This window comes from Hyla sarda, chromosome 7 (genome assembly GCF_029499605.1).
Source record: "Hyla sarda isolate aHylSar1 chromosome 7, aHylSar1.hap1, whole genome shotgun sequence".
Lineage (NCBI taxonomy): Eukaryota > Metazoa > Chordata > Amphibia > Anura > Hylidae > Hyla > Hyla sarda.
In genome coordinates, this window is record NC_079195.1 from 50014895 (window position 1) to 50158537 (window position 143643).

Sequence of the window (143643 nt, forward strand, 5' to 3'; positions counted from 1 at the left end):
TCAATTGTAAAATAGCTGGTTTTTCACACACATTCTTATTTTGCAACTGTAATTTTTATGCCCGTAAAATGAAGCGTGCAGTCCTTTTTTCTAGCTATTAATGGTTTAAAAATGGTGATTTTTATTCTATACTTTGGGAAGTATTTTGCGCCATAAACTGGCCAAAATATGGACAAAATGTAATCAGCCAATTTTTGGGGCATTATTTTTTAACCTCTTAAGGATGCAGGGCATACCTGTACGCCCTGCGTCCGGTCCCGGTATATAACGCGGGGTTATGTGTGGTCACCGGCAGCTAATGACAGCCGGGACCCTGGGCTAATAGAATGTGGCATCTATTGTTGTGCCGCGCACTATTAACCCTTTAGACGCGGCGTTCAAAGTTGATCGCCACATCTAAAATGAAAGTAAAAGCTTCTCGGCAGCTAGAACGCGAGCGGAGGTCCTCTTACCTGTCTCCGTCGCGTCCAATCGGAGATTGATTGCTCCAAGCCTTAAAGGGTCACTCTCATTAAAACGAATTTTGCTATTGCACTCCTTATGGTAAATGAAAAATATTTCTAATATACATTGTTTAAAAAAAAATTAAGTTTTCTATGTTTTATTTGTGCTTTAAAAAGCTCAAGAGCACATTTTCCCCCAACTCATACACAGACTTTGGACCAAAGTCCAAACACAGGAACTACCGCCTGGAGTGCTGGGGTGGGGGGGGGTGTCCAGCCTCATCCAATCATAGCTCCTCTCACACATAACTGCCCTATGCTGTTGGTTGGACAGCCCCCCCCCCCCTCAGCACTCCAGGCGGCACTTCCTGTGTTTGGACTTTGGTCCAAAGTCTGTGTATGAGCTGGGGAAAAATGTGCTCTTGAGCTTTTTTAAGCACAAATAAAACATAGAAAACTTCATTTTTTTAAAACAAAGTATATTAGAAATATTTTTAATTTACCATAAGGAGTGCAATAGGAAAAATTCGTTTTAATGAGAGTGCCCATTTAAATCCAGGTTTGAGCAATCGACTGCCGTTAACACTGATCTTTGCCTTGTCAGTGATCTGTGTATGAGATCGGTATGTTCAGTGTAATAGCCACTAGGGGGCTATAACACTGCAAAAGAAAGTGTGAATTTTTTTTAAATAAAGATCATTTAACCCCTTCCCTAATAAAAGTTTGAATCACCCCCCCCTTTTCCCATAAAAAAAACCTGTAAATAAAAATAAGTATAAACATATGTGGTATTGCCACGTGCGGAAAGGTCCGAACAGTAAAAATATACTATTAATTAAACCACACGGTCAATGGCGTATGTGCAAAAGAAATTCCAATGTCCAAAATAGCACATTTTGGTCCCTTTTTATATCATGAAAAAATGAATAAAAAGCGATCAAAAAGTCCGATCAATATAAAAAGGGTACCGATAAAAACTTCAGATCACGTCGAAAAAAATTAGCCCTCACACTGGCCTGTAGTTGGAAAAATAAAAAAGTTATAGGGGTCAGGAAATGACAATTTTAAACATATACTGTTACGCCGAGCGCTCCGGGTCCCTGCTCCTCCCCGGAGCGCTCGCGGCGTTCTCCTCTCTGCAGCACCCCGGTCAGACCCGCTGACCGGGAGCGCTGCACTGACACTGCCGACGGGGATGTGATTCGCATAGCGGGACGCGCCTGCTCGCGGATCGCATCCCAATCCACTTACCTGTCCCGGTCCCCAGCTCTCTAAGATTTAAAGGGCCAGTGCACCACTAATTGGTGCCTGGCCCAATCTGTGTAATTAGCTCCCACCTGCTCCACGCCTTTATAACCTCACTTTCCCTTCCCAGCATTGCCGGATCTTGTTGCCCTTGTGTCTAGTGAAAGCGTTTCCTGTGATTGCCTTACCAGTGTTTCCAGACCTTCTTCCGTTTCCATTGACTACGAACCTTGCTGCCTGCCCTGACCTTCTGCTACGTCTGACCTCGCCTCTGTTTTGTCCTTCTGTCCCACGCCTTCTCAGCAGTCAGCGAGGTTGAGCCGTTACCGGTGGATACGACCTGGTTGCTACCGCCGCAGCAAGACCATCCCGCTTTGCGGCGGGCTCTGGTGAATACCAGTAGCAACTTAGAACCGGTCCACCGACACGGTCCAAGCCAATCCCTCTCTGACACAGAGGATCCACCTCCAGCCGGCCGAATCCTAACATATACATTTTCCTGCATGTAGTTATGATTTTTTTTTTAAGTAATACAAAATCAAACCTATATAAGTAGGGTATCATTTTAACCGTATGGACCTACAGAATAAAGATAAGATAACATTTTTACCTAAAAATGCACTGCGTAGAAACAGAAGCCCCATTTTTGCATTTTTCTTCAATTTTGTCGCAAAATGATTTTTTTTTCTGCTTCACCATGGATATTTTGATAAAATGACTAATGTCACTGCAAAGTAGATTTGGTGGTGCAAAAAATAAGCCATAATATGGAATTTAAGGTGCAAAATTGAAAGCGTTATCATTTTTAGAAGGTGATGAGGAAAAAATGAAAATGCAAAAAACGGAAAAACCCTGCGTCCTTAAGGGGTTAATCAAGTGCAAAAAATGGCTACAAATATGGCCAAAAAACTATAAATAAAACTGTCAAAAATGTCTTTTTTTTACTTGTTGGTACACTTTTGTGGGTACGTATAAAGTAGCAAACAGCCTTTTCTGAGCCACTTTCAGTTTTCCCTTTGCAGTGGTTGCGTATTTAAGAGCAAATTTATGTCGTACGGGGGCATAAAAAAAAGTTGCAACCCCTGCCCCCCATCCAAATGTGGCAAGTAGGCCAGACCTGGCTAACAAAAATTTCTTTGAAGGGTACTTTTAAAAGGGTCTCACAAAAAGTGGCAACTGCAACTTTTTGGGGGTGATTTATCAAAACCTGTCCAGAGGAACAGTTGCTGAGTATTTCATAGCAACCAATCAGCTTGCTTCTTTCATTTTTAACAAGGCCTCTGCAAAATGAAAGAAGCAATCTGATTGGTTGCTATGGGCAACTTTTCTTCTGCACAGGTTTTAATAAATCTCCCCTGAAAATGCTCAAAATAAGGCTTAAAGGAGTACTCCGGTGGAAAACAATTTTTTTTTTAAATCAACTGGTGCCAGAAAGTTAAACAGATTTGTAAATTACTTCTATAAAAAAAATCTTAATCCTTCCAGTAGTTATTAGCTGCTGCTGGAAATTATTTTCTTTTTGGAACACAGAGCTCTCTGCTGACATTTCTGTCCATTTTAGGAACTGTCCAGAGTAGGAGAAAATCCCCATAGCAAACATATGCTGCTCTGGACAGTTCCTAAAATGGACAGAAATGTCAGCAGAGAGCACTGTGCTCGTGATTCAGCAGAGAGCACGGTGTTCCATAAAAAACAGAATTTCCTCTGCAGTATTCAGCAGCTAATAAGTACTGGAAGGATTAAGATTTTTTAATAGAAGTAATTTACAAATCTGTTTAACTTTCTAGCACCAGTTGATAAAAAAAAAAAAAAAAAAAAATGTTTTCATGTGAAGTACCCCTGGGGTTAAGGTCAAAATGGGCTTGGTCCTTAAGGGGTTAGACCCGTGTTCATATTATATTCTGTTATCTGTCCTGTTTAGTTCTTGTTTTCAGTCCTGTTTTGTTCTTGTTAGTTTTTGCTGTTTAGTTCTTGGAGTGTTTAGTATTACTGTTTAGAATCTCGACCCGTATTTCTCCATGTTATGGAGTTTGGCTTTTTGAGTTTTTCTTGTATCTGTCTGGTGTGAATTGTGTTTTAGTAACCTTGACCGGTATGTTGACTGACCATCAGTTAACTCATTTCCACCGGAGTACCCCTTTAAAATGTTGTTTTTGGGCCTTAAAATTGGCCATTATTTGAGCCTCTAACAATGGTGTGTAGCGATAGCTTCATGCTGGAATAAGTATGGTCACCTTGGCCTTCCTGTTCCTAAAAATATATGCATGAAAAGTTATAGAACCATAAATTCTCGTCTCTCTGAATAATCACTAAGTAGCTAAATCAGACGTGAATTAATTGGATTGACATATGGGATTATTGATTTTTATTAAATCAAGTTATATACTACTGACCCCGGCATCCAGCTGCTTCAGATTCTTCCATAATGATGAACGCGGCATGAGACCAGAGAGCGGTTTATTTTATTGTTCAGCTATTCCAGGTTCTCTGTTGTGCGGTGGTGTCAATGGGAGCCGCCATTTAACAGCATGGGTCTAAATGCTGCCACTTCATTATTTGTGAACCTGTGAAATGAAATATTGTACGCTTCACATAAGTATTGGATTTATGGCGCAGAACAAACAACAGGTATACTATTTTACATTGAAATCACATTCATTGACACAGAACATTTTCTGAACGCTCTTACAAATAAAGAGCATTGACTAACCCCAGTGGGAGCCTATGAAATCAAATGGTTGTCATAATGATGATGTATGGACTTAATAAGTTCACCGTACTCCGGGCTGCTATTACTCTACACAGTCATTATAGAACTTTGTTTCTGGGAAGGCCTACAAGAATGTGTTAAAGGGGTACTCAGGTGCTCAAGCGTTCTGAACATTTTGTTCCGAACGCTCGGAGCAGGAGGCCGTGATTGTGACGTCATGGCCACGCCCCGTCGTGACGTCACACCACGCCCCCTCCGTTCATGTCTATGTCTCCCATAGACATGAACGGAGTGGGTGTGATGTGACGTCACGAGGGGCGTGGCCATGACATCACAACCACGCCACAGGAACCTGGCGACTGTTTAGAATGCCGGGTGCTGCGGGAGATCCCGGGGGTCCCCAGTGGCGGGACCCCCCCTGATTAGACATCGTATCCCCTATCCTTTGTATAGGAGATAAGATGTCTAGTAGCGGAGTACCCCTTTGTGCTGCTATTACTCTACACAAAGTCATGATAGAATTTTGTTTCTGGTAAGGCCTACAAGAACGTGATGAATAGTGTTGCTCGCGAATATTCGCAATTCGAATTTTATTCACGAATATCGCATATTCGCGAATTCGCGAATATTCGCGAATATAGCGCTATATATTCGTAATTACGAATATTTATTTATTTTTTTATTTATTTTTCACAGTAGACATCACAGTGATCATCCCTCTCTGCTTTCAGCTTATGTGGTGTAAGAAGGCTCTAATACTACTGTGTGAGACTGGTGTGCGAATTTTCGCATATGCGAAAATGTGCATATGCGAATTTTCGCATATGTTAATTTTTGTATATACAAATTTTCTTATATGTTAATTTTCGCATGCGCGAATATTCGCATATGCGAAAATAAAACAAGACTATTACGAATATGCGAATATTCGCGAATATGACGAATATTCGTCCATATATTCGCGAATATTCGCGAATTCGAATATGGCCTATGCCGCTCAACACTAGTGATGAAGGGGAACATTTTGTTCAGAACGCTCGAAGCCAGAGACCGTGATCGTAACGTCACGAACATGCCCCCTCGTGATGTCACACCACGCCCCCTCCGTTAATGTCTATGGGAGGGGGCGTGTTGGCGTGGCCATGACGTCACGACCACAGCCACAGTAACCTGGCGTTTGTTTAGAAAGCCGGGTGCTGAGGGAGATCACGGGGGTCACCAGCGGCGGGACCCCCATGATCAGACATCATATCCCCTATCCTTTGGATAGGGGGTAAGATGTCTAGCAGTGGAGTACCCCTTTAAAGGATTTTTTGGCATTGGACCATGCTGTCTTGTTGGAAGGATCTCCTGAAAATGAGTTGATCACACCAGATTTCACTGACAATATCTCATCTGATCTGCTGTAATCTATGGAAGGACCTTGCAGCAAGTTTTTAAAGGGTTATTCCAGGAATTTTTTTTATTTGACTATGCTACAGGGGCTGAAAAGTTAGTGTAGTTCATAACATAGTGACTGTACCTGTGTGTGATGGTTTTCTCACAATTCTTCTGTGATTTTCACCCCAATATTTATTTTTAACAGCATACAAAATGACTGTTGTCTCAGATTTTTCCCAGCTTGCAATGTGGCCGAGACTTGACTCACTAGTCAGCTGAAGACAGGGAGCCTGTCTGCTTCAATGGGTGGAGGGATCAATCTGCAACTAATGCAACAGCTGGAGGCACCCTGATTGAAAACCACAGGTTTTGAATGGATGCAGCTCATTTATGTTTCAATGGGTAGAGTGGCTGATGTGTGGGAGGGAGGAAGATGGAATTGTGGGATTTGTAGTCAGGAAATACCAACTCACAAAAAACTAGCCACAGTATTATGGTAATCTCACAACATAGCCATTTAGCCCCAAGACAAGTGCATATCCTTCCTAAGCATGTCCATTACTGTCTGCCAGGTACGTACTAAAATCACCTGATGGTGGAGAACCCCTTTAATTCCTCTGCAGCGCTAACACAGGGGAAAATGGGTATTACATGGTACCCAAGGGAATCACTGGCTGTCCAAGTAATGCACAAGCATGTTGCTGCTGCAGCAGCTCTTAGAGCTTGAATAAGAGACTGTCCTATGTTATATTAACAGACCATTTTGGCCTTGAGGATATAGCCAATTTAAATTTTAGTTTTTTTCCTCCTCGTCTTTATTTTTCCATCCACATGTTGTTTTCTGCAGGACCAATTGTACTTTGTAATAACAACTTACAGTTAAAGGGGTACTCCGGTGGAAAACGTTTTTTTTTTTTTTTTATCAACTGGTGCCAGAAAGTTCAACAGATTTGTAAATTACTTCTATTAAAAAATCTTAATCCTTCCAGTACTTATTAGCTGCTGAATACTGCAGAGGAAATTCAGTTTTTTATGGAACACCATGCTCTCTGCTGAATCATGAGCACAGTGCTCTCTGCTGACATCTCTGTCCATTTTAGGAACTGTCCAGAACAGCATATGTTTGCCATGGGGATTTTCTCCTACTCTGGACAGTTCCTAAAATGGACAGAAATGTCAGCAGAGAGCACTGTGCTTGTGATGTCAGCAGAGAGCTCTGTGTTCCAAAAGGAAAAGAATTTCCACTGTAGTATTCAGCAGCTAATAACTACTGGAAGGATTAAGATTTTTTTTTATAGAAGTAATTTACAAATCTGTTCAACTTTCTGGCACCAGTTGATTAAAAAAAAAAAGTTTTCCACCAGAGTACCCCTTTAAGCCTTATTTTGAGCGTTTTTAGGGGAGATTTATTAAAACCTGCGCACGTCTTGATAAAGAGCTCGGTCCGAGCTAGAAACGCGTTGAAAGTGCTTTTTGATCTTTTATATCTACCTTGATGGAATAAAGAAAACCTTTTATTGGGAGAAGCACCTGTTTTTGGAGAAATTCTTTCCTTTTTTGCTAGCAAACAGATATGTAAATCACTTTTATTAATAAATTTTAATCCTTCCAGTACGTATTAGCTGCTGAATACTACAGAGGAAATTCTTTTCTTTTTGGATTTATTTTCTGTCTGTCCACAGTGCTCTCTGCTGACACCTCTGTCCGTGTCAGGAACTGTCTAGACCAAGAGAAAATCCCCATAGCAAACATATGCTGCTCTGGACAGTTCCTAAAATGGACAGAGGTGTCAGCAGAGGGTCCTGTGGACAGACAGAAAAGAAATCCAAAAAGAAAATAATTTCCTCTGTAGTATTTAGCAGCTAGTAAATACTGGAAGGATTAAGATTTTTTAATAGAAATAATTTACAAATCTGTTTAACTTTTTGGCACCAATTGATTTAAAAAAAATGTTTTCCACCGGAGTACCCCTTTAACCATAAAATGTACAGCACAGCACAACAATAAAAATATATTTGTGGAGGGAAATAGAAAAAAAAATAAAGACAATTAAAAAAATTGTTTACACAGTTCACTTAACCCCTTAAAGGGTAGCTCCCACCATCCAATTTTTTTTCTGTCCCTGCCTATTGCCAATCTATCCCTAACCCCCTTCCTGCTTTTAATTTTTCTTTTTACTATATTAAAAATAACTTTTTGTCTGCCTGATAGTATGCTCACTACCTGGCAGACTTCCCCAGCAGGCACCACGTCACTGATGCCTGCTAGGGGGGGGACTTCCGCCCTTAGTTCATCTACACAGGGTGCCTCCAGCTGTTTCACCACCACAACTCCCAGCTTGCCCTGACATCTATTGGCTGTCAGGGCATGCTGGGAGTTGTAGTAGTGAAACAGCTGGAGGCACCCTGTGTAGATAAACTATAAGTTAGTGCCATGCGGTGCTACAGCGCTACCCCGTTCCCTTCGTCACCCCCCCCAAGCATACCCTGTTCCCTCCGTCACAAACCCCCCTGCCCCGCATACCCCGTTCCCATCGTCACAACCCCCCCTCTGCCCCACAAACCCTGTTCCCTCCGTTCTGATACTTACTGATACTGCAGAGTCCGGCAGCGGGCGTGCAGGGGCAGCAGCGGCGATGACATGTGTGGGAGGAGTGGCCTCTCAGCCAGTGGCCGGGGAGCCAATGCGCTCTCTCCCGCTTGTCTGATTGACAGGCAGGGAGCTAGCGCAGTGTAAGGGTGCGTTCCCACAGGGCGTATATGCAGCGTATTTGACCCTGCGCAAAATTTACGGCAGCAGCGGGAAATATTCTGCATATTCCTTTCTCACTATACACACAGGGCTTTCCGGCGGCAGCCCTATGTGTGTAGTGAGTTTTGGAGACGGGCCGTGTGCCGGCGTGTCTGTGACGCGCGGCTCCGCCTCCAAAACTCACTGCACACATAGGGCTGCCGCCAGAAAGCCCTGTGTGTATAGTGAGCAAGGAATACGCAGCGTATTTCCCGCTGCTGCCGTAAATTTGGCGCAGTGTCAAATACGCTGCATATACGCCCTGTGGGAACGCATCCTAAATGAATTTGGACCAATTGCTCGGCCGGAATCAGTCCGAATTCAGGTGTGACGTCACGCTGTGCTGCAGGCGGCCACTAGGAGGGAGACCCCTAGTGGCCGGTTTTCAAACGTAAAATTCACCCATAAAATGAAAAAATAAATAATGAGAATATAATACAGATATTTTGTAGTACATAAGTACTACAACATATCAAAAAATAAAGTTGGTGACAGTGCCCATTTCAGGACGCAGGGTTTTTCTGTTTTTGCATTTTCATTTTTCCTCTTCACCTTCTAAAAATCATAACGCTTTCAATTTTTAACCTAAAATTCCATAATATGGCTTATTTTTTGCACCACCAATTCTAATTTGCAGTGACATTAGTCATTTTACCAAAAAATCCACGGCGAAACGGAGAAAAAAATTAACCCCTTAAGGACTCAGGGTTTTTCCGTTTTTGCACTTTCGTTTTTTCCTCCTTACCTTTTAAAAATCATAACCCTTTCAATTTTCCACCTAAAAATCCATATTATGGCTTATTTTTTGCGTCACCAATTCTACTTTGCAGTGACATTAGTCATTTTACCCAAAAATGCACGGCGAAACGGAAAAAAAAATCATTGTGCGACAAAATCGAAAAAAAAACGCCATTTTGTAACTTTTGGGGGCTTTCGTTTCTACGCAGTGCATATTTCGGTAAAAATTACACCTTATCATTATTCTGTAGGTCCATACGGTTAAAATGATACCCTACTTATATAGGTTTGATTTTGTCGCACTTCTGGAAAAAATCATAACTACATGCAGGAAAATTTATACGTTTAAAAATGTCATCTTCTGACCCCTATAACTTTTTTATTTTTCCACGTACAGGGCGGTATGAGGACTCATTTTTTGCGCCGTGATCTGAAGTTTTTATCGGTATGATTTTTGTTTTGATTGGACTTTTTGATCACTTTTTATTCATTTTTTAATGATATAAAAAGTGACCAAAATACGCTTTTTTGGACTTTGGAATTTTTTTGCGCGTACGCCATTGACCGTACGGCTTAATTAATGATATATTTTTATAGTTCGGACATTTACGCACGCGGCGATACCACATATGTTTATTTTTTATTTTTTTTACACTGTTTTATTTTTTTTATGGGAAAAGGGGGGTGATTCAAACTTTTATTAGGGAAGGGGTTAAATGACCTTTATTAACACTTTTTTTTTACTTTTTTTTTGCAGTGTTATAGGTCCCATAGGGACCTATAACACTGCACACACTGATCTCTAATGCTGATCACTGGCGTGTATTAACACGCCTGTGATCAGCATTATCGGCGCTTGACTGCTCCTGCCTGGATCTCAGGAACGGAGCAGTCATTCGTCGATCGGACACCGGGGAGGCAGGTAAGAGCCCTCCCGGTGTCCGATCAGCTGTTCGGGACGCCGCGATTTCACCGCGGCGGTCCCGAACAGCCCGACTGAGCAGCCGGGTCACTTTCACTTTCACTTTAGAAGCGGCGGTCAGCTTTGACCGCCGCTTCTAAAGGGTTAATACCGCACATCGCCGCGATCGGCGATGTGTGGTATTAGCCGCGGGTCCCGGCCGTTGATTAGCGCCGGGACCCACGCGATATGATGCGGGATCGCGGCGCGATCCCGCTTCATATCGCGGGAGCCGGCGCAGGACGTAAATATACGTCCTGCGTCGTTAAGGGGTTAATTGTGCGACAAAATTTTAGAAAAAATGCCATTTTGTTAATTTTGGGGCTTCCGTTTCTACGCAGTGCATTTTTCGTAAAAATAACACCTTTTTATTCTGTAGATCCATACGGTTAAAATGATACCCTACTTATATAGGTTGGATTTTGTATTACTTCTAAATAAAAAATCATAACTACATGCAGGAAAATTTATACGTTTAAAATTGACATCTTCTGACCCCTATAACTTTTTTTCTGCGTACGGGCCGGTATGAGGGCTAATTTTTTGCGTCGTGATCTGAAGTTTTTATCAGTACCATTTTTGTATTCATTGGACTTTTTGATCGCTTTTTATTCATTTTGTCATGATATAAAAATGGCGTATGCCATTGACCATGTGGTTTAATTAACTATATATTTTTATAGTTCAGACATTTTCATACGCGGCGATACCACATATGTTTATTTTATTTTTATTTACACTGCCTTTTTTTTTAAATGGGAAAAGGGGGTGATTCTTACTTTTATTAGGGAAGGGGTTAAATGATCTTTATAATCCCCTATATTATTCCCTATTTCCCTATACCCCTTTAAAGGGGTACTCTGGTGCTTAAACATCTTATCCCCTATCCAAAGGAGCTGGGGATGCCCGGGATCATGCACGCGGCACCCCGTTTGTAATCAGTGCCCGGAGCGTGTTCGCTCTGGGTCTGATTACGGTCGACCGCAGGGCCGGCGGCGTGTGACGTCACGCCTCCGCCCCCATGTGACGTCACGCTCCACCCCTCAATGCAAGCCTACGGGAGGGGGCATGATAGCTGTCATGCCCCCTCCCGTAGGCTTGCATTGAGGGGCGGAGCGTGGCGTCACACGGGGGCGGAGGCGTGACGTCACACGCCGCCGGTGTGAGGTGGTTTTTTAGGCCCCGTGAATCCTTGCGTCGGCTCCTCCCCCAGCTCTCCGAAGATTTCCGAAGCTAGAGCTGGGGGAGGGCAGAGCAAGGGGAGAGAGAAGTACACGCCCCCTCCTTCCTCTCCCCTCCCTGAGCTCAGGACGGACGTAGATCTCCACGGGGAGAAGTACATGCCCCCTCCCTCATCTCCCCTGCTTGAGCTCTGTCTGTTTTTACTGTACACGGACTGGGAATAAATCTCTGACTGGGGATGATTTCTAGCAATGACGCATGGGACGCACACCGGAGGCCTGAAGAAGCGCGGACCCGACCCCGGCCACAGGTAATTATGCAACCGGGGATGGGTGAGGCAACGGGGCAGCGGCGCCGGCAATGGGTGCCGCTGCCCCTTCTCTCCCCCTGGCTGTCAACGCCGCTGCTCCATTGCCGGCGAGAGAGAACGTGCAGCGGCGCCGATAGCCAGCAGGAGAGAAGCGGCGGCAGCAGGGCTCTAGACCCCAGGAAAGGCAGGGGGAGAGAAGCGGGCAGCGACGGCCTCTCTCCCCCTGCCTTTCCTGGGGGTGTATCGGGGTATACGCATGCACACACACGCACCCTCATTTTACCAAGGATATTTGGGTAAATAGGCCGGTGCGTGGTATACCACGATAAATACGGTAATTTACATAATATATTCATATAAACAAAGAAAAAAAAGTGACATTCGTGTCATTAGTTTTCAGCGATCATACACGCCCCTCTCTTCTCTTCAGCACGTTGCCTCCGTATGTAAACAAATGGAGAGCGCAGAACCGGAAATCGTAATCTCTCCATCTGCGCTCTCGCGATATTAAACTCATGTTGATTGGTCCTCTTCCTCCTGAGTTTAACATTGCGAGAGCGCAACGTGCTGAAGAGAAGGGCGTGTATGATCACTAACAATTAATGGGTGAGTCACAACCCAGTTTTCCGATTAATTATGAATATCTTGGATGAAATAACGAAGGTATTGAAGATCGGGTCATGATGATACCTTCTGTTATGTATTGTTGCACATTGGATGTTATTACACTAAATGCAATATGACACATTGTACACGAATGTCACTTTTTTTTTCTTTGTTTATATGAATATATTATGTAAATTATGTACACTAATGTCACTAGTGGACTGCATATAAAAGGAAGTGAGGTATGCTGTTTAATTGGCTTGAGAAAGGTCTCATTGTGGAGACCGAAAAGTAGCACCAATCACATGATGGGTGAATAAACCACAGCTTTTGAAGCTAATTTGGAGTGCCGCTTCTTCTTTCATTTGGATTTAATCCGCTATGTGTGATACTGTCTGTTGAGCCTGTGTACCTAATCCGTTATGTGTGATACTGTCTGTTGAGCCTGTGTACCTAATCCGTTATGTGTGATACTGTCTGTTGAGCCTGTGTACCTAATCCGTTATGTGTGATACTGTCTGCTGAGCCTGTGTATCTAAATCCGTTATGTGTGATTCTGTCTGCTGAGCCTGTGTACCTAATCCGTTATGTGTGATACTGTCTGCTGAGCCTGTGTATCTAATCCTATCATGTGTCATACTACTGCTGAGCCTGTGTATCTAATCTTATCATGTGTCATACTACTGCTGAGCTTGGGGCTGGACTGGCCATTAAGAAATAGAGGCCATGTCAGAGGCCACAATAAGGGGCCATGAGCGGAGGAAGAGGGAGCAGAGGAGTCAGGACAGAAGGATCTGGAGGAGGACACAGTGGTCTGGGGACAGAGGGGTCTGGAGGAGGACACAGTGGTCTCGGGACAGAGGGGTCTGGAGGAGGACACAGTGGTCTCGTGACAGAGGGGTCTGGAGGAGGACACAGTGGTCTCGGGACAGAGGGGTCTGGAGGAGGACACAGTGGTCTCGGGAAAGAGGGGTCTGGAGGAGGACACAGTGGTCTCGGGACAGAGGGGTCTGGAGGAGGACACAGTGGTCTCGGGACAGAGGTGTCTGGAGGAGGACACAGTGGTCTGGGGGGACAGAGGGGTCTGGAGGAGGACACAGTGGTCTCAGGACAGAGGGGTCTGGAGGAGGACACAGTGGTCTCGGGACAGAGGGGTCTGGAGGAGGACACAGTGGTCTCGGGACAGAGGGGTCTGGAGGAGAACATAGTGGTCTGGGGGGATAGAGAGGTCTGAAGGAGGATTTAGGGGTGCAGGGGACAGATGGGTCTGTAAGGGATATATTTAGGGGGCACGGTATCTGGCAGGGTTATGATGATTATTATCTTCTTATGGAGGATGAGGATCTGTGGACAAAGTGACTAACGTATGATGTGCTTGTGTCAGACTCTGCAGAGAAGATGGAGCTGGAAGAAGTCCTGGCATCTGGACCAGATAAAGAAGAAAAGAAAAGACAACAGAGAAGACGTCACTCAGGTCACTGATATCATTGTGTGTTCTGTCTGACTGTCCCATCAGCTGGAGTCTATTGTAAGTTCTGCAGGGATGATGGGCGATAATGTACTCCAACCTGTGGCTCTGCAGATATTACAAAACTACAACTCCCATCATGCCTAGGGCTCTCCAGCATAGTCCAAAATGATGGGAGTTGAGAGGTCAGGCAGGCACACTGGGTGGGCACAATCCTTTGTAGTAGACACTATTATGTTTTAAGGGTCTCTTATATGGTACAGCTATGTACTGAGCACACAGTCTATGTACTACTATACTATGTCATGGCACACAGTGGGTGGCACTAGTATACCCTAGCGGCACAGTGTGTGACATTATTATATCCTGGCAGCACAGTGTGTGACATTATTATATCCACATTAAGTGGAGGTTGGCACTTCCCTAATTTGGTGGTGCACGTGGATGGATCAGGCCCAGAACATAGTAGAGAAGTAATCCCAGCACTCACCATATGTTCAATGATATGCAATAAACTACATTGAATATATGGTAAGTGCTGGATTTACTTTTCTTCTATGATTATATCCATGCAGCACAGTGTGGGGCACTGTTATATCTAGGAGGCACAATGTGCGGCACTGTTAAGTCCTGGTGGCATATAGTATGTAGCATTTTATAATTACCCCCCCTTCCCCTTCTTTTGTGCTAGGGATGTTAGGGACCCGCTACGTACAGATGGCCATGACGTGGCTAGCGGGCTTGTACTTCATGATCATCAAGTACAGTAACAACCCATTAGTGTAATGTAAGTATAATATTTTGTGTGTAGGGGTGAGACATGAGGAGGGATTTGGGTGGAATGGGGGCGTGGTCAGGGCGGAGCCTTGCCGGGGGGGGGGGGGGGGGCCCTTGCTTTATTTGGTCCGGGGGCCCTGAGTGTTGTCAGTCCGCCCCTGCGTGTGGTCGAGTTTTATCAAAATTTGTGCAGAGGATAAGTTGACCAGTTGTGCAAATCAACCAATCAGATGGCTTGTTTCATTTTTTAAAGGCCTTTTCAATAATTAAGGAGGGATCTTATTGGTTGCTATGGGCTACAGGTTAACTTTGTCTCAACTCACGTTTTGATAAATATCCCCCTCAGATATTATTTTGTTTCCTGAAAAATTTTGATTAATCTAAATCCAAGCATCAGGCACCTGTTCCTGTTCCCATCAGGCACCTTAGAATCCAACAACTAATTCCAGCATATTGACCCATAAAAAATTTCATAACATTTGCCCCTGTTAATCCCCAACATATACCCCTTATTGTAAAACCATATAGTGGTATAGTTCGGCCATTTTTTATTTTTGAAGTGACCCTCTGTATAGGAAAGCTCGTACCTACGAACTCTAAATAGACAAAACCCGGACATTTAGGGTGCGTTCACGTTAGAGTATTTTCTTTCAAACTTGAATGTTTGAAATAGATGGGCTCTCCACGGAAGATCCACCACAGACCCCATTACATTCACTAGGGTCTGCGGTGGATTTTTAACAGCGGAGATTCTGCTGTCAAAAATCTGCTGGGTGCGTTCATGCGAGCGTATTTCCTTTCAAACTCGCAGCATGTTTTCAATGGGGTCTGCGGCGGATTTTCTGCAGCGGAAATTCAACTGCCAAAAATTTGCCACTGACAGCTGGTGGAGAGCCCGCCCCCTATCAAACGTTCAAGTTTGAAAGAAAGTACGCTGGTGTGAACACACCCTTAAAGAGGATGTCCAGAAATAAAGGCAGCGCCACCTCTGTTCTCAGGTTGTTCATCTTATTACAACTTGTCTCCATTCACTTCAATGGAACTGAGCTGCAATACCACACACAAGCCGAGGACAGGTGTGGTGCTATTTTTTGGAAGAAATCAGCTTAGTTTTTCTAACCTTGAAAAGAAAAGAACTTCCTCTGGAGCATACAGCAGCTAATAAGTACTATAAGAAGGACTAAGATTTTTAATATGAAGTAATTTACATACCTGCTTAACGTTCTGGCACCAGTTGACTTTAAAAGTTTTTCACTGGAGTACCCCTTTAAAATGCATATGACTGACTGAAGGAGCGAGGGGGGGGGGCTTGTAGGGGAAAATCTATTAAAATGCATATGGCAGGGGGATCGGGGGGGTTCATTAAAATGGCACAGGGGGATCAGTTGAAATGACACAGGGGGATCAACTAAAATAGCATTGGAGGATTGGGGGGACTGAATTGGCACAACGGCCCTATGTCATTTCAATCCCCCCTTTGATCCTCGCTGTGCCATTTCAATACCCCTCCTCTTATTCCCCCCCCCCGATTTTCCCATGTCATTTCAATCGTCCCCTTTAACCCCCTTTGCGATTTTAATCCCCTTCTGATCCCCCTGTACCATTTCAATTCCCCCATCTGATCCCCCTGTACCATTTCTATCCCCCCTACTCTGACCCCCCAAAGTATTCAAAATGACATTCAGTAAGTGTTTTAACCCTTTAGATGTTTCACAGAAATAGCAGCAAAGTGAAGGAGATCTTCATTTTTTACACTCGAATGTTCTTGTAGACCCAATTTTTGAATTTTTGCAAGGGGTAAAAAGGAGAAAATTTTTACTTATATTTGAAACCCAATTTCTCTCGAGTAAGGACATACCTCATATGTTTATGTTAATTGTTCGGCGGGCGCAGTAGAGGGCTCAGAAGGGAAGGAGCGACAAATGGTTTTTGGGGGGCATGTCACCTTTAGGAAGCCCCTATGGTGCCAGGACAGCAAAAAAAAAAACACATGGCATACCATTTTGGAAACTAGACCCCTCGGGAAACATAACAAGGGGTAAAGTGAACCTTAATACCCCACAGGTGATTCACGACTTTTGCATATGTAAAAAAAAAAAAAAAAATTTTACCTAAAATGCTTGGTTTCCCAAAAAATTTTACATTTTTAAAAAGGGTAATAGCAGAAAATACCCCCCAAAATTTGAAGCCCAATTTCTCCCGATTCAGAAAACACCCCATATGGAGGTGAAAAGTGCTCTGCTGGCGCACTACAGGTCTCAGAAGAGAAGGAGTCACATTTGGCTTTTTGAAAGCAAATTTTGCTCTGGGGCATGCCGCATTTAGGAGCCCCTATGGTGCCAGGACAGCATAAAAAAAAAACACATGGCATACCATTTTGGAAACTAGACCCCTCGGGGAACATAACAAGCGGTAATGTGAACCTTTTATACCCCACAGGTGTTTCACAACTTTTGCATATGTAAAAAAAACATTTTTTTTTTTTTACCTAAAATGCTTGGTTTTCCAAAAATTTTACATTTAAAAAAAGGGTAATAGCAGAAAATACCCCCCAAAATTTGTAACACAATTTCTCCAGAGTACGGCGATACCCCATATGTGTCCCAAAACTGTTGCCCTGAAATACGACAGGGCTCCAAAGTGAGAGAGCGCCATGCGCATTTGAGGCCTAAATTAGGGATTTGCAAAGGGGTGGACATATGGTTATTCTACGCCAGTGATTCCCAAACAGGGTGTCTCCAGCTGTTGTAAAACTCCCAGCATGCCTGGACAGTCAGTGGCTATCTGGCAACACTGGGAGTAGTTGTTTTGCAACAGCTGGAGGCTTCGTTTTGGAAACAGTGGCGAACCAGACGTTTTTCATTTTTATTGGGGAAGGGAGCTGTGTAGGGGTATGTGTATATGTAGGGTTTTTTACTTTTTATTTTATTTTGTGTTAGTGTAATGTAGTGTTTTTAGGGTACAGTCACACGGGCTGGGGTTCACAGTAGTTTCTCGCTGGCAGTTTGAGCTGCGGCAGAAAATTTGCCACAGCTCAAACTTGCAGCCGGATACTTACTGTAAACCTCCGCCCATGTGAGTGTACCCTGTACATTCACATTGGGGAGGGGGGGAACATCCAGCTGTTGCAAAACTACAACTCCCAGCATGTATGGTCTATCAGTACATGCTGGGAGTTGTAGTTTTGCAACAGCTGGAGGCATACTACTTTGGCTGGGGATTGTAGTTATGCAACAGCTGGAGACACACTGGTTTGCTACTTAACTCAGTGTTTCACAACCAGTATGCCTTCAGCTGTTGCAAAACTACAACTCTCAGCAGTCACCGACAGCCAACGGGCATGCCGGGAGTTGTAGTTATGCAACCAGCAGATGCACCACTACAACTCCCAGCATGCACTTTAGCTGATTGTGCAAGTTGGGAGTTGCAGTTATACAACAGCTGAAGGTACACTTTTCCATAGAAAAAATGTGCCTCCAGCTGTTGCAAAAATATAAGTCCCAGCATAAGGGAATGCTGGGAGTTGTGGTGGTCTGCCTCCTGCTGTTGCAGAACTACAGCTCTCAGCATGCCCTTTTTGCATGCTGGGATCTGTTGCTAAGCAACAGCAGGAGGCTGTCACTCACCCAACTGCTGCTCCGCTGCAGGTCAGTCCCTCGCCGCCGCCGCTCCTGGGGCCCCAACATTGACGTCGGGGATGGGGATCCCCAGCTCCCGGGGTCTTCTTCCCGCACCCGCTCATGTCCTCCGGAAGAGGGGCGGAGCGGGTTGCGGGAGTGACACCCGTAGCAGGTGCCCTGATTGGTCGGCCGGTAAACCGGCCGACGAATCAGGGCGATCGTGAGGTGGCACCAGTGCCACCTCACCCCTGCTGGCTATGGCTGTTCTGGGCCGTCAGAGACGGCCCCGATCAGCCAGTAATTCCGGGTCACTGGAGACCCGATTGACCCGGAATCCGCCGCAGATCATTGGGCTGAATTGTCCAGCAATCTGCCATCGCTGACATGGGTGGTCATCACGACCCCCCCGGGCAATATGCCGCGATGCCTGCTGAACGATTTCAGCAGGCATTGGGCACCGGCTCCCCTCCGGCTAGCGGTGGGGGGCCGGGAATGGACAGGACGTACTCCTACGTCCTCGGTCCTTAAGGACTCGGATACGGGGGCGTAGCAGTAAGTCCATTGTCCTTAAGGGGTTAAAGGACAACTGTAGTGCTAGACTTTTATATATCCCTGTGCCCGGGCCTCAAAAATAAACAAAATAAACTTTAACTCACCTTCTTACGAGCCCCCGTTGGTCCGGCAGAGGCCTCACGGTCCAGCGGTGCGAACCTCGTTCAACTTTCTGGGGACGGGGACGCCGCAGAGTCGTCGGCGTATCACCAGCCGCAGTGATGTCCCACCCCGGCCGGTGATAGGCTGGGACTCATGTAAGGAGCTCTGGCCGGCTTCTTAAATGACAGTGGTCTCAGGATATCACCGGCCGGGGTGGGACATCGCTGCGGCTGGTGATACGCCAACGACTCTGCGGCGTCCCCGTCCCCAGGAAGTTTAACGAGGTTCGCACCGCTGGACCGTGAGGCCTGTGCCGGACCAACGGGGGCTCGTAGGAAGGTGAGTTAAAGTTTATTTTGGAGGCCCGGGCACAGGAATATAGAAAAGTCTAACACTGCAGTTGTCCTTTAAACCCTGTCCTCATGTCCCGACTTCATACATTGTCCTCATATCTCGTCCTCATATCCCGACCTCATATCTCGTCCTCATATCCCAATATCATATCCTGTCCTCATGTGGGGGTGGTTTGTGATAAAGAGATTGTAGGCTGAAAAAATAAATTGGGCCTTGCTTTGTGATGGGATGGCTTGTGGAAGGGGTTGTGGCTCTATAATAGGATCTGCACATTCACCCGGAGATGTGGAGCTTGTGGAGTAAGATGGGGATGGGCTGTGATATAGACATTGGGGGAGATTTATCAAAATCTGTGCAGAGGAAGTGCGGTGCAGTTGCCAATGGCAACCAATCAGATCGCTTCTTTCATTTCTAAAGAGACCTGTGAAAAATGAAAGAAGCAATCTAATTGGTTGCCATGGGCAACTGCACAACTCTTCCTTTACACAGGTTTTGATAAATCTCCCCCAATGTGTTGAAGAGCCTGTGATGTGGTTGTGTGGGGCGAAGATGGTGTTTTGGGGCTTTGAGCTGTTAAAAAAGGGCTGAAAATAGAAGAATTGTAGATTGCTGGAGGAGCGGGATTTACAGGAGGGGTGTGGTTTGCAAGCTGGACTGACACACTCACCCGGGGATGCAGAGTGGAGCTGTAGGAGTCCCATAGACTTGCAAGGGACTTTAGTCAAAAACCCAGACCCTCGCAAATGGGTGTAAGTTAGGGTAAATTTAAGTCTACTATATTTTTAGTTGACATAAGTAACATGTGACCAAGTTTCATAGAAATATTTTCAGGCATTTGAAGTTATGCTGGAATATAGACACATAGGGGGAGATTTATCAAAACCTGTGCAGAGGAAAAGTTGCCCAGCTGCCCATAGCAACCAACCAGATTGCTTCTTTCATTTGTAAAGAGGCTTGTGAAAAATGAAAGAAGTGATCTGATTGGTTACTAGGGGCAACTCAGCAACTCTTCCTCTGAACAGGTTTTGATAACTCTTCCCCATAAATACATATGTACACACTCATGCATTAGGGGAGATTTATTAAAACCTGTGAAGAGGAAGAGTGGTGCAGTTGCCCATAGCAACCAATCAGATTGCTTCTTTATTTTGAAAAAGGAAAGAAGCGATCTGATTGGTTGCTATAGGCAACTGCATCACTCTTCCTCTACATGTGAAGTGATGAATTTCCCCCATTGAGATATATATATATATATATATATATATATATATATATACATATATATATATATATATATAAATATATATATAATTGTGCAGCTCACAGCCACACGTACATGGTTGTCGGCCTGTTTGTCTCAGATACTGTATAAGTAACCGGTCTGCAGTGACATTGATTAAAGTCATATACATTGTACCATCATTTCACCAGGATTGGCCACAATCGGTAATGTTTACGAAAGAAGCTTCCAAAGAAATGTATTTGCAGAGTTATTGAGTAACGCTTGGTATTTTTCAGATTTTATTCTTGATCTGAATATATTGGAAAATGTATAAAAAATAAAATAAAAAAGAAATGTATGTTTCTACACAACATGAAATCTTCTGTAGTTCTGTATTAATATAGCAATTGGAGGTCACATGTATAATCTGTATAATGTAGATACTAAGCCCAGTGCAGATACACATGATACTAAGGATGATATTATCTGTGTGTGGTGTGGCCACTGATGTCACACATGTGATGTCATAAATCTATAGAATCTTGGGGCTAACAAAAACGGCTGCAGCCCTGACTTTGTTGAGGGAGTTGTATCACAGCAGTGATGGCGAGCAGTGGAAAGCGAACGGGAAAACGCAAGTTTGACCAGGTGACCAGGGACACCACCAAACCGGCTACAACATTCCAGCCAACACCGGCCAAAAGATCTCCGCCCGCTTTGGCTCCCAGATCAATCCCGGCTTTAACATCTCAGCCGGAGGACATGGAGGTGGAGGGGAGACAATTCCCTGAGGATATCGACATGTATGATCTGGAGCCAAAGACGAGTAATTTCACCTATGATGCGGATGGATCTTGTGTCATGGCCGATATGAGCTGGATTTGGAAGAGAAGGCGTTAGATCTACTTCTCCAGGAACATCATATATAACATCTATTGGGGAACTCTCTTGAGGTAAGAACTTTACTGCAATGATCTCCTCTTCTCGTACTCTTCTACTATTGCTCAAATACTAAATATTTCTTTATTTCTTTGCTTTCTATGTAGTTTCCCAATAACATCTATAACATTTGAGACTCTCCTGAAGACTCATCCAGTGAGGAGACCTCAGTGTAGTAGATTAGCAGCAGCCGGCACATCTGATACAGCGCCTTCCAGCCTCGCCATAGAGAAGACATCACTGTGCTACGATCTTAGAACATTTGGAGATACAGCGCCCTCCAGCCTCTACGCAGAGATTACATCACTGTGCTCAAATCTCACAACATATTACATTTTGAGATTTAATAGTAAAAATATTTTTTTTTAATCATATGTTATTGTGTTTTATTGCATTATTACCAAGTCTAATACTCAGGGGACAATGTATCATGGCATAGAAAAGTGAAATATATTTGCACAAGGCTTGTTTTAAGTGAAAATGTGCAACCTTACGACTTTTTGTGCAGCTAGAATTGCCACCTGGCTGGTATTTTAGACTCCCTGCTGGTATGTTTTCTATATAAAGACAGGCTATGCAATGGCCGGTATTTTTCTATGCCCTCTGCGCTGTAAAGGAAGAGGAGAGATCTAACCCCGCCCCCTCCCTTTGCCAGCTGAGCTCTTATTGGTGGAGACTTTTGCCAGCTGAGCTGTGATTGGTGGAGATTTCTCCCCCTCACACAGGCCTGTCATCTGCCTGCACAGAGCTCAGGACACTCAGTAAAGGAGAAGATTAACCCCCTCCTGGCCGCCCTGATCCTACAATAATTGACTGCAGCCCCTGTAAGTACTCACACAGTGTCTGATAAGGGGAGGGGGTGGCAGAGCAGCAGACTGATGAGAACATTAAAGGGGTACTCCGCTGCGCAGCATTTGGAACAAACTTCCGAATGCTGGAGCCAGCGCCGGGAGTTTGTGATGTCATAGCCCTGCCCCCTCAATTCAAGTCTGTGGGAGAGAGCGTAACGGCAGTTTGCTCCAAATGCTGAGCAGTGGAGTACCCCTTTTAGGGAGGAGAATTGTTTTGTTTTTTTCTTCAGGATCTTCTTCAACTTTAGAACTACAACTCCCATTGTGATCTGTCTGTTCAGATTGTGCTTCCTCCAACCTTGTGCCTTAGGGGGGCACAAACAGAGCACATTGGGAGTTGTAGTACTTTTATAATTTTTACAGTCCCCTATGACTCTGCAGTAGAGATGAGCGAACTTACAGTAAATTCGATTTGTCACGAACTTCTCGGCTCGACAGTTGATGACTTTTCCTGCATAAATTAGTTCAGCTTTCAGTTGCTCCGGTGGGCTGTAAAAGGTGGATACAGTCCTAGGAGACTCTTTCCTAGGAATGTATCCACCTTTTCCAGCCCACCGGAGCACCTGAAGGCTGAACTAATTTACGCAGGATAAGTCATCAACTGCCGAGCCGAAAAGTTCGTGACGAATTGAATTTACTGTAAGTTCGCTCATCTCTACTCTGCAGCTTCTGTAGACTTATGAGGCTCAGCCTTGGGATCAATTCACGCATACAATTATGCTGCAGATTTTGGGGCCTATTGAATTCAATGGGCAACAAAATCTGCCGCAGAAAATACTCACCTGTGAACTGTCCCTTAGGCTGCGTTCACACGAGCAGATTTGTTTTCAAACTTGTACCGTGTTTCCCGCTGTGAGTGTGAATGGGGATGAGCTCTCCACAGCAGATTTTCTGTAGCAGAATTTCCTCTGTGGAAAATCCACAACAGACCCTACTGACCCCATTCAAACTCACAGCGGGAAACATGTTATGAGTTTGAAAACAAATACGCCCATGTGAACATATATTTTTCTGCCGTTTGCTGATTTTCTGCAGCTGATTTAGCTGCTGTTTAATTTCAATGGGTATGAAAATCCGCAGCAAAACACACAGTAAAATATGCACGTGTCAATGTACCCATATGTAAAATGATGGCTTGTATGGAGGTGTTATCCAGTCTTAATATGGTAGTATTGCTCCGTTCTGGTATGGCAGTGTTATCCAGTCTTGGTATGGTGGTATTTTTCTCTTCTGGTATGGCAGTGTTATCTAGTCTTGGTATGGTGGTATCGCTCCGTTCTGGTATGGCAGTGTTGTGTTATCCATTCTTGGTATGGTGGTATTGTTCAGCTGTTATGGCGGTGTTATCCAGTCATGGTGTGGTGATATTCAGTTACAGTATTATTTAAGGTAGGGTAAATCTTTGTATACAGATTGGGGAACTGGAACACAGTTCACATTAATGACCACCAGGAGTAGGTTGTGCACTAATATGTGGTATATATATTTATCAATCATGCCGATGAAAATGATATTGAGTAAACTTATATATGGGGTCAGTAAATATTATAACTTCATGTATGGGGTCAGTATACAGTGACCCCCCGACCTACGATGGCCCCGACATACGATAATTTCAACATGCGATGGCCTCTCAGAGGCCATCGCATGTTTAATGCAGCATCAACATACGATGCTTTTGTATGTCGGGGCCATCGCATAAACGGCTATCCGGCAGCGCAGACTGCTTCAGCTGCCGCCGGACAGCCATTTACGGTGCCCCATGTGCTCCGGTGATGGTCTCCTACCTGTCCTCGGGGCACCGGAGCATCCTCTTCGTGATTACCTGCATCGCCGGCGCTCTCCATCGTCGTCATCACATCGCCGCGCACACTGTCCCGTCATCCAATAGGAGTGGCATGCGTAGTGACGTGATGGCAGTGACGTCAGAGCGCCGATCCCGGAGAAGCAGACGTCCAGAGCCTCGGGGACACCACGGGGATGCGGCGACAGCGATGGAGGGCGACATCCAGGGCAGCGGTGACTGTCTGGAGCAGCGGGGACAGGTGAGTACAACTTCCTATACTTTACATTGCATGGATCCCTCAACATATGATGGTTTCAACAAACGATGGTTCATTTGGAACGGATTACCATCGTATGTTGAGGGACCACTGTATAGTATTAATTCATATATGGGGTCAGTATATAGTATTAATACATATATTGGGGTCAGTTTATAGTATTAATTCATATATGGGGGTCAGTATATAGTATAAATTCAGTTGTGGGGACCAGTATTTAGTAAATTGAAACATAGAATGTGTGGGCGGATAAGAACCATTTGGCCCATCTAGTCTGACCAATAATCTGAATCCTATCAAGAGTCCCTGGCCCTATGTTATATGAAGGATAGCCTTAGGCTAGATTCAGACTATGGAATCTCTGGGCAGAAAATTTCCACCCGGAGATTCCGAGTATGGCCTGCGCCGACTGAATCAGTCGGCACTAGGACTGCGCGGACACTGCAGTCTCCAATAGACTACAATGTGTTCCACGAGTATTTCTGCCTGAAGAATGGAAAAAACCTAAGAGAAGAGTTGTCCTTCCCAGAGAGTTCAAAAATCGTTTTCTCTTTGATGAAAAAGACACAGAATTGTGGAATGAGATTCCAAAAGATGGATGTTCAAGTTACTAAGTTTGTGAAAAAGTTATCATTACCATTCGAGGATTCTTCTCAATTAAGAGATTCTATGGATTGTACAGTAGATGTTCTCTTGCGGAAATCCTGGGAGGCATCGTCGGCTACGCTTAATCCATATATTGCCGCTGCAAGTGTAGCTGGGGGCTTGTATGTATGGTTCTCAAGGGAAGACCCCTAGGGAAGACCTTCTCTAATCTATTCCCTTGCTGAAACTGCAGCGTTTTTTTTTGGCTGATGCATCTCTGGAATCATTTAGAATGGCGGCAAAGTCTGTGGGACTTTCTAACTTATCTAGGATAGCCCTGTGGTTAAAAAATTGGAAGGGAGATAATACTTCTAAATCTAAACTTTGGGCTATTCCCTGCGTAGGAAAAGTGGTGTTTGGTCCTTTTCTAAATGACATTTTGGAAAAGGCGGCAGACAGGAAAAAGGTTTTCCAGAAGAAAAAACAAAGAAACATCAGAAAACTTTTCGTCCCCAAGGGAACAGGGTCACAAGTTTCAGAGGTAAAGGGAAATCCTGGAGATGGAGTTACCCTAAAGGGGGTAAAGGAAAGGAGTTTATCCTTAACCCCAATCAGACCCCTAAAAAACAATGACGGAAGACCGGTGGGAAGGAGTCTGAAGTTCTTTCTCTCCCAGTGGAGAGAAATTACTTCAAATGCCTGTATCTTGAATCTGATAAATTTCGCATACAAGATAGAATTTTCTTCTCTCCCTCCTCCAAAATTTCTAATTACAAGACAGGCATCGCCCATGCTTCAACACAGAATGTTGGAAGGCATTCAGAGTCTCCTGCAATTGGAAGCAATTTCTTGGGTTCCACAGCTGGAGCAAGGTTAGTGTCATTATTCTTCCCTGTTCATGGTACCAAAGCCAAACGGCTCATTCTGCACGACAATAAACTTGAAGATTCTAAACAAGTTTATTGTATACAAGAAATTCAAAATGGAATCCTTGAAATCAACAATTCCAATGATTGCAGCGGGGGCTCATTTCCACATCCTCATTCATGTGGATTTTCAGAAATATCTCAGATTTGCCATTTGTCACAATGGGGAGATCCTGCATTTTAAAATTTGTAGCTCTTCCATTCAGGTTTGCATCTGCCCCCAGACTCTTCACGAAGTTGATGGTCGAAGTAATGGCATTTCTGAGGTTACAGAACATTGTAATAATTCTATCTCAGCAGAATCAAGGGATCTTCTCAGAGTTCATCAAAATCAGGTGATTTCTTGCTTACAGAATCTAGGTTGGATAATCAATCTAGAGAAATTGGATTTGATTTCCAGCCACAGGAAGATATTTCTGGGCCTAATCCTGGATTCAAGGAAGATGCCCATTTTCCTTCCAAAAGAAAAGATAATATCAATTCGAGAGAAATTTTCAAAGGAAAAGGTTGGTGTCCGTGAGGGAAGCAATGTCAGTGTTAGGGTCTATGACATCCACCATCCCATCTGTACAATGGGCGCAATTTCACTCAAGGCTACTACAAGCTCAGACCCTAGTGGTCTGGGACAAAACACAGTTTTCTGTAGAGAAGAAATTTCACCTATCCCCCCAAGGTAGGAAGATCCCTAAATTGGTGGCTGAAGTAATCAAATCTGAAGAAAGGAGTTGTTTGGTATCCAAATCCGTTGATCAGTACAACAAATTGCAAGTGCCTGGGGTTGGGGAGCCCTCATAAATCTGAATTTTTTTTCAAGGTCAATGGCCTCCATACCTGGTAAAAGAGTTGAGGGCAATCTGGGAAGCCCTACAGGCAGCCAAACATCTTCTGTCCAACCAAGATGTAAGAGTGTATTCAGACAATTCTACTGCAGTGGCGTTCATAAGACATCAAGGAGGCACAAAAACCTAGCTCTGCAAGCGATTTCCTCAAGAATATTTGACTGGGCAGAAAAAAACCTAACCTCTATCACTGCAGTTCATCTGAAAGGCTCTTGCAATCCAGTAGCAGATTTTCTGAGTCGGAGAGTTCTGGACCCAGGGGAATGGTCTCTCAATCCTCTTGTCTTCTAGTTACTAATAAACAGATGGGGGATGATTTGTACAGATCTTATTGCGTCCCGAAAAAATGCAAAGGTAGAGAGATTCTTCTCCCTGGACCCGAGAGATCGCCCGGAAGCAGTGGATGCATTAGCTCAACCTTGGAACTTTCCTCTAGCATATGCCTTCCCTCCAATCCCTCTTATTGCAAGAACTCCAGCAAAGATCAGGGACAGCAATCAGTAATATTTGTAGCCCCCTTTTGGCCAACGAGGAGTTGGTTTTGTCTCCTGAAGAGCCTTGCAAGAGATGACCCATTTCATCTTCCATTGAGGGACGATCCTCTTCTCCAGGGCCCAGTATGTCATCAAGGCATCCAAAATTTACAGCTCACGGCATGGATCCTGAGGAGCTTCTCTTAGAATAAAGGCGACTATCTAAGAAAGTAAAAGTCTACATCCAAAATCTATTTAAAAATCTGGAGGAAGTTTATGGACTGGATTGCTCCAAAATAAATTGATATTTCTAAACCTGATCTACCCTGTATTCTTGATTTTCTACAGGAAGGATTTGAGAAGGGCCTTTAGGTAAGTACCCTTAAGGTCCAGGGGACAGCCTTGGGTGCAGTGTTTGATCAACAAATTGTGGATCACCGTTGGATAAAGCGGTTTTTCAGGGTGCTATCTAGAATCAAACCTAAAATTCCAGTTCTCACTTCATCATGGAATCTAAATTGGATACTGTCAGCATTAACTAGCTCTCTATTTCAACCTCTGGATGAAGTTTCTCTAAAATATCTGACTTTCAAAACTACCTTCTTAATTGCAATTACTACAGCTCGTAGAGTGGGAGAAATTCAGGCTCTGTCCATAAAGGAACCTTATATGACTATCTGATGACAGAATGACTCTGAGGTTAGACCCTGCTTTTTTGCCAAAGGTAGTTTCCACAGGACCAAGGAAATGGTACTTCCATCTTTTTGTCACTACCCTAAAAATGAGCAAGAAAAGACATACTAATACCTTGGATGTCAGGAGATGTCTTCTTAAATATCTGGAAGTATCCAACCCTTGGAGGAAGGATGACAATTTGCTTCTACAATTTCAGGGTCTAAACAAGGGCAAAAAAAGCCTCCAAGAGCTCCATTGCTAGATGGCTGAAATTAGTTATCTTGGAAGCCTATTCTTCAAGAGTGAAACAAGTCCCAAAAGGATAAAAGGCCCATTCTACTAGGGCCATGTCTGCTTCTTGGGCAGAAAGATCTGCTGCCTCCATTGACTAGATTTGCAAGGCTGCCACCTGGTGCAGCTCTCATACATTTTTCAGACATTATAGAGTTGACTTATCAGATTCTCAAGCCCTTTCCTTTGGTAGAAAGGTGTTACTATTGTCCCTCCCTATTTATTTATTTGGTATTTATCCGGTGGACTGTCATGGTAAACGATTAATAAAGAGAATTATGACTTGCCAATAATTCAGTTTTTTTTTGAGTCCACCATGACAGCCCCTTAATTCCCTCCCTTATATTTTATTATATTATGTTGTGTATTCTTTTGCATATCCTGTCCCTATGGGTAATTTGAAATACACTAAGGAGGAGTGGGAGGAAAGGGGCTTTTAACCTCTCTGTTTCCTGTTCCTATTAGGTCCTAGGGGACCATCTCTCCAATGGCTGTCATGGTGTACTCGAAAAAAAACAAATTATCAGTAAGTCATAATTCTGACTTTTTGGCCAGTATTGGCTTCTGGGCCCGAAGCCAAATATAAGTCAGAAATGGCGGCTGAAAATATCATAAATGGTGGTAAATGCGCAACATCAGGTAGGTGATGCATTCCACTTCTTTTATATTTGTTTCATGGGGGTCAAGGCCAAGTCCTGCAGCGTGTCCTGAGCCGTATTCAGCTGGGCAGGCTTCTTTAGAATTTTCTCTGGGATTATATCCTCTGTGCTGGATCTGGGACCCCGGAACAGTGAGTGGATTTATGGGATGGACACGAGTCGCACAACAGGTTTATAGAGCCGGAGGAACCTCGCTGTGATGGTGAGAGGCCGTACAGAGCGCCACAGCGACAGAGACATTACTGATAAAAAGTGATGATCCTCTGTCATATTAAGAGAGGGGTCCACAGCCTTGGAAGGGTCTTCAGCAGGATCATTCTTAACCCCTTAAGGACCTAGGCTTTTTTCATTTTTGCATTTTCATTTTTTCCTCCTTATCTTTTAAAAAATCATATCTTTTTGCACCTAAAAATCCGTAAGATGGCTTATTTTTTGCGCCACCAATGCTACTTTGTAATGACGTCAGTCATTTTACGCAAAAATCTACGGCGAAACAGAAAAAATCAGCAGGATCATTCTTAAACTGTCCCTAATCCCCCCTCCCCATCTGTCCCTGACTCTATCCCTGTCTTCATTTGTACCCAAAACCGCCTATAAATACAATTTTTTCATCCCCTGTGGCTGCTCAAATTGCTGCCGTGAGCTATGGAGGGAGGGGGCATGACCAGCCAGGTGCGACGCCATCTGATGCTTGCCGGGGCGCACTTCTGCCCTTCTTCAGGATTATTATAAAATATATAATCTGAATGATGTGATGCTGACCACTATTCTCAGTTAGGTCTCGCAATGTTAAAATTTAGAAAAAAAAAAATAAGGGAACCTTTAAAAATCCACTTTTATTTCATCTTCATAAAAACTTTTGGTTCAGTACATATACAAAAATAGAAAAATATTAAACTATTGACCACCACCAGTGTAATGAATCCTCTTATCTTCAATGGTGCTGCGATCACCGTCTTCTGTTCACTTTCACAAAGTCTCTGTTAGATGATGATGTTCAAACCCTTGTTGTTTCAGTTCTGATAACTAGTCCTTCTTCCAGATTTATGGACCAATTCACATTGATAGTTGTTGTAAATGCGTTTTTCCAGATTTGTAGTAGTTGTCCGTCTTTTATAATCACATAAATACATGTATACACGGGGCTTTTATCTTTCTTTGTCCATGAATATTTTTCCAGATTTATATTGATAATGCTTCTTTCTTTTATAGTCACATAGATGCATGTATACACGGTGCTTTTATTTTCCTTTATCCATAATTAAATACCTCAATGATGCTATTCGATAGTTCTTAATATATGTCCCGATATTGGTGGAGGGATTTTATTTGTTTTACTCACACTGATTCACTTGTATACATACGTTAATTAAATAGTGTGCATTTTTTTTGTTTTTCCGCTGGGCTGGAGGAATATCCTCAACCCCTTCCCGCTATAGGACGTATTGATACGTCCAATCATCCGACACGTTCGCGCAATTGGACGTATGCATACGTCATAGCGTTCTCTGGCACTGCTGTGGGCAGTGCAGGAGAACAGCAATGGTACCTGGCTGTCAATCACAGCTGGAGTCCCGCCACAGCTGCCGAAGCCACGATCGCGCCAGTCCCGGCAGCATTAACCCCATAGATGCCGTGATCAATCCTGATCACGGCATCTATGGTGTTGACAGGGGGAGCGCTCTCCCCCTGTTCTCCAACGGCGGCGCCGCGATACAGTCTCGGGTCGCTGTTGGTTGCTATGGCAGCAGGAGGTCAGATCATGACCACCTGTATGCCTGCTACAGAAGCCTGTGAGATCCATCCAGAGGCTGGATCGCACAGGCTTTAGTGTCTGCAGCTCATCAGGTTATACTGTGCTGCAGTACAAATTTATTGCAGCATAGTATAACCTGTAAAAAGTGTAAAAAATAAAATATAAAGTTCAATAAAAGTATGCAGTGTAAAAATAAATCCCCCTTTCCCAATAAAAGCCCTGTATTATCACCAAAAAAGATCAAAAACACAAATCTTATACATTATAGGTATTGCCACGTCCGTAATGATGTGTACTATAAAACTCTAATGTAAATTATCCCGCACGGTGAACGCCGTAAAAAAACATTAAAAAAAGCTCAAAATTCGCCAATTTTGGTTCAAATAGCGGAATAAAAAAAGATCAAAAGTACAGCTCATCCCGCAAAAAAATAAGCCCTTACTCAATGACGTCGGACGAAAAAAAAAAAAAGTTATGGCAGGAAAAGAATTTTGCTCAGAAAAGGAAAAATAACATAGAAAGCGATATAAAATGGGTATCGCCATAATCGTACTGACCCACAGAATAAATAGAACATCACTTTTACCGCACAGTATACACCATAAAAATTTTTTACAGTACAATATGTCAAGAAAAAAAAAAACTATCTCAGAATCGTTCTACTCAGAAAAAGCATTCTATTTATTACCATTTAAGGGTACGTTCCCACACGGCGTATTTTGCTGCGTATTTGCTGCGTATTTGGTGCTGCGTATTTTCCTACCCATTGACTTCAACAGAGAAAATAAAATACGCAGCAGCAAATACGCAGCAAATACGCCATGTGGGAATGTACACTTAAGAGATACATGTAAAATAAAAAAATTAAAAAAGAGCCCGGTCATAGAGGTAAAAAATGGGTTGGACCTTAAGGGGTTAATGTACGATAGGGCATTCACCTTGTTTCACCGTCTGGTATTGTTCACACTATGGCTGGCCGTAAAAACGCCAATTTTCCCCCACAGCGTTTTTTCAACTTCCAGATGTTAGCTGCAAGTCAATGCCAGATTCGCTTGGCATTTTTCAGTTTGGCGTTTTTTTAATCCTTTTGGCGTTTTTTTAACAATTTCGGGCTCAGAGGCTGGATTTTCAAAACGCCCGACAAAACCTAGTTTGGCGTTTTTTGCCCTTAAATCGTGGCGTTTTCCTCCAATAGAAGTCTATGTGAGAGCAAAATCGTCATGTTGCTTTTAAATTTTGCATTTTTGCAAGTGATTTTTATTCTTTCTTGGACTTTAGCGATCCACAAAAGTGATGGAGATACCTATTTTATTAAAATTTCATAGGGTACCATTAAAACAAAAAAGATACAGTAGTGATGGAAAAAATTGTATCTAACGAAATGTTATCTTTTATATTACGAAATGTTTATTAATTTTTAAACAGGGATCAATTTATGTGGGCGGGTAAAGCACTAAAAATGTATCAGACTATAATAAAAATGTCGTGTGTGTGTTTTTCACTTTTTTTTTAAAACATTTTTTAGGTAGTACTACTACTCCCAGCATGGAACACACTGTAACATGATGGGAGTAGTAGTACCTGTACTAACAGACAGATCGCCTGTTGCGATCCCCTGCACTTACGTATATATAGACATATTCATATTTCCTGCAGAGAGCTGTGATTGGCCAGATGGTTCCAGCCGCATCTCTACATTATACAGGAGGATCCAAGTGGATGTCAGTAGTGAAATCCGCTGTCTTTACTTAACTACAAGTACTACTACTCCCAACATGGAGCACACTCTGCTCAATGCTAGGAGCTGTAGTACCGGCATTAATAGACAGATCGCATCATGTGTCAAAAATTACACTCGCTGGGATCTGTCTATTAATGCAGGTACTACAGCTCCCAGCATGGAGCAGAGTGTGCTCCATATTGGGAGTAGTAGTACCTGCAGTTAAGAACAGATCACAGCGGGTATCACTACTGACACCCGCTGCGGTACTCCTATCTATAGTAGAGATGCAGAGCGGCTGTATACAGCGCTCGCATCTCTGTACTGTACGCCGGCCACTCACTCATTGATATTTTCCTCAGAGCTGTGATTGGCTGCAACCATCCGGCCAATCACAGCTCTAGGCGCAAAATATGAATAATGTTCTATTCACATCACTGGCCGGAGTACAGTGCAGAGATACGAGCGCTGTATAGAGCCGCATCTCTGCTATTTTATGGACGATCGCAATGGGTGTCAGACTGACACCTGGGGCGATATGTCTATAGTACAGGTACTACTACTACCATCATGGAACAGTGTGTTCCATGCTGGGAGTAGTAGTACTACATAAAAAATTTAGAAAAAAAGGAGAAAAAAAAGTTAAACACACATTTTATAAATAAATTTATTAATTTTTTTTTATAAAAAAATAAACATTAAGCTAAATAAATTTTTTACATTTACTGCATCCTTTTTTGTAAAAAAAAATGCCAAAGAGGCCAAAAAAGGCAAATTCCACACAAAGGTAAATATAAAAATATAAAAAACGCAGGGAAAAACTGTGGCAGTTTTTCTGGCGTTTTTAAGCCAAAAAAAATCGCAGGGTAAAAATCTCTGGAATTCTAGCCTAAGTCAGAAAACCCACGTGCAGACTTTTATATCGTTTTTAAATGTTTCAGATACCATACGTATATTAGTCCATTTTACACACTTAGTTGTACTATGCTCTCAATGTCATTTATATAAATTGTAAATGTTCATGTGATAGCATTCAATTATAGATATTTGTTAGTATAAAGCAAGACCTGATATTGATCATAGGTGCAGTTCATATTGTCCGGTTCGACACGTTTCTTTTGCCAGTTCTTCAGGAACCTTTTTCAGGCTGTTTTCCCAGGTTGTAAGTCCACAATGAGTTTTTGATGTCCGACACTGATGGCGGTGAGCATCAAATGCCGCTATTGCAACTTCCTTATATAAGACGTTATGTCCACTCTCCACCTTAACCTACCAGGTTCTACCTATCCCTTCTTCTAACGTCAGTTCCCTGGCGTGTCTATGTACAAGGATGGTCTATATTAAGCCCGGGTATGGATAGGATATAGGATTCAGATATAGGTTAGGGTAAAATTAATAACGTGTTCTAACCATTCTATCAGTATTTTTTGTATGGATTTTTTTGATTGGACTGCATAAGAAATACACTAAAGCTAACGATGTTTCATTATAAAACGCTACATATTATTATAAGTATGACAGTATTAGGTATTATTTTTTATATTTGTTTTGCATTTATTTCTGTTGTTGTTTTTCATCATACCTGTTTGTTTTTATATTATGTATATATGGAAATGTATTTCTACATGTTATTTATTACCTTTATCTAGAAAAAGACTAGATATATTTATGTCAAATTTAAAGAGAACTTTTACATTTTAATGCACCATATGACTTTTGGGGGGACACTAGAACATATTTTGGAGATTGAACATTTATATAAAACTTGAATATGCTATAAATTCATTTAATCCCTTGGGCTTGACTGAATCCATCCAATATGTCCATTTGGCTTCCACTTGTAGGAGAATCTTATCCCAGTTACCTCCCCTTCACCCAATTACATTTAAAAAAGCACGAGACTGGCCCCTATTGGAGAGTATCGTAATATAGATGTCTTTACAGATGTAGTGACAAAAGCCCTTAGATCTTTGGACACTCGGCTGAGTAGACCCCAAAATCTTACTAGAGCTGAAAGACAGGCATTGACAACTCTTGAAAAAGATTCCACCCTGGTCATCAAACCCTCGGACAAAGGGGGAAACATTGTAGTGATGACCAGGGAGGAATATAAAAAGATGTGTATTAGTCTACTTAATGACAGACAATGTTACACACGGATGACAGAAAATCCAACCCAAAAATTTAGTGCTGAGTTACTACAGATTCTAAATGAGGCTAAAAGTGCAAAGATGATCAGTTAAGGTGGAATATGAATATTTGAAACCCGATATGCCAAAAACAGCATGTTTTTATGCGATCTCAAAGATACACAAGGGGTATCCCCCATAAAGGGGTTGACCCATTGTGTCGGGGGTAGACAATTTGATGGAAGCCCCAAGTCAATATGTGGACCAGGTATTAAGGCCCTTTGTGTACTCACTGCCGTCATTTGTGTGAGACACAATGGATGTGCTGAGGAGAATGGAAGGTCTAGAACTTGAAGAAGGGTCTTACTTGGCATCTTTGGATGTGGAGGCGTTGTACTCCAGTATTCCACATGACCTGGGGCTTAAAGCAACAGAGTCCTTCTTATAAACAAGGGGACTACAATACACCTTGCATAATTAATTTGTTATCCGTTTATTATCATTGGTTCTCACAAGAAATTATTTCGTCTTCGAGGGGAGGTCCTTCCACCAGCAGCGTGGAACAGCCATGGTGAGCCCTTGTGCCCCCAGTTACGCTAATTTATACTTAGGCTGGTGGGAGGACCAAACCGTTTTCGGAGATGAAATGAATGAATGGACGCAGCACATCAGTTTATGGGTACGATTCATAGATGATGTCCTATTGATTTGGACATCATCAAAAAACTAATTTGAACAATTTGTACAAATTCTGAACAACAATGCACTTAACCTAAAATTTACGCATACAATCAGCCAGCACGGAATTGAATTTTTGGACATCAAAGTAAGACCATACGATTGAGACTACACTCCATAGAAAAGACACAGCTACTAATATCCTTCTTCAGTGGGATAGTTACAACCCCCTCCCCATTAAGAAAGGTATACCGACAGGACAGTATTTAAGGGTGAGGCGAAATTGTTCGAGCCTCACAGAATTTGAAATGAAAGCCAAAGAATTGAGGTAACGACTGAGAGAAAGGGGGTATCCCAATAAGGTACTGAAGAAAGCCTATCATAGGGCCCTACAAAGTCCGAGGGCCCAACTGCTAAGCCCAAAACTGAGACAGGAGGAAGATGAAGTTATCTGAATAATAGGTAACTTTGATGATAAATCCCAGGAAGTGAAAGTAATCTTCTGAAGATATTGGGAAATACTGAGAACAGACAAAATGTTGTCAACAGTTCTATCGCAAAGTCCCTCCATAACAAATCGAAGGAGGAAAAATCTGAAAGATAGGCTCACAAGAAGTAACTTTGAACTGGAAAAAAAATCAGGAGACATGGTTAAGAACGGGGGCTAAAGGCACCTACCCTTGTAGTGGGTGCATTGTGTGCTCACACATCAAAAAGGGTAACCGATGTGAAAGTGCTAGTACACATAAGATATTCCCTTTGAAACACTGGGCGAACTGTAACACTAAAGGGGTGGTGTATGCACTGAGCTGCCCCTGCCCCTGAATTATGTGGGAAAAACATTCAGGATACTTAAAAGTAGGATACAAGAGCATTTAGCCAATATAAGGCATCAGAAAGATACTCCTGTGGGAAAGCACTTTTCCCAAAACCATGATGCAAACCCTAGGGAATTAATTTGTTAGAAGTGGTCAGTCCCCCAGTCAGAGGAGGTAACTTGGATAAGATTTTCTTACAAGTGGAAGGCAAATGGATATTTTGGATGGACTCAGTCAAGCCCAAGAGATTAAATGCATTTAAAGCGTATTCAAGTTTTATATAAATGTTCAATCTCCAAAATATGGTACGTTCTAGTGTCCCCCCAAAAGTCATATAGTGCATTAAAATGTAAAAGTTCTCTTTAAATTTGACATAAATATTTCTAGATTTTTTCTAGATAAAAGGTAATAAATAACATGTAGAAATAAATTTCCATATATACATAATATAAAAAAACAAACAAGTATGATTAAAAACAACAACGCAAAAAATAAATGCAAAACAAATATGAAAAATAATACCTCCTAATCCTCATGATAATCTTAGGTAATGCCCCCCAATAAAATAAATTTAGCACATCATACTGTCATAATTATAATAATATGTAGCGTTTTATAATGAAACATCGTTCGCTTTAGTGTATTCCTTATGAAGTCCAATCAAAAAAATCCATACAAAAAATACTGATAGAATGGTTAGAACACGTTATTAATTTTACCCTAACCTATATCTGAATCCTATATCCTATCCATACCCGAGCTTAATATAGACCATCCTTGTACATAGACACGCCAGAGAACTGACGTTAGAAGAAGGGATAGGTAGAACCTGGTAGGTTAAGGTGGAGAGTGGAAATGACGTCTTATATAAGGAAGTTGCAATAGCGGCATTTGATGCTCACCGCCATCAGTGTCGGACATCAATAACTCATTGTGGACTTACAACCTGGGAAAACAGACTGAAAAAGGTTCCTGAAGAACTGGCAAAAGAAACGCGTCGAACCGGACAATATGAACGGCACCTATGATCAATATCAGGTTTTGCTTTATACTAACAAATATCTATAATTGAATGCTATCACATGAACATTTACAATTTATATAAATGACATTGAGAGCATAGCACAACTAAGTGTGTAAAATGGATTAATATACGTATGGTATCTGAAACATTTAAAATCTACATAAAAGTCTGCACGTGGGTAAATAAAAAGAGAGTGCACTTGAACATGTGGACATAAATAATGAAATATACCAAAGGAATTTTACACAGTAATATTATTAGTATGTGAAGTAACAATAAGATATATCAACATACTAATTAATAGTAGTCTACACAATTGCAAGCTATGCACGTATTTAAATAACTACAATAGTGAATTAATGGTCACTCAAATTCTATAACTCACTGCACAACTTTTTATGTCCCACCGGACAACCTGCATGAATAGTGTGTGTATTGGGCCATGTCTACAAATAACAAAATATCGTGGTGTAAACAATATGTGTAACATACATGTACATAACAACATATCAGCAATGAAGATGTGGAATGTGTATATATATATATATATATATATATATATATATATATAACGCAGTTGCAATGAATATAAGTGTATAACAATAACGCACTTGTGAACCGTAAATAATCGGAACAAGGCTCAAGAAACTAACATACTCAGTGGGATATCCAAAATCAATCCCACCTAATCTGTGCTGAAATTGACCAAAAAACTAAACCACCTGTGCATTGTAACAGACAAACTGTGTGAGTGTAAGTGCGTATGATTGGTAGTGAGGATCTGGTATCAACACTATCTAATATATGTACGTAACTAACAGTAAATGCCCACACATAACGGCAGTAAATGACTGGGGCAAGAAAACAAGTAGCAAGGACCCCTTACTACATGCAAGGTGCCGGCAAATTATAAGCTAGTGTATATATAACACAACTTGTATGAACAAACAGTTACATGGTATAAATGTTGTGGAAGAATTGGTTAAAAGCACCATACTTGTCTGCATGTAGTACATAAATGTACAGTAACCCCCCGACATGCGATGGCCCCGACATATGATAAAATCGACATACGATGCTTTTAAATGTCGGGGCCATCACATTAAAGGGGTAGTCCAGTGGTGAAAAACTTATCCCCTATCCTAAGGATAGGGGATAAGTTTGAGATCGCGGGGGTCCGACCGCTGGGGCCCCCTGCGATCTCTCTGTACGGGGCCCCGGCTCTCCGCCGAGATAGCGGGTGTCGACCCCCGCACGAGGCGGCGGCCGACACGCCCCCTCAATACATCTCTATGGCAGAGCCGGAGATTGCCGAAGGCAGCGCTTCGGCTCTGCCATAGAGTTGTATTGAGGGGGCGTGTCGGCCGCCGCCTCGTGTGGAGGTCGACACGCCCCCTTCCCGCGGGCTGTCGGGGCTCCGTACAGGAGATCGCAGGGGGCCCCAGCGGTCGGACTCCCGCGATCTGCAACTTATCCCCTATCCTTAGGATAGGAGATAAGTTGCTCACCACTGAATCACCACTGGACTACTCCTTTAACTGCTATCCGACAGCGCAAAATGCTTAAGCTGCTGTCGGATAGCAGTTTAAGCATCCCGGACAGGTTCACTTACATATCCCATTCCGCGATCCTCCGGCGTCTTCTGTATCTTCTCCAGGGTCCGGGCTTTGCTTTCCGGCGTCGTTATTATGTCAGTGCGCACGCCGTGCCGGCATAGTAGCGTAATAACGTCACCAGAAAGCGAGGCCCGGACCCTGCAGAAGATGCGGAAGAAGCCGGAGGATCCCGAAGAAGACACCGGAGCAGCGGAACAGCAGCGGGAACCCCTGGGACAGCATCGGGAGCAGTGAGGACGCGGTCCGGAGCGGCGGGGACAGGTGAGTGTAACTTCCTATACTTTACATTGCACGGATCCCTCAACATACGATGGATTTGACAAACGATGGGTCGTTTGTAACAAATTACCATCGTATATTGAGGGACCACTGTACTAGATAAGATGGTTTATTGAAACAACATCCTTGTAATACGGACTGTAGTAGTACTATCTATATAGAGCTTAAGTGTATACTAGTATACACTGGTAGACATTGAGCAAGTATATCACCAGTGAGGTGCAAAACAATCTATCAAATGGTTAATTTAAATATGATGCAGTCTACATGAACAATGCAGAACAGGAATAGGAACACAAAGTGCAAGGAGACACAGTCAGAGACGAACAAGGAATGGTTTATATAAACATATTGGTTTTCTGACCTAGTGTGAACAATACCAGTCGGTGAAACAAGGTGAATTCCCCCTTTGTACATTAAGGATATTCATCCAGCCCAGCGAAAAAACGAAAAAAATGGCCATTATTTAATTAACGTATGTATACAAGTGAATCAGTGTGAATACTACGACTAAAATCCTTCCACCAATATCGGGACATAGTTTTTAATATATTGGATAGCATCATCGAGGTATTTAATTATGGATAAAGGAAAATAAAAGCACCGTGTATACATGCAACTATGTGACTTTAAAAGAAAGAAGCATTATCAATATAAATCTGGAAAAGTATTAATGGACAAAGTAAGATGAAAGCACCGTGTATACATGTATTTATGTGATTATAAAAGACGCACAACTACTACAAATCTGTAAAAACGCATTTACAACAACTATCAATGTGAATTGGTCCATATATCTGGAAGAAGGACTAGTTATCAGAACTGAAACAACAAGGGTTTGAACATCATCATCTAAGGGTGCATTAACACCACGTTTTGTACATATGGGTGCCAGATTGCCAGATCTGGCGGGGGGGGGGGGGGGGGGGAGGAGCTAACTGGGCGCTCCCGTACCCTGGCCGCCAGCCCGTAACTCCATTTACTTTAATGATCCGACCGGAGTCAAATGGTGACTCCGGTCGGCTCAGTTTTGACCCGTATGCGGTTTCCTGACCGGACCTAAAACCGTAGTATACTACGGTTGTAGGTCCGGTACAAAACCGCATACGGGTCAAAACTGAGCCGACCGGAGTCACCGTTTGACTCCGGTCGGATCATTAAAGTAAATGGAGTCACGGGCTGATCCGGCCGGGATACGGGAGCGCGTGGTTAGCCCCTCCCCCCGTCGGATCCAGCACCCGTATGTACAAAACGTGGTGTGAATGCACCCTAACAGAGACTTTGTGAAAGTGAACAGAAGACGGTGATCACAGCACTATTGAAGATAAGAGGATTCATTACACTGGTGGTGGTCAATAGTTTCATATTTTTCTATTTTTGTATATGTACTGAACCTAAAGTTTTTATGAAGACAAAATAAAAGTGAATTTTTAAAGGTTCCCTCATTTTTCCTTTTTTCTAAATTTTAATATTGGGAGACCTAACCGAGAATAGTGGTCAGCACCACATCATTCATATATCCTAAAGAAGGAGCGGAAGTGTGCCCCGGCAAGCATCAGATGGCGTCGCACCTGGCTGGTCATGCCCCCTCCCTCCATAGCTCACGGCAGGAATTTGAGCAGCTACAGGGGATGAAAAAAAAAAGGTATTTAAAGGCCGTTTACGGTACAAATGAAGACAGGGATAGAGTCAGGGATAGATGGGGAGGGGGGGATTAGGGACAGTTTAGTTGATAGGTACTCTTTAAGAATGATCCTGCTGATTGTTTCCCTATTGGAGGGAAGACCCTTCCAAGGCTGTGGACCCCTCTCTTAATGTGACGGAGGATCATCACTTTTTATCAGTAATGTCTCTAAACGCTGTGGCGCTCTATATGGCCTCTCGCCATCACAGCGGGGTTCCTCCTGCTCTATAAACCTGTCAAGTGACTCGTGTCCATCCCATAAATCCGCTCACTGTTCCGGGGGCACAGATCCAGCACAGAGGAAATAATCCCAGAGAAAATTCTAGTAAAGGAGGGAATGAAACTATAAAGAAGCCTGCCCTGCTGAATACGGCTCAGGACATGCTGCAGGACTTGGCCTTGGCCCCGATGAAACAAATAAAAAGAAGTGGAATGCATTCGCCTACCTGATGTTGCACATTTACCACCATTTATGATATTTTCAGCCGCCATTTCTGACTTATATTTGGCTTTGGGCCTAGAAGCCAATACTGGCCAAAAAGTCAAAAAATTATGACTTACTGATAATTTGTTTTTTTTGAGTACACCATGACAGCCACCGGAGAGATGGTCCCCTAGGACCTAATAGGAACAGGAAACAGAGAGGTTAAAAGCCCCTTCCCTCCCTCTCCTCCTCAGTGTATCTCAAATTACCCATAGGGACAGGAGATCCAAAAGAATACACAACATAATAAAATATAAGGGAGGGAATTAAGGGGCTGTCAAGGTGGACTAAAAAAAAAATAAAAAAAATAAATGAATTATCGGTAAGTCATAATTCTGTCTTTATTAATCATTTACCATGACAGCCACCAGAGAAATACCAAGTAAATAATTTAGGGAGGGACAATAGCATGTAGCACCTTTCTAACAAAGGAAAGGGCTTGAGAATCTGATAAGTCAACTCTATAATATCTGAAAAATGTATGAGAGCTGGACCAGGTGGCGGCCTTGCAAATCTAGTCAATGGACGCAGCAGATCTTTCTGCCCAAGAAGCAGACATGGCCCTAGTAGAATGGGCCTTTAATCCTTTTGGGACTTGTTCCCCTCTTGAAGAATATGGCGATCCATAATTGGTTTATCAAACAAACACTGCACCCAAGGCTGTCCCCTGTACCTTAAGGGTACTTACTGAATACAGGGTATATCAGGTTTAGAAATATCAATTTATTTTGGAGCAATCCAGTCCATAAACTTCTTCCAGATTTTTAAATAGATTTTGGATGTAGACTTTTACTTTCTTAGATAGTCGCCTTTGATGTAAGAGAAGCTCCTCAGGATCCATGCCGTGAGCTGTAAATTTTAGATGCCTTGATGAAATACTGAGCCCTGGAGAAGATAATCGTGCCTCAATTGAAGATGAAATGGGTCATCTATTACAAGGCTCTTCAGGAGACAAAACTAACCCCTCGTTGGCCAAAAGGGGGGTACAAATATTACTGATTGCAGTCCCTGATCTTTGCTAGATTTCTTGCATCCACTGCAACCTCGCTCCCCCGCCTGTAACACCGCTATGCTGGCTGGATAGAATAAAAAGACCTGACTGGTGAGTGCGGCCCTTGTCTTTCTTTGCTCTTGCGTTGTTCTTTCTGCTTTGGCCACGCACCTCCACTGCAGGCTTTGATTGGATCCCGTCCTGTGTGCAATGCCTGCTTACAGTGTCGCTTAGTTACGTATGTGCCGGCTCCTGTCTCTTGTTGCTCATGACCCTAACACCAACATTGCTTCCCTCACGGACACCAACCTTTTCCTTTGGAAGCTTGAACATTTCTCTTGAATTGATATTATCTTTTCTTTTGGAAGGAACATGGACATCTTCCTTGAATCCAGGATTAAGCTCAGAAATATCTTCCTGTGGCTGGAAATCAAATCTGATTTCTCAAGATTGATTATCCAACCTAGATTCTGTAAGCAAGAAATCACCTGATTTTGATGAACTCTGAGAGATCCCTTGATTCTGCTGAGATAAGATTGTCTAGATATGGAATTATTACAATGTTCTGTAACCTCAGAAATGCCACTACTTCGACCATCAACTTCGTAAAGAGTCTGGGGGCAGATGCAAACCTGAATGGAAGAGCTATAAATTTTAAATGCAGGATCTCCCCATTGTGACATATGGCAAATCTGAGATATTTCTGAAAATCCAAATGAATGGGGATGTGGAAATAAGCCTCCGCTGCAATCATTGGAATTGTTGATTTCAAGGATTCCATTTTGAATTTCTTGTATACAATAAACTTGTTTGGAGGCTTCAAGTTTATTGTCTTGCGGAATGAGCTGTTTGGCTTCGGTACCATGAACAGGGAAGAATAATGACACTAACCTTGCTCCATCTCTGGAACCCACGAAATTGCTTCCAATTGCAGGAGACTCTGAATACCTTCCAACATTTTGTGTTGAAGCATGGGCGATGCCTGTCTTGTAATTAGATATTTTGGAGGGGGGAGAGAAGAAAATTCTATCTTGTATCCGAAATTTATCAGGTCAAGATCCAGGCATTTGAAGTAATTTCTCTCCACTGGGAGAGAAAGAACTTCAGTCTCCTTCCTACCGGTCTCCAATCATTGTTTTATTCGGGTCTGATTGGGGTTAAGGATAAACTCCTTTCCTTTACCCCCTTTAGGGTAACTCCATCTCCAGGATTTCCCTTTACCTCTGAAACTTGTGACCCTGTTCCCTTGGGGACGAAAATTTTTCTGATGTTTCTTTGTTTTTTCTTCCTGAAAACCTTTTTCCTGTCTGCCGCCTTTTCCAGAATGTCATTTATAAAAGGACCAAACACCACTTTTCCAATGCAGGGAATAGCCCAAAGTTTAGATTTAGAAGTATTAACTCCCTTCCAATTTTTTAACCACAGGGCTCTCCTAGATAAGTTAGAAAGTCCCGCAGACTTTGCTGCCATTCTAAAAGATTCCACAGATGGGTCAGCCAAAAAAACCTGCTGCAGTTTCAGCAAGGGAATAGATTAGAGAAGGTCTTCCCTAGGGGTCTTATTCTCAATATGATCTTCCAGATGAGATAACCCTACATACAAGCCCCCAGCTACACTTGTAGCCGCAATATTTGGATTAAGCGTAGCCGACGATGCCTCCCAGATTTTCCGCAAGAGAACATCTACTTTACGATCCATAGAATCTCTTAATTGAGAAGAATCCTCGAATGGTAATGATAACTTTTTCACAACCTTAGTAACTTGAACATCCATCTTTAGGGATCTCATTCCACTATTCTGTGTTTTTTTCATCAAAGAGAAAACGATTTTTGAACTCTCTGGGAAGGACAACTCTTCTCTTAGGTTCTTTCCATTCTTCAGGCAGAAATACTCGCGGAACACATTGCAGTCTATTGGAGACTGCAGTGTCCGCGCAGTCCTAGTGCCAACTGATTCAGTCTGCGCTGGCCATATTAGGAATCTCCGGGTGGAAATTTTCTGCCCAGAGATTCCATAGTCTGAACCTAGCCTAAGGCTATCCTTCATTTAAGATAGGGCCAGGGACTATTGATAGGATTCAGATTATTGGTCAGACTAGAAGGGCCAAATGGCTCTTAGCTGCCCACACATTCTATGTTTCTATTTACTAAATACTGGTCCCTTACTGGTCCCCACAACTGAATGTATACTATATACTGACCCCCATATATGAATTAATACTATATATTGATCCCCATATATGAATTAATACTATATACTGACCCCATATATGAAGTTATACTATAAACTGACCCCCATTTATGAATTTATACTATATGCTATCCCCATATATGAATTAATACTATACAGTGGTCCCTCAACATACGATGATAATCCGTTCCAAATGAACCATCATTTGTTGAAACCATCGTATGTTGAGGGATCCATGCAATGTAAAGTATAGGAAGTTGTACTCACCTTTCCCCGCTGCTCCGGACCGTCACCGCTGCCCTGGATGTCGCCCTCCATCGCTGTCGCCGCGTCCCCGTGGTGTCCCCGAGGCTCCGGATGTCTCTACTTCTCCGGGATCGGCGCTCTCAAGTCGACGCCATCACGTCACTATGCACGCCACTCTTATTGGATGACGTGATGGTGTGCGCGGCGACGTGATGACGACGATAGAGAGCGCCAGCGATGCAGGGAATCCCGAAGAGGACGCTCCGGAGCCCCAAGGACAGGTAGGAGACCATCACCGGAGCACAGGGGGCACAGTAAATGGCTGTCCGGTGGCAGCTGAAGCAGTCTGCACTGACGGATAGCCATTTATGCGATGGCCCCGACATACAAAAGCATCGTATGTTGATTCTGCATTAAACATGCGATGGCCTCTGAGAGGCCATCGCATGTTGAAATTATCGTATGTCGGGGCCATCGTAGGTCGGGGGGTCACTGTATACTGACACCATACATGAAGTTATAATATATACTGACCCCATATATGAGTTTACACAATATTCTTTTCATCGGCATGATTGATAAATATATATACCACATATTAGTGCACAACCCACTCCTGGTGGTCATTAATGTGAACTGTGCCCCAGTTCCCCAATCTGTATACAAAGATTTACCCTACCTTAACCCCTTCAGGACGGAGCCCATTTTGGCCTTAAGGACCGGAGCGTTTTTGCACATCTGACCACTGTCACTTTAAACATTAATAACTCTGGAATGCTTTTAGTTATCATTCTGATTCCGAGATTGTTTTTTCGTGACATATTCTACTTTAACTTAGTGGTAAATTTTTGTCGATACTTGCATCCTTTCTTGGTGAAAAATCCGTAAATTTGATGAAAAATTCGAAAATTTTGCATTTTTCTAACTTTGAAGCTCTCTGCTTGTAAGGAAAATGGATATTACGAATACATTTTTTTTTGGTTCACATATACAATATGTCTACTTTATGTTTGCATCATAAAATTGACTTGTTTTTACTTTTGGAAGACCCCAGAGGGCTTCAACGGTCAGCAGCAATTTTCCGATTTTTCACAAAATTTTCAAACTCAGTATTTTTCAGGGACCAGTTCAGGTTTGAAGTGGATTTGAAGGGTCTTCATATTAGAAATACCCCATAAATGACCCCATTATAAAAACTACACCCCCCAAAGTATTCAAAATGACATTCAGTCAGCGTTTTAACCCTTTAGGTGTTTCACACGAATAGCAGCAAAGTGAAGGAGAAAATTCACAATCTTCATTTTTTACAGTCACATGTTCTTGTAGACCCAATTTTTGAATTTTTACAAGGGATAAAAGGACAAAATTTTTACTTGTATTTGTAGCCCAATTTCTCTCGAGTAAGCACATACCTTATATGTCTATGTAAAGTGTTCGGCGGGCGCAGTAGAGGGCTCAGAAGCGAAGGAGCGACAAGGGGATTTTGGAGAGTACGTTTTTCTGAAATGGTTTTTGGGGGGCATGTTACCTTTAGGAAGCCCTTATGGTGCCAGAACAGCAAAAAAAAACCACATGGCATACCATTTTGGAAACTAGACCCCTTGAGGAACGTAACATGGGATAAAGTGAACCTTAATACCCCACAGGTGTTTCACGACTTTTGCAAATGTAAAAAAAAAAAAAAATTTTTACCTAAAATGCTTGTTTTCCCAAAAAAAATTTATTTTTAAAAAGGGTAATAGCAGAAAATACCCCTAAAAATTTGAAGCCCAATTTCTCCCGATTCAGAAAACACCCCATATGGGGTGAGAAGTGCTCTGCTGGCGCACTACAGGTCTCGGAAGAGAAGGCGTCACATTTGGCTTTTTGAATGCAAATTTTTCTCTGGGGGCATGCCGCATTTAGGAAGCCCCTATGGTGCCAGGACAGCAAAAAAAAAACCCACATGGCATACCATTTTGGAAACTAGACCCCTCGGGGAACGTAACAAGGGGTTAAGTGAACCTTTATACCCCACAGGTGTTTCACGACTTTTGCATATGTAAAAAAAAAAATTTTTTTTTAACTAAAATGCTTGTTTTCCCAAAAATTTTACATATTTAAAAAGGGTAAAAGCAGAAAATACCCCCCAAAATTTGTAACACAATTTCTCCCGAGTACGGCGATACCCCATATGTGACCCTAAACTGTTGCCTTGAAATACGACAGGGCTCCAAAGTGAGAGCACCATGTGCATTTGAGGCCTAAATTAGGGATTGCATAGGGGTGGACATAGGGGTATTCTACGCCAGTGATTCCCAAACAGGGTGCCTCAAGCTGTTGCAAAACTCCCAGCATGCCTGGACAGTCAACGGCTGTCCGACAATACTGGGAGTTGTTTTGCAACAGCTGGAGGCTCCGTTCTGGAAACAGTGGCGTACCAGACGTTTTTCATTTTTATTGGGGAGGGGAGGGGGGCTGTGTAGGGGTATGTGTATATGTAGTGTTTTTTACTTTTTATTTTATTTTGTGTTAGTGTAGTGTAGTGTTTTTAGGGTACAGTCGCACGGGCGGGGGTTCACAGTAGTTTCTCGCTGGCAATTTGAGCTGCAGCAGAAAGTTTGCTGCAGCTCAAATTTGCAGCCAGATACTTACTGTAATCTTCCGCCCATGTGAGTGTACCCTGTACGTTCACATTGGGGGGGACATCCAGCTGTTGCATAACTACAACTCCCAGCATGCCCGTTGGCTGTCGGTGACTGCTGAGAGTTGCAGTTTTGCAACAACTGTAGGCACACTGGTTATGTATCACTGAGTTTGTGACCTAACTCAGTGTTTCACAACCAGTGTGCCTCCAGCTGTTGCAAAACTACAACTCCCAGCATGTACGGTGCATGGTGTACGGTGACTGCTGAGAGTTGTAGTTTGCAACAGCTGGAGGCACACCGGTCGTGAAACACTGAGTTAGGTAAAAAAAAAAACTGAGTTTCACAACCAGTGTGCCTTCAGCTGTTGCAAAACTACAACTCTCAGCAGTCACCGACAGCCAACGGGCATGCTGGGAGTTGTAGTTATGCAACCAGCAGATGCACCACTACAACTCCCAGCATGCACTTTAGCTGTTTGTGCAAGCTGGGAGTTGTAGTCATACAACAGCTGAAGGTACACTTTTCCATAGAAAGAATGTGCCTCCAGCTGTTGCAAAACCATAAGTCCCAGCATGCCCATAAGGGAATGCTGGGAGTTGTGGTGGTCTGCCTCCTGCTGTTGCATAACTACAGCTCCCAGCATGCCCTTTTTGCATGCTGGGAGCTGTTGCTAAGCAACAGCAGGAGGCTGTCACTCACCTCCAACGATCCAGACGCTGCAGGTCAGTCCCTCGTCGTCTCTGCCGCCGCAGCTGCTCCTGGGGCCCCGATCCCAACAGGGGCGCCGGGGATCGGGGTCCCCAGCACCCGGGGTGCACGTCCCGCACCCGCTCACGTCCTCCGGAAGAGGGGCGGAGCGGGTGCGGGAGTGACACCCGCAGCAGGCGCCCTGATTGGTCGGCCGGTAATCCGGCCGACGAATCAGGGCGATCGTGAGGTGGCACCAGTGCCACCTCACCCCTGCAGGCTCTGGCTGTTCGGGGCCGTCAGAGACGGCCCCGAACAGCCGGTAATTCCGGGTCATCGGGTCACTGGAGACCCGATTGACCCGGAATCGCCGCAGATCGCTGGACTGAATTGTCCAGCGATCTGCGGTGATCGCCGACATGGGGGGGCATAATGACCCCCCTGGGCGATATGCCGGGATGCCTGCTGAACGATTTCAGCAGGCATCCGGCTCCGGTCCCCAACCGGCTAGCGGTGGGGGCCGGAATTCCCACGGGCGTATGGATACGCCCTCGGTCCTTAAGGACTCGGGATGCAGGGCGTATCCATACGCCCTATGTCCTGAAGAGGTTAAATAGTACTGTAACTGAATATCCCCACACCATGACTGGATAACACCGCCATAACAGCTGAACAATACCACCATACCAAGAATGGATAACACAACACTGCCATACCAGAACGGAGCGATACCACCATATCAAGACTGGATAACACCGCCATACCATGACTGAACAGTACCGCCATACAAGCCATCATTTTGCATATGGGTACATTGATACGAGCATATTTTACTGTGTTTTGCTGCTAATTTTCATACTCAGCTGCAGAAAATCAGCAAACAGCAGCAAAATATGTGTTCACATGGGTGGATTTGTTTTCAAACTCATAACATGTTTCCCGCTGTGAGTTTGAATGGGGTCAATAGGGTCTGTTGTGGATTTTCCACAGAGGAAATTCTGCTACAGAAAATCTGCTGTGGAGAGCTCGTCCCCATTCACACTCACAGCGGGAAACACGGTACGAGTTTGAAAACAAATCTGCTCGTGTGAACGCAGCCTAAGGGACAGTTCACAGGTGAGTATTTTCTGTGGCAGATTTTGCTGCCCATTGAATTCAATAGGCCCCAAAATCTGCAGCATAATTGGATGCATGAACTGACCCCAAGGCTGAGCCTCATAAGTCTACAGAAGTTGCAGAGTCATAGGGGACTGTAAAAATTATAAAAGTACTACAACTCCCAATGTGCTCTGTCTGTGCCCCCCTAAGGCACAAGGTTGGAGGAAGCACAGGCTGAACAGACATCCCAATGGGAGTTGTAGTTCTAAAGTTGAAGAAGATCCTGAAGGAAAAAACAAAACTATCCTCCTCCCTAAAAGAGGTACTCCGCTGCTCAGCATTTGGAACAAACTGCCGTTACGCCCTCTCCCATAGACTTGAATTGAGGGGGCGGGGCTATGACATCACAAACTCCCGGCGCTGGCTCCAGTGTTCAGAAGTTTGTTCCAAATACTGCGCAGCGGAGTACCCCTTTAATGTTCTCATCAGTCTGCTGCTCTGCCACCCCTCCCCTTATCAGACACTGTGTGAGTACTTACAGGGGCTGCAGTCACTTATTGTAGGCTCAGGGCAGCGAGGAGGGGGTTAATCTTCTCCTTTACTGAGTGTCCTGAGATCTATGCAGGCAGATGACAGGCCTGTGTGTGAGGGAGAAGTCTCCACCAATCACAGCTCAGCTGGCAGAAGTCTCCACCAATAAGAGCCCAGCTGGCAAAGAGAGGGGTCGGGGTTAGCTCTCTCCTCTTCCTTTACAGTGCAGAGGGCTTAGAAAAATACCGGCATAGCCTGTCTTTATATAGAAAACATACCAGCAGGGAGTCTAAAATACCAGCCAGGTGGCAATTCTAGCTGCACAAAAAGTTGGCAAGGTTGCACATTTTCACTTAAAACAAGCCTTGTGCAAATATATTTCACTTTTCTATGCCATGATACATTGTCCCCTGAGTATTAGACTTGGTAATAATGCAATAAAACACAATAACATATGATAAAAAATATATATATATATTTTTACTATTAAATCTCAAAATGTAATATGTTGTGAGATTTGAGCACAGTGATGTCCTCTCTGCGTAGAGGCTGGAGGGCGCTGTATCTCCAAATGTTCTGAGATCATAGCACAGTGATGTCTTCTCTATGGCGAGGCTGGAAGGCGCTGTATCAGATGTGCCGGCTGCTGCTAATCTACTACACTGAGGTCTCCTCACTAGATGAGTCGTCAGGAGAGTCTCAAATGTTATAGATGTTATTGGGAAACTACATAGAAAGCAAAGAAATAAAGAAATATTTAGTATTTGAGCAATAGTAGAAGAGTATGAGAAGAGGAGATCATTGCAGTAAAGTTCTTACCTCAAGAGAGTTCCCCAATAGATGTTATATATGATGTTCCTGGAGAAGTAGATCTAACGCCTTCTCTTCCAAATCCAGCTCATATCGGCCATGACACAAGATCCATCCGCATCATAGGTGAAATTACTCGTCTTTGGCTCCAGATCATACATGTCGATATCCTCAGGGAATTGTCTCCCCTCCACCTCCATGTCCTCCGGCTGAGATGTTAAAGCCGGGATTGATCTGGGAGCCAAAGCGGGCGGAGATCTTTTGGCCGGTGTTGGCTGGAATGTTATAGCCGCTTTGGTGGTGTCCTTGGTCACCTGGTCAAACTTGCGCTTTCCCATTCGCTTTCCACTGCTCGCCATCACTGCTGTGATACAACTCCCTCAACAAAGTCAGGGCCACAGCCGTTTTTGTTAGCTCCAAGATTCTATAGATTTATGACATCACATGTGTGACATCAGTGGGCGTGGCCACACCACACACAGATAATATCATCCTTAGTATCATGTGTATCTGCACTGGGCTTAGTATCTACATTATACAGATTATACATGTGACCTCCAATTGCTATATTAATACAGAACTACAGAAGATTTCATGTTGTGTAGAAACATACATGTCTTTTTTTTATATAAATTTTCCAATATATTCAGATCAAGAATAAAATCAGAGAAATACCAAGCGTTACTCAATAACTCTGCAAATACATTTCTTTGGAAGCTTCTTTCGTTAACATTACAGATTGTGGCCGATCCTGGTAAAATTATGGTACAATGTATATGACTTTAATCAGTGTCACTGCAGACCGGTTACTTATACAGTATCTGAGACAAACAGGCCGACAACCATGTACGTGTGGCTGTGAGCTGCACAATTATATATATATATATATATATATGTATATATATATCTCAATGGGGGAAATTCATCACTTCACATGTAGAGGAAGAGTGGTGCAGTTGCCTATAGCAATCAATCAGATCGCTCCTTTCTTTTTTCAAAATAAAGAAGCAATCTGATTGGTTGCTATGGGCAACTGCACCTCTCTTCCTCTTCACAGGTTTTAATAAATCTCCCCTAATGCATGAGTGTGTACATATGTATTTATGGGGAAGAGTTATCAAAACCTGTTCAGAGGAAGAGTTGCTGAGTTGCCCCTAGCAACCAATCAGATCACTTTTTTCATTTTTCACAAGCCTCTTTACAAATGAAAGAAGCAATCTGGTTGGTTACTATGGGCAGCTGGACAACTTTTCCTCTGCACAGGTTTTGATAAATCTCCCCCTATGTGTCTATATTCCAGCATAACTTCAAATGCCTGAAAATATTTCTATGAAACTTGGTCACATGTTACTTATGTCAACTAAAAATATAGTAGACTTAAATTTACCCTAACTTACACCCATTTGCGAGGGTCTGGGTTTTTGACTAAAGTCCCTTGCAAGTCTATGGGACTCCTACAGCTCCACTCTGCATCCCCGGGTGAGTGTGTCAGTCCAGCTTGCAAACCACACCCCTCCTGCAAGTCCCGCCCCTCCAGCAATCTACAACTCTTCTATTTTCAGTCATTTTTTAACAGCTCAAGGCCCCAAAACACCATTTTCACCCCATACAACCACATCACATGGTCTTCAACACAATGGGGGAGATTTATCAAAACCTGTGTAAAGGAAGAGTTGTGCAGTTTCCCATGGCAACCAATTAGATTGCTTCTTTAATTTTTCAGAGGTCTCTTTAGAAATGAAAGAAGCGATCTGATTGATTGCCATTGGCAACTGCACCGCACTTCCTCTGCACAGTTTTTGATAAATCTCCCCCAATGTCTATATCACAGCCCAGCCCCATCTTAGTCCACAACCTCCACATCTCCGGGTGAATGTGCCAATCCGACTATAGAGCCACAACCCCTCCCACAAGCCATCCCATAACAAAGCAAGGCCCAATTAATTTTTTCGGCCTACAATCTCTTTATCACAAACCAGCCCCACATGAGCATGGGATATGAGGTTGGGATTTGAGGTTGGGATATGAGGACGTAATATGAGGTCGGGATATGAGGTCGAGATATGAGGACAAAGTATGAATTCGGGATATGAGGACAGGATTTAAAGGACAACTGTAGTGCTAGACTTTTATATATTCCTGTGCCCGGGCCTCAAAAATAAAGTTTAACTCACCTTCCTACGAGCCCCCGTTGGTCCGGCACAGGCCTCAGTGTCCAGCGGGGTGAACCTCGTTCAACTTCCTGGGGATGGGAACGCCGCAGATTCGTCGGCGTATCACCAGCTGCAGCGATGTCCCACCCCGGTCGGTGATAGGCTGAGCCCACTGTCATTTCACAAGCCGGCCAGAGCTCCTTACATGACAGTGGGCTCAGCCTATCACCGGCCGGGGTGGGACATGGCTGCGGCTGGTGATAAGCCGACGACTCTGCGGCATCCCAGTCCCCAGCAAGTTGAACGAGGTTCACACCGCTGGACCGTGAGGCCTGTGCCGGACCAACGGGGGCTTGTAGGAAGGTGAGTTAAAGTTTATTTTGTTTATTTTTGAGGCCCGGGCACAGGGATATATAAAAGTCTAGCACTACAGTTGTCCTTTAATGTCAGAATATGAGGGTGGGATATGAAGTTTGGGATATGAAGGATTTGTGAATATAAAGTCATGATACAATAAGGATTGTCACCTTTATTGCAAAAAAATACTGGCAATGATAATTTGCATAATTAATTATTTATTTATAGCTCCACCCATACACGTCATGTAATGGCACAGGGGGATTAGAAGGGGATTAAAATGGCATGGGGGGTATCAGAGGGGGGCAACTGAAATGCCACAGTGGGATCAGAGGAGGGCAATTAAAATGCCACAGGGGGATCAGAGATTGACAATTGAAATGGCACGGGGGGGGGGGGGGGTAAGAGGAGGGGGATTAAAATGGCACAGGGGGATCAAAAGGGGAGAATAAAAATGGAATAGTGGAACAATAAGGGATTAAAATGGCTTGGGGGGGATCAAAGGGGGGGATCAGAGTAGGGGGGATTTAAATGGTACAGGGGGATCAGATGGGGGAATTGAAATGGTACAGGGGGATCAGAAGGGGATTAAAATTGCAAAGGGGGTTAAAGGGGACAATTGAAATTACATGGGAAAATCAGGGGGGGATAAGAGGAGCGGGATTGAAATGGCACAGCGGGGATCAAAGGGGGGATTTAAATGACATCGGGACGTTGTGCCATTTCAGTCCTCCAATGCTATTTTAGTTGATCCCCCTGTGTCATTTCAACTGATCCCCCTGTGCCATTTTAATGAACCCCCCCCGATCCCCTGCCATATACATTTTAATTGATTTTCCCCTACAAGCCCCCCCCCTCATTTCTTCAGTCAATCATATGCATTTTAAAGGGGTACTCAAGTGAAAAGCTATTTTTTAAGTCATCTGATGCCATAGCGTTAAGCAGGTATGTAAATTACTTCTATTTAAAAATCTTAGCCCTTCCTATAGTACTTATTAGCTGCTGTATGCTCCAGAGGAAGTTCTTTTCATTTTGAATTTCCTATCTGTCTGACCACACTGCTCTCTACTGAAACCTCTGTCCATGTCAGGAACTGTCAAGAGCAGGAGCAAATCCCCATAGCAAACCTCTCCTGCTCTGGACAGTTCCTGAGTCAGACAGAGGTATAACATAACACGATTATAGGACTCGCTGTATGAACTCACCACCTCGCATTACATGACTCCATTCTCTTAGCCTAGTTTTCTACAATTGCCAGGTAAATGACCGGGCGCTGTCCCTTCACAGATCATTACATGAACGTGTTACAATAAGTAAACCTGAGTCAGCTATACTTTACCCAGTTGCATCCTATAACCACGATGACATATACCAATATATCAAAGGTTAGAAAAACAGCACCACACCTGTCCTCAGCTTGTGTGTGGTATTGCAGCTCAGTTCCATTGAAGTGAATTGAGACTAGTTGTATTAAGATGAATAAACCTGAGAACAGAGGTGGCGCTGCCTTTATTTCTGGACATCCTCTTCAAGGGTGTGTTCACACCAGCGTACTTTCTTTCATACTTGAAAGTTTGATAGGGGGCGGGCTCTCCACCAGCTGTCAGTGGCAAATTTTTGGCAGCTGAATTTCCGCTGCAGAAAATCTGCCGCAGACCCCATTGAAAACATGCTGCGAGTTTGAAAGGAAATACGCTCGTATGAACGCACCCAGCAGATTTTTGACAGCAGAATCTCCGCTGTTAAAAATCCACCGCAGACCCTAGTGAATGTAATGGGGTCTGCGGTGGATTTTCCGTGGAGTGCCCACCCATTTCAAACTTTCAAGTTTGAAAGAAAATACTCTAATGTGAACGCACCCTAAATGTCCGGGTTTTGTTTATTTAAGGTTCGTATGTACGAGCTTTCCTATACAGTGGGCCACTGCAAAAAAAATGGCCGTAATATACCACTATATGGTTTTACAGTAAGTGGTATATGTCGGGGATTAACATGGGCGAATGTTATGAAACTTGCTATGGGTCAATATGCTGGAATTGGTTGTTGGGTTCTAAGGTGCCTGATGGGAACAAGAACCCCCCTCCCCCCCATATGTACTTTCAGTGGCGCCCAACTTAATTGACATAGAGGGCCACCCTAATCGAGTCCCAAAATGCTCGGATTTAGATTAATCAAAATTTTTCAGGAAACAAAATAAGATCTTAGGAGGATATTTATCAAAACGTGAGCTGAGACAAAGTTAACCTGTAGCCCATAGCAACCAATAAGATCTCTCCTTAATTTTTGAAAAATCCTTTAAAAAACGAAACAAGACATCTGATTGGTTGCTATGGGCAACTGGTCCACTTATACTCTGCACAAATTTTGATAAAACTCAACCACACGCAGGGGCGGACTGACAACACTCAGGGCCCACGGACCAAATAAAGCATGGGCCCCCGGCAAGACTCCGCCCTGGCCACGCCCCCATTCCACCCAAATCCCTCCTCATGTCTCACCCCTACACACAAAATATTATACTTACATTACACTAATGGGTCGTTACTGTACTTGATGATCATGAAGTACAAGCCCGCTAGCCACGTCATGGCCATCTGTACGTAGCGGGTCCCTAACATCCCTAGCATAAAAGAAGGGGGGGAGGGGGTAATTATAAAATGCTACATACTATATGCCACCAGGACTTAACAGTGCTGCACATTGTGCCTCCTAGATATACCAGTGCTGCACACTGTGCCACCAGGCTTTAACAGTTCCCCACACTGTGCTGCATGGATATAATCATAGAAGAGAAGTAAATCCAGCACTTACCATATATTCAATGTAGTTTATTGCATATCATTGAACATATGGTGAGTGCTGGGATTACTTCTCTACTATGTTCTGGGCCTGATCCATTTACGTGCACCACCAAATTAGGGAAGTGCCGACCTCCACCTAATGTGGATATAATAATGTCCCACACTGTGCTGCCAGGATATAATAATGTCACACACTGACATTATACTGACATAGTATAGTAGTACATAGACTGTGTGCTCAGTACAAAGCTGTACCATACAAGAGACCCTTAAAACATAATAGTGTCCACTACAAAGGATTGTGCCCACCCAGTGTGCCTGCCTGACCTCTCAACTCCCATCATTTTGGACTATGCTGGAGAGCCCTAGGCATGATGGGAGTTGTAGTTTTGTAATATCTGCAGAGCCACAGGTTGGAGTACATTATCGCCCATCATCCCTGCAGAACTTACAATAGACTCCAGCTGATGGGACAGTCAGACAGAACACACAATGATATCAGTGACCTGAGTGACGTCTTCTCTGTTGTCTTTTCTTTTCTTCTTTATCTGGTCCAGATGCCAGGACTTCTTCCAGCTCCATCTTCTCTGCAGAGTCTGACACAAGCACATCATACGTTAGTCACTTTGTCCACAGATCCTCATCCTCCATAAGAAGACAGTAATCATTATAACCCTGACAGATACTGTGCCCCCTAAATATATCCCTTACAGATCCATCCGTCCCCTGCACCCCTAAATCCTCCTTCAGACCTCTCTATCCCCCCAGACCAGTGTCCTCCTTCAGACCTCTCTATCCCCCCAGACCACTGTGTCCTCCTCCAGACCCCTCTATCCCCCCAGACCACTGTTTCCTCCTCCAGACCTCTCTATCCCCCCCAGACCACTGTGTCCTCCTCCAGACCCCTCTGTCCCCCCAGACCACTGTGTCCTCCTCCAGACCCCTCTGTCCCGAGACCACTGTGTCCTCCTCCAGACCCCTCTGTCCCGAGACCACTGTGTCCTCCTCCAGACCCCTCTGTCCCGAGACCACTGTGTCCTCATCCAGACCCCTCTGTCCCGAGACCACTGTGTCCTCCTCCAGACACCTCTGTCCCGAGACCACTGTGTCCTCCTCCAGACCCCTCTATCCCCCCAGACCACTGTGTCCTCCTCCAGACCCCTCTGTCCCGAGACCACTGTGTCCTCCTCCAGACCCCTCTGACCCCATCATACCCCTAAACCCTCCTGACTCCTCTGCTCCCTCTTCCTACGCTCATGGCCCCTTATTGTGGCCTCTCACATGGCCTCTAATGCTTAATGGCCAGTCCAGCCCCAAGCTCAGCAGTAGTATGACACATGATAGGATTAGATACACAGGCTCAGCAGTAGTATGACACATGATAGGATTAGATACACAGGCTCAGCAGTAGTATGACACATGATAGGATTAGATACACAGGCTAAGCAGACAGAATCACACATAACGGATTTAGATACACAGGCTCAGTAGACAGTATCACACATAACAGATTTAGATACACAGGCTCAGCAGACAGTATCAAACATAACAGATTTAGATACACAGGCTCAGCAGATAGTATCACACATAACAGATTTAGATACACAGGCTCACCAGACAGTATCACACATAACAGATTTAGATACACAGGTTCAACAGACAGTATCACACATAACGGATTTAGACACACAGGCTCATCAGACAGTATCACACATAACAGATTTAGATACACAGGCTTAGCAGACAGTATCACACATAACAGATTTAGATACACAGGCTCAGCAGACAGTATCACACATAACGGATTTAGATACACAGGCTCAGCAGACAGTATCAACCATGGAAAGATTAAATACAACAGCTCAGCAGACAGATCATCCATAATAGGACTAGATACAAGGCTCAGATACACAGCTCATCAGACAGTATCACACATGACAGGATTAGATACAGAGCACAGCAGACAGTATCACACATTACAGGATTAGATACAGAGCACAGCAGACAGTTGCACACATGACAGTTTTGCAGACCTATGACACATGGCACAGGGTCTCACCAGGTCAGTGTTTCTTGTCTTCTCTCTCCTCTGCCCAGGCGGCTCCAGCTCCAGGAATGTCCGGGGTTGTGGCTGAACTTTTCCTCTAAGAATCCTCAGAAGACGGTGCGGAGCACAGGAAGGACACGTCGGGGGGAGGGAGCAGACGTGCGCACCGTGTGAGGTGGTTTTTTGCGCCCCTGTGAATCCTTGCGTCGGCTCCTCCCCCAGCTCTCCGAAGATTTCCGAAGCTAGAGCTGGGGGAGGGCAGAGCAAGGGGAGAGAGAAGTACACGCCCCTTCCTTCCTCTCCCCTCCCTGAGCTCAGGACGGACGTAGATCTCCACGGGGAGAAGTGCACGCCCCCTCCCTCATGTCCCCGAACTAAGGACGTAGATCTCCACGGGGAGAAGTGCACGCCCCCTCCCTCATCTCCCCAAACTAAGGACGTAGATCTCCACGGGGAGAAGTGCACGCCCCCTCCCTCATCTCCCCAAACTAAGGACGTAGATCTCCATGGGGAGAAGTACATGCCCCCTCCCTTATCTCCCCGAGCTGAGGACGTAGATCTCCACGGGGAGAAGTACATGCCCCCTCCCTCATCTTCCCTGTTTGAGCTCTGTCTGTTTTTACTGTACATGGACTGAGGATGTACTGCAGGGACTGGGAATAAATCTCTGACTGGGGATGATTTCTATGTGAGGAGGAGGGGGTCCCTGTTATGTGTGTGCGTGTGCTGGGAGTTGTAGTCCCTGTTATGTGTGCATGTATGCTGAGAGTTGTAGTCCCTGTTAGGTGTGTGTGTATGCTGGGGGTTGTAGTCCCTGTTAGGTGTGTGTGTATGCTGGGAATTGTAGTCCCTGTTAGGTGTGTGTGTGTATGCTGGGAGTTGTAGTCCCTGTTAGGTAGGTGTGTGTGTATGCTGGGAGTTGTAGTCCCTGTTATGTGTGTGTATGCTGGGAGTTGGAGTCCCTGTTATGTGTGTGTGTATGCTGGGAGTTGTAGTCCCTGTTATGTGTGTATGTATGCTGGGAGTTGTAGTCCCTATTAGGTGTGTGTGTGTATGCTGGGAGTTGTAGTCCCTGTTAGGTGTGTGTGTGTGTGTATGCTGGGAGTTGTAGTCCCTGTTAGGTGTGTGTGTGTGTGTGTATGCTGGGAGTTGTAGGCTGGCTTCTGCTATTTCATTGGGTGTTTATTAGCCCCATAAAGAGGAATGAATGGGGTTTGTACAGGACATGAATATCACTGTATGAACCCTGTGCATTTATATGTCAGAGTTCATACAGGGAAGCAGAGATGTACGGGGTTCATACAGGGAAGCAGAGATGCAGGGGGTTCACATAGGGAGCAGAGATGCACGGGGATCATACAGGGAAGCAGAGATGCACGGGGTTCATACAGGGAAGGAGAGATGCACTGGGTTCATACAGGGAAGGAGAGATGCATGGGGTTCACACAGGGAAGCAGAAATGCACTGGTTCATACAGGGAAGCAGAGATGCACCTAACAGGGACTACAACTCCCAGCATATACGCACAAACCTAACAGGGACTACAACTCCCAGCATACACACACACACACACCTAACAGGGACTACAACTCCCAGCACACACACACACACACACACCTAACAGAGACTACAACTCCCAGCATTCCCTGGTTGGGAACCACTGGCATACACACACCTAACAGGGACTACAACTCCCAGCATACACACCCCTTACAGGGACTACAACTCCCAGGATACACACACACACCTTACAGGGACTACAACTCCCAGCATTCCCTGGTTGGGAACCACTGGCATACACACACCTAACAGGGACTGCAACTCCCTGCATACACACACCTTACAGGGACTACAACTCCCAGTATACACACACAAACCTAACAGGGACTACAACTCTCAGCATACACACACACACACACACACACCCAACAGGGAGTACAACTCCCAGCACACACACACACACACACACCTAACAGGGACTACAACTCCCATCATTTCCTGGTTGGGAACCACTGGCATACACACACCTAACAGGGACTACAACTCCCAGCACACACACACACACACACACCTAACAGGGACTACAACTCCCAGCATTTCCTGGTTGGGAACCACTGGCATACACACACCTAACAGGGACTACAACTCCCAGCACACACACGCCCACACACACACACACACCTAACAAGGACTACAACTCCCATCATACACACACATACATACATAACAGGGACTACAACTCCCAGCACACACACATACATAACAGGGACTACAACTCCCAGCATACACACACACACACACAACAGGGACTACAACTCCCATCATACACACATACACACATAACAGGGACTACAACTCCCAGCACACACACACATAACAGGGACCCCCTCCCCCTCACATAGAAATCATCCCCAGTCAGAGATTTATTCCCAGTCCCTGCAGTACATCCCCAGTTCGTGTACAGTAAAAACAGACAGAGCTCAAGCAGGGAAGATGAGGGAGGGGGCATGTACTTCTCCCCGTGAAGATCTACGTCCTCAGTTTGGGGAGATGAGGGAGGGGACGTGCACTTCTCCCCGTAGAGATCTACGTCCGTCCTGAGCTTAGGGAGGGGAGAGGAAGGAGGGGGCGTGTACTTCTCTCTCCCCTTGCTCTGCCCTCCCCCAGCTCTAGCTTCGGAAATCTTCGGAGAGCTGGGGGAGGAGCCGACGCAAGGATTCACGGGGGCGCAAAATTCACCTCACACCGGCCCTGCGGTCGACCATAATCAGATCCGGAGCGAGCACGCTCCGGGCACTGATTACAAATGGGGTGCCGTGTGCATGATGCCAGGCGTCCCCAGCTGCGGGACTTCCGCGATCAGGCATCTGTAGATGTGTAAGCACCGGAGTACCCCTTTAACTTATTTTTTTTACACTTTTTTTTGCAGTGTTATAGCCCCCTCTAGTGGCTATAGCATTGCACATACCAATCTTATACACAGATCAGCCCCAAGCATTAAAATGGAGATGATCAGTGTTATCGGCGGTCGATCTCAGGCTTGGAGCAATCAAGCTCTGATTGGACGCGACAGAGGCAGGTGTGGGGACCTCTGCTCACATTCTAGCTGATCGGGACATCGCGATTTCACTGCGATGGTCCCAATCAGCCCGACTGAGCTGCCGGGAAACTTTTACTTTCATTTTAGACGCGGCAATCAACTTTGAACGCCGCGTCTAAAGGGTTAATAACGCTCGGCACAACGATTAGAGCCGCATCCCGGCTTTCCTTAGCCACCGGGACCGACCCGCTATGATGCGGGGTCACAGAGTGGCCCTGCATTATATAACGGGACCGGGCGCAGGGTGTACAGGTACGCCCTGCATCCTCAAGGGGTTAAAGGGGTACTCCACTGGAAAAAAAAAAATTTTTTAAATCAACTGGTGCCATAAAGTTAAACACATTTGTAAACTACTCCAATTATAAATCTTAATCCTTTCAGTACTTATTGGCTGCTGTATGCTACAGAGGAAATTCTTTTCTTTTTGAATTTCCTTTCTGCCTGACCACAGTTCTCTCTGCTGACACCTCTGTCCATTTTAGGAACTATCCATACCTATCCTGCTCTGGACAGTTCCTAAAATGGACAGAGATGTCAGCAGAGAGCATTGTGGTCAGACAGAAAGAAAATTCAAAAAGAAAATAACTCCCTCTGTAGAATACAGCAGCTGATAAGTACTGGAAGGATTAAAATTTTTAAATAGAAGTCATTTACAAATCTGTTTAACTTTCTGGCACCAGTTGATTAAAAAAAAATAATAATAATGTTTTCCAGTGGAGTACCCCTTTAAGTCTCTTGTAGGAAAGACCACCTAGCTAGTGTGTTTTATATCCCATCAATCACAGTGAGTGTAATGACAGCCCAGGGACCTCGTGTGGCGGGTGGGTAATCAGCACAGGCGCTGAAGCATGGTGATAGCATTTTTATAATAATAATGCATTTTAATTAGGTTACACGTGTAATATCATCAGGACCTGGTGGCTTCTTCAACTCCGAGGCTGAACGACACAATCACAGGCTGTAATTTAATATATAAAAAGAAGACACACATCTTATTTTTCTAGACGCACTTTGTTACACTCAATCTTACAGTCAGCTGAGCAGAAATATTGTAAACTGATGAGATGGTAAATCTCAGGGCTGGTGTTATATGTGCCTACTGAATGCCGCGCTGCCGTCAGATTAATGATACGTGTTTACTACAGGCGCAATGTGCTCTCCCGATCCTGCCATTTTATAAACAAATAGGTAAAGGCTGATACAACGTAAGAATATTCTAGTGTTTTTATTTTATGTTCGTACAAAGGCCACTTCTTCAGGGATGCAGCACATTAGAAGTATACAGCAGTTTACATACATGTTTATGGTTATACTATGAACATCCAACATTTTTTAGAGTTGCTTTTTTCTCAAGCAAAAAACTACCGAAAATTTCTGATTTTCTTTTCAGCTTCTTTTTGGATTTCTTTTGAACTTGAGATTTTCGAAATTGAAAATTTTTTGGGAGGTTTTAAAAGACTCTCTTTAGGCTCTAGTGAAAGCTACAGCCCAAATACGTCCCATCCCATATTTGTGACTGTAGCAATGCCAGAGCCCCCCCCCCCTGCCCCCTCCCAAAAAGTCTACATATTTTGGAGCGAAAAAACAGCTGTATTTTGGAGCGGAAATAACAAAAAAAAAAAAAAAAAAGACCCCAACATCTTATTTTAATGAAAAGTAATGGTTCCTTGAACATGTAAATTCCTCACTGTCTATCTTGGAGCCATCAGTTGTACCTCTCTTTACAATGAACTATTCACAATCGATCCCTCTGGGACCATTTTGTTCCCATCTGCCTAAATAAAAGCTTTTCTTCGCTGTGAAATTACAATTCTAGAAAGAGCATCTTTATTTAGAACTTCTGGAAATAAATAGACATCTGGAGTTAAAGGGAACATCCAGGAATTGAAAAACAGAGCTAATTTCTTTCAAAAACTGCTCCCCGTCTGTCTCCAGGTTGGGTGTGGTTCTGCAGCTCAGTCCTATTGAAGTGAATGGAGCCAAGTTGTAATACCACAACCAAAGTGGAAACAGACTAGGAGCTGTTTATGAAAGAAATTAGCTCTGTTTTTCTATTCCTGAATTACCCCTTTAACAATTGCATTTATCAATAGGGCGTGTCACTCCACGGTTTTATGTTGTCAGCATGGATTGGACAGTGCTCGAGTGTCTAAGGACGTGCCCCGTTGCACACTCGAGGAAAATTGTTATACCCAAATGTTAATTCAATTAAAATAAGAGAAACGACACAACGCTCAGTTGTAAAAGAAATACTATTTCAGGGGAAATATATATTTTTAAACTAAATCAGATATCCAGGAAGTCTAAGCATGTCCTCTTTAAAGGGGTAAAAACAAATATAGAAAAAGACCAGCGCTCAGAGTAGGAGAAATGGCAGAATAATTTCAGGTTGTCATAAGAAGCAGAGAAGTGGTTCACTTACTTCACATGGGGGGATTGCAAGACCAGGTCTCACATACTATCCCCCCTCCAGGAAAGCATATAGGTAATAACCAGGAGAAGTCCTCACATATCAAAGGGTTTTAATAAGCAATTAAAGCAATTAAAACCCTTTGATATGTGAGGACTTCTCCTGGTTATTACCTATATGCTTTCCTGGAGGGGGGATAGTATGTGAGACCTGGTCTTACAATCCCCCCATGTGAAGTAAGTGAACCACTTCTCTGCTTCTTATGACAACCTGAAATTATTCTGCCATTTCTCCTACTCTGAGCGCTGGTCTTTTTCTATATTTGTTTTTATTTTCGCTACGGATTCCCTATGAGTCTTCCGGAATACCCTGCGCACTCCTGAAAGGGATGTCCTTGTGTCAGAGACTGGGAGATAAATTTTACGTTTGAAGAGGACCCAGGGTGTTTGTGGGGGAGTACACACACAGTGTGACCCCCACCCACACCGGGTGAGTAACACACACCTCATTTCATATATTTTGGGATTAGAGCACCGCCTTCTTTTTGTTAATATACTGTATCTCTTTAAAGGGGTGGAAAACTTTTTTTTTTAATCAACTTGTGCCTGAAAGTTAAACAGATTTCCGTAGTACATGACTTCTATTAAAAAATCTTAATCCTTCTAGTACTTATTAGCTGCTGAATACTACAGAGGAATTTTTTTTTGTCAAACACAGTGCTCTCTGCTGGCATCACGACCACAGTGCTCTCTGCTGACATCTCTGTCCGTTTTAGGAACTGTCCAGAGCAGCATATGTTTGCTATGAGGATTTTCTTCTACTCTGGACAGCTCTTAAAATGGACAGAGATGTCAGCAGAGAGCACTGTGCTCATGATGTCAGCAGAGAGCACCATGTTCCAAAAAGAAAATAATGTCCTCTGTAGTATTCAGCAGCTAATAAGTACTAGAAGGATTATGATTTTTTTATAGAAGTAATTTACAAATCTGTTTAACTTTCTGGCACCAGTTGCTAAAAAAAAAAAAAAAAAAAAAAGTTTTCCACCGGAGTACCCCTTTAAACCGCTATACACAGATACGAGTACAACAAAAAATTGTGCCTAACCACTTTTTTTTTGTCTTTTCCTTCCATCTTCTGGTTTCTACTAATATCTGATTTTTTTCCCCTCTTTTTCTGGTGTGATGTGAGAGCTGTGCTGCGTGCTCTGGGCCAATCAGATGTGTCCTTGAAGCTGATCGGTGGGGGTCCAACCACTGTGACTCTTACAATCCCAGGAATTTTCCCAGAAAGGAATGGTGCGCATCGCACATGTGTGGCCTGTGCTCCATTTATTCTCTATGGGGCTTCCGAACATTGCCGTGCGCTGAATAAGAGGATAACATCTTGACATAGGAATACCCCTTTGAGACCGTTGTTATGACCCCTCCATCTGCAGCGTAATTAACACTTATCCCCTATCCACAGGATAGGGGATGTGTTTGATTGCGGGGGGTCCGACCGCTGGGACCCCCTGTGATCTCCTGTACGGGGCCGCGGCTATGCCGTGGCTCTCCCGTGCAGGGGGCGTGCCAGCCGCAGCATGACGTTGCGTCCGGCACGCCTCCTCCATACATCTTTATGGGAGAGGCGGGGAGGCAGTGTTCCTGCCTTCCCGTCTCCCCCATAGAACTGGGGAGAGACGGGGCATCACCGTCGACCTCTAGGTCGACTCTACGCGCCTTCAGAGCTCACTATGAGCGCTAATGGCGGCGCCCCTTTAGGGAGATCGAGGGGGGTCCAAGCGGTCGGACCCCCCGCGATCAAACACTTATCCCCTATCTTGTAGATAGGGGATAAGTGTATATTGTGCTGCAGTTGTCCTTTAAGTGATCCTTGGCATAAGGCTGCCTGTGAATTGCCACCAAGTATATATGTAATCGGGGGTCAATTGCCAACATGGGCATTGTTCCACCACCAAACGGGTCCCAAAGCCCCAAAGTCAGATCCACTACATGTAAAGGAGAGAAATGCTGTGAAAACTCAATGCATCAAACAAATCTGGGATAAACATCATTGCTTGGGGAAATATTCAATTCTAATTTCACCCCTGATGTACACAAACTGTACAGAGTATTTGTATGTGGTTACCTAAAATATTAAAGGGGTTAATTCAGACCAGTGGTCTCAAACTGTGGCCCTCCGGATGTTGCAAAACTTCAACTCCCAGCATGCCCGCACAGCCAACGGCTGTGCGGGCATGCTGGGAGTTGAAGTTTTGCAACATCTGGAGGGTCAGAGCTTGAGTCCGCTGATTTAGACTCCCCCTGGCATTACATCTCAGCCCCATTCAGGTGCCATTCAGTGGGTGCAGTATGAGGACATTCATGTCTGTTAGGCCATGTTCACACATCGGAATTTCCATGCCCAACTCTGCAGCTCTGTGCACATGGTGGAATTTCCCTGCCAGATGTTTCCGGCAAGAAAATTCAATTTTCCGTATCCGCACGATGAATGAACATGTTCATTCTTTGTGCAAAGTCTGCACTTAAAGGGGTACTCCACTGGAATTTTTTTTTTTTTAAATCAACTGGTGCCAGAAATTAAAACAGATTTGTAAATGACTTCAATTTAAAAATCTTAATCCTTCCAGTACTTATCAGCTGCTGTATGCTCCAGAGGAAGTTCTTTTCTTTTTGAATTCCCTTTCCGTCTGACCATAGTGCTCTCTGCTGACACCTCTGTCCATATCAGGAACTGTCCAGAGTAGGAGCAAATCCCCGGAGCAAACCTCTCCTGCTCTGGACAGTTCCTAAAATGGACCGAGGTGTCAGCTGAGAACACTGTGGTCAGACAGAAAGGAAATTCAAAAAGAAAAGACCTTCCTCAGTACTATACAGCAGCTGAGAAGTATTGGAAGAAAAAAGATTTTTAAATAGAGGTAATTTACAAATCGGTTTAACTTTCTGGCACCAGATGATTTAAAAAAAAATCTTTTCCAGTGGAGTACCCCTTTAATGCATAGCCGGTGTGAATAAGGCTATGTTCACACCTCAAAATTTGTGTAGAATTCTGCTTGGAATTCTGTGTGGAAATTCCGCTGCAGCAGAGTCCCATAGAATTCAATGGGATTCTGCTGTGCTGTGCATGCGGCGGAATTTCTGTTCCAGATGTTTCCGGAATGGAAATTCCAAATTCCTTGTCCACAGAAAGAATGAACCTGTTTATTCTATCTGCGGACTCCACGTGGAATGCATAGCGTCTATGAGATGGCGCATTCCCATGCGGTCCTAGCATCCCATATTATGCCGGCGCCCCACAGTGTCCGGAGTGTCCGCGTGGAGATTCTCGGTCCGGACATTCCGTCGTGTGAATATAGCCTTAGGCAAAGTTCACGCTATGGAATGTCTGCGTGGAAAATCTCTGTGCGGACACTCCAGAGACTGCACGCACCGGCATAATATGCCAATGCTAGGACCGAACGGGAATGCGCCATCTCATAGACGCTTTGCATTCCATGCGGAGTCCGCAGATAGAATAAACAGGTTCATTCTTTCTGTGGACACGGAATTTAGAATTTCCGTGCCGGAAACATCTGGCACGGAAATTCGGCCGCGTGCACAGCGCAGCAGAATTCCATTGATTTCTATGGGACTCTGCTGCAGCGGAATTTCCACACAGAATTCCGAGCAGAATCCCACACAAATTTTGGAGTGTTAATGTAGTCTTATTCTGGTGTAGGTAAAGATTCACTTGTGGGGGACACTCTATACCAGTGGTTCTTATCCTTGTTGGAGGTACTGAACCCCATCAGTTTCATATGCGCATTCACCGAACCCCTCTTAATTGGAAAAATAAAATGTAAATAAAATCATTTAAGTATATATTTATACATAGGTGCACAAAATAAACAAAACCATGAAGAACAAAGAATAAAACCATGAAAACATGATTTTCACATAAAAACATAATGAATATTTACTGCAAATCAGTGGGACTTCTGCTTTTGTCTTTCAGAGACCAGTTCAGAAATGCACGGCTTTACCTTGGCAAGTGCCACTCTCATGTCATTTTCGCAACAATGGCAGTGTTCCCCCCACATTAGGCAGGCAGTGTTCCCCCCACATTAGGCAGGCAGTGTTCCCCCACATTAGGCAGGCAGTGTTCCCCCACATTAGGCAGACAGTGTTCCCCCACATTAGGCAGGCAGTGTTCCCCCACATTAGACAGGCAGTGTTCCCCCACATTAGGCAGGCAGAGTTCCCTCACATTAGGCAGGCAGAGTTCCCCCACATTATGCAAGTCAGTGGTCATCAACCTGTGGACCTCCAGATGTTGCAAAACTATAACTCCCAGCATGCCCGGACAGCCAACGGCTGTCCGGGCATGCTGGGAGTTGTAGTTTTGCAACATCTGGAGGTCCACAGGTTGAAGACCACTGATGTAGGCAGTGTTCCCCCACAGACATACAGCCTCCAGCCATATACAGTCTATGGCTGGAGGCTGTATGCCTGTGTACTGCCCACTTCAGTGCTCCGACCACTGCTCCGGCTATAGCAGTAGGTCTCGGGACCGGTGGTCGAAGCACACGAAGATGACATGCCGCTGGTCACTTACCAAGCTGGCCAGCGCGCGTCTTTCTGCTTCTCTATCCTCCGGTCCTCGGCACCTTAGTTTCCATGGGCGCACGCACGGGACGTCAGTGACGTCCCGGCGTGCGCTATGTCCCGGCGGCCCCTGCGTTTTTAAACTTAACACGGGGCCGCAGGGAGTTAATAGTGATGGGGGAATAGCCCCGTCGCTACAGGACGGGCAAACACCGGCTCTGCTCGGGGCCCCAAGCAATTGCTTGGTTTGCCTGTCCTGTTGCGACCACCCCCGCCGAACCCCCGGGACTGACTCACCGAACCCCTGGGGTTCGATCAAACCCAGGTTAAGAACCACTGCTCTATACAAACCCCTTCCCTGGGCAGATGCACTTACCTTCTAACTCTTTAACATATGGACATTTTTCCAACATGGACTCCTCTATCATATACAAATCATCTATGTATCGTTCATACTGTATTGTAACACCAGCAAAATAAATCGACTTATTATATTTTTATTGTTCTCTTCTGTGCCAAGAGATATTCCTTGTCTAATGCGAAACAGAGGGAATCATCTTAACACCGACCCAGTGCACCATATCTATTGTACTGCACGCCATCTGCTGCCTTCTGTGAGCGTTCCCATCCTAGAAATGGAGTCTCTTAGTTATTTTAATGAGCAGATTTCTTTATTTTATTTTATTTTTTTTTATAACAAATTCTACTCATTATGTTTAGACCATGTTTTGCCATCATGCAAACAAAGACGTTTTCTCCAATGACAGGTCCTGTGTGTCGCTTCTTCTTGAAACAAAAAAAGAAGATGTGCAGATGTCCCCAAAAAACTCATCCGCATAGCTCGGCATTTCCTGCGTTTGGTGCAGAAAATAATTCATTATAAAATATGCTTTATATGCATTTTTTACTTCGTCCAGACTCTTACTTAGGAAACTACCATATTGTATTACATAACAGACGTAACTATTAAAGCACCTCTGTTCCAAATAATAAAACTTTATGTGAATTTGCCTTTTCTTGTACAGTATTTTTTACTTATTAAAGCAGAAGATTGTTCTCCAGAGCTTAACTTCTTAATGTAACAGGGGTAAGGGAGCAGCAGTCATTGTCTGTGCTTTGTAGTTATGGAGCCATATTAGCCAATTATTCAACTGTCTGTATATAAACATTTATACACATTTCTTACTATATTTCTATATCTGTTACTCAATTCTTGTTTTATTTTTTATTGAAAATAACTTTATTAGCAATAAAAAAATAATAATTTTATAGGCAGCTTGAGGCATATTAAATGGGTATTCCAGGCCAAAACTTTTTTTTATATATCAACTGGCTCCGGAAAGTTAAACAGATTTGTAAATTAATATCACATAAGAAGAAGTCAGAAATAAAGTCAAACTCACCCGAGTCTTAAGCAAAGTTGTTACGCCGAGCACTCCGGGTCCCTGCTCCTCCCCGGAGCGCTCACGGTGTTCCTCTCTCTGCAGCGCCCCGGTCAGACCTGCTGACCGGGAGCGCTGCACTGACATTGCCGGCGGGGATGCGATTCGCATTGCGGGTCGCGCCCGCTCACGAATCGCATCCCAAGTCACTCACCTGTCCCGGCCCACGGCTGTCATGTCCTGGCGCGCGCGGCTCCGCTCCTTAGGGCGCGCGCGCCAGCTCTCTAAGATTTAAAGGGCCAGTGCACCAATGATTGGTGCCTGGCCCAATTAGCCTAATTAGCTTCCACCTGCTCCCTGGCTATATTACCTAACTTCCCCTGCACTTCCTTGCCGGATCCTGTTGCCTTGTGCCAGTGAAAGCGTTTAGTGTTGTCCAAAGCCTGTGTTCCAGATCTTCTGCTATCCACATTGACTACGAACCTTGCCGCCTGTCCCGACCTTCTGCTACGTCTGACCTTGCCTCTGCCTAGTCCTTCTGTCCCACGCCTTCTCAGCAGTCAGCGAGGTTGAGCCGTTGCCGGTGGATACGACCTGGTTGCTACCGCCGCAGCAAGACCATCCCGCTTTGTGGCGGGCTCTGGTGAATACCAGTAGCATCTTAGAACCGGTCCACCGACACGGTCCATGCCAATCCCTCGCTGACACAGAGGATCCACATCCAGCCAGCCGAATCGTGACAGTAGATCCTGCCATGGATCCCGCTGAGGTGCCGCTGCCAAGTCTCGCTGACCTACCCACGGTGGTCGCTCAACAATCGCAGCAAATTGCCCAACAAGGACAGCAGCTGTCGCAGTTGACCGCCACGTTACAGCAACTTCTGCCACTGCTACAGCAGCAACCATCTCCTCCGCCAGCTCCTGCACCTCCTCCGCAGCAAGTGGCCGCTCCTAGCCTCCGCTTGTCCCTGCCGGACAAATTTGATGGGGACTCTAGACTCTGCCAAGGATTCTTATCTCAATGTTCCCTACATATGGAGATGTTGTCGGACCAATTTCCTACAGAACGGTCTAAGGTGGCGTTCGTAGTGAGCCTTCTTTCTGGAAAGGCCTTGTCTTGGGCCACACCGCTCTGGTACCGCAATGATCCTGCCACAGCAACAGTCCAGTCCTTCTTCGCTGAAATCCGTAGTGTCTTCGAGGAACCAGCCCGAGCTTCTTCTGCCGAGACTGCCCTGCTGAACCTGGTCCAGGGTAATTCTTCAGTAGGCGAGTACGCCATCCGATTTCGTACTCTCGCTTCCGAATTATCTTGGAATAACGAGGCTCTCTGCGCGACCTTTAAAAAAGGCCTATCCAGTAACATCAAGGATGTGCTGGCCGCACGAGAGATTCCTGCCAACCTGCAAGAACTTATCCATTTGGCCACCCGCATTGACATGCGTTTTTCTGAGAGACACCAGGAGCTCCGCCAGGAAAAAGACCTTGATCTCTGGGCACCTCTCTCACAGTATCCTCGGCAATCTACCCCTGTGCCTCCCGCCGAGGAGGCTATGCAAGTGGATCGGTCTCACCTGACCCACGAAGAGAGGACTCGCCGTAGAGATAACAATTTATGTCTGTACTGCGCCAATACCGAACACTTCTTGGTGGATTGCCCTATTCGCCCTCCACGTCTGGGAAACGCACGCACGCACCCAGCTCACGTGGGTGTGGCGTCTCTTGGTACGAAATCTGCTTCTCCACGTCTCACTGTGCCCGTGCGGATTTCTCCTTCTGCCAACTCCTCCCTCTCAGCCATGGCCTGCTTGTACTCTGGTGCTTCTGGAAATTTTATTCTGGACTCTTTGGTGAATAAGTTCTGCATCCCGGTGACCCGTCTCGTCAAGCCGCTCTACATTTCTTCCGTCAACGGAGTGAAGTTGGACTGTACTGTGCGTTACCGCACAGAACCTCTCTTAATGTGCATTGGACCCCATCATGAAAAGATTGAATTGTTCGTCCTTCCCAACTGTACCTCTGAAGTCCTCCTCGGTCTGCCATGGCTCCAGTATCATTCTCCCACCCTTGACTGGACCACCGGGGAGATCAAGAATTGGGGTCCTGCTTGCCGCAAGAGATGCCTCACGTCTCCTCCCAGTCCCGTCAGGCAAGCCTCAGTGCCTCCTCCTGTGCCTGGTCTCCCCAAGGCCTATCAGGACTGTGCCGTGCCTCCTCATAGCCCCAGTCCTGGTGACACTCTGCCCCGTGCCAAGCTTCACCCTCTGCCCTCCATTCCCACTCCTGCTGAACTGCCTTTGAGAAAACCCTACAATCGCTCCCAGTGTCCTCGTCCCACGTGAAGCAATTGCCGGACAAAAAAAGGGGGAGACCTAAGGGGGGGGGGATGTACTGTTAGGCCGAGCGCTCCGGGTCCCTGCTCCTCCCCGGAGCGCTCGCGGCGTTCCTCTCTCTGCAGCGCCCCGGTCAGACCCGCTGACCGGGAGCGCTGCACTGACATTGCCGGCGGGGAAGCGATTCGCATAGCGGGTCGCGCCCGCTCACGAATCGCATCCCAAGTCACTCACCTGTCCCGGCCCCCGGCTGTCATGTCCTGGCGCGCGCGGCTCCGCTCCTTAGGGTGCGCGCGCCAGCTCTCTAAGATTTAAAGGGCCAGTGCACCAATGATTGGTGCCTGGCCCAATTAGCCTAATTAGCTTCCACCTGCTCCCTGGCTATATTACCTAATTCCCCTGCACTTCCTTGCCGGATCCTGTTGCCTTGTGCCAGTAAAAGCGTTTAGTGTTGTCCAAAGCCTGTGTTCCAGATCTTCTGCTATCCACATTGACTACGAACCTTGCCGCCTGCCCTGACCTTCTGCTACGTCTGACCTTGCCTTTGCCTAGTCCTTCTGTCCCACGCCTTCTCAGCAGTCAGCGAGGTTGAGCCGTTGCCGGTGGATACGACCTGGTTGCTACCGCCGCAGCAAGACCGTCCCGCTTTGCGGTGGGCTCTGGTGAATACCAGTAGCATCTTAGAACCGGTCCACCGACACGGTCCACGCCAATCCCTCGCTGACACAGAGGATCCACATCCAGCCAGCCGAATCGTGACAAAAGTGGTAGCTTTTATTGCATATATTCGGAAGTGAACAAACAAAAGTTCATGGCGGGGAGCGAGAGTCAGCCTACCCTCTTGACGTGGGACACACCTGTGGGAGCGACTAGTTTCGTGTCACGTGATGGACGCTTCTTCCGGCTCTGGTACGTCCCTCACAGGTAATGACCCTCTTCTTATCCTAACAGGTGTAGGTAGCCATGAAAACTGAGAAACACAGTGCTATGTACCATAACCATTAAGAACATTAGGATACAAAAAGAAAAAGTTAAAACCAATGAGATAAAATGTGACTTACAAAAATGCAGAAAAATCATTGCGTTCATTTAAACGGATAAGAATTTAGAATATAAGGTGCATTCCCTTGGTGAAAAAGAGATCCGACTATACTGGACTATTCAATCATTAAAAGTAGTGTTGCTCGCGAATATTCGCAATACGAATTTTATTCGCGAATATCGCATATTCGCGAATTCGCGAATATTCACGAATATAGCACTATATATTCGTAATTACGAATATTCGTTTTTTTTTTTTTTTTTTTTTCACAGTACACATAACAGTGATCGTCCCTCTCTGCTTCCAGCTTGGTGTAAAGAAGGCTCTAATACTACTGTGTGAGACTGGTGCGCGAATTTTCGCATATGCGAACATATGCATATGCTAATCTTCGCATATGCGAATTGTTTGCTTGTGCAGGTTTTCGTATATACAAATTTTCGCATATGCTATTTTCCGCATACGCGAATATTTGCATATGCGAAAATAAAACACGAATATTCGCGAATATATGACGAATATTCGTCCATATATTCGCGAATATTCGCGAATTCGAATATGGCCTATGCCGCTCAACACTAATTAAAAGCCTATGTGGAAGGGAATCGAGTTCCAAGAGGTCTACGTGCATACAGACCACCTTCACAATTTACTGAAGATAGAGCTTTTGTATCAGCTTGGGAACAGGCATATCTTGAACATTTTCTTAAGTTACAAGCAATTGTTCTGCAAAAAAACGAAATGGAATATGAGGAAACTGTAGAAGAACTATGTAAAGCGAAAAACGCACTAAAAACGCGATTGACAGAAGTAAAATTTGATGCATCTATGAAAGCATTGGAAAAAAAACTGGCTACACTGCAAATTGAAATCAAAGAACAAAAGCGGGAAAAATATGTCCGCGACAAATCCGACTTTAAAAATGGACACGTTTTTTCTTGGAAAAATGTGAACACCATCAGACAAAAACCGCAAGGGAAAAGGAATACAAGAAATAAATCAGGACCTAACTACTGCAAAAAAAGGTCCACAGATTTTCTTACAACAGAGTTGGATTCAAAACTTAAAATTAGGTGCAGCTCACAACAGAAGGACCGAGGCAATCAAAGCTAAAGCCGGACCCCACCGGCAACAATAATAAATATCAATTGAAATCTATAGCTTATGCCTCTAGGACCTCACCAGTGGTGCATAGTGATGTGGGCAATAATAGATTGTAACAGCGTTAATCAGAAATTATTTTTTAATTCAGATTACAAAATATAAATATATAAAACAAAGACAAAGTAACACATTAAACTGGCACTGTCTAATGAAAATCCCACTGGGCCCTAGTGGGATATCCGAAATAGAATATAAAAAATATAAAACTGAATTAATGTTTCAATAAGTCCATAAATCTGCAAATGAAAAATAATAAAATCCCCAAAAGGTATGGATAGATATTCGGTTTTGTGGCAGAATAAATTTGTAACATAAAGTCAATGTAACAAAAAGTCAGTGATCAAAAAGAATGAATGATATAGAGTATCTCTCACCACTGCTTCTGGCTTGATGGATTTTAGTGAATGGATCGCAGCCTTGTATTCCTCGTATGCCCCAATATGGAGAGGGGGGGCACTGATTTTTACGTCTCCTTTAGCAGCCCCGTTGGCAGGGGGGCGCAAATAGATGTTGCGTACTGTGGGCTCCGATGGCGGAGGAGCATGCAGCAGAATTCAGCGCTGGGGACCTCTCTCGCTACCCGGCTTACTACAGATGGCACTGGTCTGACACTCCGGCAGGAGTGTCAGTCGGCTCGGGAGCGACAACGGGTCTGGCGGTGATGGTACGTCGGGAGCGGTAGAAGGTCCGGGGATGGCGTCCCACGTGGAAGCTTGGATAACAGGAGGTACAGGTTGTGCGATCTGATTGATGGTGTGGTTGCGGCCAGGCAGGGCGTAATGAAGCTGATTTAACTCCTCTGTTGCCAAAAACATATAAGTTTGCAGATGGTAATAGCTGTGTGAACAGTGCCAGATTCCTAAACGCGTTTCGGGGTGCTGGGAAACATGAACCTCCGACCCCTTCCTCAGTATAAATGTGTATGGGGAGTCAGATTCAAGTCTATCTGAAGACAGTGAACCTCATACATCTAAATCCGCTCCCAACAATACCGCTGCACTCCCTTTAGGGGGGACTCGAGACGCACAAGGAGGGGAAGGGGCAAGAAGAAAAAGCCAACCCACTCAACAAGTGAAGAGAAAGGCGATCAGCTGGCAAACATAAGAGAACCGGACAATGTCATTAATCTCACTGACACTATTCTGGACAATGACTGCATATCCGTTCTCTCAAAAGGACTAAATTACGGATTGCATGATGAATTCAACAGAGAGCAGTTTGAAGTAGATTTACATAAGGCCCTAAGAAAGATCAACCTTAAAAAATGTTTTGGAAATAAAAACACTAATAAAGATAAGAGCACAGCAGAGAAAAAAAAGCCTGGAGGGTGAAAATCCATGCATTATATCACAATTGGGTTTTAGTGTAGCAAAAGAATTTTCTACAGAGGATAAAAATATTGCAGAGATGCTTAGTGATTTAATGGATGAAAGAGAACATCCTACTAATGTTACTGCAGCAATTGCACACCATAGATACTTTTCTGGTGGAAACAAGTCCAATTTTAACCCCAAAATTATACCGGGGAGTAATTTGGACTTGTTTCAAAAAGCAGTCATTAGGGATATCTCAGCACTTCTATACCCCCCTCCTCAAACTAATCTCACAGAAAAAGAAAAAAGGGCTCTTACTTGGCTCAGCAAGCAGGACCATCTACATATAACACGTGCCAATAAGGGAGGAGCGGTAGTTGTCTAGAGTAAAATAGCTTATGATAAAGAAATCAATAGACATCTATCAGATATACTTATACCCTACTAAAAGAAAATCCTACTCGTAAAATTATTGACGGCCTCCGCTCCCTCCTTAGGCGACACGTTGAATACTCGATTATATCACTGAAAACAGCGGAAAAACTTATACCTGCCAATCCCAAACCAGCCAAAATGTACATCCTACCCAAAATGCATAAAAGCACACATAATCCTACAGGTAGGCCCATTGTGGCAGGAATAGGAGCGCCCACCAAATACCTGTCTAGCTACCTAGAATGGTTGATAGCTCCACTTCTAAAAGGTATACTCTGTTAAAAGACTCTGGGGAATTACTCACTGCTTTTGATAACTTTATTTGGCAAGACAACTATAAACTGACAGCAATTGATATAGAAAGTCTATATACCCGCATTCCCCACGGCGCGGGTATACAGGCTATGAGGACCTTTTTGTCTAATGCAGGAAAATCCGAATCTTTTGTAAAATTTTTCTGTGAAGCCTTACTTTTTGTTCTCCAAAATAATGTTTTCACTTGCGAGGAAAGATGGTACAGGCAAGCCCATGGCACGGCCAGGGGCTCTCCTGTATCATGTTCCTATGCAAATATTTTTTGGGCAATTATGGAACAAAGTTTGATTTTTTTTCTTCCACTAACCCTTTTATCCACAATATAAAGTTTTTTCTACGTTATGTAGACAATATTCTTATAGTTTGGGAGGGGACAGAAACCGATTTTTCTTCCTTCATAGAATATCTAAATGTACACAATACTGTCAATATGCTATTTACTAGCGTCTATGGGGGAGAAAAATTGGAATTCCTTGATGTTAAATAATCCATAGAGAATAATTCCCTCATTACTACTAGCTAACCTACTAGAAAACCTATTGCGAAAAATTCTATTCTGCACTACAATAGTTCTCATCCAGCTCATATCAAAAACAATATTCCATATAGTCAATTATTGCCCTTAAAAAGAATAAACAGCGATTACACTAAATACAAAGAACAATCAATAGAATTATTTGATAGACTGAAAAATAGAGGTTATCCTCAAGTAATCTTAGATAAAGCCTTAACCAGACCAGAACAAAAAACACGGAGAGATTTACTCACCCCCAAAATCAAAAGAAACACCAACATGGTTACTAATAGCAACGACAATAAAATCGTCTTTTCATTTGCGAACTCACCCATTAACAACATTATAAAGAAAAGTATTGTTGACAATTGGTTTTTCTTTTCACAAGATAATGAATTAGGTCCCAAAGCAAAAGAGAGACCGATTATTACATTTAGGAGATCCACCACCATAGGAGACTTTATTAAAAAGAATCAAAATAAAAAGGCTACTAAAAGAAACTGGATTAGCAGAACAGAACCAAACGGCAACTTTCCCTGCCGTAATTGCAAGTTTTGTCACCACAATCTTGCCAAACGGAATTTCATTATTGGAGGAAATAATGTTTTTGTTAATCAGTTTATAGCATGTCAATCCACTCATGTAGTTTACTGTATTATTTGCCCATGTGGATTTTTCTACGTGGGCAAAACCAAACGTAAACTATGTACCCGTATTAGAGAACACTGGTATTCCCTCAGAAGCGGCAAGGGAGTCCCTCGACTACTTTCACATATGCCTGAATGCCATGTAAATAGTTACATAGTTACATAGTTAGTACGGTCGAAAAAAGACATATGTCCATCAAGTTCAACCAGGGAATTAAAGGGTAGGGGTGTGGCGCGATATTGGGGAAGGGATGGGATTTTATATTTCTTCATAAGCATTAATGTTATTTTGTTCCAGGAATGTATCTAATCCTGTTTTAAAGCTGTTAATTTTTCCTGATGTTACCAGTTCCTGAGGTAGACTGTTCCATAAGTTCACAGTTCTCACGGTAAAGAAGGCGTGTCGCCCCTTAAGACTAAACTTTTTCTTCTCCAGACGGAGGGAGTGCCCCCTCGTCCTTTGGGGGGGTTTAACCTGGAACAGTTTTTTTCCATATTTTTTGTATGGGCCATTAATATACTTATATACGTTTATCATATCCCCCCTTAAACGTCTCTTCTCAAGACTAAACAATTGTAACTCCTTTAACCGCTCCTCATAGCTAAGATGTTCCATGCCCCATATTAGTTTAGTCGCGCGTCTCTGCACCCTTTCCAGCTCCACAGTGTCCCTTTTATGGACAGGTGACCAAAACTGAACAGCATATTCCAGGTGAGGCCGTACCAATGCTTTATAAAGGGGGAGTATTATGTCCCTGTCCCTCGAGTCCATGCCTCTTTTTATACATGACAATATCCTGCTGGCTTTGGAAGCAGCAGCCTGACATTGCATGCTATTCTGTAGTCTGTGATCTACAAGTACAACCAGATTCTTCTCTACCAGTGACTCTGACAGTTTAATCCCCCCTAAGACATACGATGCATGCAGGTTATTAGTACCCAGATGCATAATTTTACATTTATCCACATTGAACCTCATTTGCCAAGTGGATGCCCAGACACTTAGTCTATCCAAGTCATCTTGTAACCTATACACATCTTCTATAGACTGTACTGTGCTACAAAGCTTGGTGTCATTTGCAAAGATAGAAACAGAGCTGTTAATGCCATCCTCTATATCATTGATAAATAAATTAAACAACAGCGGGCCCAGTACAGAACCTTGGGGTACACCACTAATTACCGGGGACCAATCAGAGTACGAATTATTCACCACCACTCTCTGGGTACGATCCATGAGCCAGTGTTCAATCCAGTTACAAACTAAAATTTCCAAACCCAAAGACCTTAACTTACCTGTCAGACGTCTATGAGGGACAGTATCAAATGCTTTAGCAAAATCCAGAAACACTATATCCACAGCCATTCCTCTGTCAAGGCTTCTACTCACCTCTTCATAAAAGCAAATTAGATTGGTTTGACAACTTCTATCCTTAGTAAACCCATGCTGGCTATCACTTATAATACAATTATCCCCTATGTATTCCTGTATGTAATCCCTTATAAGTCCTTCAAACAATTTACCCACAATGCACGTTAGACTTACCGGTCTATAGTTTCCTGGGAAAGACCGAGAGCGCTTTTTGAAGATTGGCACCACATTCGCCTTGCGCCAGTCCCTTGGCACAATACCAGACACCAGCGAATCTCTAAATATCATCTGAGGGACAAAAATTTGCAGAATTAGAAAGGAATACCAGCTTCCCGTCCGATATAAATAAAGATAACTATCTTTTACGTAGAGAAGCCCTCTGGATAGTTAGATTAAATGCCACCGGCAATTTGGGTTTAAATGAACGCAATGATTTTTCTGCATTTTTGTAAGTCACATTTTATCTCATTGGTTTTAACTTTTTCTTTTTGTATCCTAATGTTTTTAATGGCTATGGTACATAGCACTGTGTTTCTCAGTTTCCATGGCTACCTACACCTGTTAGGATAAGAAGAGGGTCATTCCCTGTGAGGGACGTACCAGAGCCGGAAGAAGCGTCCATCACGTGACTCGAAACTAGTCGCTCCCACAGGTGTGTCCCGTGTCAAGAGGGTTGGCTGACTCTCGCTCCCCGCCATGAACTTTTGTTTGTTCACTTCCGAATATATGCAATAAAAGCTACCACTTTGCTGAATACTCGGGTGAGTGCGACTTTATTTCTGACTTCTTCGTATGTGATTTAATATGTACCACTTGGACATTCATAAGTCAGCACCCCTATGTACAGCACCTTATCGGAGATAGACTTGAGTTTGCCGCATGGTGTGAATTGCATCTAGAGACTCTGATCATTGTCTGATCCTTTTATGCCCATAGTGCAGTGCCTGGATTTTCTACTTCACTATTGTATAGATTTGTAAATTACTTCTATTAAAAAACCTTAATCCTTCCAATAGTTATTAGCTTCTGAAGTTGAGTTGTTGTTTTTTGTCTAACTGCTCTCTGATGACTCACATCCCGGGAGCTGTGCAGTTCCCATGGGGATATTCTCCCATCATGCACAGCTCCTGGGACGTGACATCACCATTGAGCAGTTAGACAGAAAACTTCAGAAGCTAATAACTATTGGAAGGATTAAGATATTTTAATAGAAGTCATTTACAAATCTGTTTAACTTTCCGGAGCCAGTTGATATATATAAAAAAAGTTTTGGCCTGGAATATCCCTTTAACCCTTCATTACTCCAATGTAAAGACACTTACAGTAGATCACCTTGTTCATGAAGTCCTAGTGTTCCTAGGGAATCTGTTTTTAATTTATGTTCTGTTTCTTTTTTTTTTTAAATAATAATCTGTGTCTATGAGGTCAGTGCCGAATGCACCAGAGCAAAGGAGTTAGGACCTGGGCAGCTGCTGTTCTGGGAGAAGAGCCTTTGGAGGTAAGTTCACTTCCTACTGGGGAAGGGGGATGAGATAAATACCTTGTGTCTACCTGTCATCATTAAATAAAACTTTTTAGGTACATCTATTTGAAATCTTAAATTTAAATGTTAAAAAATATATTTATTCTTTTCAATTGTGAGGCCCTATGGTCTCATTAGGCTGTTGCCACCTCCAGGCTGGGTCATTCAGCCACTTTATGGTCTCCTCATACTGATGCCACCTCTAGGCTCTGTCATTGTGCTGCACTGCAACAGTGATTCTAATAGCGACGCCTCTTATCTGCATGCCATACTGAATAATAGCATTACAGTCATGGCCGTAAATGTTGGCACCCCTGAAATTTTTCAAGAAAATTAAGTATTTCTCACAGAAAAGGATTGCAGTAACACATGGTTTGCTATACACATGTTTATTCCCTTTGTGTGAATAGGAAATAAACCAAAAAGGGAGGAAAAAAGCTATTTGGACATAATGTCACACCATACTCCAAAAATGGGCTTGACAAAATTATTGGCACCCTTAACTTAATATTTGTTTGCACACCCTTTGGAAAAAAATTACTGAAATCAGTCTCTTCTTCTAACCATCAGTAAGCTTCTTACACCTCTCAGCTGGAATGTTGGACCACTCTTTCTTTGCAAACTGCTCCAGGTCTCTCTTATTGGAAGGGCGCAACAGCAATTTTAAGACCTCTCAACAGGGGTTCAATGGTATTTAGATCTGACTCATTGCTGGCCACTTCAGAACTCTCCAGCGCTTTGTTGCCATCCATTTCTGGGTGCTTTTTGATGTATCTTTGGGGTCATTGTCCTGCTGGAAGACCCAAGATCTTGGACGCAAATCCAGCTTTCTGACACTGGGCTGTACAGTGTGACCAAAAATCTGTTTGTAATCCGCAGATTTCATGATGCCTTGTACACATTCAAGGCACCCAGTGCCAGAGGCAGCAAAACAACCCCAAAACATCATTGAACCTCCTCCATATTTCACTGTTGGTACTGTGTTTTTTCTTTGTGGGCATCATTCCGTTCAGTAGAATGATGTGCTTTACCCAAAAATTTTCCCGGAAGGATTTTGGCTTACTAAAGTTCATTTTGGCAAAATGTAGTCTTGCTTTTTTACATCCCTGTATCAGCAGTGGGGCTCTCCGGGGTCTCCTGCCATAGTGTTTCATTTCATTTAAATGTCGATGGATAGTTCGTTCTGACACTGATGCTCCCTGAGCCTGCAGGACAGCTTGAATATCTTTGGAACTTGTTTGAGGCTGCTTATCCACCATCCGGACTATCCTGCATTGACACCTTTTATCAATTTTTCTCTTCCATCCATGCCCAGGGAGATTAGCTACAGTGCCATGGGTTGCAAACGTCTTGTGAATGTTGTGCATTGTGGACAAAGGCAAATCTAGATCTCTGGAGATGGACTTGTAACCTTGAGATTGTTGATGTTTTTCCACAATTTTAGTTCTCAAGTCCTCAGACAGTTCTCTCCTCTTTCTGTTGTCCATGCTTAGTGTGGCGCACACAGGCACAAAATGCAAAGACTAAGTGAACTTCTCTCCTTTTTATCTGCTTTCAGGTGTGATTTTTATATTGCGCACACCTGTTACTTACCCCAGGTGAGTTTAAAGGAGCATCACATGCTTGAAACAATGTTATATTTCCACAATTTTGAAAGGGTGCCAATCATTTTGTCCAGCCCATTTTTGGAGTTTGGTGTGACATTATGTCCCATTTGCTTTTTTCCTCCCTTTTTTGGTTTAGTTCCAATACACACAAAGGGAATAAACATGTGTATAGCAAAACATGTGTTACTGCAATCCTTTTCTGTGAGAAACACTTGATTTTCTTGAAAAATGTCAAGGGTGCCAACATTTACGGCCATGACTGTATTTCACTAACCCAGCACTCACCCTATGTGTGTTATTGCAAGGCAAAGTGTTCTACACCCCTATTGAGGCTCTCTGTAGGCCAGAAATAGCCATTTTTAATACAGATTTGCCGCAAATAAATTTGAACAAACCAAGTTTTTCCGTTAAATTCGGAGAATCGTCCGAATCGATTTTTTCAAAAATTTGCTAATTTCTACTTATATAGACACACAGGACAGCTTATCCTGAAAAAGTCACCCGAAATGACAGGCACCCTTAAGGCATGTTCAGTGAAGGCAAGTAGGATTTTATTTCTGTAGACATCCAGCAGTCTTGGTTGTCATAGAAATAAAGAGCCGTTCAATTCACAAAGAAATGTTTTACAGGACTTGGCAGTAAAAAGGCATTTTCTTCTAGCATTCAACACAGGGGTTCATGCATTAGAATCCAGCAGCAATACAAAAAATAGACCCATTAACAGAGTTGTGGGCCAGGCAATCGCACATTAACAACTGCTCTTCTCTTCACTCACTAAAGACCTATAGTTTAGCTGAGGATATTTCATTTTTTTTAATGTTTTTGGCAAATTATTCTGTTACAAGTTATTTGGGTGCCATATAATCATATCCTTTTTTATTGAATCAAGACTGACAATGGTATGGGTAGATTGAGAAAACTTAAAAAAACTAAACAAAAAACAGGAAAGGAAACGGTAAAGGGTATGAAGGGTGTGTTTAGAATAACATTAACAGTTTTTTATATAGTTAATCTGAAATGAATTCACTTTTACAATATATTCCATTATTTACCCTTTATTAAACCTAAGTTACAGTCTGGGTTATACTTCAGAGCAGGATTTGTAATTCTATTTGTTGCTATTGGAAACTGTCAACAATAAGCTTATAAATAGACACACCACTAGCAGTTTTGATGAGCTCATACAGTGGGTAAAATAAGTATTGAACACATCACCATTTTTCTCACTAAATATATTTGTAACGGAACAATTAACAAGACATTTTCACCAGATGTTGGTAACAACCTAAATAATGCATACATACAAAAAAAAAAAAAACAATTAACAAAACAAACAGGCTGAGAAATTAAGGGAACATTCACACTTTGGAATTCTGCGCAGTGAACATTACCATCGGTGTGAATGGGTCTTCCGTGTGACCCGTTCACACAGAGGAACAGTGGCTGACAATTCCGCCGCAGAAATTGTTTCGCACAGAGAATGAACATATTCATCTACCTACTGTGTGGGTGACTACCTACTGGGGGACACCTGCCTACTGGGTGATACCTATCCATTTACTGTGCATGTCATTCTACCTATAGTGATAAGGAAACGTTCTGCATGCGCACAGGTAGAGGGTGGTACTGGTAGGACTGGCACTGTATGCACCTTACTGCGGGTTTGGGTTTTCTTTGCTGCTAACTGGTTCAGCTTTGGAGGGTGGATGGTGGCTTTCAGGGGGTGTGCAATATTGTACTGTATGGCCTATGTGGCATGCATTTTCTGGCTGCTACTGTTGCACTTATGCACTTTGTTATTGAACACTAAGTTTTGGGCCTGATTACAGCACTTTCTCCCCCAGCCCCACCCCTTTTACATTTTATCCATACTCAGCATTTGTACCTTCTCTTTTATCAGTCCTGGGAGAAAAATATACAAGTTTTCTTTCTCCAGCCAGTATATTCCACCAAATACCTGTGGGCATTATATTCCTGTTGTTGTTCTGTGTAATTATATGTTTTTTAAATGTAATGTGTTTATTGTCACAATAAAGAATATGGGATTATCATGACCATTTTTGTTGAGTCTACCAATTTTTTGTAGGATATATGCTTAATTGGGTAGCATTTACCGTATTTTGCGGATTGTTCTTTGTAGGAGTATACTATAGTGATGAGCGGCATATGACATATTCGAATTTGCGATATTTCGCGAATATGAGGAATAATATTAGTCCCTTATTCGTGAAATTTGAATATTCGTTATATTTGTGACGTTTTTTTTGAATTGCTAAATTTCGCTATTGCGAAATTAATAGCGAAATTTCGCTCGTCTGCGCATGCGCGCTATAACATCATGCGAGGGACATTGCTAGGGACGTTGTTGAGATCTGTGCTTGCAGAACTCTCATTGGCTCACAGGCATAAGTAGGGCGGAATTTCCACGAATATTCGCATTGCGAATATTCGTATTGCGAATATTCGCAATGCGAATATGCGCATGCATAAACCTTTCGCCTCTCAGTCTCATCCCTGGGTCTTTAATGAAATGATACAAGCATTGCATTTATCAGTCGAAGGAGATCCCTACAATGTGCTCAGTTTTTAAAACAAAATCGAAAAAAAATTGGGGTATGTGCAGCTCACAATATAAATTAATCGAGGCTAAATGGAAAGTATTTACACCAAAAAAAATACTAGTACAAAATAATATATAAGGAAAAAAAGGGGGGGGGTACCAAATGCCTCTAGACTAATACCATAAAATGGTACATGATGATGGAATTACAGAAAAAATAATAAATCGGACTGTGCTTCACTTTAAATGATGTACAAATTTAATAAAAAATACAAATAAGACATGAAATAAATAATGCAAATCTAATACATAAATGCCTCCTACCACAGGGCCCTTGTGGGGAGGTATGATATTAGAATACAAAGCATATATTAAAAATTTTTTAAAAATAGAGCATGTGAATTACGTTCTACCGCTATCCCAATATATTGCAAACCGACATAGTGTACTTTTGTGCGGTACACTCCGTTCTCATGTGATTTAGAACAGTTCACAAAGTGATATAGTTACCAACTCCTAAGGGTGGTTTTGGCTGGACGTCCGAGAGATGGATATATGAGGGCTGTGTCCAGCGCTAGCGTGCGCTTACGGTGACGGGCCCGGATGCCACAGGCCAAAAAGGTCACCGGTCACGGAGTAATTGCAGGCTCGATGGCAGATGTAGTGGAGGCTGTGTCCAGCGCTGGCATGCGCTTGCGGTGACGGGCCCGGTTGCCGCAGGCCGAAGAGAAGTCACCGGTCACGGAGTGGCTCCGGAGATGGAGATATACTCGGAGATAGATGGATCTTGCTCCGGAAACAAGGAAAGGAAAGCCTCGTGGAAGATCTCTCGGCGTCTGGTGGAATGGCGGATGAATTACAGCCAGGTGTAAGATCAGCAGATGATGGAGTTGTGTCGGAGGTAAATGATGGCGGTTTGTGGATTGCGGTAGTCATGCGATAAATATTTCTTTCTCTAGACGCGTTTCAGGGTACTTTATATATGACCCTTTCCTCAGTAGAGATATCTTTAACAGTGAAGCTCAAAGTCCTTTTATACATGTTGCCTGTCTAATTGTTACAGGTGTGTTTCTGTTTAGATCTTCCGCAAATAGCGGAATGGAATGGGAAACATAGGGTTGTTTCATCTTGATAAAGCAGTGTTCACATTTAGAATCAGTATGTATGCGTTCTTATTTAAATATAGTATTATATATATTATAAACATTGGAATGGTACATATAGCATACAGTAAGATGTACAGATAAAGTGTATAATACTAAGATAGAGATATTGACAAAAATGAAAATAAATAAAAATAATAATAATAATGAATGTAAAAATAAAAAATAAATAAATAAATAAAGAATAATAAATGTAAAAATAAGGATGATAATATAAAAAATATAATATAGAAGTAGAAATAAATGAAAATAAAAATAAAAATAAGATTAGAAATAAAATAGAAAAATACAAAAAATGGGGTAATAAATAAAAGGATATAAAATAAATATAAAATAGGTGCATAAGAAAAATAAAATGCTATAGATTTACATGGAAATAATTAGTATACAAGAAGGTTGAAGGATGGCCAGTCACGCAGAACAAAGATAGACTCTATCTTTGTTCTGCGTGACTGGCCATCCTTCAACCTTCTTTGTATACTAATTATTTCCATGTAAATCTATAGCATTTTATTTTTCTTATGCACCTATTTTATATTTATTTTATATCCTTTTATTTATTACCCCATTTTTTGTATTTTTCTATTTTATTTCTAATCTTATTTTTATTTTTATTTTCATTTATTTCTACTTCTATATTATATTTTTTATATTATCATCCTTATTTTTACATTTATTATTCTTTATTTATTTATTTATTTTTTATTTTTACATTCATTATTATTATTATTTTTATTTATTTTCATTTTTGTCAATATCTCTATCTTAGTATTATACACTTTATCTGTACATCTTACTGTATGCTATATGTACCATTCCAATGTTTATAATATATATAATACTATATTTAAATAAGAACGCATACATACTGATTCTAAATGTGAACACTGCTTTATCAAGATGAAACAACCCTATGTTTCCCATTCCATTCCGCTATTTGCGGAAGATCTAAACAGAAACACACCTGTAACAATTAGACAGGCAACATGTATAAAAGGACTTTGAGCTTCACTGTTAAAGATATCTCTACTGAGGAAAGGGTCATATATAAAGTACCCTGAAACGCGTCTAGAGAAAGAAATATTTATCGCATGACTACCGCAATCCACAAACCGCCATCATTTACCTCCGACACAACTCCATCATCTGCTGATCTTACACCTGGCTGTAATTCATCCGCCATTCCACCAGACGCCGAGAGATCTTCCACGAGGCTTTCCTTTCCTTGTTTCCGGAGCAAGATCCATCTATCTCCGAGTATATCTCCATCTCCGGAGCCACTCCGTGACCGGTGACTTCTCTTCGGCCTGCGGCAACCGGGCCCGTCACCGCAAGCGCATGCCAGCGCTGGACACAGCCTCCACTACATCTGCCATCGAGCCTGCAATTACTCCGTGACCGGTGACCTTTTTGGCCTGTGGCATCCGGGCCCGTCACCGTAAGCGCACGCTAGCGCTGGACACAGCCCTCATATATCCATCTCTCGGACGTCCAGCCAAAACCACCCTTAGGAGTTGGTAACTATATCACTTTGTGAACTGTTCTAAATCACATGAGAACGGAGTGTACCGCACAAAAGTACACTATGTCGGTTTGCAATATATTGGGATAGCGGTAGAACGTAATTCACATGCTCTATTTTTAAAAAAATTTTAATATATGCTTTGTATTCTAATATCATACCTCCCCACAAGGGCCCTGTGGTAGGAGGCATTTATGTATTAGATTTGCATTATTTATTTTATGTCTTATTTGTATTTTTTATTAAATTTGTACATCATTTAAAGTGAAGCACAGTCCGATTTATTATTTTTTCTGTAATTCCATCATCATGTACCATTTTATGGTATTAGTCTAGAGGCATTTGGTACCCCCCCTTTTTTTCCTTATATACAGTTTTTAAAACAGTTTGAGAAAAAGACGAATATTCATAATAGCGAATTTTAATTGCGAAATTCGTAATATTCGCAAATTCCCGAATATGCGATATTCGCAACGAATATTCGAATTGCGAATATTCGTGAGCAACACTATCTACCTAAAGGGGAAACCTGAGCTCTGATTAGTTACTTTGGGAAAACTGGAATGTTTTCCAATGTGTTCTCTTTACTAACAGTGGAGCAGTATTATTCACTGTGTTGTGCCAATGTGTGGTCATGGTGTGGCAGTATTATTTATCCCTTCTAGTATTAGCAATACTGGTCTAAGGATAAGGGTTTGGCCAGTAACAGTATAATAGTAACACCTTGTATGCTGGTATGCGGCTTCGTTGTCATCATGGATGGTGAGTGGTGCCTAAAATTTTAAGCAATAGATGAAAAGTAACACTGTGTGGAATGTGTTGTTATTTTTTTCTTAATTTTCAGTTGCTTTTTGTTTTTATTTTGTACTTTGTGCTGGGAGAAAAAAAAAAACCCTATCTCTTGGATTCCATCAACACAATGAATTCTTCCTTAGAACACCTTGCAGCTCTGTTCATTTACATAACAACATATGAATAGCCTGTTTAACTTATTTAATAGTAATATGTAATACTTAATTGGGTATTCATGTATGAATGAGCAGTGCTGTGGAGGTTAATGTATACAGAAGGAAATCATTATTCATTCAATAGACTAAATATAAACACATAATGAGAACAAATCCACCAATGTTGATGGTGGCAACAGCAGGATATCTCTCAACAATGCATAGAGAAAAACAATCAAACAATAAAAACAGAAAACATCAAAAACATAATATAGAACTATTACAATAAAATACTACAATATCTTAGAGGCCCACATGTATATTAGGGTTCTCCAACCTGTGAGTTTCCAGCTGTTGTTAAAATATAACTCAGCATGCACTGACAGAATGGAGATGCTTGATGTATATGATGGCGATTTATGTCCTATAAAAGCACCAAAATGCTATAGAAACATATAAAACAATATATTTTTCCAGTGGTAAAATGTGTAACCATGTAATTATTTTGACTAGAAATAGAAAATGTGTTTTCAGTATATTAAACTAAATGTATCCTAGAAGTTAATGATGAAATTAAAAAAATATATAAATATATAAAACTCAACATTTGTGTGTATATGTGTCTATGTACATTTCAGCATCACTTCCCAAATGGCTGAAGATATTTCAATTACATTTCGTGTTTGCCACATAAAAATATTGTCATGACTGAGTGTCATGAAACGTCACGTAGGGCATGGAAAAGTGTGCCTTATCTTTCCCTAAAGCTACTTTCCCTGCCTACTTGCAAAGACGCCCTAGCAGTGAATCACAACTTGGAGCCGATCCATACACTGCGTCAATGAGCTGGGGCATCAGAGTCAAAATAATAAACGGAGACTGTACAAGGTCATGGTACACATCAAGAACACAAGGGGTTAACACAATAGCCAACAAACAGGACTAATACCTAATACACAGCAGGAATACTTAATAGCAACAAACAGAAATATCAAGACAATATATAGCATACTGACAATCATAAATGATAAATGGAAGATATGATAACATGAACAAGACTGAAATAACAGGATAAATATAACACAGCTAAACAGGACCAGGATATGCAGGGGATTAATGAGTTAACTGTTGGTCAGACAACATACAGGTCAAGGTTACTAAAACCCAATTCACACTAGACAGATACAAGAAGAACTAAAAATGACATGTTTTTTTTATTCCATGGGCCATTAACATATTATTTTCATAGTTCGAACACTTACGCACGTGGCGATACCAAATATGTTTATACATTTTTATTGGGGAAGGGGACTTTTCAAATTTGTTAACTTTTTTTTCTTTTTACATTTTTAACGTTTTTCTTTTTACACTTTTTATGTCCCCATAGGGCACTATCTATAGCAATCATTTGAATGCTAATACTGTTCAGTGCTATGCATAGGGCATAGCACTGATCAGTGTTATCGACGATCTTCTGCTCTGGTCTGATTGATCTCAGCCGGGACCTGCCACGCATAATGCAAGCACCATTTAAGTACCAGTGCGTTAAGTATCACGTATATTTACGTCCTATGTCGTTAAAGGGTTAAAGACCAGGCCAATTTTCATTTTTGACTTAAATTTTTTCCTTCTAAAAATCATAACGCTTTCAATTTTGCACCTACAGACCCATGTAAGGGATGTTTTTTGTGCCACCAATTGTACTTTGTAATGACATCAATCATTTAACAACTAAAATCTACTTCAAAACCAAAAAATATATATTTGTGGGGTGAAATTGAAAAAAAAAAAAAAAACACTCCATTTTGTAAATTTAAGAACTTCCGTTTCTACACAGTGCAATTTTCGGTAAAAATTACACTTTATCTTTATTCTGTAGGCCCATATGGTTACAAGGATACCAAATTTATATAGGTTTTATTTTATTTTACTACTGCCGGAGACACACTGTTTGGAAAACACTGCATTAAATGGTAATGCAAACACCTGTATAATACACCCTTGCTTCATTTAGGTTGGTAACATAATGAGTACGATTGTATCAGTAATTTTGAAAACACTTTCTTTATTACTAGCAGGTAATTTACTAATAATCCATTAGTGGGAATCGCTTGGTTGTATAAACACATCAACTTAGAATTAATTACTAATTCATTCTTTGCCTTTTATGAAGATGTGTTCTCTTTTTTCCGTCATAATTAAAGGAAGAAATGACTAATATTCTAAACAATAGTTTATAAAAAAAACTGCGGTATAAAATGCAAAGCTGTTTTTAATGAATTCCTTGCTTATTTATCAGGATAATTCACGTTCTAACTTCAATTACAATTACATTTAAATGAAGGGGCAATTATTACTCTTACATTATGTCTCTCAGAGATTGTATACAGAGTGAGCTTAGGTATTACCTCACTGCAGCTATGACTCCTGCTGATGGCTATGCCTAGTTACATTGTTAGTAACGTTGAATAAAGACATATGTCTATCAAGTTCAACCAAAGAAGTGAAGGGAAGGGGTATGGGAGGATGAAGGGGAGGGGGTGCTATGATTCTATATATGCATTAATGTTATATTGCTCTAGGAATGTATATAACTCTGTTTTAAAGCCCTTAAAGGGGTACTCCGCTGAAAACATCTTATCCTTTGGATAGGGGATAAGATGTTAGATCGCACATGCCTAGATCTTCCCCCGGAGACTGTCCTGCTCTCTATACTCCGTCCCTCAGTACCTAAACCCACATACAGGCTAATTAACTTTCTCCTACAAGCCGCTCGGATGGTCATACCACACCTGTGGAAATTTGTGATCCCACCGACAATTACCTCCTGGCTTCAAGAAATATCCCACATAGGATGGAGGAGCTCACAGATGCCACATATCAGGGGCGTAGCTAGAAACCACAGGGCCCCAGGGCAAAAATTTGCCCAGGGCCCCGCTATCACCTGACGACCCGCTTTCCCAATCCCGGGCGACCCCTTACTCAAAGATATCAGTGACTACAGCACTGATAAGACAGTCAGGAGAATACACAACTATATAAGTGACTAACAGGCAGGGCCGGACAGACAAAAAATATTCCCGGGCATTTAAGAATAGGCAGCCCATTTTCCTACTGGGGGTCTAACTGCTGGGACCCTCACCTATCACCTTGGTTCCAGTTGCTCTCCAGCTGTTGGAAAGCTATAACTCCCATCATCCAGAAAGAAAAAGAAACACGCAAAACAGCGCACACCCATAAATATCAAAAAGTACTCTTTATTAATACATGAATCAAAAAAACAGACAAGATTCTTAAAAACATTTAAAACAGGCCTAAAGCAGCCAAAGCACAAAACAGGGTGAGCCCCCTCAAAAAAGGAACCCCACCCAGGGCACCTGCCTATTACAGTACATCAATATCGTCACTATGTCATACAAATAAGCTACCGCATAACACTATATTTATCACAACAGCCCATATACAACCTGTATTTCTCATGTAGCAAGTAATGATGAAGTGACACAGGACGGTTAGTGAAGGTGTTACCAGGCAAGTGCCCACCTAAAGACCCAAAAAACCCACGCGTTCCGTTGCCCGTCGGCAACTTCCTCAGGGGTGTTGTCGTAACTCCCATCATGTCTGGAGAGCCTAAGGCATTATAGGAGTTGTAGCTTTGCAACAGCTGGAGAGCCACAGATTAGGCTTCATCATCGCCTATTATCACTGCAGAACTAACAAGTGATTACAACTCTGATGGGACAGTCAGGAGAATACACAGCGATATCAGTGACCTGAGTGACATCTTCTCTATTGTCTTTTCTTTTCTTCTCCATCTGGTCCAGACATCAGGACATCTTCCAGCTCCATCTTCTCTGCAGCGTCTGACACCAGAACATCACAGGTTCTCACTTTGTCAGCAGATCCTTATCCTTTGTATGAAGACAATAATCATTATTATTCTGCTAAATGCTGTACCCCCTGAATATAATACTGCCAACCACTGTACCCCTGAATACTGCCAACCACTGTACCCCTGAATATAATACTGCCAACCACTGTACCCCTGAATATAATACTGCCACCCACTTTATCCCCTGAATATAATACTGCCACCCACTGCACCCCCTGAATATAATACTGCCACCCACTGTACCCCCCTGAATGTAATACTGCCATCTACTGTACCCCCTGAATATAATACTGCCACCTACTGTACCCCCTGAATATAATACTGCCAGACACTGTATCCTCTGAATATAATATTGCCAGAGACTGTATCCCCTGAATATAATACTGCCACCCACTGTACCCCCTGAATATAATACTGCCACCCACTGTACCCCCTGGATATAATACTGCCAGACACTGTATCCCCTGAATATAATACTGACACACATTGTACCCCCTGAATATAATACTGCCACCCACTGCAACCCCTGAATATAATACTGCCACGCACTGTATCCCCTGAATATAATACTGCCACACACTGTATTCCCTGAATATAATACTGCCACACATTGTGCCCCTGAATATAATACTGCCACACACTGTATCCCCTGAATATAAAACTACCATACACTGTACCTCCTGCATATAATACTGCCACCCACTGTACCCCCTGAATATAATACTGCCACCTACTGTTCCCCCTGAATATAAAATTGCCACCTCCTGTTCCCCCTGAATAAAATATTGCCACCTACTGTTACCCCTGAATATAATCCTGCCACATACTGTGCTCTCTGAATATAATACTGCCACATACTGTTCCCTTTTAATACAATCCTGCCACACACTGTACTGCCTGAATATAATCCTGCCACACACTGTACCCCCTGAATATAATCCTGCCACACAATGTATCCTGAATATAATACTACCACACACCGTACCCTCTTAATATAACACTGCCACACGGTGCCCATGAACGAAATACTGCCACTCTCTGTACCCCTGAATATAATACTTCCACACACTGTGCCTCTTAATATAAACCCTCAAAAATAACCATGTTATACGCTGTACTCTCTGAATATAACCCTGCCACACAATACCTTCCAAATATAATAATCCCTCCATAATAATAATACTAATACTGTTACATACTGTTTCTTCTCAGTTTAGCTGAATCACACCTGTCCTCCTCCAGACCCCTCTGTCCTCCTCCTAGCTCCTCTGTTCCAACCCCCCATTCCTCCCAGACCCATAAGTCCTCCTAGATGCTCCTCTTCCCCCCTCCCTATACCATTCACCACCCCACCCCGCCACTCCAACACACACAAGCATAATACATACATATACACGCACATCATACACACATACATTATACATAAACACATACATACATCTTGCTTACACACATCTATCATTCATACACACACCATTCATACACACACATCACTCATACATCATATATACAGGAGATACACACATCACTCATACATCATATATACAGTACATACACACACATCATTCATACATCATATATACAGTACATACACACACACACACATCATTCATACATCATATATACAGTACATACACACATCATTCATACATCTTACATACAGTACATACACACATATCATTCATACATCATACATACAGTATATACACACATCATTCATACATCATATATACAGTACATACACACACATCATTCATACATCATATATACAGCACATACACACACATCATTCATACATCATATATACAGTACATACACACATCATTCATATATCATATATACAGTACATACACACATCATTCATACATCATAGATACAGTACACACACATCATTCATACATCATATATACAGTACATACACACATCATTCATACATCATATATACAGTACATACACACACATCATTCATACATCATATATACAGTGCATACACATCATTCATACATCATATATACAGTACATACACACATCATTCATATATCATATATACAGTACATACACATTATTCATACATCATATATACAGTACACACACATCATTCATACATCATATATACAGTACATACACACATCATTCATACATCATATATACAGTACATACACACACATCATTCATACATCATATATACAGTACATACACACATCATTCATACATCATATATACAGTATATACACGCACATCATTCATACATCATATATACAGTACATACACACACATCATTCATACATCATATATACAGTACATACACCCATCATTCATACATCATATATACAGTACATACACACACACAGATCATTCATACATCATATATACAGTACACACACATCATTCATTCATCATATATACAGTGCATACATACACATCATTCATACATCATATATACAGTACATACACACATCATTCATACATCATATATACAGTGTATACACACATCATTCATACATCATATATACAGTACACACACACATCATTCATTCATCATATATACAGTACATACACACACATCATTCATACATCATATATACAGTACATACACACACATCATTCATACATCTTACATACAGTACATACACACACATCATTCATACATCATATATACAGTACATAAACACACATCATTCATACATCATACATACAGTACATACACACATCATACATACACACGCCCCCCCCACATGCATAATGCATACATACACATTACACACACATCATACATACACATCATACATACACACATCATACATAAACACATCATAAACACCTCCAGATCCCCCACATAATACATCTCCACACATCATACATACATCATTCTAGCTTACATGCATCTCCACACATCATACATACATACATGTTGCTTACACACATCATTCATACACCACACACACATCATACATAAACCATACATACAGTACATACACACATCATACATACACCATACATACAGTACATACACACATCATATATATACACTCTGCCTCTGGACCCCAAATATAAACTCCCCCTCCGGACCCGAAATCAACACGTACCCCCCCCCGTCCCCCCTCCCCTCCGGACCCGAAATTAACACCGACAACCCCCCCCCCCCCTCTCCGGACCCAAAATTAAGCCACAGCAACCCGACCACCTGGCCACCCCTGCCGCTCCACCGGACCCTAAATTAAGCCCCCTGCCGCTCCTCCAGAGCCAAAATTAAATTAACCCCTCCTCACTCACCTGCGGCCGCCATGAAGTTCAGTGAGGAGACCTGCTGGTGATCCGGTCCCTCCTCTGCGCTCACTCCTAGGCCATTGCTGCAGGCATTAGCAGCGTGTCTGCATACGGTGAGGGGAGGAGGGGGGTGTACGTGTCAGCAAAATTATGGAGTGTGCTTAGGGGTAGTGGTAGAAGGGGGAAGGGGGGGGGGTGAGGCTAGTGCCGGGCCTGGAACTGGCAGCGCTGCTGCTACAAGCCTTGAAGTTCTCTGCAATTGCCTGTCTTATTGATCTTATGTATATATGACTTTATTTTGTTGTTTGTTCTTTTAATTCTGAAAAATTTAATAATACTTAAATTTGAAAAAGATGTTAGATCACAGTGGTCCCGCAGCTGGAGACCCCAGCGATCTCCAGGCCGGCAGCGTCGGCATCAGGAACACGGAACGCCACGTCCCCTCTATTCATGTCTATGGGAGGGGGCGTGTCGGCTAGTACGTGAATGGAGGGGTGTGGCGGCTGACATCGCCAGTCATCCAGCATGGAGTGGAGTTCACTCAGTACACCGAATGACAGGGGTGCCGCAGCAGAGATCACAGGGTATAAGATGTTTTCAGCAGAGTATCCCTTTAACTGTTCTGGCTGTGAGCAGTTACTGAGGTAGTCTGTTCCATAAATTCACAGTCCTTATGGTAAAGACATCTTGTTGTTCCTGGAGACTAAACCTTTTTTTCTCCAGACGGAGGCTGTGCCCCCTTTGTCTTTTGAGGGAGTTTTACCTGGAACAGTTTTTCTCCATATTTTTTGAATGGACCATTTATATACTTAAAGAGTACCTCTCACGATCTTGTTAAATTTTTTAATCCTCCCAGTTCACTGCCCCCATCATGATACACCACCCTCTGCATTTATTTATTTGTTTGTTTACTTATTTATTTATTTGTTAGTCTTCTACCTTGATATTGCTCTGTATTTTCTGCTCAGTCTCACTCAGATTCACTGACTGGGAAGGGACATTACCCAGCAGGCTGTGACTTCATCTGAAGCCAGACAGGGACTTCCTCCCTAACTCTGCTACACACAGCCCAGAGCAGTTCAGTGTGGGAGATGAGCTCTGATTTGATAAAGCTGCACCCCCCCCCCACATTTCCTGATTTTGGACTTCTGCTAGGCCAGCAGGAGTCCAAAGTATGTGCAAAAAACGGGGGAAACGTGCTCTGGACAAGTAGGGAGACACCTAGTGGCATAGAAAACTTCACTTTTATTTAAGCAAAGTGCATTAGAAGTATTTTTTATTTACCATAAGGAGTGCAATAGCAAACATTAGTTTTAATGAGAGTGCCCATTTAAATAGGCATTGTCAGATCCAAAAACTTTTTATATGTTTTTACTGATGAAAATTAAAGGGGTATTCCAGGATTTTTTTTTTATTTGACTATGCTACAGGGGCTGTAAAGTTAGTGTAGTTCATAATATAGTGTCTGTACCTGTGTGTGACAGTTTTCTCTCAATTTTTCTGTGATTTTCACCCCACTATTTATTTTTAGCAGCATACAAAATTATTTTTTTCTCAGATATTTCCCAGGTTGGAATGCGGCCGAGACCTGACCTCACTAGTCAGCTGATGACAGGGAGCCTGTCTGCTTCAATGGGTGGAGTGATCGTTTGGTGGGAGAGAGATCAATCTGCAACTAATGCAACAGCTGTAGGCACCCTGATTGAAAAACACAGGTCTTTTGAATGGATGCAGCTAATTTATGTTTCAATGGGTGGGGTGGCTGATGTGTGGGAGGGAGAAAAATGGAATTGTGGGATCTGTAAAAAAAAATAAAAAAAAGTCAAACAAGAAACATCAGTTCACAAAAAGCTAGCCACAGTATTATGGTAATCTTACAACATAGCCATTTAGCCCCAAGACAAGTGCAGATCCTACCTAAGCATGTCCATTACTGTCTGCCAGGTAGTACTAAAATCACCTTATGGTGGATAACCCCTTTAAAGACCTTTTGGAATATGGTTGTTTAAAAGTTTTTGAATATTTAATAAAGAAAATGGCTCCTGAAAATCCCACCACTAGGGAACTCCATACCTACTGGGATACTAACCTGTCTTGCTGCAGCCTCGGGCTTGTCCATGAGTCATGGACAGGAGATAACTCTTGGACAAGGCTGCATGAGCAGATGCACCAATCAACAGAGAGGATTTCTAACACTGGGAGGTAATGAAACAATTTATTTTTATTATAAATGTAGGTGATAGAGGCATAAAAATTAGGATAGGGGATAAGATTTCTCACCGTGGGGGTCCCACCTCTGGGGACCCGCACAATCTTGTATTCACCAACCACCTGTTTGATCTGTATGCCGCGGTGCCAGCTCACAAACAGCCGGGTGGCGACCACGGGGCCGGAGTATCGTGATGTCACGACTCCGCCCCCATGTGACGTCACATCGCGCCCCCGCTATGCAAGTCTATGGGAGGGGGCGTGATGCCCCCTCCCATAGAATTGCATAGCGGGGGCGGGCCGTCACATGGGGACGGAGTCTTAACATCACGATACTCCGGCCCCGTGGTCGCCACCCGGCTGTTTGTGAGCTGGCACCGCGGCGTGCAGCTCAAACAGGTGGGTGGTGAATACGGGATAAGATGTCTCAGGGCCGGAGTACACCTTTAACTATTCTGGTGGTCTTTATTCAGCTAAATCCACACCTCTTTGCACTGGTGAAGAGCAAAGACACAGTCCACAGTCTAAGAGTCTGACAGCATCTTTTAGACACAGTCCAAATAGATTTTGGCTTAGTGATTCCACAACTTGGGTGGGTGACCATTGCATCTAAAACACAAATGGCATCATTCTTAGTTAAATGTACTGTTTTAATACATGGTAACATAACCATGCTTAATTTGGAAATATAGCAATTTACTGTTCCATTATTATAACTTAAGATGAAGTGAACCTCCCAAAAATAACTTCGATCTCATTTGCTACAAATCAGCCATGAAACTGATTGGGATTAATCAGCCAATTGGAATTTGTTTCTACACTTGCTGGACTACATGCAGGTCCTGGACCGCCATATTCTCTATGCACCAATGACCTGACCAGTTAGCACTCATTAATGATGTTATCAGTGGCCCTAACTGCTTGCAACCGACATGCCCTAGGGACTGAGCAGCCAGGGACCCCTGCGATCTCCCTTCCAGCGCCCAGGCTCTCTGCTTGAATGCAGTTTGTTGACCACGGCACAAAGCTGTGGCCAACGCGCCCATTCCATATATATACCTGAACGCTGTATTTCCGGCTCTCCCATAGAGAAACATGGAGGGAATGTGTTGACCACAGCTTCATGTTGTGGTGATACGCCTCCATTCATGAGGAGAGCAAGGCACCGTATGTCAGATTGGGAGATTGGGAGATAGTTGGGAGGGGGTGGGGGGACCCCACGCGGTCTGAAACAGTACATAGAGGATAGGTTTTATTATACTTGATAACCTTTTAAAGGAATTATTCTGTCTCTAAGATTTGAAATTTCCTTTTAATATTAAAGGGGTAATCCAGTGGAAAACATTTTTTTTTTGTTTTAAATCAAGTGGTGCTAGAAAGTTAAATAGATTTGTAAATTGCTTCTATGTAAAATTCTCAATCCTTCCAGTACTTATCAGCTGCTGTATCCACATGAAGTTATTTTCTTTTTAAATGTATTTTCTTTCTGACCACAGTCCTCTCTGCTAACACATCTGTTCATGTCAGGAACTGTCCAGAGCAGAAGCAAAACCCCATAGCAAACCTATCCTACTCCGGACATTCCTGACAGAGGTGTCAGCAGAGAGCACTGTGGTCAGACAGAAAAGAAATTAAAAAAGAAAATAACTTCCTCTTTTGTATACAGCATCTGATAAGTATTGGAAGGATTAAGATTTTTTTAATAGAAGTAATTTACAAATCTTTTTTATCTTTCTGGCACTAGTTGATTTGAAAAAAATAAAAATAGTTTTCCACTGGAATACCCCTTTAATACCTTTATGTCCATCATGATGTGGTTAGGGCTACAAAAATGTTTTGCCATGGGTAGATAAATGGAATAAAAAGTGATCAAAAAGTCATATATGAGCAAATTGGTAGCGATAAAAACTACAGATTACGGCGCAAAAAAACAACCTTTATACAGCCCTGCATACAGAAAAATAAGAGAGTTAAAGGGGTACTCCAGTGGGAAACTTTTTTTTTTAAATGAACTGGTGCCAGAAAGTTAAACAGATTTGTAAATTAAGTCTATTAAAAAATCTTTACCCTTCCAGTACTTATTAGCAGCTATATGATCCAGAGGAAATTCTTTTCTTTTTGAATTTCTTTTTTGTCTTGTCCACAGTGCTCTCTGCTGACACCTCTGTCCGTGTCAGGAACTGTCCAGAGCAACATAGGTTTGCTATGGGCATTTTCTCCTGCTCTGGACAGTTCCTGATACGGACATCAGGTGTCAGCAGAGAGCACTGTGGACAAGACAAAAAAGAAATTCAAAAAGAAAATAATTTCCTCTGTAGTATACAGCTGCTAATAAGTACTGGAAGGACAAATATTTTTTAATAAAACTAATTTACAAATCTGTTTAACTTTCTGTCACCAATTGATGTGAAAAAAAAATGTTTTCCACTGGAGTACCCCTTTAACCTGTTAAGGACCCTGGGCGTACCTGTACGCCCTGAGTCTGCTCCCGATCTATAATGCGGGTTGGGCCCGGCCTCTAACAACGGCCGGGACCGGTGGCTAATAGCGCGCGGCATTGATCGTGCTGCCGCGCGCTATTAACCCTTTAGACGCGGCGTTCAAAGTTGAATGCCGCGTCTAAAATGAAAGTGAAACCATGACAATTAGCTCAGGGAGCTGTTCAGGATAGCCGTGGTGAAATCGCGGCATCCCGAACAGCTTACAGGACAGCGGGAGGGCCCCTACCTGCCTCCTCGCTGTCCGATCGCCGAATGACTGCTCAGTGCCTGAGATCCAGGCATGAGCAGTCAAGCGGCAGAATCATAGATCACTGGTTTCCTATGAGAAACCAGTGATCAATGTGAAAGATCAGTGTGTGCAGTGTTATAGGTCCCTATGGGAGCTATAACACTGCAAAAAAAAAGTGAAAAAAAAAGTGAATAAAGATTATTTAACCCCTCCTCTATTGAAAGTTTGAATCACCCCCATTTTCCCATAAAAAAAACAGTGTAAATAAAAATAAAAATAAACATATGTGGTATCGCCGCATGTGGAAATGTCCGAATTATAAAAATATATCATTAATTAAACCGCACGGTCAATGGCGTGTGCGCAAAAAAATTCCAAAGTCCAAAATAGTGCATTTTTGATCACTTTTTATATCATGAAAAAATGTAATTAAAAAGCGATCAATAAGTCCTATCAATGCAAAGTCAATAAGTCCTATCAATGTTACCACTAAAAACTTCAGATCACAGCACAGAAAATGAGCCCTCATACCGCCCCATATGCGGAAAAATAAAAAAGTTATAGGGGTCAGAAGATGACAATTTTAAACGTATAAATTTTCCTGCATGAAGTTTTGATTTTTTCCAGAAGTACGACAAAAATCAAACCTACATAAGTAGGGTATCATTTTAACTGTATTAGACCTACAGAATAAAAATAAGGGGTCATTTTTACCGAAAAATGTACTGTGAAGAAACGGAAACCCCCAAAAGTTACAAAAGGGCGTTTTTTTTCTTCAATTTTGTCTCACATTGATTTTTTTTTTCCGTTTCGCCGTAGATTTTTGGGTAAAGTGACTGATTTAATTACAAAGTAGAATTGGTGGCGCAAAAAATAAGCCATCATATGGATTTTTAGGTGAAAGATTGAAAGAGTTATGATTTTTTAAAGGTAAGAAGGAAAAAACGAAAATGCAAAAACGGAAAAACCCCGGGTCCTTAAGGGGTTAAAGGGGTACTCTGGTGCTTAGACATCTCATCCCCTATCCCTAGTTCTGAACGCTGGTCAGTGGAGTACCACTTTGAGTCTCTTAAAAGGGGAGGAGGAAAAACTGAAAATGCAAAAATGAAAATTGGATGTGTCCTCAAGGGGTTAAACAAAAAAAAAAGGCAAAATGCTCGATTAAAAAAAAATAAATGTGTTTGTATTTTTTGGGAGTAAATTCTGACATATAGAATGACTTAGCATTTAGCATTTTCTATAATAAGTATCAGCAGCCTTTACATTCACACAACATCCGCTGTAACTAGCTGTGACTGTCCTTATTAATTATTTCCCCTTACAGGGTGCTACAATTCACCAACTGGCAAGTTGTAAATTATTTTTTTAAACAAATATTGATCAAATGTTTGAGGTTAGTGAGAAAATACATTCGTTCAGAACAGAGGAGCCCGACTCTGCAGTTACCTGAGAATATGTCCGTGAATTATTTTTACTCAGAAGGTTTGATTTCCTCGCTCTTTGGAGTTTTTGCTTCTCATTTTGTATTGCTCGGGGGGACACTTTGATGCCTTCAAAATAAAATGTTGTTTGTATTAATATAAATAATAAACATTATATGCTCCAAGGGCAATCTTAACTTTACTGAAAGTTACTGCTTTTTTTTTCTTACCCCCATTTGCTCCCCACCAACCATTTACATCCAACAGATATTGCATCTTTTTATTGACCTTCCAAGACCTACAACGCCTGTCTAATCCAATACAATTGTCTCAGAGAGACATTAAGGTCTTATTTAAACTAACGTAGGTTTTTATTATAGTCATATTTGTAAATAGTTTAGTGTTTTTTTTCAATATAGTAAAAAATAACTCAGCTAATTCTTTGGCTTTGTTATGCAGACTTGGACATGGTCAGCAAAGTCATCTCATTATCATAAAAGAACAGGGATTTAAAGGGGTACTCCACTGCAAACATCTTATCCCCTAGGACTCTGGCCCCGCAGAAGCAGCTGCAGTTACGTGATTTAAAGTGGGTAGTGGGAAACCATCTGAGACCTCTAGGAGAATTTTGTACTGTCAATAGCCATAAAATGTAGAATAGGTAGGCCGATACCAATGCACACAATTAGTTTGTACTTGTTACTGGTAGAAGCCTACAGGATAATTTGCAATCTTAGAAAACTGTAAATCATTCGGATGAGCAGAGACAGGGCCAGATTTAGGTTTGTGGGGGACCCCGAGGACTTAGAAGATTTAGTTTAGCATTTAGAACATTTAGTTCCGAACGCTGGTGCAGGCTTCGGGAGTCGCCACGCCCCCTCATGACGTCACGCTCCACCCCTCATGACGTCACTCACTCATTCAAACTCCACCACTGATCCCCTGCTATGCTTTACCTTTTCTGCATCCCTTGGTGCGCTCTGTCAGGCTCAGAGGCTCAGCATCTCGATAGGCTCGATGGCGGCTACTGTTGCTGGACCTCATCCTCGGTCCTGAGGGAGGTGTGCGCGATGAGTAACATCATCCCATGTGCCTACGCCGGGACACTAACTTCCTGCGCTGCTCACTATAAGCTGCAGTATACAGCTACGGTCTATAGTTCAGTGATGGGGCAAGATCTTGCCCCATCATATGCAAATTTTTCAGGCATTTAGCCCTGCTTGTCCCAAGTAGGGCTTAATGCCTGAAGAATTCACCTGCCTGACACCCGGAACTGCATGCTCCAGGCATTGGGCAATATAATTTCATAGTTAGTACGGTTGAAAAAAGACATACGTCCATCAAGTTCAACCTGTATATTTGATTCCATATGGATTTATCAGAGGCATTGTAGGATGTAATATGGATATAGTTAATTATTTCATTTTAGGACACGCTAGATTTAGTAGGACAAACGTATAATATACGCGACCACGAAATCCCCCTGGCATTATGAAAATAGAAACTCTATAGGGCAGAAAGCAGCCGAAAGAATCGCAGTCTGTTAAACAGCAGTGTTACTCACAGAGGATTTAGGAAGCACTTTTGCCTGTTCTTCCATGCTCTCAACTAGAGGAGCCGAAGCCTGTGATATACCTTAGTGATTGTTTCCAAATCCCATGTGTTCAATTTGAGAATCATTGTAGCCTTAGGATGCTCTCACGGTTTTCTCGCTGGCTGCTTAGCAGACACAAAGCTTTTACCTATAAGAAGAAAACTAAATCTAGAGAATAAGATCATTGGTAGGTCTTTCAAAATTTTCACTGGTAATACAAAAGTAAATATGTACTCTTCATTGTGGTTCTTTATAAACTGCATCTGTTTCCAGTACAAAAAAGTTTCTGACTTTTAGGCTTTGCAGTTTTAAACAAAGAGTGGAACAGTCAACCACTCAACCAGACATATAACAAATTGCTATTGACATGTTTCTCGTAGCTGGTATAGCTGATCTATAGGCTGCAAATTGCTCCTGCTGACTAAACTAGTTGTGGAATCCCAAGGAGCCCTGGTTTTCACTCTGAACAAAAATGGTTGGACTTTATCAGAAGGATATTCCCAGGTTGTACTCCCCAGAGTAGTCACCAGCCGGTAGCCTGATGCTATATGAACAACAAGATAGAAGGAAAGAGGACAGCTTTAGAATATGGATGCAGGACTTCATTGTGGTCACAAAGAGGTATTTAACCCCTTAACGACCACGGATGTAAATGTACGTCCTGATTTGGCGGTACTTCCCGCACCTGCGTCATACACGGCAGGTTCCTGCTGCTATCAGCAGCCGGGGACCCGCCGGTAATGGCCGACATCCGTGATCGTGCGGATTTCCACCATTAACCCCTCAGATGCTGTGATCTGTATAGATCACGGCATCTGCGGCAATGCGCATAATAAAATAGATGATCAGAACGCCTGCAGCGCTGCCGCGGCGATCCGATCGTCTGTCATGGCAGACGGAGGTCCCCTCACCTGCCTCCGTCCGTCTCCCGTCTCCTTTGCTGGTCTGAGATCGAAGAGACCAGAGCAGGAGATAGCCGATAACACTGATCAGTGCTATGTCCAATGCACAGCACTGAACAGTATTAGCAATCAAATTATTGCTATAGATAGTCCCCTATGGGGACATAAAAAGTGTTAAAAAAAAAGTTAAAAAATGTAAAAATAAAAAGTAAAAAAAAAAAGTGAAAAATCCCCTCCCCAAATAAAAATAAAAAATTGTCCGCTTTTCCCATTTTACACCCAAAAAGGGTAATTAAAAAAAACATATATTTGGTATCACCACGTGCATAGATGTCCGAACTATCAAAATATAATGTTAATGATCCCGTACGGTGAACGGCGTAAACATAATTTTTTTTTTTTTAAAGTACAAAAATGCTGCTTTTTTGTCACATTTTATTAAAAAAATTATAATACATGATATAAAAGTTTTATATATGCAAATGTGGTATCGATAAAAAGTTAATATGACGGCGCAAAGAATGAGCCTTCATACCGCCCTATATACAGAAAAATGAAAAAGTTATAGGTGGTCAAAATTGGGCGATTTTAGATTACTGATTTTGTTCAAAAAGGTTTAGATTTTTTTTATGCAGTACAAAAATATAAAAGTATCTAGCCATGGGTATCATTTTAATTGTATTGACCCTCAGAATAAAGAACACATGCCATTTTAAACGTAAATTGTACAGTGTGAAAACGAAACCCTCCAAAATGTGCAAAATTGTGGTTTTCATTTAAATTTCATTTAAATATTTTTTTGGGGTTCACCGTACATTTTATGGTAAAATCAGAGGTTTCATTACAAAATACAATTGGTCATGCAAAAAACAAGCCCTTATATAAGTCCGTAGATGGAAATATGAAAGAGTTACGGATTTTAGAAGGCGAGGAGGAAAAAACGAAAATGCAAAAATAAAATTGGCCTGTTCCTTAAGGTGAAAATGGGCTTGGTCCTTAAGGGGTTAAAGGGGTACTCCACTGGCTAGCATTCGGAAGTAAATGTTCCGAACGATGTTTTCTTGCTGTTGGGGTTGGCCACGCCCCTCGTGACATCATGACTCTTCCCTTCAATGCAAGTCTATGGGAGAGGGCGTGACGGACTTGCATTGAGGGGGCATGGTCATGATGTCACGAGGGGCGTGGCCAACCCCAGCAGCACGAAAACAGTATTCGGAAGATTTACTTCCAAACACTGGCCAGTGGTGTTCCCCTTTAATGCCAGTAGATAGAACAAGAATAGAACTACGATTCCTAGTCAGTTATCTGAAGAGCAAGACAAGAGTGTGGTCAGAAATAGACCGAGGTGAGGAGACACCTGTAGATCTACAGAAACCAGACAGACAATCCCAAGGTTAAGGAGGTTTTACAATGATGAATCATTTTTAACTTTCTAATGAACATACGAGGAACATTCATAAAGTTTCTGCACTTATATATTTTTGTTGAAAAAGGTAAAGGCGGGAGGAGTAGTAATTGGTTGTGTCTTAGTGTGAATTCGGGTAGAAAAACAGACATGTGCACATCTACAATCTTGTATAATGATCTGATTGCTTCTCAGCATAATATCAAAAACTAACAGGTTGTTAGTATACATTTTTGATCAAAAAGTACAAGCCCACTCGCTACGTCAAGGCCACCTATCCAGAGTGGGTCCCTAACGTCCCTAGCATAAAATGGCGCAGCACCGGGCGGCGACCACCACCGCCGCGACGCCAATGCCCACAGGGGGGAACGATCCACCGGCAGAGCGGCCCCAATGCCACTCAAACCAGTCTATGGGCCGCACCCCCCCCGCAGACACAGCGCCACGGCAGCAACGGACATCGCACAGCACCACACCAGTGTGGACAGGGATGTAATAGCTCACTTACCATGCTCTTCCATTGGTTGTGTTTTAGTGTATCATGTGACATGCATTGCAAAGAAAGGTGCGTATGGGAAAAAGTGATGCAATGTGTTTTTGATGAAATTTGTTTTGAAATAGAGTTAAAAGAAATGTGGAAACTTTTTGAATGCTTCTTGTATATTAGTACATAAAGTTATTGTCTAATCCTTCTGTAGTCTTTCATGCTTTTCTCCTGCTTCTGATCTAAACTGTATTTTCCGTTATCTTCATTTTCCCACTTCCTGTCTAGGGTATATCCTGTAATGTTTTTTTTTTCTGTTCTGCTCTACACTGTAGCTTGGAATTCAGCCAACTCCATCTACCCATGTGAGAGGCTCCTGTGGTTGTAGTGGGTGTGGTTATAGGGAAGAAGGTGTAGTGGGAGTAGACAAAGTCCATGAACAGTAGTAGATCATACACCAAAATCATTTGAAGGTAAATCATGCTATGTGGGAGGCTCATTTGCGTGTATTCGGTGAAGTTATAGTCAAGAAGGTATAGTGGGAGTAGACAGAGTCCAGGCATAAAATGGAATTAATATGAAAACTTGACACTCAGGCACATTCAGTAAAGCATGCCCTGGCTGGCTCATATAATCTAGATAACCTCTACCAGTGGTGAGAATTATTGGAAGACAACAGGGAACAGCACAAAATAAGTTAGCTTAATACTCTCTGTAAAGCTGAAAAGAAGTGCCCCATAATACCGTCAAAACTGATAAACGCTTGATGTTGTTTAGCGTTAACCAAAGGTGGTTGTGGGCCCCCAGCACAACATAGGGTTGCCTGTAGAATAGTGTCCAAAGGCTTTCTGCTGCTTTGCCATCAATGAGAAGGGAGCACAAGAAGGGAGCTTGTTCCTCCAAATAATAATGGAATGAATACACACTGAGATAGCCCAGTGTTAAGAACTATTGAAATGTAATAGGGAACAGCACAGAAGAAGTTGTTGTCATTGTGCTCCAGCACGCAATATAGGCGGGGAGCCGGTTTGCCCAGCTCCTCTGCATTATTAATATTTATTCCCCAGTCCACCCCTTCTGTGATCCTTTGGGGTGGAGGGGGGGTGGAGTTCTGCTCGCTACACCCATTCAACTGGCTTCACGTTTCAGAAGGGGGTGGACCGGGGAGTGAATATTTATGAGGCAGGGGAGCTGGGCAAGCCAGCTTCCCACCTCCCTTGCACACTGGAGCACAATGACAACAACATTATAATGGGCAGAACCCTGGAGATATCTAACTGAAAGATGTAGCGGAATATCATGGTACTCAAGTTCTTTGGGCTTGTAACCAATCCTTCTTGCCTATGGTGAGTATTAAAGGGGTGCTCCGGGGAAGTTAAGAAAAAAAAAATCCCCACAGCCACCCCAATACCTGTTCTTTGTACCCTGTAGTTATCCATTTGGTTTTGGCAGCTCCTTTGGACCCTGATATCTCCTAAATATTATTTTTTCTGGTTTGCAGCACAGACTGCAACTCTCGGAAGTCAGTGCCGCTCTGTGTAATGGCTACCACCCAATTGCTTTTACTATCTGTGTGTATGCTGTAAACACACTGTACAGGTCTTTTCTTTCAGACTATCTCCAGCAATAAATCATGCTATGCTCTGAATGGCAGCAGTCAGTGATTAAATCTACACAGAAAAAGAGCAGCGTTATGTGCTGAGGAGACTTAGAATCTTCACTGAGCTTTTCACTCACAGTAATCTCTTCAAACAGGGAGAGGAGGGGGAGGTGGAGGGGGAGGGAAGGTGTGGCCTTGGAGCTAGAGCTCCACATCTGACAGAAATCATCATGTGGTGTTGTCTTGAAGGGTGGGGGCTAGTCTTTGTGAGTAATTTACACCAAGACAAAGTGGATCAGAGAATGACGTTTTTCTCTCACTCCCTGCATGTAAGTGACAGCTGAGAGAGGGAAACTGCTCTACATATATAATTATTTAGGAACTCTGGAGATACCTAACTGAAAAATGTAAGTTACACTTCTTTTTACAGCTATTCACCCCACTATAACCCAGTATATTGGATTTAGTGCAGCTGAAATAGCTGTCAGATTCTCTTTAAAGTGTCTTTTCCTTGACAAAAACTCTTTTAGTAAAAAAATAAAAGCTTTGTTTCAGAGTTTTTTTTTTTAAATGATCCGGCCATTACTCGTGCTATATGATTCCTTTAAAAGGACATTCATTTATTCATTAAATCTGGGTAATTTTCTCAGATGTAGCGATGTTGGTTTTTTAAATAATTTTTTGATTCTGAAGCCTCTCTTAAAAGGTGACATCACTAATGAACGGCATTAGATCTAATACTGGATTTCTTTGATGTGGAAAATAGATCAAAGGCTTTAATCTCATTGCTTCAGTTAGAGAGTTAGAGTCAGAAAGTGTTTTTCTTTATGGCATAAGGGCAAGCAGGAAATCAGGAAAAACCAATCGTGTTTCCCGTAAACTATACACTCTGGAAATGATTTTCAACTTTTCAAATTTTTGGGTTTAGAAGGAATACTGTTCCAGTTCTGAAGGAATACAGGGCATGATGGGATTTAAAGTTTTAAAACATATCGAGGGCCCCAGTTTGAGACCACTGGCCCAAGGGTATGTTCTCACAGCAGAATGTCTGTGCTGAATTCCGCTAAAATATTCAAACCGGACATTCTGCTGCTACAAAGTTCCATTGATTTTGGTGGAATTCTGTTGCACTGTGCACATGGCGGAATTTCCGAGGCCGATGTTTCTGACCCAGAAATTCTGATTCCAGCGTCCACAGAAAGAAAAGAAAAGTCTATTTTTTTCTGCAGATTTTGCTTGGAAATGCATTGCCGTCTATAGTGCATTTCCTAGCGGTTCCAACGCCCACCGGATCGTTCAAATGTGCGGAATGTCCGCTCTGTTTTCAGGGCAAACATTCTGCACATTTTATGCCTTGTGAACATGGGCTAAGGCTGTTCACACATATAAGATTTATATCTTTTAAACCCACGGATTGCAATGGGTAAAATGGAGAGTAGGATCGTACAGTTGGATTTTAACAAGATTGCTGCTTCTGTTCTCAGGGGAAATTTCTGGCATCGGCTTTCTGCCCTTTTAATGTTCAGAACACATTTTGAGCATTTGGCTGCTAGCTATCTGAAGTCCATGGCTGGCCTAATTCTCACAATTTATTAATCTATTTCTATTTATCTCCACAGAAGCTACGTACAGGAGCAGGGACTCCTGCATTTGACAGTAGTCCCTGCTCCTGTATGTACTTTACTTTCTGTGGCACCGGTGGGAAACTGATGCTAGAACTGATCCCATTCAGTTTGCATTCATCCGGTGTGTCAGTTTAGATGCCGGATGGTTGGACACACCGGATCAGCACCCGACAGGGGAACGCATCTTGCTGCTTTTCCCTATCCGGAGTTCAAAAACAATGGATGCCTGATGCTATACAACTGATGCATGTTGTCATTAGTTGTGGCATCAGTTGTTTCAAGATTTAGGCTGGGTCCACGTATGCTGGACGCCGGACATATGCAATCCCAGCCGTAGGACTTACACATCCCTAGGTCTTTAAAACTAGTGTAGTTTTGAAACAACTGGTGGCACCCTGGTTAGGAAACAGTGGCCCTGATTTATCAATCTGTCTGAGACAGAAACTGTAGTGCTTTTCCCAAGCAACCAATCACAGCTCATGTTTTATATCTTAAGGAGCTTTGGTAAAATGAAAGCTGAGCTGTGATTGGTTGCTTGGGAAAATCACTCCAGTTTCTGTCTAAGACAGATTGATAAATCAGGGCCAGTGTTTCCTAACCAGGGTGCCACCAGTTGTTTCAAAACTACACTAGTTTTGCAACAGTTAGAGGCCCACTTCATGGGAAAAACTGCTCTAAAACAAGAGGTGTTATAGTTATCTTCTAATCTATCACCCTAGCAATGCCAAGTCTTAGAACGCTAATAAAAAAAGGTCATTTTTGTTATGCTTCATTGAATGTGGCAATTGGTTTTCTTATAAAAAATTCTTGAAGACATTTAATTTTGGTTGGAATCATTGCTGCACAATACAATAAAAATATTTAATTGCATGTTCGGGGCAATAAAAGTGTTCTATTACCTGTCCCTCAATTTATCACCACCAGCCAAGCGCATTTCTTCAGAAGTTTATTGTGATGTGGGCTATGGGTCATAAGATTCTGATTTCAGTATCCGTGGCATTTATGGAAACTAAATAAATTGTCCGATGCTTGTCCATAAATTTACAATAGATTTTATATATATATATATATATATGTATATATATATATATATATATATATATATATATATATATATATATTTCTTTATTGTGTTGCATTAGCTTTTTCCATCATCAAATTCCTGTAAATGGAGCCTGCAAAGCAGACAACATGGGTTCCACCTAGAGCAATGATAGCTATTCTTGTTTGTCCCTCTGAATTGGTAGAACGAGGGACAAGTCTGAGGAACAGCCCAGGCTCTATTGACTTCTAAATTCCCCACCACCAATGTTTTATAAATATGGGTCCCACCTTTGAGACCCAGACCTATTCAGAAATCACGGGTCACCCCAGAGGAGATGTGCAGCTGAAAAAACATCAATTACATACCTCCCATTGACTTAAATTTTAGTTGCTTTAGTTACGTAAATTGTGTAGCTCATGGTGATATGATGTTTGTGCAACTTCCATTTAAAATCAATGATATTTGTGCAGAATGCTCACTTGGATTCTTTTTGATGTCTCTGGGCTGGTGCAAGTAGAATTGGGGGATGCCCTCAATTTTAGGATACTGTAGGCGTGGGTCCCAGAGGTGCATATGCCACACAGGTTGAAATAAGCACACCCCTTCAATGGGGGTTGTCTAATAAAACACAACTTTTCCCCTATTAACATGATAGGGTGTGGTATCCCAGTACCAGAGTGCGTCCTGTCAGATAAACATTGCTTAAGGTGCCTATGATAGGCCCTGCTGCTCAGGTGATTCTTTGATATTCAATATAGTCTTTGTTTGTTAATTTTTTTTTTTTAAATGTACATGATAGCTGTAAGGAGGCATGATGCAGAGTACCCATGTGACCCTGGTTGCCCAATGGGAGTCCCCCTAGCTAGGCCATATATAGTGCTGCATGGGAGGGGCTATTCAGTTCAGTTGTTAGTTATTGGAGAGTGTGTGTTCAGTGCAGAGCTCAGTGTGAGCTGCAGTGTGGGGAAGAGACAGCAGGAGTGTGATGGGAGCTAAGGATAGCCTAATACAAATCTTCAATCAAGCGACAGTGCCAATCTACAGGGCTCCCAAGGGTTACTCTGCATCTCCTCTACTCTTATCTGTGCTGTAAGGATTGTCACATCTACTCCTGTCTCAGGAAAGACAGTTATCGATAACTTGACATCAGTGTATTTCTAATCCTGTGCCTGGCCCAGGAGAAGCTGTCCTATCGTCGGACCATGTAGGTTAACAGTGCCCCGGAATCACGATCATACCCATACACCCTGAACACAGTATACCCAAATTGGGCGCCACAGGGGCATAAATGTTTTATTGTGAAGAGTCAGACCACTGGGACCCCCTGCCATCTTCCTAGAACAGGGGCTTCGGCTCTTAGAGAGAATGCATGCTACAGAAGGCATACTGTAATAGGGAATAAGTGTCTTATTCGATCTTTCGATCTTCAGAATGGAGTCCTGGCCTCAGAGGGAGTTTGTGTTGCAGAAGAGTTTGTGCTGCAGAAATCAATGGAGTGCATGTTGAGTGCTAGGGCCCTATTCTGGAGATTGTGGGGATCTCAGTGGTTGGACCCCCCGTGTTTAACTATTCCCTATCCTGAGCATAAGTTGTGATTCACCGGACACCCCTTCAAGGGGTTAAGTATTATTAAGGAAGCTACCTACCTATAAGGAAGCTACCTACAATAGGTAGCAATAGAGGGAAAGCTCCTTTCCATCTGGAGGAGAGCTAGTTTACATGCTAAGGTATTCTCAAAAGTCTTCTTGATGAAGAAGTTCAATGTTATCACTCTACTTGTCCAACTTTTACATCCACAGGAACCAAAGAAAACATCGGATTAGTTCATTCTGTTCCTGGTTTTCATAAACACATTACAGCGTTCAAAGTTCTTTTCAAGGTCCTTCTTACAATTTAATACATACATTTTATAGATTAGTAAAACTTCCACAATAAATTGATAAAAAATGTAAAATTCTTGAGTGCAGTGTCTGGAACTATCCGTGCTAAACACATCCTTATTACGCGGTCACATTAAATCATTTAATTTCTAAACTTTTTCCCCCCACGGCGTTTATTCACTCAGTAATGTGCAAGCAGGGAAGTAATGTACCAGCATTACACTGTAGAGAGATTAGTCCACACTCTAAAGATGTGGGATATCAGAAGAGCGGACTCGTTGGTTGTTTAGCAATTTGCATATAGAATGCCAAATCCTTTCTGACTTAATTTACTGTGACTGTATAAATGACGGGATAAGTTCATTATCTGTGATGAACAGAATGGAACACTTAACCAGTGAACCCCATAACCTAGTTTCGAGTGTCTTAGGTACATCCATGCTTATGTTTGACAAATATTTTAGCATTTAAAAATATAATTTCTAGAAGACAATAATGTCTAATAGAAGCAATGGTAATATGAGAGTTGTACTGTGAAAAATATGTATTTTATAATCAATCAACATTGCTTAAATTAATGGGGTGATCCACATTGGACAAGATATAATAATTGCAAGCTGTGCCATTACAGCGATCAGTTGGGATCTACAGGGAATCAGGCAGGCAGTGTTCCTTGGCAACTCCACCACAGGATAAACAAAGTATTACACATTCCTTACTGAAATCAATTACTCGTTTGCATAATGTTGGGTCCTCAGGAGAAAGTGATTCTCTTTGTAGATGCTCTTTGCTCTAAAAGACAATTTTATTTTTATTTTTTTTTATTAGAAATGAGGAACCAATCCTGTGGGTTTGGTTTGGATTTTTTTTTAAGTTCAGTTCGGTGCAAAATCAAAGCTTGTTTTCATTTTGGTCGAACCTACTAAAATAGCATCAGCTACATGATGGAAAGAAGAAGCAGAAACAATCACATGACCACAGGGTAGCCTAAAATGTCTTAAGAACAGCTCTCCTAGTATAGGGATAAAGTTAGAGCCACTATAAAAGCCTATTCACATGGCTTCAGCAACCATTTCAGAGATAGGTGTTAGAAGAAGATCTCTTTGAGGGACAGTGATAAATAAACAACATAGAGAAAATAACCACACAAACACAATCATTGGAGTTAAAAAAAACACTTCAGAGAGTGTTCTGCATTTGTTCTGCTAGTGCAAAATCTGTTCCATTGCAAAGGTACCAACTTAAAGGGAATCTGTCACCAACGTCACCTGCACTAACCTTGTGGTACAGGGTAATAGTGGGAATGATGCATATTCCAATGCTGTTTACCTTTTTTTACTATGTGGCCCTGTTCCTGAGTCATTCCTGAAAATCCAAATATGCAAATTAAGTGCTTTGGGCACTAAGAGTGTTTCCAGCCCCTTTGTTGCACTCTTCTGCCCACCAGGTTCCTATCACATAATCATCACAGGTCCTTTAGTCACATTTTCTTCTATCCTGCATGGATATGCCTCCACATTTATTGCTATTTAGCAGATACAAAGCAGGTCTTGGTCAGCAAGTCACTGCTGTGTGGAGATCTCTGCTCCTCAGTGACTGCTCAGCTACATGCAGTCATGTCCATCTCTATTCCTTACTGAGCGACCTCCCATCTTGGTAATTCCAGGTTATGTAAATATAGAGTTTCTAAAACAGACAACCACCATGTTTTTTTTAAAATAAGTATTACATTTCTTATGGCTGGTTCACACTACGTTTGTATTGTACAGGTGTGGGATGCGGTTGAAATGCATATGTGATGCATTTCAATGAGCTGACCGGAGTCAAATGCTGACTCCGGTCGGCTCATTTTTGCCCCGTATACGGTTCTGTAACCGGACCTAAAACCGTGGTATACCACGGTTTTAGGTCCGGTCAGAAATCCGTATATGGGGCAAAAATGAGCTGACCAGAGTCAGCATTTGACTACAGTCAGCTCATTGAAATGAATGGGGGGTAATGGACGCTCAAACCTACCATGAATTGTTTATACAGGACAAATTTCAGAAATGTTGATCAAACTAAATGTCAGATTTCTGTATGAAGAACATCAGTTGTAGAGATGAGCGAATTTTTTTTAAATTTCGATTCGGCCAATTCGCCAAATTTTCCCCCATAATTGGTTTCGTTCCGAATTTATTTGTGGTGAATCGCTATTAAAAATGGCTATTTCTGGCCTACAGAGAGCCTCAATAGGGGTGTAGAACACTTTGCCTTGCTGTAACACGCATAGGGTGTGTGCTGAGTTAGTGAAATAATACTGTTATTCAGTATACCATGCAGAACAGAGGCATCAATATCAGAATCATGGTCGCAAAGCGGCACATTGACAGAGCCTGGAGGTGGCATCAGTTTGAGGAGACCATATAGTGGCTGAATGACACAGCATGGAGATATCGGCAGCATGAGGAGACAATATAGTGGCTGAATGACACAGCCTAGAGGTGGCGGCAGCATGAGGAAACCACATAGTGGCTGAATGACACAGCCTGGAGTTGGCAGCAGCATATAGTGGCTGAATGACACAGCCTGGAGGTGGCAGCAGCATGAGAAGACCATATAGTGGCTGAATGATGCAGCCTGGAGTTGGTGGCAGCATGAGGAGACCATATCGTGGCTGAATGACACAGCCTGTAGTTGGCGGCAGTGAAGAGACCATATAATGGCTTAATGACACAGCTTGGAGTTGGCGGCAGCATGAGGAGAACATATAGTGGCTGAATGACACAGCCTAGAGGTGGCTGAAGCATGAGGAGACCATATAGTGGCTGAATGACACAGCGCACAAGTAAGTATTGAGGATGTGCATTACATAAAACTTAAATTTTAATAATATGCTTAGGATAAAATATATGGACCCTAAAAATCCTGGGAAATGGCAGTGTTTGTAGGGGTAAATAGGGAGAGGTTCCTGTGTGGGGCTACCCTTTTTAGGGCGAGTAACACTTGCAAAGAAGGGAATTAATAATGCAAGAATAGGGCCTTACAGGGTAAGTTTTTAGAGGTCTTTGCATCACATCAATATTTGGTGGTGTAGGTGGCACATGTTGTTTTTGGACACCTTTCCATTTGTTTGGTTTAAAAAAAATTTGGTGCCCATATATTTTATCCTAAGCATATTATTAAAAGTTAAGTTTTAAGTAATGCATATCCTCAATACTTACTTGTGGTCTAATGCGGAGGAATGTCTGTAACTGGGGAGCAGTGCCTTAAATATGTTTAGCACTATCCATATTTGTGAAGTGTTGAATCATGGTCAATCTACTCTGATGCATCAGGCATGGGTGGGTGGAAATCCTGGCTGATCCATGCCTGATTCATCTTCACAAAGGTCAGTCTCTCCACATTTTTTGTGGACAGACGAGTTCTCCTTGGGGTTACTATGGCCCCTGCCGCACTAAACACCCGTTCTGACGGAACACTACTGGCCGGGCAGGACAACTTTTCCAGGGCAAACTCTGCTAGTTGCTGCCACAAATCAAGTTTGGCTGCCCAGAAGGCCAGCATGTCTTCAAGGCATGGTCATGTCAAGGTAGGCCACAACCTGCTGGTTCAGGTCCTGTTCCAGGTCTATCTGCTGCTGATGAGTATCTTTCTTCACCCGCATAGTGAAGCAACTCATCAGCGACTGTAGACTCAGGCTGCTGCTGATGGAGCTGGTACTACTCCTGCCACCCCACCCCTCCCCAGCAGCCATGGCAGTGGATGGTGATGTCATAGCCCCACCCCTCATGATGTCATGTCTGCCCCCTCAATGCAAGTCTATGGGAGAGGGCATGATGACTATCACGTCCCCTCCCATAGACTTGCACTGAGGGGGCGGGGTGTGATGTCATGAGTGGGCGGGGCTCTGATGTCACGAGCTCCCGGCACTTGCTCCAGCGTTGGGAACAGTTTGTTCCAAACGCTGAGAAGCGGAGTACCCCTTTAAGACTTTAACAGGAACAAAATAGTACACTACTTAGATGTATGCATGTTAGGGATCAACCAATATCGTTTTTTTAGGGCCGATACCTATAATCTGTGGCCTTTCAGGCCGATAGCCAATAACTTATACCGATATTCCGGTATAAGTTATCGGCTATTTCTCCACCCCGCCAGCCCTGAAAAAGCGGCTGTAGATCATTGATTTAAAGCAGGCGCTTTAAATCAATTAACTGCAGCGGCTTTTGCAGGACCAGAGACCGCCTCCCGGTTTTCTCCCCCTGCCGGTCCTAAGTTCAACCACCACCGCTGCCCCATAGCCTCCCCCATCCCTGGTTTTATAATTACCTGTTCCCAGGGCCCGGGGTCCGCGCTACTTCTGGCTCCGGCGGCGTCCTGAGCTGTCACTGTGTGCACTGACGGTCACATCGCGTTGAGGACGTCACTCGTCAGGACGTCGCAGGAGCCAGAAGTAGCATGGACCCCGAACCCTGGGAACAGGTCATTATAAAATCGGGGAAGCAATGGGGCAGCGGCGGTCTCTGGCCAGGGCGGTGCGGTGGGGGGCGTTTTCGGATTATCGGCAAGGTAATTGCCGATTCCGATAACGTTCAAAATCGTGAATATCGGCCGATAATATCGGCCAAACCGATAATCGGTCGATCCCTCATGTATGTGGTCTGCAGTTATGCACTTATGAGGGGAGGACAATGCGTTTCAGTATGCTTAAACAGTATTTGTCTACAACACCAGCAGGTGTGTTCTTTTGGCTGGACTTTCACAATATCTAGGCCCTTAAGACTTTAACAGGAACAAAATGGTACACCACTTAGATGTTAGTACAGGGTATGCACTTATGTGCTCCAGTATGCTGAAAACAGTATTTGTCTACAACACCAGCAGGGGTGTACTTTTGCCTTGCGTTTCACAGTATCTAGGCCCGTAAGACTTTAACAGAAACAAAATAGTACACCACTTAGATGTACCCCTTAGATGTGCCCTTGGTGATGTCACACCACGCCCCCTCACTGAAAATCTATGGGAGGGGGCGTGGTGGCCGTCATGCTCCCTCCCATAGACTTGCATTGAGGTGGCATGGTATCATGTCATGAGGGGGCGTGGTCATGTCATTACGACCCCACCGCCCGCTCCAAGTGTTCGGAACAAAATGTTCTGAATGCTGAGGCAGTGGAGTACCCCTTTAAGAAACCATACTAAAAAAGTGAATCCGTTTTCGTACAGTTTGGATCGGTTGCGGTTCAGTCCAGTTTCTTGAAGAGCAAAAAAACTGTGTCCTACCACAGTTTTGTCTACTGTTTCAAAAGCGTATATTTCAGGTCAGAAAGTCACCAAAAAAATAAAAAATAATAATAATACAAGTGGAAGCCTTAACCCTAATATATGAAAATCACTTCTATTTTAGTCATTTACCTACTTTTAATAAGCAAGTAAAAAATATTAAACAATCCTGAAAAAACATTAATGTAAAATAACAATAATAAGCACCCTCATAAAACCAATGCAAAATATACATAAAATAACGTGTTAATAGCCATATGTGGTGATCTGTACTGTAGACTAATTCTCAGGCAATCGCTATCTTCTACAGATGAGATGAATTAGAGATCATAAACTCATAGAAAAATAGAATATTTTATTTTCAATTAATTTCTGGTGGAAAATAAGGTTTCTACCATAATGTGCATCTAAGCCTTGATACTGTGCTCTATAAGGTGCATACATAATTCCAACTGCAGTTAGCTACAAAGTACAGAGTGCGGTCTAATCTATATCGCTAGAAAAGCATTTTAGCACAGAATTTCAATGAGAATGTTAAAAGGTACATCTTCAATGCATTGCATCTCCCATTAACAATAATTGTCTACATTCCCGCAAATGAATCCCTTCTCCCTTATGTCCCCATCAAGTGAAATTGCTTACTTCTCTATTCTAAAGACACAACAAACAAGGCTACAAAATACATACTATGTGGGAAAAGTTCGCTGTATCGGTGCTCATTAGCAGATGAAACCTTGTTAAACATTAAAATTATAATTGTGCCATGCAACCACGCCGAGGATTCCATCACTAAATTATTCTATTCAGGTTACTTAAGCCTCATTTTCAAGAAAAAGGGAGCTTGGGGATATAAATTGTTTTCTGAAATAATTTCAAATTCATGGCCATACAGCACATGGGAGCCGGAGACGATGACAGAAGCAAGAAGACTGCAGAAAGGCCTGATAACTGTGTTAGACTGTCCGTGCCCTACGGTTACTCCATACATCTTATAGAAGGCTAATTATCTTTATAATTACAGACATGGTAACTTCTGCGTTAATTTGATATAGTATTCGTATTGTTTAGGGCCTGTGGATATGAATATGGCTATGGATGTCAGCTGTTGTTATGGAATTAAAATTGGTGGTAAGATCCTATTAACATCAATAAAGAATGTCTGAGAACTATACTTGAACCCAAGATTAGACATATTTAGAGGTTTTTCCTCCTTCTTTGTACAAACAAGTGACTTCCTTTTCTTTCTCACACAAAGGCACCATGTGCTGGATGTCTATGGCCAACAAAGGGATGCAAAACACATGCATGGCTTACTCTTGTTGGAATGTTGCACTATGAAGAATATTGTTATCCAGCCCTGAATTCTAAATGCTTTTGTTGTGTGTACACTTATTAAAACAATGTTCATAATACCAGATACTGCAGTTTCCTTTTAATAGGTTTACTATTTACTACATGTCAGAGAGAATGTTAAACAGGTACTCTGCCTCTAGACAAGATGTCTGATGGCGGGGGTCCCACCGCTGAGGACCCCCGGGATCTCAGCTGCCGCACCCCAGACATCCGGTGCACGGAGTGATTTTCGCTCTGTGCCGGATGACTGGCGATGCGGGGCAGAGGCTTGTGACGTCATGGCCATGCCCCCTCAATGCAAGTCTATGGGAGGGGTGTGACTGCACCCCTACCATAGACTTGCATTGAGGGCGCGTGGCCGTCACAAGCGGGGCATGGCCGTGACATCGCAAGCCTCCGGCGCTGCACCCGATGCTCTAAACAAATGCCAGGTGCAGCAGGGAGATCACGGGGCCCCCAGCGGCGGGACTCCCACGATCAGACATTTTATTCCCTATCCTTTGGATAAGGGATAAGATGTCTAGGGGCGGAGTACCCCTTTAAGCAAGTGCTATTGCAACCTTCTCCTCTACCAAGCAGATAAGACTCTAGAAAAGCAAAAAGCCCCCCCAAAAGGGACACAACAGAAACCTGACGGACCCTATTAAAAGTCAGTGGGACCCGCCAGGATCCCTGTCCATCATATATGGTGTAAACTTAGCCCTACTGAGCTGGACACAGTAAATGCTATAGGAAAAAAAAAACAGGTAGAGTGATCCTATCATTATTTCTTGAATACCTGGTATAGTGATGATTTTGGTGGAGATGAAATCAACTTATAAATAATATTTTTCATTGGACAACCCGCTAAATTGTTGAAAAACACCAACTACAGAAATTTTTTTAGTAATTTCTTTTCAGCCCTTAAAATATTGGAATATGCCAGCTTTCGTCTAAACCTATCATGCTACTGTGAATTGTTGGGAGGTGATTGCCCATCCATAGTTTACCCTACATAGGTGTTATTCACTGCATTGCACCAGACACAGGTTTGCCTGGTGCCTTTATGGGTCTTTGCAACTGCTTGGTTGAGACATCTCATGGATTCTCTCCTAAATGCTCATAGCAAAATAAATACATGTACACATCACCTAATACTTGTACAGGTGTCTGATCATCTGACTGCTGGGACCCCCCCATGATCAGTTGCTTATTCTATAGCTTTTGAAGATCAAAGACCCCAAAAATGTTGACACGTCTACGTTAAATATCTAAAGTTTTTTCAAATTACAGTAATGCTTTAAGAGAAGGTAAAAGGGTTGTCTAGAGGAAGAAATTTACATTTATAAGTGCTCAGAGTAGCAAAAAACTTTCTTACCCTCTGCCGATACCACACCAATGCTGGTACTCTGATGTAGTTCCTGCTTTTCAGAGCTTCCTATTCGTCTTCTGGGAATATAGGAAATGTCTACTATGCCAGTCACTGGCTAAGGCAGGTCATCGCTGAGGCTAGTGATTGGCTAAGGTGGCATTTCCTATGTTTTGGGATAGTAAGTTTTGAGCAGCAGGACTGGCACTGAGAGGGACAGGGGATTGGTGGCAGGTGAGTACATGTTTTACTACTACCCTGAGCACTTCTATATGTAATTTATTTCTTCAGATAACCCATTTTTATTCATTTCTGTTATAATTCCTCAACATTTTCCTGCTTGCTGTTTTTTTTTTTTTTGAATTTTTTACATTCACTACTGAGGGCTTTTACACAATTTACTGATTTAGGCAATCCTCCATGCAGCAATATCACTTATCTTTTCCCTGCCTTAAAGGGGTACACTAGTGGAAAACAATTTTTTTTTTTTTATTAACTGGGTCCAGAAAGTTAAACAGACTTGTAAATTACTTCTATTAATAAAATCTTAATCCTTCCAGTACTTATCTGCTGTATACTCCAGAGGAAGTTGAGTTGCTCTCTGCTGACACCTCTGTCCTTGTCAGGAACTGTCCAAAGCAGGAGAGGTTTGTTGTAGGGATTTGCTCCTGCTGTGCTCCTGCTTTGGACAGTTCCTGACATGGACAGAGGTGTCAGCAGAGAGCACTGTGGTAAGACTGAAAGAACAACTCAACTTCCTGTGGAGCATACAGCAACTGATAAGTACTTAAAGGATTACGTTTTTTTATATTCTATGTCTATTCACTGACAAAAAGCAGGTATGTTGAAAAAGAACATAAACTACAGTTAAGTACCGTATATACTGGAGTATAAGCCGAGTTTTTCAGCACGATTTTTCGTGCTGAAAACGTCCCCTCGGCTTATACTGAACAAAAAACGCTTCTGGCTTAGCTGTGAGGAGATGGACCAGGCCATATATGCTGCAGGGACCGTCCGGTGGGGAGGGTTAGTTGTTCCGGGCTGTCCATCTTCACCGGGAGGCCCTCTTCTATGCTCCGGGCTGGCCTTGAACTAGTGACGCTGCATTGACGCCACCGTACAGGGACGTTCACGGACGTCGTCAACGGGCGTCGTCAACGCAACGTCACTAGTCCGTGGCCAGCCCAGAGCGGAGAAGAGGGCCTCCCGTTGAAGATGGACAGCCCGGAACGACTAACCCTCCCCACCGGACTGTCCCTGCAGCATAGATGGCCGAAGATGGACGGCCCGGACCAGCTCACCCTTCCTTCCCACAGAGAAAGCAACAACTGGGGAGGTGAGTAGAAAACAAAAGGGGGGTCTGGATGATGACGAAGGGATTGACAGGCGGTGATGATGAAGGGGGTGATGACGAGGGGGATGATGACGAGGGGGATGATGATGAGGGTGATAATGACAGGGTGATGATGACGGGGTGATGATGAAGGGGTGATGATGACGGGGTGATGATGATGGGGTGATAATGACGGGGTGATAATGACGGGGTGATAATGACAGGGTGATGATGATGAGGGTGATAATGACGGGGGTTGTGATGATGACGGGGGTGTCAATGACGGGGGTCTGGATGATGACAGGGGGGGATGATGACATGGGGGGGATGATGTATTTCCCACCCTAGGCTTATAGTCGAGTCAATAACTTTTTTTTTTTTTTTTTTTTTTTTTTTTCCTAGGTTTTTGGGGTGAAATTAGGGGCCTCGGCTTATATTCGGAACGGCTAATACTCTAGTATATACGGTATGTTAAAAATTGGCAAACTTCTCATTACATCGTGATTACGCTCCATTGACAGAAATCTGGACAACCCCTTCAAGGATGTATTGAATAAATTACATGTGAATGACAATTGTTATTTACAAGTTTGTTGCGTTGACACTTTAAAAATAAGAAATTATCACATTGGAAAAGGTCCCGCCATCTTTACAACAGTATGAAATAAGCTTGGCATGCTTACACATCCAAATTATGCATTTTCCTAATTAAAAAGCGATACAAGCGGATTAGAGGCGCTGCAATCATGGGCCACTGCTTTCTCAAATTTTCAGGTGGTGAGAAAACAAACAAAAGCGCAAGACGGCGGCAGACCAGAAACGAGCTTGGCAACGTATCGGCTTGGAGTTTAAACAGGATTAATATGCTGCAAAATAGAAATTGCTGAATGAATTAGTAAATATCTGAGATATGACAAGGTGAAAAAGTCAAAGAAGTAGAACAGGAAATTATAATTGCAACCTATGTAATTAAAGGTGTAATTTTTCTTAATAACTTTTCAGTAAATTGTATTTCAGCAACATGGCCTGTGCAGAAAATAAATGAATTTTAATGTTTGCAATTAAAGATATCACTAGAAGCTACTTTACAATTTAAAAGGGAGTTTTCCATGTTTTGTACTTTCATTCTTCAGTGAGTTTTCTACATTTATTACATTAAATTCTATGTGACAAGAATGGTACTGTGCCCATAAACAATTTGATAATCCTGCACATTGGGTTGGTTGGTCTGGTGGTTTGGCTGGTCGTACTTATGAAGAAGAAAAACAGGTCGACCCAAGCAGAATGCTTGGATGTATCGGGAGAGGTATAAGCAGTAGAGAGAGAGTGCACATGCCGCTGTACAGAACACTGGTGAGACCTCACTTGGAGTATTGTGCGCAGTACTGGAGGCCGTATCTCCAAAAGGATATATATACTCTAGAGAGAGTCCAGAGAAGCGCTACTAAACTAGTACACGGATTGCAGGATAAAACGTGCCAGGAAAGGTTAAAGGACCTTAACATGTATAGAAGAAAGAAGAGACAGAGGGGATATGATAGAGACTTTTAAATACATAAAAGGAATCAACACGGTAAAGGAGGAGAGGATATTTAAAAGAAAAACTACTGCAATAGGACATAGTTTTGTATTAGAAGTGCAAAGGTTTCTACAGCAATATCAGGAAGTATTACTTTACTGAGAGAGTAGTGGACGCATGGAATAGCCTTCCTGCAGAAGTGGTCGCTGCAAATACAGTGAAGGAGTTTAAACATGCATGGGATAAACATAAGGCTATCCTTCATATAAGATAGGGCCAGGGACTATTCATAGGATTCAGATTATTGGGCAGACTAGATGGGCCAAATGGTTCTTATCTGCCGACACATTCTATGTTTCTATGTTTTTGTATTCGGCATTGACTACTAATAAAATGTTGCCAGCTATCTAAGTCCCAATGATAGACAAACACAATGGGGGAGATTTATCAAAACCTGTCCAGAGGAAAAGTTGACCAGTTACCCATAGCAACCAATCAGATTGCGTCTTTCATTTTTCAGAGGCCTTTTCAAAAATAAATGAAGCAACGTTTCCTCTGTACAGGTTTTGATAAATCTCCCCCAATATAAATAAATTACTAACACACTTACACACAATTGTACTGTGTGTGTCTTTTACTGAACACATTTTGGGAGATTTATCAAAACCTGTCCTGAGGAAAAGTTGCCGAGTTGTCCATAACAACCAGATCTCTTCTTTAATTTTTCAGAGGCCTTTTCAAAAATGAAAGAAGCGATCTGATTGGTTGCTATGGCAACTCAGCAACTTTTCCTCTAGACAGGTTTTGTTAAATTTCACCCAGTGAGTACAGAAATTAAGGCTGTATTCACATGTTTTGTTACCCGATCATTTTTGCCATGAGTGACCAAAGTCCCTGTCAAAATTATGTCTTTTTAATGTAATTATGTAAAATCACGGTAAAAACATGCCTCTTTGCCTCTTTGGTGGCTCTGTAGCTGCCTGTTGCACCCAACATAGTAATCTACACCTGCTCTAAGCTGGCATAGATTTATGTGATCTTTTTGATCGAAAATCAGGGCTAAAGTTGAATGTAAGGAGGGTGCACCCCCTCCATGCGAAGCCACGCTACTATCCATACTCCTTCGCTATTGAGAAGAGGTTTGAAGTTTTGGGCCTTTTCAATACTTTTAGAAGAAAAGTCTTCTGGGTGTACTGCAATCCATAGATAGACAACCTGATTACAAACAGAAAAAATCAGGACTGCCTTGGATTGGCTAATCTGATAAGAGAACTACAAGAGCACAACAGACAATACCGAAACAGGTAAAAAAAGGATCCAAGAGAAACAGCCTAAGACCTACAAAAGACTCTACAAACTGCGCAAAGATCTGATCAGGTGTCCACTGTTAGAAAAACAATGAACAGAGTCAACCAGTGACTACGTTCAGGTCATTTCCCTAGTTTATCCAAGTTTTGGCGCAGACTCTGAGAAATTTTCAGTCCTAGACAAAACTCTGATATTTTGGGAAAATGACCCAAAACTTGTCATTAGCTGGCTACTAGTGTTGCTCGCGAATATTTGCAATGCGAATTTTATTCGCGAATATCGCATATTCGCGAATTCGCGAATATTCTCAAATATAGCACTATATATTCGTAATTACGAATATCCGTTTTTTTTCACAGTACACATCACAGTGATCATCCCTCTCTGCTTCCAGCTAGTGTGGTGTAAAGAACGCTCTAATACTAATGCTAATTTTCGCATTTGCGAATTTTCGCTTATGATAATTTTTGTATATGCTAATTTTCGCATATGGCAATTTTCGCATACGTGAATTTTCGCATATGCGAAAATAAACCTCGAATATTACGAATATGGGAATATAGTGAATATATGACGGATATTCGTCCATATATTCGCGAAATATCGCAAATTCGAATATGGCCTATGCCGCTCAACACTACTGGCTACATTCGGGCCATTGAAGTGAATAATGGCCCATGCCAGGCAGAGCACAGACATGTTGGCACATCAGGTGCCCATGCAGCCTTTTACAAGCATGCTTAACCCCTTAACGATGCAGGACGTATATTTACGTCCTGCGCGGACTCCCGCGATATGAAGCGGGATCGCGCCGCGATCCCGCATCATATCGCGTGGGTCCCGGCGCTAATGAACGGCCGGGACCCGCGGCTAATACCACACATCGCCGATCGCGGCGATGTGCGGTATTAACCCTTTAGAAGCGGCGGTCAAAGCTGACCGCCGCTTCTAAAGTGAAACTGAAAGTATCCCGGCTGCTCAGTCGGGCTGTTCGGGACCGCCGCGGTGAAATCGCGGCGTCCCGAACAGCTGATCGGACACCGGGAGGGCCCTTACCTGCCTCCTTGGTGTCCGATCGACGAATGACTGCTCCGTGCCTGAGATCCAGGCAGGAGCAGTCAAGCGCCGATAATGCTGATCACAGGCGTGTTAATACACGCCTGTGATCAGGATGAGAGATCAGTGTGTGCAGTGTTATAGGTCCCTATGGGACCTATAACACTGCAAAAAAAAAGTTAAAAAAAAGTGTTAATAAAGGTCATTTAACCCCTTCCCTAATAAAAGTTTGAATCACCCCCCTTTTCCCATAAAAAAATAAAACAGTGTAAAAATAAATAAAAATAAACATATGTGGTATCGCCGTGTGTGTAAATGTCCGAACTATAAAAATATATCATTAATTAAGCCGTACGATCAATGGCATACGCGCAAAAAAATTCCAAAAAAGCAGTGCTCTCTGCTGACCTCTGCTGTCCATTTTAGGAACTGTCCAGAACAGGAGGTCAGCAGAGAGCACTGTGGTCAGGACATCAGAGGAAATGCATTTCTTTTTTGTATTTCTCTTTAGTATACAGCCCCTAAAAAGTACTGGAAGGATTAAGATTTTTTTTAATAGAAGTGATTTACAAATCTGTTTAACTTTCTGTCACCAGTTGATTTAAAAAAAAATTAGTTTTCCATGGGAGTACCCCTCACATAACACTACCATATATTGCATATACATACACATACCATATATTGCATCACCCATAAGTCAGTCCACTTCTCACATTTTTGTCAATATTTTATTGTATATTTTCATTTGACAACACTGAAGAAATGACCCTCTGCTACAATGTAAAGTAGTGAAAGCACGTCCTGTGTAACAGTGTTCAATGTTGTGTCCCCTCAAAATAACTCAAAATAACTCAACACATACTCCAAATTGGGCAAAATTGAAAATATTTTGTGTGGCCATCATTATTTTCCTGCACTGCCTTAAGCCTCTTTGCCTGAAAGGGGTACTCTGGCCCTGAGACATCTTCTCCCCTATCCAAAAGATAGGGATAAGATGTCTCACGCGGGGGTCCCGCCGCTAGGGACCCCCGCAATCTTGTATTCGCCACCCACCTGTTTGAGCTGCACACCACGGGCGACCACGGGACCGGAGTATCGTGACATCACGACTCCGCCCCCGTGGGACGTCACCCCCCGCCCCCGCTATGCAAGTCTATGGGAGGGGGCGTGATGGCCATAGACTTGCATAGCGGGGGCGGGGGGTGATGTCCCACGGGGGCGGAGTCGTGACGTCACAATATTCCGGTCCCGTGGTCACCACCCGGCTGTTTGTGAGCTGGCACCGCGGTGTGCAGCTCAAACAGGTGGGTGGCGAATACAAGATTGCAGGGGTCCCTAGCAGCGGGACACCCGCAGTGAGACATCTTATCCCCTATCCTTTGGATAGGGGAGAAGATGTCTCAGTGCCGGAGTACCCCTTTAAGCCCCTTTGGAGTTAACCAGAACTTCACAGGTTAAACTTATCACTGGAGTCCTCTTCCACTTCTCCATGACAACATCACGGAGCTGGGGAATGAGACCTTGCTTTTCCCCACCTTCCCTTGGAGGATGCCCCACAAATGTTTTATAGGGTTTAGGTCTGAAATATGCTCGGCTAGTCCATCACCTTTACTGTCAGCTTCTTTAGTAAGGAAGTGGTCATCTTGCGGGGTGTGTTTGGAGTAGTTATCATGGTGGAATACTGTCCTGCGGTGCATTCTCTGAAGGAAGGGGATTATGCTCTGCTTTAGTATGTTACAGTACACATTGGCATTCATGGTTCTCTCAATGAACCGTAGCTCTCCAGTGCCATGAGAGTGTGAGTGTTTACACCAAAATTAAGATATCTGTATCCCATTCACACCTGAGATCTTGTAACACTAGCAAGTCACATGACACAGGGGAGGAAAAATGCTGATAGGTCCAATTTGGGTGTGTTCACTTTTGTTGCCAAGGTTTAGACATTAACCCCTTAAGGACCACGGGCGTACAGGTACGGCCTGAAGTCTTGGTACTTAAGGACCAAATCATTCAGCAGGCACCCCATGCTAACTCCTGGGGGGGTCCTGAGACCCCACATGTCGGCGATCGTGGCAAATCGCCAATCAATTCAGACTGGCGATTTGCAGCGATTCCGAGTCAATCGGGTCTCTGGTGACCCGGAAAAAAAGCGTGATAGGTGCCATCCGACACAGGAGTATGTACCTGGAGTGGGGGTTCCCGATCCCCTGCATCAGCGGTGGGATCGGGGCCCCCGAAGCGGAAACAGCGGCGGCGGTGGCAGGCAAGATCCGGCAAAGCAGCAGCAGGAAGTAAGGCTGGCCTCCTGCTGTTGCTTAGCAACAATTCCCAGCCTGCACAAAAGGGCATGCTGGGAGTTGTTTTTATGCAAAAGCAGAAGGCACTACTACAACTCCCAGCATGCCCTTTGGTGGTTTGTGCATGCTGGGGGCTGTAGTTATAGCTGGAGTAAAAAAAATTCTATGAAAAAGTGTGCCTCCAGCAATTGCATAACTACAACCCCAGCATGCACAAACTACCAAAGGGCATGCTGGGAGTTGAAGTAGTGTGCCTCCAACTGTTGCATAACTACAAGTCCCAGCATGCCCTACGGCTGTAAGTGCATGCTGGGAGTTGTAGTTTTGCAACAGCTGGAGGCACACTGGTCGCAAAACACTGAGTTAAGTAACAAACTCTCATTGTTTTCCAACCAGTGTGCCTCCAGCTATTGCATAACTACAACCTCCAGCATGCATGGACAGCCAAAGGGCATGCTGGGAGTTTTAGTTTTACAACAGCTAGTAGTTTGCCCCCCCCCCATGTGAATGTACAGGTTACATTCACTCAAGCGGGGGTTTACAGTGAGTTTCTCGCTACAAGTTTGAGATGCAGCAAATTTTCAGCTGCAGCTCAAACTCCCAGCAGGAAACTCGCTGTACACCCCCGCCCGTGTGAATGTAATCTAAAAACACTACACTACATGTAAAATACCCCTACACAGTTACAGCCCCCCTCCCCCCAATAAAAATGAAAACGTTTGGTACGGCACTGCTTCCAAAACGGAGCCTCCAGCTGCTGCAAAACAACAACTCCCAGTATTGCCGGACAGCCGTTGATTGTCCAGGCATGCTGGGAGTTTTGCAACAGCTGGAGGCACCCTGTTTGGGAAACACAATTTTGGAATCGGAGGCTAGTGTAATTCTTGCATCCGGGATCCGTCCCTATGCAAATCCCAAATTAAGGGTACGTTCAGACGAGAGGATCCGCAGCTTATTTAACACTGCAGATCCGCCGCTGAAAGACTTCTACAGGGTGCCAGCTCGAAGCAGCAATACGCAGACACACTGCTGCGATGTGCGAGTTGCCGCGCATGCGGCTGCTCCCCCTGCTTCCTGAGCTAGGCCGAGAGCAGCAGCAATGTGCGAGTATACTGCGCATGCATGCAGCGACTCGCACATCGCAGTGTGTCTGCTCGTAGTGGCGTATTGCTGCTGTGAGCAGGCACCTGTAAAGACAGCATACAGCAGTCCTTCAGCGGCCGATCCGCAGCGTAATAGGCGCTAGGGATCCGCTCGTGTGAACGTACTCTTAGGCATCAAATGCGCATGGCGCTCTCTTACTTCGGAGGCCTGTCGTATTTCATGGCAGCAGTTTACGGTCACATATGGGGTATTTCCGTACTCGGGAGAAATTGCCTAACAAATTTTGGTGGGCTTTTTCTCCTTTCACCCCTTATGAAAAGGTAAAGTTGGGGTTTACTCCACCATTGGCCTTTTGGAGAGAGAATGGGTCTGGAATTGAAGGCCATGTGTGTTCACAAAGTCCCTATAGTTCCAGAACAATGGACCCCTCCCACATGTGACCCCATTTTGTTAACTACACCCCTCACGGAATGTAATAAGGGGTACAGTGAGCATTTAAAACGCACTGGTGTCTGACAGATTTTTTGAACAGTGGTCTATGAAAATGAAAAATGTAATTTTTAATTTGCACGGCCCACAATCCCAAAGATCTGTCAAACGCCAGTAGGGTGTAAATGCTCACTGCACCCCTTATTAAATTCTGTGAGGGGTGTAGTTTCCAAAATGGGGTCACAGGTGCGGAGGGTTCACTGTTCTGTCACCACAGGGGGCTTTGTAAACGCACATGGCCCCCAACTTCCATTCCAAACAAAATCTCTCTTCAAAAGCTCAATGGTGCTCCTTCTCTTCTGAGCATTGTAGTTCACCTGCAGAGCACTTTACTTACACATATGGGGTATTTCCATACTCAGAATCAATAGGGTTAAAAATTTGGGGAGGCTTTTTCTCCTATTACCCCTTCTGAAAATGAAAAATTTAGGGTAATACCAGAATTTTAGTGAAAATAATCTAGTTTTTCATTTTTACGTCCAACTTTAGCGGAAATTTGTCAAACACCTTTGGGGTGTAAAGGCTCACTGTACCCCTTGTTACGTTCCTTGAGGGGTGTTGATTCCCAAATAGTGTGCCATGTGGGGCTTTTTTTTTGGCCCTCTCCCATAGACTTGCATTGAAGGGTCGGGGCATGACGTCACACAGGGGCGGAGTCGTGAAGTCACGATACTCCGTCCCCGTGGGCGGGGGACATAACACTGAGAGCCTCCAGCACTTCCTGCAGTGCTTACAGGTGGGTGCTGCATGCTAGATTGCGGGGGTCCCCAGCAGCGGGACCCCCGCGATCAGACATCTTATCCCCTATCCTTGGGGCTGGAGTACCCCTTTAAGTCTTATATACATTTCTATACTAGTTTTTTTGCTCTCTGCTTCCATGTCAGGAACTGTCCAGAGTAGGAGAAAATCCCCATAGCAAACCTATCTTGTTCCAGACAGTTCATGAGACAGAGAGAGGTGTCAGCAGAGAGCACTGTGGTAAGTACTGAAATGGGTTAAGATTTTCAAATAAAAGTAATTTACAAATCTGTTCAACTTTCTGGCACCCGTTTAAGTTTATTATATATATTATTTATTCCAGCATTTGTATTTTATCGTAATTATTACCTTACAGACACTTTGTATTCCGTTTAAATAGTATCCCCCTTTACATATTTCACCTTGGCGTCAGCGACCTTTTACCGTAATAACGTCATCACTTTATCGCACTTTTTTAAACAATTGTAATGTATTAAAACCTATGTGTATGCTACCAACTTAAGAACCTGACATAGCCAGGGAGCCTCTCCTGAAATGACTTGCCCATATTCCTAATTAAACATTTATTATCTTCATATATATACCGTCAATTGTTCGTTTTCCAGATCGCGTCTCCGGTGCCACTCAAGGCATCCTTATTGCTGGGGATCATCTTGAATCTCCCTGGACATAATTCAGGAATTTTTCATAGTCAATAGGAGGGAACAGATATGAGTTATGAAGACTTTGGAGCATGGCCGTCTCATTAACATGACAGATCACTGCAGCCAAATTAAATTAACCTGATGTTTACCATGACTTAAGATAATCGTGGTATTAATGGCGCAGGCAATATTCAATAGGTGATGAAGATTTCTTGTATGGGAAATGGATGGGTGGTATTTGTGTTTGTGGTTATCTTCCAGATGCAGCTGTCTGAAATAAACCTTTCACTCATGGAAAATACATTACGTTATTAAAACCGTCACAATATGCAGAAGCATGTCTTAAAAGGAAATTTTAAAAATTACGTATACGCAAAAGGCTCATGTCCTGTAGTCGCTACAATGGCTATTACGGTGTTATAGCTGGTAATGAGTCATAATTACTAATTCCAGAATAAAATAGAATATTAAGGAGGAGATTTGTCAAAACCTGTGCAGAGGAAAACTTGACAAGTTGCCCATAGCAGCCAATCAGATCGCTTCTTTAATTTTTAAGAAGGCCTGTGAAAAACGAAAGAAGCAATCTGATTGGTTGCTATGGTCAACTGGACAACATTTCCTCTGCACAGGTTTTGATAAATCTCCTCCAAAACTTTTATCTGGACACGCATGGAATTTATTTTGAATTCATGCACCTATACAACAGTTGATGGAAGGATTTCCACAGAGGGAATAGGATCCAAGCACTAAAACAATCAGTCCAAAATATAAATCTGGAAAGCTTTATTGATCCATTTAAAAATATATAAATCAGAGGGTGTGAAAATACATGAAAACAGCATAAACCGACACGTTTCGGGAGGACCCTTTATCAAGGCATAACCAGAACAGTATCAAAACCTGAATAAATACTTAAGATATAACAAAAAAAATAAACAAAAAAAACACACACACTCCTTTCATTGTACGAAGCAATACCCAGTTAATTAGTTCTAAAAAGTAAAACCCTTAAAGGGGTACTCCAGTGGAAATGGTGCCAGAAAATGATACAGATAAGGCACTTTCTAAATAGTTAATCGAGAAAAACAACCTGAAAAGTATGATCCGCAGAGCTTTTACCAGTACAAAAGGTCTAACATGAGAGAAAGGGAGGGAAAACAACACAGATAATAAAGCGTTTAACACTGGTTATTGGAAAATCCTTACTCTGCACCAAAATATTCTATTAAATGACCCTGCATTAAAGAAATCTATCCCTAACCAAACTAATATCCTATTCAGGAGGTCCATTCAACTTTGGCATACTTTAACCCCTAAGTAAGCTATGGAGAAGCACTTTGGAGCCCATTATTCTGTTCCCGTCACTTAATGGAGCCTTTCATTGCGGCTAATCACACTGCTTAGGTTGCAGTAATATTGTGCATTAGGCAAATAGCTTTAGCTGTTGACACAAGAGGTCTTTCTAGACCAACATCTCCTGAACCGTGGATCTGACTTCTTCAATAAACCAATGCTCCTGTAACCTACAATAATGTATCTTGGTTGTACTGTATAGTATGCAGAATCTTTTAGTGTGCAGGTCCTCAAGACATGGGAAGAGAGGAGAGCTGTTCTTGTTCAAGCACATGTGCAGGCTAGTCGGTTGGCACACTGGTTTGTGTAGTATATGGTGCAGCTATCTAGCCTTTGTGAAGGTGGGTTCACACTACGATTTTGCTATACGGTTTCGGCATACGGTTTCATTAAAAAAAAACATATGCAACCGTACAGAATACCGTGCCCATAGACTTCCCATTCAAAACTGTATGCACCATATTGTATACGGTTGTCTCCGTTTTTCAAACCATATGTTTTTTTCCTTTTTTTTTTTTCCGGACAGATCGGTCCGGGTGAAAAACTGTATTAAACGTATACGTTTTTTTTTTAAAAAACAGATGCAACCTGACATCATTTTTCAAACCATAATTGTTTTTCAACCGTATACAGATAAAAAGTTGTACAAACGTTTTGATACAGTTTGGTCAGGTTTTGGGGACTTTGTAAATCAAAAACCTGGTACGGGAACTGTATTGCAAAAAATGTGGTGTGAACCCAGTCTGAGAGAGAGACAGCTACAAGAGCTGATCTATAGAAAATGAGGACAGCTTGTTACTGGAGCCACTTTGCAGAGGGAGAAAACCTGCTATAACAGCTGGTTGAGAGAGAGAAAGAGAGAGAGAGAGAGAGAGAGCCTGATATAACAGCTGGTTGAGAGAGAGAGAGAGAGAGAGAGAGAGAGAGAGAGACTGATATAACAGCTGGTTGAGAGAGAGAGACTGATATAACAGCTGGTTTGCAGAGAGAGAGAGAGAAAGAGAGAGAGAGAGAGAGAGAGAGAGAGAGAGAGAGAGAGAGAGAGAGAGAGAGAGAGAGAGAGAGAGAGAAAGCCTGCTATAACAGCTGGTTTGCAGAGAGGAAGAAAGCCTGCTACAAGAGCTGGTTTGCAGAGAGGTAGACAGTCTGCTACTATAGCTGATGCAGAAAGAATTTGGGCAGCTTGTCTGCTAAAAGAAATGCATTTCCTCTGATGTTATGACCACAGTGCTCTCTGCTGACCTCTGCTGTCCATTTTAGGAACTGTCAACAGCAGCATATGTTTGCTATTGGGATTTTCCCCTGCTCTGGACAGTTTCTAAAATGGACAGCAGAGGTCAGCAGAGAGCACTCTGGTCATGACATCAGAGTAAATGCATTTCTTTTTTTTGATTTCTCTTTAGTATACAGCCCCTAAAAAGTACTTGAAGGATTAAGATTTTTTTTAAAAGAAGTAATTTACAAATCTGTTTAACTTTCTGGCACCAGTTGATTTAAGAAAAAAAGGTTTCCACAGGAGTACCCCTTTAAAGGGGTACTCCTCTGTAAGACATCTTTTCACCTATCCAAGGGAAAGGGGATAAGGTGTCTGATCGTGGGGGTCCTGCTGGGGCTCCCCGTGATCTCCTGCAGCTGTGGTCGTGATGTCACCCCACGCCCCTAATTCATGTCTATGGGAGGGGGGCGTGTCAATAGACATGTTCCCTCCCATAGACATGAATGGAGGGGGCATGGCATGACGTCACGAGGGGGCATGGCCGTGACATCTCGATCACGGTCTCTGGCTCTGAGCGTTCTGAACAAAATGTTCAGAATGCTGAAGCCACGGAGTATCCCTTTAAATGCCTGATCTGGTTAGACTCTACACCGGGCTTTGTTATACCACTCAGTGCTGTTATACATTCTGCGATGCCTCGGTAATCTCATCTGTCATATGCCAATCACCGACCATTACCGGAGATCTAACAGAAGTGTCAGCGTAAATGAGCCGATCCTGTCTCCAATTGTCATCTGATCAGACCATGACTAGTCTTGTTTCTGCAGTGTGACATGGTGGCTGTCAGCCAGGCAGCCTCAGCTTCTAGGCTATGTGACTGGTTTCTCCTATAAAAGGAGCAGAGACCAGTGAGGAAATCCATTCTGAGCAGCAGAAAACAAAGAAGGGAAGGTCAAATATTCTTTTTGTCCTATGTTTTATTCAAAGTCCAAGGGAGAATCCAGCCGTCCTGCTGCCCGAGGCACAGACTAAAAATGCAGCACAAGGTAAAATAAGGCAAGCCAACAAAATGTATGTACATTACATTAACAACAAATATATGCACAAATACAGTGCTGTGGAAAAACCCTCACTTCTATTTTTGATTATTTATCACATTTAAATGTTTCAGATCATCCAACTAATTTTAATATAAGACAAAGACAACATGAGGATACACAAAATGTAACTCTTAAATGATCTTTCCCCTGGTTAAAGATAATCAGCCATTCTCACTGCGCCTATGCTGTCCGCCACGGGTGTCTGTCAGAATCCCTGATGCTGATGTATGTTGTGGTGATTCTGTTTGGAAAGTTTTAAGCTGGTATATATGCTATTTTAATGGGACTCATGAGTGTGGTCTGCTGCGCTATTAATGCTTACCAGCAGAAAGTGGTCCATACAGAATCAATTTAGGTGGAGATTTATCAAAACCGGTTCAGAGAAAAAGTTGCTTAGTTTCCCATAGAAACCAATCAGATCGCTTCTTTCATTTTTGAAAAAGGCCTCAAAAAATGAAAATGAAATGAAAAATTAAGAAGTAATCTGATTGGTTGCTATGGGCAACTCAGCAAACTTTTCCTCTGGACAGGTTTTGATAAACCTCCCCCATATGTGACTCTGTTTGGGCCTTTGACATTAATGACACCCACTTTTTTTAATGAGGAACTTCAGTACTGAACTTCTTATCCCTCATCTACAAGATAAGGAATAAGTGTCTGATTGTGGGGCGGTCTGACCGATGGGACCCTCCGCAATCTCCTGCCTGTGCCCCGGCTCTTCTCATGCACAAAGTGACCACAAGACGGAGGGGTGGCTGACATGCCCCATAAATGCATCTCTATAGGAGAGCTGGAGACACATAACCGCTATATCTCTGGCTCTCCCATAGAGATGCATGGAGAGGGCATGTCGGCCAACACTCCGATAATGCTCCATGCATGAGGAGAGCTGGGGCACCAGGCAGGAGATCACAGGGGGTCCCAGCAGTCTGACCCCTTGCTGTCAGACACTTATCTCCAGAGTTCCACTTTAACTGCTGATTCATAGCATTTATTAGGGGGGGGAAGAGGTATTCCCAACATCAAAAGTTATCCCCCATCCACAAAATAAGAGATAACAAGCTTATTGGTGAATTTCTCAGCACTGGGACCCCCATTAATCCTCAGAACTGAGGGAAATTTCTCCCTGAACCAAAAGTGCTAATTTCATTCAAGAAAACATTTTCCACCCTCCCCAGAGGTCTAAGCCCGACAGTACTAGCATCCCTAACAGCTTGGTCCACCTTCCATGAATTAGCAAATGCAAATAACCCTCCCTCCCTTGAATCTCTGCCTTTCACACTTATATGGGCTTTACTCCCACACATGAAACTATCTGCATGGGCCCAAGAGGGTATTTCTAAGGTCGGAGACTTGTTCTTCTATGGGGTATTGCAACCGTTTCAATTGCAACATATCCAATTTTCTATCCCAGGTACGGCCTTCTATAAATACCTCCAGGTCCGCCATCTATTGCAGCGATTGCAACCATCAGGGCTAAAGATGGATAACCTAGCCAAACTATATTTATCCTGTAATTCAAAAGGCCTGAAACACCTATATAACTCTATCCTTCAGTCAACTCATTTTACCAGATCCCACCTTCTCACTATCTGGGGAAAGGGATATGGACAAAACATTTACTTATGTAGAAAGGCTTGGCGCATTTAAAGTGATGCATCAACACCTGAAATACTCATCTCATATAGAATCAGTGACTAAGACTTTTCTTCACCGGTATTATATGCCAGATAGATTGGCACTAATGTACAATTCTGTCTCAAACTGATGTTGGATAGGCTGCGGGAGTAAGGGAACGCTGTTCCACATACCATGGCAGTGCTCTATTATCCAACCATATTGGTCAGCCTGCCGAACCCTTTTAGGTCAGATCCTTCATACAGAGATAGAATAGTCATCACAGCTTGTTCTCCTGCTCATAGAGTCAACCTTCTTTCAGCTACACATAGAGCTTTACTCTGCATATTTTGTGTTACCGCCAAATTGTTGCTGTTGCGGAGATGGAAAACTACCGACACTCCTGAGATAACCGAACTGATAGCCACAATGAATATCACATTCTTTGTTAATTATTTTGTTACCTTTTTACTGTGTATGTTCTCTGGGTATGCATGGTATGTTATTTTGTATACTGCAAAAACTTAAGAAAAAAACTATTGAACCAAAGAAAACATTTTCCACCATTCTAGGGAATGTTGCAGCTCTCACTGCATAGGGGATCTATTCACTGCATAGGGGATACATTTTGATGTTGGGAATACCTCTTTAACCCCTTAAGGACTCAGACCCATTTTGGCCTTAAGGACTCAGACAATTTAATTTTTACGTTTTCATTTTTTCCTCCTCGCCTTCTAAAAATCATAACTCTTTTATATTTTCATCCACAGACTAGTATGAGGGCTTGTTTTTTGCGCGACCAGTTGTCCTTTGTAATGACATCACTCATTATATCATAAAATGTATGGCGCAACCAAAAAACACTATTTTTGTGGGGAAATTAAAACGAAAAACGCAATTTTGCTAATTTTGGAAGGTTTTGTTTTCACGCCGTACAATTTATGGTAAAAATGACATGTGTTCTTTATTCTGAGGGTCAATACGATTAAAATGATACCCATTATTATATACTTTTCTATTATTGTTGCGCTTAAAAAAAATCACAAACTTTTTAACCAAATTAGTACGTTTATAATCCCTTTATTTTGATGACCTCTAACTTTTTTATTTTTCCGTATAAGTGGCGGTATGGGGGCTCATTTTTTGCGCCATGATCTGTACTTTTTTTTGATACCACATTTGCATATAAAAAACTTTTAATACATTTTTTATAATTTTTTTTTAATAAAATGTATTAAAAAAGTAGGAATTTTGGACTTTTTAAATTTTTTTTCGTTCACGCCGTTCACCGTACGGGATCATTAACATTTTATTTTAATATTTTGGACATTTACGCACACGGCAATACCAAATATGTCTATAAAAAATGTTTTTTATGCTTTTTGGGGGTAAAATAGGAAAAAACGGACGTTTTACTTTTTTATTGGGGGAGGGGATTTTTCACTTTTTTTTAACTTTAACTTTTACATTTTTTTTACATTTTTTTTTACACTTGAATAGTCCCCATAGGGGACTATTCATAGCAATACCATGATTGCTAATACTGATCTGTTCTATGTATAGGACATAGAACAGATCAGTATTATCGGTCATCTCCTGCTCTGGTCTGCTCGATCACAGACCAGAGCAGGAGACGCCGGGAGCCACACGGAGGAAGGAGAGGGGACCTCCGTGCGGCGTTATGAATGATCGGATCCCCGCAGCAGCGCTGCGGGCGATCCGATCGTTCATTTAAATGGCGAACTGCTGCAGATGCCGGGATCTGTATTGATCCCGGCACCTGAGGGGTTAATGGCGGACGCCCACGAGATCGCGGGCGTCGGCCATTGCCGGCGGGTCCCTGGCTGCGATCAGCAGCCGGGATCAGCCGCGCATGACACGGGCATCGCTCCGATGCCCGCGGTTATGCTTAGGACGTAAATGTACGTCCTGGTGCGTTAAGTACCACCTCACCAGGACGTACATTTACGTCCTGCGTCCTTAAGGGGTTAAAAGGGGAATTTTGTGAAGCAAGAGAAAAGTGTGTGGTGGAAGTGCTAGATGAGCCTTTTCCAGATCTGTAAGCAGAGTTAATCCGGATCTAGACACTGAAGGGCATGCCAATGACTTTCTGAGAAGTTGCACAGCTGGCCCTTGCATCTTCCTATTGTCACCCCTATTTTTTGCCTCCGTATGTTATTCTCTGAAATGCTGTATGGAGGCAGTATGAAACTTTTGTAGCTAGCACGCACTAGTAAAGAAATTTTGAGACTTAAAGGTATTTTACAACAATTTGGTAAAATGGTTCTTGGAGAGGCCCATCCATAAAGTCGTTGTGTGGCAGCCATAGGGAGTTAGACAGACTGTGGTATGGTACGGGACTCTGGGTGGATGGATACATCACTTCATGACACCAGGGCACCGTTAACCTATACAGTCTGAGGATAGGACAGTTTCTCCTGGGTCAGGCATGAGATAAAAAAATACACCGATGCCAGGTTACAGATAACTGTCATTAAGGCAGGAGTAGATTTTACACTCCTCACAGCGCAGATTAGAGTAAAGGAGATGCAGTGTAACCCTTGGGAGCCATGTAGATTTGCTGTGAATTGTAGTATTGTGCTTGGGATTTTAGACTTAATGCTGAGGCCTTCAATGGTGATTTGGGTTCTGATAGTATCCAATTAATGATACACCACCAGGGTATGAACTCTCTGTGTGGCCCATTGACTCAACAGGTATTATGCTTGCAATTAGGAATCTCTGAATATACCTGGGCGGGGAACACTTGCAGAATGGCGCAATCACTTGCTTAAAGATTTATGTTAGGCTTCCCTTAGATTACCTCTAGAGATGAGCGAAGTTACGGCAATTCAATTTGTCACGAACCTCGCGGCTCGGCGTTTGCTGACTTTAGCCTGCATAAATTAGTTCAGCTTTCAGGTGCTCCGGTGGGCTGGAAAAGGTGGATACAGTCCTAGGAGAGAGTCTACTAGGATTGTATCATGCTTTTCCAGCTCACCGGAGCACCTGAAAGCTGAGCTAATTTATTCAGGCTAAAGTCAGCAACTGCCGAGCCATGAGGTTTGAGACGAATCGAATTACTGTAACTTTGCTCATCTCTAATCACATCACGCTCCTGCTGTCTCAGTTCCACACTACAGCTCACACTGATCTCTGCACGAGTCTCAAGTAAACTGAAACTTAACTAAACCTGAATAGCTCCTCCCCCCTACACTATATATGGCCTAGCTATGGGCGCCTCTCATTAGGGTCACATGGGTACTCTGCATCATGCCTCTTTACAGATATCCGGTACATTTCTTAAATACACAGTGCAAAATAATTTAAATTAACAGGCAAAGATCATAACAAATATTAAACCATCACCTGAGCAGCAGGGTCTATCGTAGGCACCTGAAGCAAGGTTTACCGGATAGGGCGCATTCCAGTACTGGGACACCACAATTTGCACCAATGTGTTAAAATGGTCCTGCCAGAACCCAAGATTATGAAAGATGGTAAGTAAATGGTGAGATGGAAATGACCTGAAAAACAGGATAATCTAATAAGTATTCTGCTTAAAGAAAAGAATAAATAGAGCTACATACTACTTTAATGCAAATTGAAATGCTAATAAAGCAATCTAGCAATGCACATAAAGCTTAGGTACAAATATTATTTTGCTGTGCAGAACAAATATATTTGATACAATTACCCCTTTCCAAACTAACGTAGCAACTGGGAATTATATTTCTTTAGTGAGCAGAAAAAATTTCAAAGCACAAGGATTGTATTTTGAGTAGTTTATTAATTGTGATGGGACATAAAGCTCCGTGCTCGCATGCATTTTAATAATCAGCATTGAGATCCAATATGCTGTTTACATTACAGCCATGGCTCATTGAAAACTGTCGAAACTAAGGTCCATTAATCCCCATTCTGCCATCCCATTCTCTAGTTATTCGCTTTGAAGACTATATGAATATATCGGTGGCGCTAACATATCCCTAATGCTAATTTATGGTGCAATTGGCTTGTGAGAACCATAGGAAGAAACCGTCTACGATAAAGGTGGCATTTTCATTTAGAAAAAAAAAACTAAGGTAAATATCTTTAGACATGCAAATGTATGCGCGTCTCTATGTAATTGATTAAATGGTAGGGTGGCAAATCTTAGATAATTGATATTGGCTGCGTAGAGAGGTTCTCCCTGGCATAATGAGTGCGGAACAAATATATTTCGTTTACTAACGGAATACATTACCAGGAGAGGCCTTTATAAGGTGATTATTTTCAGTGTCATTGTTAGATATGACAAATTGGTCCTATTTATCTTTGTCCATGTTCGCTAATTATGTAAATAAATTGCGGTTCTATTATAATGATGAATCTTTAAAAAAATGAATATGTTATTAAATGAAAAAACTGACGATTTTCACCAATATCCAGGTGTGCTTATGCGGCAAATAGTGTTTATAGAAAAATAAATAAATATTTTTTTGCAGCATTTTCTGGATGTTTTTATTTTTTCTTCTTTCTTTTCTTTCCAGATGCTACTGTAACTGGAAGTCAGTAGGAAAATATACATTACTATAACGACAATGCTTTTTTTGTGTGGCATTTTTCTTGACTTGGGATTTTCTTTTTTTTTAGGATAGTATCCATTTACAGTGACCCACGATGGCCCCGACCCACGATGGCCCCGACATACGATAATTTCAACATGCGATGGCCTCTCAGAGGCCATCACATGTTGAAGGCAGCATCAACATACAATGCTTTTTTATGTCGCGGCCATCGCATAAACGGCTATCCGGCAGCGCTGACTGCTTCAGCTACTGCCGGATAAACTTTTACGGTGCCCCGTGAGCTCCAGTGATGGTCACTCACCTGTCCTCGGGGCTGCAGCGCGTCCTCTTCAGGATCCCCTGCATAGTCGGCGCTGTACATCGACGTCATCACGTTTCTGCGCACGCCGTCCCGTCATCCAATAGGAGCGGCGTGCGTAGCGACGTGATGGCGGCGACGGAGAGTGCGGTTGCCGGGGAAGCAGAGGCCTGGCCGGAGCGTCGGGACACCTCAGGGACGCAGCGACAGCGATGGACGGCGACATCTCGGGCAGCGGTGACGAGCGGTGACGGTCCGGAGCGGCAGGGACAGTGAGTACAACTTCCTCTAACAGTGGTCTACAACCTGCGGACCTCCAGATGTTGCAAAACTACAACACCCAGCATGCCCACACAGCCAACGGCTGTCCGGGCATGCTGGGTGTTGTAGTTTTGCAACATCTTGAGGTCCGCAGGTTGTAGACCACTGTCCTATAATTTACATTGCACGGATCCCTCAACATGCGATGGTCTCAACAAACGGATTACCATCGTATGTTGAGGGACCACTGTACTATAGTACCAAATAGTGTTGAGTGAATTTACAGTAAGTTCAGCCATTGATTGCTTTAGTCTGCATAAATTAGTTCTGTTCTCAAAGTGCTGTTTGCTATGGAAAGATGGATACAGCCTAAGGAGACCTAAGACTGTCACGTCAGACTTTTCCAATCAATAGGAGCCCTTTGAAAACAGTGCAAATTTACATAGGCTAAAGCAATCAACGGCCGAACCGCCAGGTTTGCATTAGGCCAAACTTACTACATATTTTCTCAACACTAGTAATAATATTTAATATCAGGGTCATGTTGGTCAGGGAATAGTGCACTCCTGCTCTCACCCAGATCGACTCTCCCTGCCTACTTGCGTAATGGCCTTAAGAGACGATTTCCCAACTTGGATCCAGTCCCTGCGCTGGACTTAGTGCAGGGCAACAAGTCAAAACAATAAACAATACAGTGCAGGTCAGGGAGAAATGGTCGGGAAACAATAGGTAAATGTGCACAAGATACAAAACACAAAGGTTAACAGACAGAAAGAGAATTGTCAGCATGCTGGGTGAAATATCCAAGAAAACTACACAAGTACCACATTTTTAGACAAGGGGTTAACTGAGGAACAAAGCCAGAATTAAAATACTACAATATTAGAATAACATTCAGCAAGGTACTAGCTGGAGAGAAAAAACAACTGAGAGCCTTTATAGCCAAGCTCACCAGGGTGTGGACGCCAAGATGACACATCATTGGTTAGACATCCACAACTCCTGATTGGCTATGGCATCACCACAGCTATGCATGATGCTGCAGCCAAACACTAGAAAAGTTTAACCCTTCGGGTTTGAGATACTGAAAATTATTACAATCAGTATCTCACAAACACAGCATGCTCGCTCTAGGCGTGGAGTTTTTTTTCTGACAGTGTGTGACGTTTTTCTCTGATAGACCTCTATTTGCTATTTTTCCTGCTTACATAAATGTTGCATTTTTGCGGAATATTGATTTGAAGGGAATGTATCACTGAGGTTTTTTTTTTCTAATTAGAGCCAGATACTGGAACATGTTCTTTTGTCTAATCTTTTTCTATTTTCTGTAATTTCTTTTTTTTTTTTTTGTACATTTATGTAGGGGCAAACATCTTCTCTTAACTATATTCAAAATAATAGCTTATACCTCTAGGACCTCACCAACCTTGGTGCATAATGATAATGGTGGAAATAAATTGAGATATGTCAGCGTTACTCATAACATTTTTTTGTTAAAATTGTGTAACGCTGACATATCTCAATTTATTTCCACCATTATCATTATGCACCAAGGTTGGTGGGGTCCTAGAGGTATAAGCTATTATTTTGAATATATTTTTACTTTGTTGCCGATGGGGTCCAGCTATAGCTTTAAATACCTCGGTCCTTCTGTTGTGAGCTGCACCTAATTTCTAATCTTCTCTTAACTATTTTTAACATAATGTATAGATGTGCTTTACATTATGACCCATGGACATAGGCAACAATACACAGGAGCTGTCCTATTGACATAAATGGAAAACATTACTGGGCACGCTCTGTTACCTTTGAATAAGTAATTTAACAGGGAGGGAGAGGCTGAGCTGTCAGCTTCAGCTATTGTTTTTTCTAACTACTGGCATCACCTTACACTGTAATGCTTTAGAAATCACTTTCCAGCAGCCTCCTTATCATCACAGATAGAACACAAAGTCTCAGGTTAGTTTTAGGCCTAGTGATGAGAATAGAAACAGCAAGATTTCTGGACTATTTACATATTACAGTATGATTACAGCCTTACTAAATTTAGATAGATTTTTCATCTATGGAGCTGTGTGAGGATTCAGTTATACCCTCTTTGAGGTACATGTGGCTTTTTGATCACTTTTAAATTCAACGTTTTGGGGACAATGGGTGATAAAGAAAACAATTCTGGCAATGAGTTTTTCTTTTCAAACATTTAAACACTCAACAATATAACTTTTTTGTACTCTTTTCTCTTTTATTTTTATCTTTTTCTCAAAAAATGAGAAAAAGAGAGTTTTTTTTTATTTTTATTACTGGGGATTTGTCTTCATATTTCTAATTAATCTTAGGGGACTTCTCTAAGTGACAACTCTATCGCTTGTACAGAACAGTCATTGGTATGAAATTACAGTATACTTAAAGGGATAATTCAGCGAAAAACAACGTATCCCCTATCCAAAATATGGGGGATAAGTGTACAGCACTCAGTTTTCTATGGCGTTCCCATAGAAATGAATGGAGCACATGCTGTCTGTAGCACTCGCTCCACTTGCAGAATGATCTCCCTCCCACCCAGCAGTCGCTCCACCCATTGAAGCAGATAGGCTCCCTCTGAACACCTGACTAGTGATATAATGTCTCGGGCTGCACTGCAACATGAGAAAACCTGAGACATCACTCATTTTGTATGCTGTTAAAAATAAATGTTGGGGCGAAAATCTAAGAAGAATTACGAGACCACCATGAAACACAGGTACAGACACTATATGATGAACTACACTAACTTTACAGCCCCTGTAGCATAGTTGGAAAAAAATAATACATAATATCCCTTTAGCAACATCCCCAACTGCCAAGGAAACTGAATGGTGCCCTGACTGGGATGGGAATGGTGGGTGTCAGCAGCAGTTAGCAACAAGCACTTGCATGTATGGAGCTGAGCCCTTTCCATACACCTGGACCCAATATTTGAAATACATGGGGTTAATATATCTTTAAAGTGGTAAAACCAGTTGGTCTCCTGATACAAAGCTTCAAATCTCCACATAGGCTTAAAAGATAAAATTCTTGCTGCTTCCTCTCTTCTCTCTTCTCATTTACCTCTCCCTATGACTATCAGTCTTCTATAAGTTACTCCCATGGTCACATTGCTATGTCTTCTGGGTTTATATGGATTTGTACAGAAGAGCAATATTCTCCTCCATAAATAAAGTTCTGCCTACGCGATAGCTCCCATGGATGTTAGCTTATCTTTCTAGGGTTTCCAGTTATTTTAATGGAGAACTCAGGCAGTAAACA

At 42.8% G+C, this 143643-nt stretch overlaps 1 long non-coding RNA gene across 1 annotated transcript; it reads left to right on the forward strand.

Moving 5' to 3' along the window:
* Window positions 1–79500: 79500 nt before the first annotated feature.
* LOC130281971 (uncharacterized) lies at window positions 79501–121673 on the forward strand. Its single transcript, XR_008846183.1, has 3 exons — window positions 79501–79594; window positions 117801–117860; window positions 121541–121673. It is a non-coding gene; the product is annotated as an uncharacterized LOC130281971 (long non-coding RNA).
* Window positions 121674–143643: the final 21970 nt, after the last annotated feature.